The sequence below is a fragment of the Scyliorhinus canicula genome, chromosome 2 (assembly GCF_902713615.1).
Source record: "Scyliorhinus canicula chromosome 2, sScyCan1.1, whole genome shotgun sequence".
NCBI lineage: Eukaryota > Metazoa > Chordata > Chondrichthyes > Carcharhiniformes > Scyliorhinidae > Scyliorhinus > Scyliorhinus canicula.
The window spans coordinates 152,453,186-152,596,241 of NC_052147.1; the positions used below are offsets into that span (position 1 = coordinate 152,453,186).

Genomic DNA, 143,056 nt, shown 5'->3' on the forward strand with positions numbered 1-143,056 from the left:
CCTGATCTGATTCTATACTTCTGGAGAGTCCCCATCTCGTAAAGATGTGGTGGGTCAGGATCTTTGCAGCTGTCTTTGCTGTGTTGGTGCGTGAAGGGAATGCCTCTACCCATTTGGTAAAGGTATCTATGACCACCAGAACATATTTATAGCCATTCCTGCAAGGGGGCAATGGACCTATAAAATCGATCTGGAGGTTTGTCCAGGGGCCATTAACGGGGCGAGTGTGGCTGAGTTGTGCCTTCTTTGAATACCTCTCTTGGTTATTCCGCGCACAAATTAAACAGTTCTCTATGTAGTGGGTAACATCTTGTCTTAAGTTGGGCCACCAACAGAGTTGTCTAAGGTATGTTGTGGTAGGGTCGATCCCTTGGTGTCCATGACCATCATGGAATAAGGCAATCATTTGATTCCTGTCCTTTTCAGGAACCACATACAATTTGTCTTTTATGATCACACCCTCATGTGTGGTCAAAGTGTGTTTGAATTTATCGTACTGGGCAACAAAGTTTCCTTTTAAAACCTCCCGGAGATTTACGTCCTGTTTCTGTGCCTGTACTAAATCTTCGATTTCTGTCTGTGAGACCTGAACTGCACTCACAGGGGCGCTGGCTGGTGCGCTAGCTGGGGGTGTCCAAAAGCCTGGAACCTGCTTTTGCCAATGCATCGGCTTTCACATTTCCAGGGGGGGGGATGACCTATGGTGACTTCTAACTTTAATGATGCCATACGTCCTATCCTTTGCCTGTTTTAGGGTATGGCGGAGTAATGGGGCTGATGGAAGGGGCTTCCCGTCCGCGGAGACAAAACCTCTTGTCCTCCACAGGGGTAGAAAGTCTGTGAGGCTGTTACAGACATATAAACTGTCCGAGTATATATCTGCTGGGCTGGGGAACGAATCTGAGTGGTCCACTATATATGCAATGGCCGCGAGCTCTGCTGCCTGCGCGCCTAAGTGTCCTGGTAACTTTAGTGCTATCTCCTCTAAAGCATGTCCCTGTGCATCCTCAACATAAATCCCGCATCCAGTGATGCGTTCTCCATCTAAAACTGTGGATGAACCGTCCACATATATCTCCAGTGGGGCACACGTGTCTGTGTGCTGGGGGCTCTGGCTTGAATTCCCTATCTTCCTGGGGGGCGTCTTAGCAATGAAGGGTCCTGTGTTGTGGAGGGGGGCTACTATCTCGCATTCATGGGGTTGTCCGGATACTGTAGGTTGTCCGCTAAGAATGTGTGTGTCTTGGTCCGTTTAACTGTTATGTCCCATCCTTGTAACAGAAGTGTCCACCTAGCTGCTCTTATCTGGCTCACTGAACCGTCCTTCAGTCGTCCGTCTAAAAGTAACTGTGTGGGGGTGTGTTCGGTCAAAATGGTGATGGGATTGAGTCCGGTAATGTACGAAAAGTACTGAACTGCCCAAAATACTGCTAGTAGGTGCCACTCGCAGGCTGAAAATCCTTGTTCTACGGGGTCTAAAAGTCTGGAGGCATAAGCCACTGGTCGTAGCTGCTCGTGCCGTTGAGCATGGTCTCGGGACTTGTTGCTACCGTGGGGGCTACTGCTGGGGTTACTTTGTTGAGTTCCCGATAATCTATGGTGAGACGCCATGATCCGTCGGGCTTCCTCACTGGCCAAATAGGGGCATTATTAGTTGAGGGTACTGTCCTAAGAACACCCTGCTCTAATAAGCTCTCTATAATGTTTCCAATTTCTCCCTCTGCTTCTAGGGGAAATCTGTACTGTCTCTGTGGTCTCGGGTCAGGTCCAGTAACTTGAACTTGTCCAGTCATTCTGCCGCAGTCGTGCTGGTGACTGACAAATGCTGTCCTGTGTCTGTTCAAAACTGCCCTAACCTGTTTGTCCGTGCTAAACGTGGTCGGGTCAAAACAATAGTTGCCTACTGTGCTAATCCTGTTCGCATACTCTCCTACTGTGAGAGTTGCGGGTGCTCTGTCTGATTTTTCCATTCTCCAGACACACTGATTGACTGGGTCGAACGACAGGCTGTGGGCATTCATAAAGTCAATGCCCAGTATGTGTTCTGCTGAGCGGGGCAGATTAACTAACACAACGGGGTGTCTGGTGGAGATGTTCCCTAGCTGGATGGATACAGGAACTGTAATGTGTCCCTGCTGTGAGTGGCCTGTAAAGCCGCTGAGTGTTATTGAAGCTGTAGTGGGCCACATGTCTGCCTGTGGTGTCGTGGAGGAATTAATGGTAGTGCGGGACCCTCCTGTGTCCCAAAGTAATTCTATGGGCTTCCCTCTAATTTTTGATGTGACCACAGGTCTTCCAGATTGGTCCCAGAGGGTGTCACAGACCCAAGTGGGGGAGCCCGAACACCGTCAGTCCGTTCCGTCCACATTGGTCTGTCCTGACTGTGTCCCTATACTGTGGATTGGCTTTGCTTTGTTCCTGGTCAGAGTGCTTGTCTGCTGGCCCCTCTGAGATTTCTGCGGGCCGTTGCATTCCCTAGCAAACTGTCCACAGTTGTAACATTCCTGCGACTTCTGTGGGGGCCTGTTCTTTCCTTCGTTTACCCATGCGGGGTTTTGGTGCGCTCTTACTGCCTGTATATCTGCTGCAGCCTGAGCTTCTTCTGGGGTCTTTACTTTTACCTTGCCTTGGACAGATTGTTCCCAAGCGCGGGACAATCTTTTCAAAACCCATTTTTCATTATGGGCCTCTTCTGAGGGGTCATAACTGCTGCAGACATTCTGTCCTGCATCTGTGGCGTGGGAGATTATTGTGCGGGTCCTTTTAACCATATTGTCGCGGGTTAAATGTGCTCGGTCTAAATCGCCAAAAACGGCAGTGAAATTAATCCACAGCCTTCCTGCGAAAGCTGTGGGGTGCTCTGTCCTCTTCTGCCTACACTTATTTAGGCCTTCGACTGGGTCTCCTCTGTTGTACCCTATCGCGTCTAAAATAGATGTATGCATCTCTTCGAGGGTGCCTCCTCCAACGTTCTGTGGGTCGGGGAGGGCTGCTACAACCGATGGGTCTAAACTCAACACTGTGAGCTTCACTTGCTCTTGCTCATCCAGGCCGTACATGGTCGCCTGTTGTTTCACTCTTGCGAAAAATTGGTGGGGGTCTGCAGTGGGGAGGAACGGGGTGATTTTCTCACACGCGTCCCTGAGTTGTGTTACAGTTAAGGGGGTGGTGTAGGTGACCTCGGGTGCGCCTTCTGTGGTTGCCTTTCTTTGGGTGGTGACTGGGTTCATAGGTGCGGGTGCTATCTGATCTGTGGGGGGTTGGGGCGCTTTCCTTTTCTGTTGCGCTGCTGGTGCACATGTTCCCTGAACATAGCGCTGCGCGGTTTCGCTTAATTCCTGCCAATCTGGGGCATTTTCCTCATCTAACTGGGTTCCAAATGTCTCTTGGAACCCATTCTGCACAGAAAGCAGAGATTGCAGCTGCGCAATCTGCTTCCTACATTTTGCATGATCCACTGTGCTTTGCCTTTGCTCAGTGGTGGCAGCATGGAGTGCTCTTAAAGCTGCCTTTAAGTCAGAGCATTGCCTTTGCAGTGCCTCTACCTGCTTCTCTGAATTTTATCTTATCAGAACTGCGCGCTGCACATCCTGGTTTTCTCATACTGGGTTTGGGAACTGCTCAGATGGGCTAGACAAGACTGATGTGCCCTCTTGGCATCATCCACCTCTCTATCCTTCTCTGCCAACTTCCTTCTTAATTCTATGTTTTCCTTTTCGACATCGCAAATGTCGACTTTGCACATTCTATTCTTTTCCTCTAATTCTTTGCGGGGCGTCCGAACAACCTCCTCTGTGCCTCGCAATTGTGCCAAGCAGGGGCAGCACGGTGGCCTAGTGGTTAGCACAACCGCCTCACGGCGCTGAGGTCCCAGGTTCGATCCCGGCTCTGGGTCACTGTCCATGTGGAGTTTGCACATTCTCCCCGTGTCTGCGTGGGTTTCGCCCCCACTACCCAAAAATGTGCAGAGTAGGTGGATTGGCCACGCTAAATTGCCCCTTAATATAGAAAAAATAATTGGGTAATCTAAATTTAAAAAAAAATAAAAAATTGTGCCAAGCAGGACACAATTGCCATCGGCTTGCGTGCTTTACGTAAACTCTTTTTATGAATTTGAGATAGGTTCTCCCACCAAGTATGTCCTATACTCCCGGGACCTGTCTCCTCATTCAAACAAAACTCACTCCAAAGGGGCCATCCTTTCCCTTTGAGGTACTTCCTGAGCTCCAGGTCCCAAACGGGACATTGGCCTACTCTGCTACTGTTGGTCGCTATGACCACGAACTGCTCTGGGTTCATGAGGCGTCCCATTGCCTGCATGGCCATTTTCTCTTATGCTCTCTTTAATTTGGAACAAGGGATGATAAGACAATGCTTTTAAAATATGGGTACGGCTTTCGCTATGTTCCGACGTATAAAACTCCCGATAGTTTGTCGCAACAAAAATCTCTTGGTTTAACCTTACAACCCTGTTAGTTACGCATGCAAAAACACACTGCTGAATTATGATTATTGATTTGAACTCCTTGACCACTTGTGGTTTTTCCTTTTCCCAATTGGATTTCAAATTCAAATTTCTGGGTTCTCTCTGAGTGGGGGGGGCACTTCTAATCGAGCCCGTCTAGGAGTCGCCACTAAATGTTGCTCGTTCTGGGTGAGTGTGCTTAACACTCAATTTGACTCTGTTTCGTTACTTAGCTCTGGAGTCGCCAGGTATCGTTAAGATACCGCCACAAGTTTCAAGGTCAAGTTCAAAGCAATAAAACCATACACCAATTAGTAAGTTCAAACAACTGAGTTTATTATAATACAATTATAATACTACCCATGCACACGCTAAGATGATTAAACTATTCCTACCACTAAATAAACCAATACTTATCTCAAAGGGAACTGCCGGATCAGGGGACAAGGCCTCTTGCTCTGCTCTGCTCTGCAGACTTCAGGTTGGTACGGGTTAGAAAGGGGTCAGGAGTGTCTATCTCTGGTAGCGATCATTGTGAGACACTTACTTGCTGGCGGCTGCTGTCCCAAACCTCTCCTCTCTCTCGGTCAAGGTCTTCTTTGGCAAAAGCTGGTCGAGATGCTGGTCCAGAGAGGAGGGCTGGTTAAGAAGAATGAACTAAGTGTGAGACTTGTCTTTTATAGGTCCTAGGGCTTTGCGCCCTTTTGGGCGGACCCTTTTCCTGCTCGGAATCGATTGGGTCTCTTCCCAATCGATTTGTTTGAATCCCCCCAATACTGAGGCTATCTCTCGGCTACTGGGCGGGCCTTCAGGTGCTTTGTTTTCGAACCCCGCTGGTGCCGGGGTGTCTGGTTTCCCATACACTGTTGCAATCACTTCTCTATTTGTGTCCATTGTCCCTGGGATCGTTCCATTGCTATGTTAACTATCCCGGAGATTGCCTCATTAGTATGTGGAATTATCATTTCGGTGCTGTCTGCTCTCTTAGCAGACAGAATACACATTGGCTTGGTGCAGCCTGCTTGTGCTGCAAACATTGTCCATTTTAACCTGCAATCTTTGCTTTCCTCCATTTTGTATTGAGGGAATGGCCAACTTCGGCGGCTACACCGTCGGGGTACGCCACGTAGGCGTATTGAGGGTTAGCGTGAAGGAGGTGGACCCTCTCGACCAATGGGTCCGACTTGTGCGCCCGCACGTGTTTGCAGAGCAGGATGGGGGTCCAGGAGCTGCCGGCCAGGTTGGGAGCGAGGTCCCGGAGAAGGACGTCCTAGGGAAGACAAGGAGACGTTCGTGAGGTGTTTGGTTGGTCGTGGTACACAGCAGTGACCGGATGGAGTAGAGAGCATCCGGGAGGACCTGGGGGGCAAGCGGTAGACTGGGAGATGCCTTGACCTTAGGGGCAGTAGGACGGTCTTCCAGACCGTTCCGTTCTCCCTCTCCACCTGCCCGTTTCCCCAGGGGTTGTAACTGGTCATCCTGCTCGAGGCAATGCCCTTGCTGAGCAGGAATTGACGCAGCTCATCGCTCATAAAGGAGGACCCCCTATCGCTGTGTATGTAGGCGGGGAAACCGAACAATGTAAAGATACTGTGGAGGGCTTTTATGACAGTGGCTGCGGTCATGTCGGGGCAGGGGATGGCGAATGGGAACCGGGAGTACTCGTCAATCACATTCAGGAAGTACGTGTTGCGGTCGGTGGAGGGGAGGGGCCCTTTGAAGTCCATACTGAGGCGTTCAAAGGGACGGGAAGCCTTTATCAGGTGCGCTTTCTCTGGCCTGTAGAAGTGCGGCTTGCATTCTGTTGCTCGTTCTGGGTGAGTGTGCTTAACACTCAATTTGGCTCTGTTTCTTGTTCTAAGCTCTGGAGTCACCAGGTGCCGTTAAGACACCGCCACAAGCTTCAAGGTGAAGTTCAAAGCAATAAAACTGTACACCAATTAGTAAGTCCAAACAACTAGAGTTTATTATAATACAATTATAATAACTACCCATGCACACGCTAAAGGATTAAACTTACTCCTACTGCTAAACAACTAATACTTATCTCAAAGGAACTGCTGGGTCAGGGAACAAGGCCTCTTGCTCTGCTCTGGTCTGCAGACTTCAGATTTTTATCAATTGAAAAGGGGGTCAGGAGTGCCTATTTCTGGTCGCGGTCGTCGTTAGGCACTTACTTGTTGGTGGCTGCTGCTCGACGGCTGGAGGAGACAGGAGCCAGGAGACAGGAGACTGAACCATGTGTGGGACCTTTCTTTTATAGGTCCCAGGGTGTCCGCACCCCTCTGGGCGGACTCCCTTACCTGCTTGGAATCGATTGGGTCTCTTCTAATCGATATGTTTGAACCCCCCAATCATAGGGCAGTTCCTCGGTCACTGGGGCGGTTCTTGGGACCTATTGTTTTGGGCTTCTCTGGCGCCACAGGGTCTGGCCTTCCATAGAATGTATCAATTTGTGCTTAACTTGTGTCCCTTGTATCTGGGACTCGCCCGGTATTGCCTCATTAGTATGTTAACTGGTTTCTTTTCACAGTCAAAACTGGTTTCTGCAGCAGTCAAAACCGGTTTCTGCAGTCGTCCCAATATACAATCGCTTTGCAAGCTGTTTGCTTTCCAACATGTCCATTTTCCCTGCATTCCTTGCAATCTTCCATTTTGTGTTGGGCAGTGGCCACCCCAGGTGGCTACAATTCCACGCAGATTTGGCAATTCCTGGTGGCGGTCCTGACCTCCTCGATGGAGTAGGGCAGGTTGCGGGTCTTAATGAAATGGAAGAATCGAGTGACCCCCGGGTGGCAGAGGTCCTCGTGGAGGGCCCGGAGGCGGTCCACTTGTGCGTTGGCACATGTCCCGCGAGGTAGGGCATCAAGAGGCTCGTTTAGCTTCCGACGGCCGGCAGGATACGGTCTCCCTACGGGAACTGCCGCCCGCTGGATCCCCACCCTCCCTCCCACCAGCATCTCATAGTTGTAGGTGGAGAGTTCAATCCTCCACTGTAAGATCTTATCGTTCTTTATCTTGCCCCGCTGTGCATTATCGAACATGAAAGCAACCGACCGTTGGTCAATGAGGAGAGTGAATCTCCTGCCGGCCAGGTAATGCCTCCAGTGCCGCACAGCTTCTACTATGGCCCAGGCTTCCTTTTCAACGGAGGAATGGCGAATTTCTGAAGTATGGAGGGTGTGGGAGAAGAAGGCCACAGGTCTGCCCGCTTGGTTGAGGGTGGCCGCCAGAGCTACGTCGGACGCGTCGCTCTCGACTTGGAAGGGGAGGGATTCGCCGATTGTGTGCATCGTGGCCTTTGCAATGTCCGCTTTGATGCGGCTGAAGGCCTGGTGGGCCTCTGCCGACAGGGGAAAGACTGTGCAATTGAATTAATGGGTGGGCCTTGTCCGCGTAGTTGGGGACCCACTGGGCATAATATGAAAAAAATCCCAGGCAGCGTGTCAGGGCCTTGGAGCAGTGGGGGAGGGGAAACTCCATGAGGGGCCGCATGCGTTCGGGATCTGGGCCTATAACTCCATCATGCACTACGTAGCCGAGGATGGCTGGACGGTCGGTGCTGAACACGCATTTGTCCTTGTTATAAATTAGATTAAGAATTTTTGCGGTATGGAGGAATTTTTGGAAGTTGGTGTTGTGGTCCTGCTGGTCGTGGCCGCAGATGGTGACGTTATTGAGGTACGGAAACGTGGCCCGCAAACCGTACCGGTCAACCATTCGGTCCATCTCTCGTTGGAAGACCGAGACTCCATTTGTGACACTGAAGAGAACCCTTAGGAAATGGTAGAGCCACCCATCTGCTTCGAATGCAGTGTATTTGAGGTCGCTAGGGCGGATGGGGAGCTGGTGGCAGGCGGATTTGAGATCCACCGTGGAAAAGACCTTGTATTGTGGAATCTGGTTGACCAAATCAGATATGCGGGGGAGAGGGTTCGCGTCGAGCTGCGTATACCTGTTGATGGTCTGACTATAATCGATGACCATCCTATGCTTCTCTCCGGTCTTTACAACCACTACTTGAGCTCTCCAGGGACTGTTGCTAGCGTCAATAATACCTTCCCTCAGTAATCGCTGGACTTACAACCTAATGAAGGTCCGGTCCTGGGCACTGTACCGTCGGCTCCTGGTGGCGACGGGTTTGCAATCCGGGGTGAGGTTCGCAAACAGGGAAGGCGGATCGACCTTGAGGGTCGTGAGGCTGCAGACAGTGAGGGGGGGCCGCCGAATTTAAAAGTTAAGCTCTGGAGGTTACATTGGAAGTCTAACCCTAGGAGCTTGGCAGCGCAGAGGTGAGGGAGGGTGTAGAGCCGGAAATGTTTAAATTCCCTTCCCTGGACCGTGAGGTTCGCTACGCAGAACCCGTTGATTTCTCCAGAGTGAGACCCGGAGGCCAGTGAGATTTTCTGGCTGACTGAGTGGATGGGAAGAGAACAGCGCCTTACTGTATTGGGATGTATGAAGCTCTCTGTGCTCCCGGAGTCGATCAGGTAGGATGTTTCAAGCCCGTTGATGAGCAAGGTCATCGTCGCAGTCGACAGTGTTCGGGACCGAGACTGGTCCAGGGTCACCGAGGCAGGTCGTGGCAAAAGTTGGATGTTTTCCTCGGGCAGTGTGTGGTCATCCGAATCGGGGTCCTGAGACTCCAGCCAAGATGGCGGCGCCCCCTGGTCGCACATGGCTGGGGGTGCACAAGATGGCGGTGCCCATCCGTCGCAAGTGGTCCCTGGGAAACAAGATGGCGGCGCCCAGAGGTCGCACGTGGCTCTGGAGAAGGAAGATGGGGGCGCCCGCTGGCCGCACGTGGCTTGTGGAGAGAGTTGGGGTGGCGATCCCGGTTCGCCCCCGGGGGGGTTCCACGCTGCCCAAGGGGCTGCCGTGCAGTCGGGGACGTAAGCGCGGGCGTTTCGGGAGGCCACATCCAGAGAGCTGGCAAGGGCCCGTGCCTCCTTGAGGCCGAGTGTCTCTTTCTCCAGCAGCAGCTGGCGGATTTGGGAGGACAGCATACCTGCAACGAATGCCGCCCGGATTAAAAGTTCTGTGTGGTCCCTGCTGAAACCTGCGGGCAGTCACAGTTCCTACCTGACACCAGGAGCGCACGGTAGAAGTCCTCCAGCGATTCCCCGGGGATTTGTTGCCTTGTCGCCAGCAGATGTCGGGCGTAGACCTGGTTTACTGGGTGAATATAGTGTCCTTTCAACAGGACCATCGCGGCCTCGAAATCGTCCGCATCCTCGATGAGGGTGTAGATCTCTGGGCTCACCCTCGAGTGAAGAACTTGAATCCTCTGGTCCTCCGTGGGTGTATTTGTGGCCGTCCTGAGGTACCCGTTGAAGCACGCCAGCCAGTGTTTGAAGGTTGCCGCTGAGTTTGCCACTTGGGGGCTGAGTTGAGAAACTCCGGCTTGATTCAGAACTCCATTCTTTAAAATCTCGTCCAATAAATTGATGCTCGATCAATAACTCCAGAAGCGAGATTGGACGACAATTGAAGGCTTTATTGTACTAGATGTTTCCCCCAGCAGCGCAGGTACAGAATGCAGCTGCTGTGGAGACACAGGCTCTTATACTCCGCCTTACTGGGTGGAACCAGCAGGTAGGCTTCACCAATGATATAGCAGTCTCAGGTACTTCCCACACTGGACAGGTGTATTAGGTGTTCGGGGAGCCCAGCGAACCACGCCCATATGTTTTGGGCATGCCCGACACTGGGGGAATTCTGGCAGGGGGTGGCGAGGACGGTGTCGAGGGTGGTAGGGTCCAGGGTCAAGCCAGGCTGGGGACTCGCGATATTTGGGGTTGGGGTGGAGCCGGGAGTACAGGAGGCGAAAGAGGCCGATGTTTTGGCCTTTGCGTCCCTAGTAGCCCGGCGGAGGATCTTGCTGCAGTGGAAAGATGCGAGACCTCCGAGCGTGGAGACCTGGATCAATGACATGGCGGGATTCATTCAGCTGGAGAGGGTCAAATTCGCCCTGATGGGGTCGGTACAAGGGTTCTTTTGGAGGTGGCAGCCTTTCCTCGACTTTCTGGCTCAACGATAAGGAACTAGGTCAGCAGCAGCAGCAACCCCGGGGGGAGGGGGGGGGGATCTCAGGGGGGTATTGTTTTAGTTAATTTGCTTATTATTATTTATTTTGTTGTTTATTGGGTTTGGGGAGGGGTGGAGGGGTTTGTTACATGCGGTGTTATGGGTGCCGGGGGGTGTTTATTATTCTTATTATTATTATTGTTCTGTTGATATATATTTTTCAAAAATTCCAATAAAAATTATTTTAAACAAAAAAGGTACCTCCCACACCAATGGTCTAACAGCATTGTCCAGGGTACCGTAATACCCCTAATACCGCGTACCACAATGAGTAAAAAGGGAGGGGGTGATCCAGCTGTAACATTAACACAAGGAGGCCATTCAACCCATCACATCCATGGGCAACACTGTAGCACAGTGGTTAGCACAGTTACCTCACAGCTCCAGGGTCTCAGGTTCGATCCCTGGCTTGGGTCACTGTCTGTGCGGAGCCTACACATTCTCCCCGTGTGTGCGTGAATTTCCTGCGGGTGCTCCGGTTTCCTCCCACAGTCCAAAGATGTGACGGTTAAATGGATTGACGATGATAAATTGCCCCTAGTGTCCAAAAAGGTTAGGTAGGGTTACTGGGTACGGGGATAGGAGGGAGGCATGGGCTTAAGTGGGGTGCTCTTTCCAAGGGCCGGTGCAGACTCGATGGGCTGAATGGCCTCCTTCTGCACTGTAAATTCTATGATTCTATGGGTGTAACAGCTGAGAAAGAGCTAACCCTGTCCAATCACACTTCCCACCCCTTGAAACTCTGGAGGTTGCCTCAAGTCCGCACCCCAATGTCCTTTTGAAATGTGATGAGGATTTCTGCCTCTATCAGCCTATCAAGAAGTGAGTTCCAGATTCCTCCCACCCTGTGTGTGAAAGGAAATACTCTTCAACTCTCCTTTAATCATTCCACCACTCACTTCAAATCAATCCCCCCCCCCGCTAATTATTGACCTCCCAGCTCACGGAAATCGGTCTTTCCTATCGAGGCCCCTCATCCGTTCAGAAACTTCAATTAAATCTCCCCTCAGCTTCCTCTGGTTCACAGAAAATGACTCCAATCTATCCGCCCTTCCCTTGTTAAAATGCTCCTCAGGAATCCCGAGATGTGAATAGTTGATAATTGTTGCTCAAGGCAGTGCACATTTCTAACTGGTGAACTCATTCTTGCAGCAATGCAAGGTTTACATTGGGTCGAGTCTCTGCGTGTTCTTTATGCAAATACATTTTCCTGAGATTGTACTAACCAAACTCTGCTGGAGGTTCACTTACTCAGAGTGACAGCAACATGGCCTGGCGTTTATTTGAGGAGAAGGATCTCGCTGCTATGTATCGGAAATACAGGCTCTCTTCATATGATCAAGTTCACAACTTGATCTTCAACTATCTGGAGAAAAAGGTAAGAATGTGGTGAATGTGAAAAATCAGCACCCTGGGTGAGAAGCTGGAGAGCTGAAATTGTGATCCAGACCGACACTCTGATGCAGTATTAAGGGAGTGACACACTGCCAGAGGTGGCGGAGATGCTGAGCACCCCCCCCCCCCCCCCCTCGCTCCCCAGACCCGGTGGCACTATCTAAAAGACGAGGACGGGAGTTCTCCTCAATGTCCTGGCCAATCTTTACACTCTCAATCAACATCCCAGAAAGCAGGTTATTTAGTTTCATAGAACTTACAGTGCGGAAGGAGGCCATTCGGCCCATCGAGTCTGCACCGGCTCTTGGAAAGAGCACCCCACTTACACCCACGGTTCTACCCTATCCCCATAACCCAGTAACCCCAGGTAACCATTTTGGACACTAAGGGGCAATTTAGCTTGGCCAATCCACCTACCCTGCACATCTTTGGACTGTGGGAGGAAACCGGAGCACCCGGAGGAAACCCACAAAGACATGGGGAGAATGTGCAGACTCCGCACAGACAGCCGGGAATCGAACCTGGGACCCTGGAGCTGTGAAGCAACTGTGCTAACCACTGTGCTACCGTGCTGCCCGCCGGTTATTTACCTCATCGCTGTTTGTTGTATCTTGCTCTGTGTATATTGTGGGACATTTACTCTATATTACAACAGGGCCTTGACTGGCATGTAAAGGACTTTCTGAGATTGTGAAAGAAGATAAAGGATTATAACTCTATCCTTTTCTCACAGTGAGTGGTTGGGGTGTGGAATATACAGCCTGAGATTGTGGTGGAGGAAAGTTCAATTGTGGCTTTGAGAAGGGAATTGGATTATTATGGCCGGGATTCTCCGATCCCCCCCGCCCTCCCCGCCGGATCGGAGAATCCCCGGGGGAGGCGTGAATCCCACCGTGTCGATCCGGCGCCAGCTGCTCTATACTCCGGCGCCGTTTTTCGGGTGGTAGCGGGATTCCCGCCACGGCGGTCGGGGTCCGTTGACAGCGGCCCCCCCCCGGCGATTCTCTGGGCCCCGATGGGCCGAGCGGCCGTCCGGTTTTGGCCAGTCCCGCCGGCGTGAATTACTCACCTCACGCACGGCGGGACCTGCCAGGTGAGTATGCGGGGTTGGTCCTCGGGGGGGTGGGGGGGGGTGGCTGTGGGGGGTGGGGGCAGGGGGATCCGACCCCCACGGTGGCCAGGCCCGCAATCGGGGCCGACTGAGCTGCGGCCAGGCTTATTCCATGGAGGGAACTTCTTTCCTCCGCGCCGAGCCCCTGTAGGGTTCCGCCATATTGCCCAGGGGCCCGGCGCGGAAAAGGGAACCCCCCCGCGCATGCGCGGAAATACGCCGGCCGGTCCGTGCATGCGCAAACTCGCGCCAGCCCTTCGGCACCGGCTGGAGTGGTGCCAACCCCTTCGGCATCCACCAAGCCACCGAAAGTTCGGAGAGCTCCTTACTTTCGGAGGCTGTTGACACCGGAGTGGTTGGCGCCGGTTTTCCTGCCGCCGTGGGGACTCAGTCCCCAGAAGGGAGAATCCCGGTCAATGTGTCTGCAGGGCCATGGGGGGAGGGCCAGGCAGTGGGAGGAACTGAGTTGCTCTTGCAATGAGCCAGCACAGGAATGACAGGCTGAATGGTCTCCATCTGTGCTATAACCATTCTATAGTGACCCTAACTTTCCCTCCAAGCAGCCAACCTGTTCCACTCTGATCCGGACGGGATAACTGCACAGATGTGGTATTGTTTTGAAAAGCAGGTTTAGTGGGGAACACCTTCTAAATCAGGGGTGGGCAAACTTTTCCGTGCAAGGGCCACATTCAGAAATTCACAATTTTAAAGGGACGCATAGTATATTAATTAATAGTCCCGGTTGTAACCAATTAGCGTGCGGCATATACCTCAGCGCTTCCCCCGGCGGCATCCTGCCTTTAGCCCTCTTTTTCTCTACTTTTCAAAAATGGCGCTTCACCCGGTTATGATTCTGGGCGCCTCATATAGAACATAGAACAGTACAGCACAGAACAGGCCCTTCGGCCCTCGATGTTGTGCCGAGCAATGATCACCCTACTTAAACCCACGTATCCACCCTATACCCGTAACCCAAACATTTTTTTAAAAATTAAAAAAAACAAATTATTATTTTTTTTTTATGACTTGATCTTGGTGGGCCGCATAAAGACCTTTGGCGGGCCGTAGTTTGCCCACCCCTGTTCTAAATCCTTCCAACTCAAACCAATGGCAGGCGTTAAGAGTGGAGAGATTCTTGATTTTTCACCTCAGAAACATTTGCCACATTTCAAAGATTGTGGAAGCCAACCCCACATGGGGTTTTAGTGTCTGTCGGGTGTGTACCTGGTTGGTCCACAGTTCCCATTGTCTTCAGAATTACTGTTGATTGAAGAGCAGCACTTTGCATTTTTCTAATTCTTCACTTCAAGAATCCCTCTTTGAAATGGACCCCCCCCCCCCCCCCCCCCCCCCCCCCCCCAGGTGTGAAATATCACACAACATGTCAGGGCAGGTCTGCAGCACAATTCACATTAGAACATTTCAGTAAAGTAGTCAACTTACAAAACCAGACATCAGTGACGGGATTCTCCGAGCCGGCACACGGCCGGAGGAACGGCCCGTGATGCCGTTCTGACGCTGTTTTGCGATTCTGCGCTGCCCTGAAACCCGTGCGATCGCAGCGTGTACCCCACGGCCTGGAGAATCACGGGAGGCGGGCCGATGAGCAATTCTCTGGTTCCCTCACGCTGCTGTGGCCCGGATGGGCCGAAGTACCGACGGCGTGGTCGGAGGGCCCGACGGCGTGGTCAGAGGTCCCGACGGTGTGGTCAGAGGTCCCGACGTCCCGGTCAGAAGTCCCGACGGCGTGGTCAGAGGTCATGACGGCGTGGTCAGAGGGCCCGACAGCGTGGTCAGAGGTCCCGACAGCGTGGTCAGAGGTCCCGACGGTGTGGTCAGAGGTCCCGAAGGCGTGGTCAGAGATCCTGACGTCATGGTCAAAGGGCCCGACAGCGTGGGCCCAAGTCCCGACATCGTGGTCAGAGGGCCCGACAGAGTGGTCAGAGGTCCCGACGTCCCGGTCAGAAGTCCCGACGGCGTGGTCAGAGGGCCCGACAGCGTGGTCAGAGGTCCCGACGGCGTGGTCCGAGGGCCCGACGGCGTGGTCAGAGGTCCCAACGGTGTGGTCAGAGGTCCCGACGGCGTGGTCAGAGGTCCCGACGGCGTGGTCAGAGGGCCCGACGGCGTGGTCAGAGGTCCCGACGGCGTGGTCAGAGGGCCCGACGGCGTGGTCAGAGGGCCCGACGGCGTGGTCAGAGGGCCCGACGGCGTGGTCAGAGGGCCCGACGGCGTGGTCAGAGGGCCCGACAGCGTGGTCAGAGGTCCCGACAGCGGGGGAAGGAGGACAAAATTGCAGCCAGCGGAGCACCCGAGGACTGGTGGAAGTGGGCGCAGGAGCAGCAAGCTGCTCTTCTGCGCTGTTTTGCGGAGCTGAAGGCTGAGCTGCTGGACTCCCTGAATGCGACTACCAACAAGCTGCTTGGGACCCAGGCGGCACAGGAGGTGTCTATCCGGGAGTTGCAGCGGCAGGCCGCTGAGAGGGAGGAGGAGGCCGTGGTCCTCGTGGGGAAGGTGGAGATGAACGAGGCACTTCACAAAAAGTGGCAAGACCGCTTGGAGGAGCTGGACGTTCGCATGAGGCGGAAGAATTTGAGGATCCTGGGCCTTGCGGAGGGGCTGGAGGAGTCGGATCTTCCGTCCTATGTGGCCACGATGCTGAACTCGTTGATGGGGGCGGGGTCCTTCCATTTGCCCCTGGAGCTTGAGGGAGCTCACAGAGTGCTGGCCAGGAGGCCCAAGACGGATGGACCTCCGCGGGCGGAGCTGGTGCGGTTCCATTGGTTCAGTGACCGGGAGTGTGTGCTGCGCTGGGCCAAGAAAGAGAGGAGCAGCAAGTGGGAGAATTCGGTAGTGCGAATCTACCAGGACTGGAGTGCGGAGGTGGCTAAGCGGCGGGCCGGGTTTAACCGGACGAAGGCGGTGCTGCATGCCAGGCAGGTCAAATTTGGAATGCTGCAGCCTGCGCATCTGTGGGTAACATATAAGGACCGGCACCACTACTTCGAGTCCCCGGAGGAGGCGTGGGCCTTTGTACAGGCGGAGAAGCTGGACTCAAACTGGGGTCTGGGGGCCGCGGGGTCCTGTGTACTACGGTTGTTGCTGTTTTTGCTGTTGCTGTTTTTGTAATTTGACAAGTGTTTTTTCTGCTGGTTTTCTCCATCCGGGCCCATAGGGAAAGAAGGGAGGGGAGAGACTGGTGGGGGAGCTCCTGGATGTGAATAGGAGGTACGCGTGTGAATTGCGCTTTCACATAGCCGTCCGTCAGTCCAGAAGTAAAACACTCGAACACGTCAGTAACGAATATTCGTTTATTCACGGCCGGGACAAATCTCTAAGTAGTCGGGGAACCACCTTCGAGAAGTGCCAAAGTCCCAAAGTATGGACTGTCTCTTTATACAATCACAGCTTAGAGGTGGTCCCCTTAAATTCCTAGATACACCAATGATTTGGCAAGGATCCAGAACATGTACTTATATGGAATTATTATCCTAAGGTAGGCTGGTGACTATGACATAACTGCTGCTGCTAACGGTTTTTCTTATCCTATCCGTCCATCAGGTCCAACTTCCTTATCTCCTTCCCTCTCATGCTCCTGAGTCAGCTCTTTCACATTCCAATGCCCATTGTCTCAGTTGACAAGGTTTTACACACTCATCTTTGCTGTCTCTGTATTAACAGATACAGAGTTCTGCTCTCATTTCATTCCCTTAACCCTTTAACATCCTTTTACTTGTGGGTCACAGATATATTTCAGAACCTTAATATTACATACAGACAGCAAGGTTATAACAAGACGATAAATGAAATCCACTTCCACATTCCCCCCTCTGATCATTCCATGATCATATAACACTCAAGATCTGTTAGGTGGAAATGTGAGCGAGGCGGAGGAATTCCTTCTCTACTGGGTTCTGGCGGGACGCCATCTCCTCATGTAGGTCGGGGGCAGGTTGAACCAATTTTTCCTTTTCGTCCGGGGCGGATTTCTGAAGCATTTGTGGTAATGCAACAGCACCTAAGCGGTTTCACAGGCATTTCACACCGGTAGCTATGATACAGAGCAACAAACAGAGGGCAACGAAGATAATAAGCCCGTGGAACAGGTAAGTGGCCCAAGAACTGGACCACATCCAGTTCCACCAGTCATCATTACTGGTGGGTCGCAGGCGCTGCACTCCATCTCTGATATGGGTCACCAACTGCGTGATATTCTCTGAACTGTCAGGAATGTAAGTGCAGCATTCGGTCCCTATGACAGCACAGGTGCCCCCTTCCTTGGCCAGTAAGTAATCCAAGGCCATGCGATTCTGTAGGGCTACCGTTCGTATGGCTACTAACTCTGCACTGAGTTCACTAAGTCCCTCCGCGGTGTCGTTTGCAACCTGTTCCAATATGTCGCAGAGGAACTCGTACTTCTTGAGGGACCAGATGGCGCCTATCTGGGGCCAGAAGAGGGAAGTCACCACCTCCCATGGTGGTATTGACCTCTGGGCCCGATGGAGGGGATGATGTCCAAGTTGCGGATAGTGCGTAATGCCCGGAACAACGAAACCCAGGTAGCAAGACCCTGCCCAATTAGTGGGGAGCCAGGGGTAGGCCTTATGGCCACAAATAAAGTAGGTGCCATTATAGGGTGTGAGGCTAGTTACCATCGAGGAGGTCCATATTTGAGTCCAGTCAGGACCCCCTGTATGGTTAGCAATGTTATTAATGAGGGCGAAGCCTTTCCAATTGGAAAAACCAAGAGTGTAGTTACATGAACTAGATCCTAACACTTGGGTTCCGGGGGTTTTTACTTCCCGGAGTAAGCAGACTGATCCGGTCTGGGGGTTCTGAATATGAAAGAACGGGGGTGTGTGATCTGATGAGTAGGGTGGCTGTCGCCAACCAGTAAAAGCACGTAACTGGTAACCGACGCTTCGCCAGTCCTGGGCTGCTTTCCTGTGGTTAACAGAGGAGGACTGGAAGAACCTGGTTGGTAAGGCAAAGTGATTAGATACTGTCCTGTTCTGGTATATAACCCATTCAGCCGTCTGCTCTAATGAAAAAGGAACAGGCACCAAAGGAACGCCTCCATGGGCATGGGTGGGGACATGTGTACATACCCAACAAGAGGAGACATTCACTTTCTTAGCATAAACATAAGACATAAACAAAAATGAATTTGCAGTTATATGGTGCGCTGCCCGCTTCCTCCTGGAAGGCGGGTGGGTGAGAATAGTCCTTCGGTCAGGACCTTGCAGCCTGATTTTCTTGGTGCACCGGTAGTTCCACCGGCAAGTGTGGCGATCGTAGATCAGAGACATTTGCATAGTCAGGAATCGAGGCTGCTGGTCGTCGATGGTCGTACAGGTGCGGCCAGGGGTGGTGATCCATCGGAGATCTGGCGTCGTTCCATATCGTGAGGTCTCTTCTCGGCACAGAGGTAGACGTCGGCCCCCAGGTAGATATCTCCCTCCTCTGGATGCAGTGAAGGAGAGTAGAGTGGCGAGTATTGTGGCGACGAGGAGGAACTTCATCCTGGTGTCCGTATCCCTAAGACTTAAAGGAAAAGTTTAAAACATCATGGATACTTAATTAACTTACAATGGTGCATATGTACCCACTTTTCGCCCCTCCACTTTTACTGCAGTGGGGGTAGTGAGTAGAACCTGTAGGGGACCATCCCATCAAGGTTCCAAACCTTTACGTGTCCAATTTCGGATTAGGACATAATCCCCAGGGTTGATAGAGATGTCATGGGTAATGGACGGGATCTCTTCCTGGGTGGCACGGACCCGGGAATGTAATCCTTTCAAAATTCTAGTTAGTGCTAATATATAATTAGCCATCTCGGTAGTCATGTAATAAAATTGAACATTCCGTGGAACACTGCTGTCCCAGGGCGTTCGAAAGGTTCTTCCATATAGTATTTCCGCTGGGCTTAGGCGAGTTTTTCCTGTGGGAGTGGCACGTAGTTGGAAGAGTGCTAAAGGCAGGAGTTTGAGCCAAGTGGCCCCAGTGTCTGCTTGTAGTTTAGCGAGTTTAGTCTTTAGAGTCTGATTAGCCCTTTCCACCACTCCAGCGGCTTGTGGTCTGTAGGCACAATGAAACTGTTGCTTTATTCCTAGCAGAGCACAGAATTCCTTATTGATTTGACCTATGAAGTGGGGACCATTGTCAGAGCTCAGCCGGGCTGGGATTCCAAATCGCGGAACAATTTCTCGCATCAACACCTTAACTACTGTCGAGGCCTTGTTATCCGTAGTCGAGTAGGCCTCGATCCATTTGCTAAAAGTATCCACAATGACTAACACATATTTATAACATTGACATCTTTCCAACTCAATGTAATCCATTTGTAGGGTCTCAAATGGACCCTCAGGTAAGGGAGTTGTGCCAGGATCACAGGGGACGGCCTTACCGGGGTTGTGCTGTTGACAGATTAGGCACCGACTGCTAATTTGTTGGGCCATCTCTTGCAGTCGTGGGTGCCACCAGCTTTTTAACAATATGTCCCATGTGGCACGAGCGCCACAGTGAGTTGCAAAGTGTACACATTCGGTCACCCAGGCTGCCAATGCATCGGGCATACATGTTTGTCCTACCGGGGTGACAGCTTATTTTCGTTATCATATATACATCCTAAGTTTTTCCACATATTTACAGCAGTTGCAGGAGCGTCCTCCTGCATTTGGATTATGTCAGCAATGGTTGGCATTGGTTTTTCAGAGGGGGACTTTTCCGAGGGGGTTTTAGTCTGCCTCATCATTCTAGGCACCATTATTTTGCCAGATTTAGAAATTTCTTTTGCCTTCTCGTCCGCTTGCCTGTTGCCCGTTTCCACCAGTCCTGTGCCTTTTGTATGGGCTGCGCATTTTATCACCGCTATCTTGTCTGGGAGCATAAGGGCCTGCAATAACTGGGTTACTAACTGCTGGTGTGAGATGGGTGTACCAGCAGAGGTTAGAAATCCTCTGTTTTTCCATAATTGCCCGAAATCATGTACTACCCCGAAGGCGTATCGGGAATCTGTATAAATATTAACCTTCCTTCCCTTCGCCAATATGCATGCCCGTATTAATGCAAACAATTCTGCTTGTTGGGCAGAAAAGGGAACTTCAAATGCTGCTGCTTCCACTACGTCACCGTCTTGATCGATGATTGCATAGCCAGATTGTCTATCCCCCCTTTCGCCGATGGAAGAACTACCATCGGTGAAAAAGGAACAATCTGAACCCGGGATGGGTATGTCGGAGAGGTCGTCTCGGACCGAGGAGACCTCTCGCAACAGTTGTAGGCAGTCATGAGTTGGGTCAAGCATGTCCGCGGGAGGATACGTCAAAAAGTTAGCAGGGTTGATAGTGGTGCAGTGGGCAAACTGGACTTTCGGGTTATTAAGGAGAGCAATCTCATATCTATTCTGACGAGCCAGCGTGAGATGTTGGGTTTGTAGCTGTCCCAAAAGAGCTGTAACAGAATGGGAACTATAGACAGTGATATCTTGTTGGAGGGTAATATTAGCAGCCGATTGCAGGCTGTTGTAGATAGCTGCAAGAATTTGGGTACAGATAGGATAGCCAAGGGCCACCGGATCGAGTTTAGAGGAGTAGTATGCGACCGGGCGACAGCGGTCGCCGTGTCGTTGGGTCAGGACAGCTGTGGCGCAGTCGGCAAGGACTGTGCAATAGAGCTGAAAAGGGCGATAGTATAAGGGTCGACCAAGGGCAGGGGCCTGGAGGAGGGCCGTCTTGAGACGGTTAAAGGCCAGTGCGGCTTCCGGGGAAAGGGAAAAAGTATCGGGTTCATTAGTGTAAGGGGTAAGGAGGCGGGAATCCAAAGTAATATTCGGGATCCACTGACGGCAATAATTGACCATGCCCAGCCACTGACGGAGCTGCTTGGCAGTCGTTGGGGGTGGGAAATCGCAGATAGGGCGGATCCGGTCTGGATCTAAGGAATGAGAGGTGGCAGATATCCTAACACCTAGGAACTTAACAGTAGGTTGAGCAATCATAATTTTCGAGGGAGAGACAATGTAACCAAGGGAGGCCAGAAAATTGAGTAAAAGTTGAGTATCAGCCCGACATCCCTCCTCAGTAGGGTTAGCGATCAAGAGATCGTCGACGTACTGAACAAGAGTGGAGCCTTGGGAGAAGGAATGGGATTGTAGTTGGTGTTGGAGACAGCGGGAGAAAAGAGTGGGAGAGTGAATAAAACCTTGAGGCAAACGTGTCCAAGTATACTGTTGGCCATTATAAGTGAATGCAAAAAGATATTGGCATGATTGATCGAGTGGTAGAGCGAAAAAGGCATGTTGGAGGTCTACAAGGGAGAAGAATAGTGCATCTGCAGGAACCTGGGCTAGGATATGCGCAGGGTTAGGAACAAGGGCGTGGAGAGGCTGAACAATAGAATTGATAGCACGTAAATTCTGGACGAGGCGGTACTGATCCGGTTTCCCAGGTTTGGGCACCGCTAGGATGGGGGTATTGCACGGAGACTGACAAGGAACCAGGATGCCCTGGTCGAGAAGTTTAGCTATGTGTGCATCGATGGAGTGGCGAGCTTGAGCCTTAATGGGATATTGTCGGATCGAGGGGAGTTGAACATCGGGGAGGAGAGGAATAGTGATAGGCTGGGTAGAGACGAGACCAACATCAAACTTATCCGCAGCCCATACGTGGGGAGATACAGTCGCATCGGTCTGGGCGCGATGGTGTAAAAGAATGGACTGGGATGTAGCTGGTTGTGACATGTATGTAATGGTAAGACCGCCAGGGAGGAGTTGGGGTTCCAGAAGAGAGGGGTCAGACTGGTCCAATGCCTGTCGGACCATTGGCCCTTAGCATGGTGGGGGTAATGGACATGGCGGGTGACGTGCGGGGCGGTGTACCCGTCTTGGCGCCATAGCCAGGTAGGCACTTGTGCCGCATCCGCAGTCCCTTGGGGCCCGCTCACAGAAGCAAAAAGGGTGACTGAGAATTCCTGTTCAAGATGAGGGCTGTAAGAGTCGACCAGGCCCTCGTCGGCTCCGGTCGAATCGTAGGCCAGCGTGACGTGGAACAACCGCTCAGGCATCAAATGAAGTGCCCACCATTGCGGGTGCACATGAGTGATTAACTGGCGTGGTATGCTGGGCGAATGGACAGTGATCCCGTTATCCCCACATTCAAGATGTATTCCAAAGGCACAGAGAAGGTCTCGGGCCAGTAGATTACACTCTAGTCCGGTTGTAACAATAAATCGGTGCTGGAGGGTGTAGCCGTGGAAGGAAACGGGCACAGGGAAAGAAATGGGGTAACTAGCTACCTGTCCCTGGAAACCAGATAGTTGTTGGGTTTCTGATGAGAGGGGAAGGTTGAGGTGAGACTGTACGGAAGACATGGTAGCCCCCGTGTCTATGAGAAACGGATAGGAGTGACCATAAATGGTTAAAGAGAGAACAGGCTCAGAGTCAGGGGAGGTTAAACGAGAAGGCAACATCGACAATCAGTATTGTTGGAAGGGGTTATTTTGAGTGAACGGAGTAGTGACTGGAGCAGCCACTGCGGGCGCTCCTCTGCCCCGTCCTCCACCTCCACGACCCCCTCTGCCGCGATTAGGGTTTGAGTAACAGTTACGAGCGTAATGTCCTGGCTGGCCACAACTATAACAGAGCCTTGCATGTTGTGGTGGTTGTGTGGGGGTAGGTGCTGCTTGGGGCGGCATCGGTGGACAATAGGGTGGTGGGGGATGGGAGGGGTGTTGGTAGGGTGTGGCATAAGAATATGGTGGGGGTGGTGCATAGGCCGACGCTGCTCCCGGAGGGGCATACGGAGGGCCATAGAGCGGTGCATGGGGCCCGTTTGGATGGGAGGTGTATCCTTTACCTTGTGGGGTCACCCAACCAGGGGCGCAGAATTGGGGTTCCGTCTGGTGGCTTGTGTTATCAGGCGCCCGAGAGGGTATTGGTACCTCCTGGACGTCTTTTCTAAGGACATACTCAGTCTTAATTTTAGGGGTTGCTTTAGACGGACCCTCAGGTGAGCCGTTTTTCCAGTAGTACCTCACAGCTCGTGCCATTTGGGTGGGACTATTATCGGACCAATCCATATTGTTAGTCTTGATCGCATCCGATAAGGAGGTGGGCAAGCAGCTCAAGAGCATGGCACAATACTGTGGGCTGTTATTACCAGCACGGTAGTTAGTGTCTCCGGCCTGGTTACGGTAGGACTCATTAAAACGCTCTAAAAAGGTGTCGGCTTCCTCATCCTTGCGGGGTTTGGTCTCAAGTATTTTAGTAATATCCACAGGCTTTTGAAGGGTAGTGTTTAATGCAGCAAAAATTGCATCTTGGCGTTGCCGGTCCGCCTGGTGGAGCACGTTAAGGGACGCTAAAGACACAGGGAGGGTAATAGTAGGATTCTGCTGTTGTAAGACATTGCAGAAGCGAACGTGTTCTTCTGGGCGCAAGACCTGCTGGACCAAGGGCCACAAGTCCCGTGCTTCGGCCTCATATACACGAATTGTACATTGGAGTTGGTCAACAAAGGCAGCAGGGGACTCTTTTCGATTTGGTATTCCAGCCAGTATGGACATAATCTCATTGGGTTTCCACGGGACATAAATATTCATGGTACGTTCAGCATTAGGGTTGCCCACGGGAGCATTGGCATCTGTCGTGGTGGGGGTAAGGGATGGTCGAGGGCTGGTGGAAGAGGAGGAGGGAAATCCTCGTCCTCATCCAGATTTTGGAAAAGACTGTCTAATTGTTCTCCCACTTGTTCCTTTAACTGGACCAATTGCATGAATGGTCCCCCTCCTCCCCTTGTTCTCGACCTTGTACTCATGGCCGGGGGTTTATATGCTGGTTGGGGCGGCGGTGGTGCATAAGGTGGTGGATTCTGACTTGGGAGGGGTATAATAAATTGGATCGGTGCATTAGGGAGGGGTGATAGAGGCGGTGGCTGTGGTGGCTGTGGAGGCTTCCGACGTCCCCCGCAATTGGACAGATGTTCCTCATCCCCATCGTCCCCGTCCTCCCAACCTTGCTTCGCATTGCTGACCGGCGCCGGGGTGGGAGTAGCATTCTTTCGTTCTTTACATTCCTTTCTTAAGACCTCTACTGTTTTAACAATTCCCCCTTCGGTGAGGCCAATGCCCAATTTCGAGGCATTAGCCTGCCAGCTAGCCAGTGTAGATGCATCTTTCACTGACTGACAGTATTCCCTCCATAAAGCAATTAATTTCTTTGTGGTGGAACCGCAATTGTTTTTCCAGATCACCTGTTGGGCCTCTAGGACAGGACCCAAGTCTTTAGGTCCCCCCAGAGGCCATTTATCCTTGCCTAGGTTTTTATGGAGGGCCCCCGACAATTGTCGGAGATGCTTTGAGTGTTTCGGGTATTTTTCACAGAGAATCCGGAGCGCACTGCCCGGATCATCACAAGTATCTACGGTATTACCCATGGTGGAATTCTAATTCCACTCTCGTTTCCTAGTAGTCTAGATAACACTGCCCGAGAATTACCTAATAGTCTGGAGCACACAGCCCGGAATCGTCTCCTAGCAGTCCCGAGAACCCCGCCTGTAATTTCTAGAGAACACAGCCCGAGAATTACCTAATAGTCTGGAGCACACAGCCCAGAATCATGGCGGCAGTCCCAGACCGCCCCTAGTGACGATAACTGCAGGGGTCACTTACCCTCCTTAAAACGGGTTCGCTGGACTGACCTGGATCTCGCAGAGGCTTCTCGACAAACCAACGGCAAGGCTGAGCAACGATCAAACTAGTAGTAGGCGAATACCAAGGTGGAAAAAAAATTTTTACTCACGTTGGGGGCCAAATTCGTCCTCTACTTTGAACGAGCTCAGTCGATTACGCCGGTTGGGTAGCGCAGACACCTCTGGAGATCCCACCGCTGCCACCAAATGTGAATTGCGCTTTCACATAGCCGTCCGTCAGTCCAGAAGTAAAACACTCGAACACGTCAGTAACGAATATTCGTTTATTCACGGCCGGGACAAATCTCTAAGTAGTCGGGGAACCACCTTCGAGAAGTGCCAAAGTCCCAAAGTATGGACTGTCTCTTTATACAATCACAGCTTAGAGGTGGTCCCCTTAAATTCCTAGATACACCAATGATTTGGCAAGGATCCAGAACATGTACTTATATGGAATTATTATCCTAAGGTAGGCTGGTGACTGTGACATAACTTGCTGCTGTTAACGGTTTTTTTATCCTATCTGTCCATCAGGTCCAACTTCCTTATCTCCTTCCCTCTCATGCTCCTGAGTCAGCACTTTCGCATTCCAATGTCCCAACTTCCTTATCTCCTTCCCTCTCATGCTCCTGAGTCAGCTCTTTGCTGTCCCTGTATTAACAGATACAGAGTTCTGCTCTCATTTCATTCCCTCAACCCTTTAACATATTTTTACTTGAGGATCACAGATATATTTCAGACCCTTAATATTACATACAGACAGCAAGGTTATAACAAGACGATAAATGAAATCCACTTCCACAAACTCGTTGATGGGGGCGGGGTCCTTCCATTTGCCCCTGGAGCTTGAGGGAGCTCACAGAGTGCTGGCCAGGAGGCCCAAGACGGATGGACCTCCGCGGGCGGAGCTGGTGCGGTTCCATTGGTTCAGTGACCGGGAGTGTGTGCTGCGCTGGGCCAAGAAAGAGAGGAGCAGCAAGTGGGAGAATTCGATAGTGCGAATCTACCAGGACTGGGGTGCGGAGGTGGCTAAGCGGCGGGCCGGGTTTAACCGGACGAAGGCGGTGCTGCATGCCAGGCAGGTCAAATTTGGAATGCTGCAGCCTGCGCATCTGTGGGTGACATATAAGGACCGACACCACTACTTCGAGTCCCCGGAGGAGGCGTGGGCCTTTGTACAGGCGGAGAAGCTGGACTCAAACTAGGGTCTGGGGGCCGCGGGGCCCTGTGTACTACGGTTGTTGCTGTTTTTGCTGTTGCTGTTTTTGTAATTTTGACAAGTGTTTTTTCTGCTGGTTTTCTCCATCCGGGCCCATAGGGAAAGAAGGGAGGGGAGAGACTGGTGGGGAAGCTCCTGGATGTGAATAGGAGGTACGCGGAGGCCCTGGAGGAGGGATTGCTGGGGGAACGGCGTAGCTTGCAGGCCAAGTTCGACTTGCTGACCACCAGAAAGGCGGAGACACAGTGGAGGAGGGCGCAAAGCGCGGTATATGAGTATGGGGAGAAGGCGAGCAGGATGCTGGCGCATCAGCTCCGCAGGCGAGATGCGGCTAGGGAAATTGGTGGAGTGATGGATAAGGGTGGGAAGGGGGCAGAGGTGAACGGGGTCTTTAGGGACTTTTACGAGGAACTGTACCGGTCGGAACCTCCGATGGGGAGAGGGGGATGGAGAGCTTCATGAACAGGCTACGTTTCCCAAAGGTGCAGGAGGAACTGGTGGAGGGGCTTGGGGCGCCGATAGAGTTGGAGGAGCTAGTCAGGGGGATTGGTCAAATGCAGTCAGGTAAGGTGCCGGGGCCGGATGGGTTCCCGGTGCAATTTTATAAAAAGTATGCGGATCTGGTGGGCCCTCTGCTGGTGCAAGCCTTCAATGAGGCATGGGAAGGGGGGGCTTTGTCCCCCCGACGATGTCACGGGCGCTGATTTCTTTGTTCCTGAAGCGGGATAAGGACCCCTTGCAGTGTGGATCATACAGGCCAATCTCGCTCCTCAATGTGGATGCTAAGTTGCTGGCGAAGATCCTGGCCACCAGGATAGAGGACTGTGCCAGGGGTGATACATGAGGATCAGACAGGATTTGTCAAGGGAAGACAGCTTAACACGAATGTGCGGAGATTGTTAAATGTTATTATGATGTCGGCGGTGGAGGGGGAGGCGGAGATAGTGGTGGCGCTGGATGCAGAGAAGGCGTTTGATAGAGTTGAGTGGGGGTACCTGTGGGAGGTGCTGGAGCGGTTCGGATTCGGGGAGGGGTTCATCAAATGGGTGAGGTTGCCCTATGAGGCCCCGATGGCGAGCGTAGTTACTAATGGAAGGAGATCAGAGTACTTCAGGCTCTACCGTGGGACCAGGCAGGGTTGTCCCCGGTCCCCCTTGCTTTTTGCAATGGCAATTGAACCTCTGGCTATGGCGTTGAGGGAGTCGGGGAAGTGGAGGGGTCTGGTGCAGGGTGGGGAGGAACATCAGGGATCGCTGTATGCGAACGACCTGCTGCTGTATGTGGCGGACCCAGAGGGGGGAATGCCGGGGGTGATGGAGCTGTTGGCTGAGTTTGGGAGCTTCTAGGCAAGAGTGAGGTATTTGTAGTACACCCGGGTGATCAGGAGGAGTGAATTGGGAGGCTCCCGTTTGAGAGGGCAGTGAAGAATTTCAGATACCTGGGGGTACTGGTGGCCAGGAGTTGGGGGACTCTCCATAAGCTTAATTTTACCAGACTTGTGGAGCAGATGGAGGAGGAATTCAAAAGGTGGGACATGGTGCCGCTATCGCTGGCGCGTAGAGTGCAGTCCATCAAAATGACGGTACTCCCGAGGTTCTTGTTCCTTTTTCAGTGTTTGCCCATCTTTATCCCTAGGACCTTTTTTAGAAGGGTGACTAGCAGCATCATGAGCTTTGTTTGGGCGCATGGGACCCCGAGGGTGAAGAGGGTCTTCTTGGAGCTGGGTAGAGATGGAGGGGGGCTGGCGCTACCCAATCCCTCGGGGTATTATTGGGCGGCCAACGTGTCGATGGTGCGCAAGTGGGTGGTGGAGGGGGAGGGGGCAGCATGGAAACGGTTGGAGATGGCGTCCTGTGGAGGCACAAGCCTGGGGGCCCTGGTAACGGCGCCGTTGCCGCTCCCTCCTACGAGGTATACCATGAGTCTGGTGGTGGCGGCTACACTCAAGATTTGGGGGCAGTGGAGGCGACATAGGGGGGAAGTGGGGGGCTCGATGGAGGCTCGGCTAAGGGGGAACCATCGGTTCGTCCCGGGGAACATTGATGGGGGGTTCCAGGGTTGGCACAGAGCGGGCATCAGACAGCTGAGGGACCTGTTCATTGATGGGAGGTTTGCGAGCCTGGGGGAGTTGGAGGAGAAATTTGGACTCCCCTCGGGGAACATGTCCAGGTATCTGCAGGTAAAGGCATTTGCTAGGCGGCAGGTGGAGGGATTCCCTTTGCTTCCAGCGAGGGGGGTGAGTGACAGGGTGCTTTTGTGGGTCTGGGTCGAGGATGGGAAGATATCTGATATCTACAAGGTTATGCAGGAGGTGGAGGAGGCGTCAGTAGAGGAGCTAAAGGCTAAGTGGGAAGGGGAACGGGGGGAACAGATCGAAGATGGGACATGGGCTGATGCCCTGGAGAGGGTTAATTCTTCCACCTCGTGTGCGCGGCTTAGCCTCATCCAATTCAAGGTGCTGCACCGGGCCCACATGACTGGGACGAGGATGAGTAGGTTCTTTGGGGGGGAAGATAGGTGTGTCAGGTCCTCGGGGAGTCCAGCGAACCATGCCCATATGTTCTGGGCATGCCCGGCACTGGAAGGGGGTGGCGAGGACGGTGTCGAGGGTGGTAGGATCCAGGGTCAAGCCAGGCTGGGGGACTCGCGATTTTTGGGGTTGCAGTGGAGCCGGGAGAGCAGGAAGCGAGAGAAGCCGGTGTTTTGGCCTTTGCGTCCCTAGTAGCCCGGCGGAGGATCTTGCTACAATGGAAGGATGCGAGGCCCCCAAGTGTGGAGACCTGGATCAATCACACGGCGGGTTTTATTAGACTAGAGAAGGTCAAATTCGCCCTGAGAGGATCGGTACAAGGGTTCTTTAGGTGGTGGCAGCCTTTCCTCGACTTTCTGGCTCAATGATAGGGAACTAGGTCAGCAGCAGCAGCAACCCGGGGGGGGGGGGGGGGGGAGGGGGGCGTTGACTGTTAATTTAATTTTAATTTATTTTTAAGTTCTCTTGTTGTTTACTGGGGTCGGGGGGGTGGGGGGGGGTGGTACATGCGTTGCCACGGTCCTGGGGGTGTTACACTTATTATGTTGTTTTATTGTTGCTTGGTATTGTTTGTTGTTATATTTTCTGTAAAAAATTTCAATAAAAATTATTTTAAAAAAAAGAAAAGGGTCAAATTATTCTAAATGATGAAGCGGGATCTCACCATTATTCTTAGAATTCCCCCCTCCACCAAAAAGGGTCGGTTAGCTCTAAATAGTGAGCAGGGATCTGACCATTATGCTTAGAATTCCCCCCCTAGACCAAAAAGGGTTGATTATTTCTAAATAGTGAGCAGGGATCTCACCATTTCTTTTGGTCTTCCTCAGATGGATTCGCTGTGATGCTCGGTTCATCATTGTGCTTCCCATGTACCGAGGGCAGCTCTGAGAGCTGGCTCGCTGGCTGCTGAATTATTAGGGTGTATATAGCCCTTTGCAGTCTTAGTTTCCAGATTACCTTTATTGAAATGTAACTGCCCCTTGCTGACTGTGGCTAATGCGAGCTCCCAGTCTTTGAATTATCTTATTCTGTTTGACAGGTAATACATTTGTTTGGAAGGTAATAAATTTGTTTGTTGCTTCATCAGCAACTTTTCTGATGTCTGGCTCTAGTGATGTTTTTTCAGTCTCAATACTGGATAAGAACTCGTGTTCATCGAAGCAGTTCGCCTCTGCACTTCTATGGGTCAGCTGGTGTCAGCGGCAGGTCGCCCTGTACTTCCAACCTTATCTGGCTTGGACCTATATCCTCTGACTTGATTACTTGCTAAAAGGTTTTTAACTTCAAAACTGTGTAAAATATAATATAAACGCACCACCTCATGTGTTTCTTTAGCTGGAAAGCAGTTGTCTCATTTAACTGGCGTCAGCAGGTTTTCACCCAATTCAAACCTAAAATCCTGGCAATTCATTTTAACTGCTTAATAAAATAATTCACTTCTGAGAAAATGCGAAATACTGTTTCCCTTCATGTAACTAAAATCACTTGAATGTCATTTAACTTGAAAAGCAGGCATCAGCTTTACAGCATGAATTGTCACCAGCTATTTGCTTAACGCCATGAAGACTATTTGCTTTTCAGAACCACCTTTAGCTGCTGCTGCTGTTAACCCTTCGTGGGACTTATCCCTTACTTTTAAAATCCCAAGTTTTTCCAGACTTCCATGGTTCAAATGACATATTTTCCTATTTTATTTTGCAGACGGAATATGTATCGCTCAAACGTCTCATTCTTTTTAGGAGAACAATGTTTATCAAAGTGGCTCACCACTTCATCATATTTCTTGCGATCCTCATTATCGAACGCACACGAGTTATACAGTTCAATAGCTTGTGGACCTGCCACAGTTAGTAGCAAAGCGATTTGCCTTTCAACAGGCTGGTCCGATAGGCCGAGGGCCGAAACATAGAGTTTGAACCGTTGCTTGAACAGCTGCCAGTTTTCACCTTCATTACCAGACATCTGAAGCTGGGCGGGGGGCCCTCAGTTTCTCCATCTTGAGCTTCAGCATCTTCTGGTGCGTTGAGTCACCTCAGGCTGCAGTCCACCAGATCGGGCTTCCAGCTAAATGGCTACCATTGTCATTGCCATCGCTATCTTTAAATCTTCACCACTCGTGGTACCATGTTGTATTTGGTCTTCTCCCTTGCAAAGGAATGCACCAAACACCTTGACTTGTCTAAACCAGAATCTTCATTGAGTCGTGCATGGTAAGATTGTAATCTGTTTCAGAGCACGTTATCATGGAGTCTCCTTATACTCCTCTGGAACTACACCTAGCACCGACCATTCACCTGTATGTCTAACCACCATCTCCAACAACCATCTTGAGATGGCTGGATGTGCCTGCCCTTATATGGGAGTTACTGGTCACATGACCACGGTCTCGGGACTGTATTGTGTGTCTGCACCACCACCTGCTGGTTGGAGGTCGCACACCATCCATCTATAATATCACCCACAGGTACATCACCACAATTCCCAGCCTCTTTAATCATAAGTAACCCTTCTCTGTCTGTCACTTTTGATCCCACAATGTTATTGCTGAGGAGCAGGTCAATCCCGTCCATGGGAAAACTGGGGACAAATCCCATGGTCACCATTCCTGAGGAAAGGTTACATTCCAGCTTCAGAATCCTTGAAGCCCTCTTAAACTCCCCAGCACTCATCAACTGGGATGTGGTAGCACCGTCAGAACTATAGCCCGATCTGCTATGGTCTCTGACTGACTCCCACTTTCTGCACAGGGTTTACTTGGCCCAAGGAATGGATTTTCCCATAAACTCCAGCATCAGCTACCTTTCGGCACAGGCCTCCCGGTCTGGCCGTTCTCCTCAGGACCATCCTTTCAGGCCCGAGGAGGGCCCACTGCAGTTCCACACGTCCTTTCTCTCCCCGTGGGTGCTCAGTTTCCTATCACTCCTCCACTTTCTATCCCTTTCAGGGGAGCGATGGCACAGTGGTTAGCACTGCTGCCTCACAGCATCAGGGACCGGGGTTCAATTCCAGCCTCGGGAGTCTGTGTGGAGTTTCCTCCCACAGTCCAAAGATGTGCAGGTTAGGTGGATTGGCCAGGCTAAATTGCCCCTTGGTTTCCAAAAGGTTAGGTGGGGTTACTGAGTTACGGGGATAGGGTAAAGGCCTGGGCTTCAGTCGCGTGCTCTTTCCAAGGACCAGTGCAGACTTGATGGGCCGAATGGCCTCCTTCTGCACTGTAAATTCTATGATTCTATGATTCAGGTGGTTGGGGAAGAGGAGGGAAGGGTTTCCTTTGGGATGAATGGATCAGCTCATAATCATCAGCCAGGATTGCTGCCTGCCCCGTTACTCTCTGTGCTTTATTATTGGGAAAGGTTAACGCCTTGAGGAGAATGATTTCATAAGGGGTTTCATGGATTGCCTTTGCTTTAAGTTCCCTTACCCCACGAAGTTCCCTTACCCCACTAAGTTCCCTAAGTTCCCTTACCCCACTAAGTTCCCTGACCCCACTAAGTTTCCTGACCCCACTAAGTTCCCTTACCCCACTAAGTTCCCCGACCCCACTAAGTTCCCTAAGTTCCCTTACCCCACTAAGTTCCCTGACCCCACTAAGTTCCCTGACCCCACTAAGTTCCCTTACCCCACTAAGTTCCCCGACCCCACTAAGTTCCCCGACCCCACTAAGTTCCCCGACCCCACTAAGTTCCCCGACCCCACTAAGTTCCCCGACCCCACTAAGTTCCCTTACCCCACTAAGTTCCCTTACCCCACTGGTTGAAAACGCGCTGCTCAAGCCTTTCAGGACATTTCCTGAGGGGATAGGATTTCTGACGGTCCATCTCTGGCCTACACTGGTCTGCACTTCAAATAGCCGTTTCCTCCTCTCCGTTCCCTCTGGCACCCATGATTCTCAGATTCTGCCAACTCGGCCTGTTCCCCTGGCCGTCGTCTTTGGACCGGATTCTCCGGGACATCGTGCCGAAGTCACAAACGCGATCGGCCGGAGAATCAGCTCGGACACCAAAATTGGGTTTGATGCTGGTTTCGTGCTGAATCCGGAATCCGGATTCTCCGGACCGCTGAACCTGAAGAAATGGTGGCGCCCACCGCGCGGCCTGCAGAATCGCAATATCCACCCCGACGACCAATTCTCTGGGGCCCCAGCGATTCTGCGGCCCGGATGTGCCGATTTCCTGAGGGCGTGGCTCTAACCACCGATACAAAATCGTGATCCCAGCGCGTTGGCTGAGGCGGCCTCGAGAGACGGTGGGAGTTGGCGTGGGTAGGGGCTGTGGGCTCCCGTAACCGACACACCGGCTGTGTTTCTGTGGGGGGGGGGGGGGGGGGGGCTTGCCAGGGTCAGGGGACGGGAAGGGGGGATGACAGGCCGAGCAGTCTGGGAGCCCCCGATATGACAGGGCGGTGCACACGCACCGAGCGCCATTACGACGGCCATTTTGTTGGCCACCCACTCCTGGCGTTGGGTGCACCAAGGGTTAACGGCCGTCTGGGTGGGTGCTGCCCCCCTCCTCGGCCACCTCACTCAACCGGCGGCACCCACCGGGGGACCACCCACAGCCACACTGACGCCAGCCCCCAATAAGGGCAGAGCCATGAAACAGTGGCCCGAGCAGCAGGGATGGCCACCAGGAGCGGGGGCACCTACGGGGCGGGGGTGGGTCACACGGTGCCAACCGGGGTGACCATGTAGCCCATGGTACCTGGTTGTGCACGGGTGTATGCACCATGATAACATGTTCTCCCCTCACCCCCTGCAGAGTATCATGTTTGGTCACCACCCAGCGATATTGGTCGCCATAGCGAGGCCGCTGCCCTGCAGCCCTGTGGCAGCGTCAGCGAAGGTGGTCACCATGGTGAGGCCGCTGCCCTGCAGCCCTGTGGCAGCATCAGCGAAGGCGGTCACCATGGTGAGGCCGCTGCCCTGCAGCAATGTGGCAGCATCAGCGAAGGCGGTCGCCATGGCGAGGCCGCTGCCCTGCAGCCCTGTGGCAGCATCAGCGAAGGCGCGCAGAGAGGAGGCAGAGGCTGCAGTAGAGGAGCCGGCTGCAGAGGGGCAGGTGGCAGCCGCTCAGGCTGGAGGGCCACCCACCCGAAAGGCCGAGGGGGAGGAGGAGGAACGGGACGTTGAAGAGGAGGAGGAGGAGGAACAAGACAGGAAGGAAGAGGAGGAGGTGGTGGTGGTGCCAAGGAGGCGCCGGATGAGGCCCCGCGTGGACCGTGCCACATGTCCCATGAGGAACTCCCTGACCGGGCATTCAGGGGGAGACTGTGGATGAGCCGGGAGACTGTCGGACACGTCTGCCACATAATGGCACAGCTGGCACCGCAGGGGAGTGGGGAAGGACACCCACACCCGGTGGCCGTCAAGGTGACGGTCGGCCTGATATTTTATGCCACGGGGTCTTTCCAGTCGCCGAGTGGGGACCTGTCCGGCATCTCACCGGCATCGGCGCACAGGTACATCCGTGCAGTCACTGACACCCTGTATGCCCTGGCGGACAGGTACATCCAGTTCCCTGTGGACCACACCCACCAGGATGCCCGGGCAGCGGGCATCGCTGCCATCGCCGGAATGCCGCGGGTTCAGATAGTAATCGAAGGGGTGCATGTTGCTCTACGGCCACCAGCGGATAACATACCGGGTTCCGGAGAATGTTCACCAACTGTAAACAGTCCCACTCCATGAACATTCAAGTAGTCTGTGACAACCAGATGAGGATCCTGCACGTCTGCACCCGGTACCCGGGCAGTGTGCATGGCCCGTTTGTGTTGGCACATCCTGTGATCCCCGGCATGTTCGAAGAACGCCCCCCCACCCCCCAGCTGCGCGGCTCGTTGCTGGGCAACAAGGGTTACCCGTTGTGGTTGTGGCTGATGACGCCTATATGGAGGCCATAGAGTGATGTGGAAAATTGCTACAATGATGCCCATTGTGCTACCAGGGCTGTGGTGGAGAGTTGCTTCAGGGTTCTGAAGATGCTCTTCAGGTGCCTGGACCACTCTGGAGGGGCCTCCAGTACGAGGCCAGGAGGGTCGCCCACATCGTGGTGGTCTGCTGCATCCTGCACAATATAGGCCAGCAGAGAGGCGATGTGCTGGAGGAGGATGAGGAGCAAGGGCAGGCCTCCCCAGACGAGGAGCATGAGGGGGAGGGGGACAATGGGTGGGACATGGGGGCCAGCCAGGCTCAGGAAGCTGCACTACGCTATCGCCAGGGCCAGCGAGCATGGGACGCTTTAGTCGATGCACTTTTCACCAACTAGGGGCGGCTGCTGGGCAGGGGCACAGACACCATAATACCACATCCCCTCACCCCCTCACCTCCCACACCACCTGACACCCTCCCCTCCCAAACCACCTGACACCCTCACCTCCCTCACCACCTGACACCCTCCCCTCCCACACCACCTGACCCCCTCCCCTCCCACACCACCTGACACCCTCCCCTCCCTCACCACCTGACAACCCTCCCCTCCCTCACCACCTGGCACCCTCCCCTCCCACACCACCTGACCACCTCACCTCCCACACCACCTGGCACCCTCCCCTCCCTCACCACCTGACCCCCTCCCCTCCCACACCACCTGACACCTCCCCTCCCTCACCACCTGACACCTCCCCTCCCTCACCAGCTGACACCCTCCCCTCCTACACCACCTGACACCCTCCCCTCCCACAACACCTGACACCATCCCCTCCCACACCACCTGGCACCCTCACCTCCCACACCACCTGGCACCCTCACCTCCCACACCACCTGACACCTCCCCTCCCTCACCACCTGACCCCCTCACCTCCCATACCACCTGACCCCCTCACCTCCCACACCACCTGACACCCGCCCCTCCCATACCACCTGACACCCTCACCTCCTACACCGCCTGACCCCCTCCCCTCCCACACCACCTGACACCCTCACCTCCTACACCACCTGACACCCTCACCTCCCTCACCACCTGACACCCTCACCTCCTACACCACCTGACACCCTCCCCTCCCACACCACCTGACACCCTCACCTCACACGGTCCTGTCGAATAGCTGGGGACGGAGTGATGGGGACGGTTGGGGGAGGGGGGCTGAACGTTCCACCCACTGGGCCTCACTCCTCCACCATCCCCCCCTCCCCCCTCACCCCCAGTGACCATTACTGATCGCCCCACCCCCACACCAATCAGACAGAGCACAGAGGCAGGTGTGAACGGTGATAACAGGTGTTTAATGTGAAGAGGTATATACAGTCTGTGCCCTCGCCCCTATAACTAAACTGTGCCCTGCACTGTGCCAACTTAACTTGTGTCTCACTTTTTGGCCTTCTGGGCCCTAACACTATGTCCAGGTGGTTCCCCAGACGGTACAGCAGGAGTGGAGGCGGATTGCTGAGAATCCTGCCCTGTGACTAGGGTCCCCATTGGCGCTTGTCTCCTGGGCCAGCCAGGCCTGGATGGGCCCGGCTGCTCCCGGACGTCCTGGGTGGCGTGGTGCGCCCTGTTCTGCCTGCTGCCCACCAGATTCAACAGGGACAGGGGGGGGAAATGGATGTTCCAGGAACCCGAGACCTGTCTGGGCAGCAGCTGGTTGCTGGGGCTGGGCTGCCCTCTGACCAACCGGGCCCTCGGCTGCTCCTACCTCCACCTGCTGTCCTGGACTGACTGTGTGGTGCCCACCAGTGATTGTCCCAGAAGCCTCCTCGTTAATTTGCCCAACCGAGGTGATAGTCTCTGAGATGGTGGAGGATGTAGGAGATAGCAGTGCCGCAACGTCAATGTCCTCATCTGACCCAAAGTCCGGGGTCTCCCGGGTCATGGTCCCCAGTGTGTCCGTCCCCTGTCTGTCCGTCCCCTGTGTCTCCGTCCCCTGTGTGTCCGTCCCCTGTGTGTCAGTCCCCTGTGTGTCCGTCCCCTGTATGTCCATCCCCTGTGTGTCCGTCCCCTGTATGTCCATCCCCTGTGTCTCCGTCCCCTGTGTGTCCGTCCCCTGTGTGTCAGTCCCCTGTGTGTCCGTCCCCTGTATGTCCATCCCCTGTGTGTCCGTCCCCTGTATGTCCATCCCCTGTGTGTCTGTCCCCCTGTATGTCCATCCCCTGTGTGTCCGTCCCCCTGTGTGTCCGTCCCCTGTATGTCCATCCCCTGTGTGTCTGTCCCCTGTGTGTCCGTCCCCTGTGTGTCTGTCCCCTGTCTGTCCGTCCCCCTGTGTGTCCGTCCCCTGTGTGTCCGTCCCCCTGTGTGTCCGTCCCCCTGTGTGTCCGTCCCCCTGTGTGTCCATCCCCTGTGTGTCTGTCCCCCTGTGTGTCCGTCCCCCTGTGTGTCCATCCCCTGTGTGTCTGTCCCCCTGTGTGTCCATCCCCCTGTGTGTCTGTCCCCTGTGTGTCCGTCCCCTGTATGTCCATCCCCTGTGTGTCCGTCCCCTGTGTGTCCGTCCCCTGTCTGTCCGTCCCCCTGTGTGTCCGTCTCCTGTGTGTCCGTCCCCCTGTGTGTCCGTCCCCTGTGTGTCCGTCCCTCTGTGTGTCCGTCCCCTGTGTGTCCGTCCCCTGTGTCGCTGTGTCCTGGTTCGACTCGGGCAGAGGGCTGGTGTTTCGGCTGCCCTCCCTGTCGGTGCTTGGGGTCCTGTGGGGTACCGGCCCTGACTCTGGCTTGGGGATGGGTGCGGGGGTCCCAGGATGAACCAGGCCCTTCGCCGACTAGTCCTGTAAGACACAAGGCAGCATGTATTGTTAGACAGGGGGACGGGGGTGAGGAATGAGGGCTGTCGGTGTGTTGGGTGAGGGCTGTGGGGTGCGCTGTGAGAGGGTGATGGGTGGAGGGGTCAGGGGGTGTGGGGTGGGAGGTGTGAACGCATGTATCATCAGTAGCTGCAACCAGGCAGGGGGTCTCACTTGGTGGGGCGCCTTCGACATCCATGTCGGCGACCTCCCTCTCCTCCATCCCGCCGACAATATCGAGTGCCCTCTGCTCGGGCACGGTGAGGGGACGCAGGTCTTCCAGTCTCCTTCCGGTCTCCCGCTCTCGGCGGGTATCAGCGGTCTTGTCCTGGGGGGAGCTGGGAGTGGGGGGGGGGGGCTGTCAAACACATGCAGCAGCAGTGTTAGACTGTGCAACACGACAGTGTTGCACGCATGCAGCATCCGTCTTTGATGGCTTTAGTGCACAGGGTACCTGGCCATTATGGTTGGCATGGGTGGGTGCAGCTATGTGGGTGGGGGTGGGACCGTCCCCCTGGGGCGGGGTCACATGAGGGGGATAGAGGGGTTGGTGCCAGGGGCACAGTGCTGGGTACTCACCCTGGCTGCCCTGAGGAGGTCGTGCAGTCCGCGCCACCACCCCGACGGCGCTGACGGTGTCGGCCAGCTCCGCTAGTGATGGGCCTGCTGTCCTGCGTTCCAGCCCGGGGTACAACACCAGCCTCCTCTCCACCATGGCATCCAGGAGGCTCTCTAGTTCCCCGTCCCTAAATCGGGGTGCTGCTCTCCGCTCCGCCATCTTGCCTGCGACGCTGTGTGTGTGTGTGGGGGGGGGGGGGGGGGGGGGGGTGTGGGGGGGAGAATAATTAACTCCAACCGCGGCGTCGTGTCAATGACACAATCAGCGAATCGGCTGCTGGTCCGTCTCCTGTTAGATGATGCACCCATGTTAGCCCCTTGTGGGCTGTTGAATGGCTCCAGCTGGGGGCCTGATGACTCCGTTGTGAAACTCCACGGTTTTCATGACGGCGTCAACACTTAGTCTCATTTTGGGAGAATCCAGCCCTTTGTCTTTCAGCCACTCCTGGGTTCTGACCAGGCTCGCTGCCTCGAACGCTGTGATCCAGTCCTCTTGGTCCGTGGCGGCCTTCTCGAGATCCCTTGTTGTCTTCTGCTGGGCCTTCAGCCTCTGCTCCATATTGCCCATCGCACCCTCTTGGGGGCCATCGCCGCTTCCACTGCCCTTCCGAAAGCTGCCAGAAGGTCTCTTCTCATCTCCTCCCTGTGTCTCTGGATCTCAGAGCTAATGAAGCCCGTGTTGACCATCAGTGCCTGGGTCTGTGCTGGGAGCTCTGTGGGGTCTGCCTCCCCAGTTCCGTGTCTCCACGTGTGCCCGTCAGCTCCAAGGCTGAGGCTTCCCTCCCCTCGTCTCTGCTGGCTTTTCAGCTCAGTGGCTGACTTTTTCCCATATTGCTTGGCAGTGTGTTCGATGGGGGGTTAGGCTGGGGGTTTGGAGGTACTTTTGGTGCCTATTTGCTGGGGTTAAAAGGCCGTAGTCGAAGATCTTACACGAGAGCCACCTTTCCTGCGACCGCTCAGGTCAGGGCCGCCACCGGAAGTCCAAAAGAGCCCTTTTCACTTCCTCATCACTGGTGGGACTTTCCTCAGTCAACAGGGAGTAAACCTTGTGATCTTTCCCTGTCAGCTTACTTTGCACAGTAAGACGTCTTACAACACCAGGTTAAAGTCCAACAGGTTTGTTTCAAACACGAGCTTTCGGAGCGCAGCTCCTTCCTCAGGTGAATGGCGAGGTTTGTTCCAGAAACATTTATATAGAAAAACTTGTTTGAAACAAACCTGTTGGACTTTAACCTGGTGTTGTAAGACTTCTTACTGTGCTCACCCCAGTCCAACGCTGGCATCTCCACATCATAGCTTACTTTGCAACAGCAGGGATCAGTGGAGAGTTGGTCACTCTGACTCTTTGGAAGACAGAAAGAAGGTGTCCACCTCCTGCCTCATCAAACATAGGAATTAAATGGGAAAACGGGAATGTTCCAGCCCTTGCATCTCAGCGAGGGGTGTGTTTAACTGTTGGCAGTTTAACCAACAATTAAAAATCATCCAGTTGGGTAATGAAGAGTTTGTTTGCTTTCTGATTGGACAACAGGCCTGTTGACAGAACCAATGGTGGGAATGTGAGGGCGGAGCAGTTGAAGGAAGGATGTCATGTGACACAACCTCCAGGAAAATGTCCGACCAGAGTTGGTAACCTGAGTGTACGCCCTCCCCCCACAGCTGCTTCGGGGCAAGAATTATTTTGAATGTGAGGTTGTTCAGTTGTAATAATTGGATCTGGAATTACTGAACACAGATATTTCTGTGGGGAGAGGGGAAGAGGGGATGTGAGTTTGACTCAGGGTGTGATTCTATTCTCAGAAGGGGAAGCCGTTCACCCTCGCAGTGGATATTGGATGTGGCTCAGGTCAGAGCACCAGGGGATTGGCTTCTTACTTTGACAAAGTGGTCGGAATTGATGTGAGTGAAGCTCAGATTGAAGAAGCCAAGAAGGTGGATGGGCCTGATAACGTCTCTTACAGGTAACCATAGCGATCTCGAGGTTTTGCAGCAACTACAAAAACTAAAGGGACAGCCTTGTTGAGAATGATCCAATTTAGTTCAGGAAGATTGATCACATTCAGACTGATCCAGACCAATAAAGTTGATGCTCATAGGAATTCTCGATGGGATTTAATAAAACTACCTGAGTGACAACAGGAAATGTGGATCTGGGATGCAGATACAAGGAGGTTTCATTAGGAATGTTTAAAAAGGATTTGGATGTGATTATGGGTCATTGACTGAAGATATCCAGTCAAAGTGATGCCGTTATCAACAATCACGCCCTGTGCTTTATATTGAGGTGATCTGATTATAAATTCAATGTTAATCCTGTAGAATTTATTGGTATGGCCACAATTTGAATGTGAACACTGATGCTCAGGAAAAGAGACGCTCAACGCAAAATTGCTGAGCAAAAACTTATAGCTAAGTTCCGCACGCATGAATGCGGACTCAACCGGGATCTGGGATTCATGTCGCATTACATTCGGCCCCCACCAACAAGCCTGGACTTGCAGAGGCCTACCGACTGAACTGGCTTGGGACAATTCACACCTCTTTAACCTGGAGTTACCTCTCTCTCTGCATCTTTGATGATTTGATTGCCTGCAGGTGCTCGCATTCCGGGGCATCTCTGACTGTGTCTACATAAACATTTCTGGAACAAGCCTTTCCATTCACCTGAAGAAGGAGCCGTGCTCCGAAAGCTCGTGTTTGAAACAAACCTGTTGGACTTTAACCTGGTGTTGTAAGACTTCTTACTGTGCTCACCCCAGTCCAACGCCGGCATCTCCACATCAGGAAAAGAGACACTGGGTCCATCTATCTGTTGTGCACAACAATGATGCCTTGTCCATCGCAATATATACACCCCTTCCAAAACGAGGTGATCCCCTGGGAGAGGTGAGAATCCAGATCAATCCAGGGCAGTCAACATGGAAATTGAGTAATTTCTCTCTGGCCCACGTAGACAATGAAAATAACTTTAGTAGATCACTCTGAACTTGATTAATGTTACCTGGCATCTCCATCCAGACTGATCCAGGACTAGCTCCTGCCTGAAGAATTTCAGTGAATCAATGTACTCCCACTAAGATGACAGTCTGTTCCTGGGGTTCATTGTTCTCTAGGGGATGAACCACCTCCTGATATCAAACTGAGATCTGTCTTTATGAACATTAAATTGTGATTCTCCCGCTGTCCCTGCTCCTCCCCAATCTATTCAATTTGAACACGCTTCCCCCTCACACACAATCTATTCACGTCATCATTTTATAAACCTTCAGTCGATTCACCGCAAGCTCTGAACATCTCTAAAGTATGAAAATGAAAATGAAATGAAAATCGCTTATTGTCACGAGTAGGCTTCAATGAAGTTACTGTGAAAAGCCCCAAGTCACCACATTCCGGTGCCTGTTCGGGGAGGCTGGTACAGGAATTGAACCCGCGTGCTGCTGGCCTCCCTTGGTCTGCTTTCAAAGCCAGCGATTTAGCCCACTGTGCTGAACAAATACTGCGGATGCTGGAAATCTCAAATAAAAACAGAGCTGGTTTAGCTCAGTGGGCTTGACAGCTGGTTTGTAATGCAGAACAAAGCCAGCAGCGCGGGTTCAATTCCCGTACCAGCTGAGAATTCTGAATTCTCCCTCTGTTTACCCGAACAGGCGCTGAGATTTGGCGACTAGGGACATTTCACAGTAACTTCCTTGCAGTGTTAATGTAAGCCTACTTGTGACAGTAAAGGTTATTATTATTATTATCATTATTAAAATGCTGGAAAAACTCAGCAGGGCCGGCAGCATCTGTGGAGAGAGAAACATTGGGTGTGATTTAACAGAAATGACACAGTCCCATGTCATATGTGTTTAGCGGGTGTTATCCGGCTATCGCAGCATCGAGAAAGACTCTGCTATCTCATAGGACTCTGTTTCATTTTGGGGCTCAGTAGGGAGCACCCCATTGAGGCCGTGCTTCGACCCATTTCCTGCACTGAGCTCCGCTTGAGATTCCCCAATGCGACTCCCAGAAACCCCCAATGCCCCAACTCACCAAAAAGGGGGTCATCGAGCCCCCTACACCCCAGCTAATAAGGGCACTCCCAGGCCCAATTCCCGTTGTGGGCAAACTGCCACTTGGGCACTGCCAGCTGTGCACCCTGGCAGTGCCTGGGTTGCATCAGGGTACCACCATGCCCAGAGCCCACCCACCAGGGAGACCCTCCGAAATGCTAGTATGCCTGGTCCAGGTTTGTGGGGAACAGTACCAACCGGCGCTCGCTCAGAGTCTCCACCAGCCCTCACCCAAATGACCTGTCACACGTCAGTCGTTCATTCCAGGGTGATGATTCTTCCCTCTCACTGATCACATGTCCATTCTCCTCAGGATCACAACCCGGCAGTGCCGGCCCATCCGGGGTGGTCACCCCCTTGCCTCCCAAGAGAACACCTCAGAAGAGAGCACCGAGGATGTCGCCATTATCAAGTCACACCTGTATACCCACCGTCCACCAGCGCAAAGACACACACTTGGTGGGCGAAAGTAGTGGACAAGCTTCAGGGGCACAATCTGGTGAGCACCGCACAGCTGCTGATGTACATCAGTTGGAGGCAGGAACCCCCAGGCAAGACAGCAGTCGGAGGGCTGCTGGATCCCAGGGCCCAGCTGTGTCCCAGCCAGATGCTGAGCCTGTGAAACCGGGTTGCCCGGAGCTGATCCAGTCAATGTGCTGTGAGATTCAGGGGGAAATGTTAGCGACACTCCAGCAGGTCCATAGCCGATTGGAGAGTCTCAAAGACCATGGGCACAGAAGATTGTGCTAGCAATGCGTGTCACCAAGGCCAATACTGCTCGGGTGGTGGTCGGGCTGGAGAGCCTGGAGCACGAGGTCAGCACAATGAGTGGTGGTATCCAAGGCATTGCTCAGTCAGTGACAGCCATGGCTGAGCACCTCAGCATCATGTCCGAGCCACTGGAGGACGTGTTCCTGATACAGGTGGACATTAGCGAGGCACTGCGGAGCATGGCCTAGTCAAAGAGGAACATCTCTGAGGGCATCGACAGTGTGGTGCAGACATTGAGGAGACACGAGGGCTGGCAGAGCCAGATGATGCAGGGGCATCTGGAGCTCAATCCAGCTGTACCTCCGTTCCGGGGGGACCCCCAGGGCCCTATTGGCACTGATCTGGAGTAGGGTGCACTTGAGGCCGACCTGGAGCCTCCCTACAGGATAACGACGACAGTTACCAGCTCACCCGAGTCCACCCGATCTGCCCCCAACAATGGTGCGTCTCGGGGTCAGCTTGCGGAACAGGGTGGCACGGCAAGGCATGTGCCATTGCCAAGTCAACAGGGGCCCTCCGGCCCCAGGCCCTCCTGAGGATGCCTGCCAGAGGTGTCAAAGGCCAAGGGACGAGGGAAAGAGCAGGCTGACCTCACCTCACATGTGCCTCCTGGGGAAACACCATGACGTAACGATAGTGCCTGGAGGGTGAAGCAGATAGAGGGTCACTGAGAGGGCCACTGGCGGGTGGGGAAGGGGCAGCACCATCGGTAACTAGGGACAGTTAGGTTCACGATTGATGGGTGTGAACGGCCACTCAGCAGACGGACAGAGTCAGACATAGATTGGGGAGCACCAGAGCTCAGCTCACAGTGGGTTATCATCACCCTCCTGCCTTGTATATTGACCCACTGACTGCGCTGACACAGGGCCATCACACTGGAGTGATGTAACGCAGACACTGGGAGGGTGGAACAGGGCAATTGGGCGAGGGGTGGTGGCGGGGGGTTGAGTAGAGAACAAAGAACAATGAAAATTACAGCACAGGGACAGGCTCTTTGTCCCTCCAAGCCTGCATCGACCATGCTGCCCATCTGAACTAAACCCCCTACCCTTCCAGGGATCAAATCCCTCTATTCCCATCCTCTTCATGTATTTGTCAAGACGTCCCTTAAACGTCACTATCGTATCTGCTTCCACCACCTCCCCCGCAGCGAGTTCAAGGCTCCCTCCACCCTCTGTGTAAAAAAGCTTGCCTCGTACATCTCCTCTAAACCTTGCCCCTCGCACCTTAAACCTCTTCCCCCACAGTAATTGACTCTTCCACCCTGGGAAAAAGCTTCTGGCTACCCACTCTGTCCATGCCCCTCATAGTTTTGTAGACTTCTATCAGGTCGCCGCTCAATCTCTGTCGTTCAAGTGAGAACAAACCAAGTTTATTCAACCTTTCCTCATAGCTAATCATAGGATCATAGAATTTACAGTGCAGAAGGAGGCCATTTGGCCCATCGAGTCTGCACCGGCCCTTGGAAAAAGCACCTTACCTAAGGCCATGCCTCCACCCTATCCCTGTAACCCAGTAACCCCAACTAACCTTTTTTGGACACTAAGGGCAATTTAGCATGTCCAATCCACCAAACCTGTACATCTTTGGACTGTGGGAGGAAACCGGAGCACCCGGAGGAAACCCACACAGACATGGGGGAACATGCAGACTCCACACAGACAGTGAGCCAAGCCGGAAATCAAACCTGGGATCCTGGAGCTGTGAAGCAACTGTGCTAACCACTGTGCTACTGTGATGCCCCCCATACCAGGCAACATCCTGGTAACTCTTTTCTATAGCCTCTCCAAAGTGCGGCAGAACTAAGGTTATATAAAGCTGCAACATGACTTGCCAATTTTTAAACTCAATGCCCTGGCCGATGAAGGCAAGCATGCATATGCCTTCTTGACTACCTTCTCCACCTGTGTGCCCCTTTCAGTGACCAGTGTACCTGTACACCCAGATCCCTCTGCCTACCGATACTCTTAAGGATTCTGCCATTTACGGTATATTTCCCATTTGGTTTTTTTTAATATAATTTTTATTGGTATTTTTTACAGAAAATATAAAACATAACGACAAACAATGAAATGCAACAAAATAACCCATAATAACTGTGACACCCCCAGACCGTATCGGCGCATGTATCACATCCCCCCACCCCCCCAACCCTAATGAACAACAAAAGAACTTTAAAAATATTAAAATTAAATAAACAAACATAGTCATTGTCGGCCCCCCCCCCCTTTTCCCTCCCCTTTTCCCTCCCCTTTTCCCTCCCCTTTTCCCTCCCCGGGTTGCTGCTGCTGCTGTCCCCGTACCCTATCGTTGAGCCAGAAAGTCGAGAAAAGGCTGCCACCGCCTAAAGAACCCTTGTACCGACCCTCTCAGGGCGAATTTGACCTTCTCTAGCTTAATGAAACCCGCCATGTCATTGATCCAGGTCTCCACGCTTGGGGGCCTCGCATCCTTCCATTGTAGCAAGATCCTTCGCCGGGCTACTAGGGACGCAAAGGCCAGCACACCGGCCTCTTTCGCCTCCTGCACTCCCGGCTCCACCCCAACCCCAAAAATCGCGAGTCCCCATCCTGGCTTGACCCTGGATCCCACCACCCTCGACACCGTCCTCGCCACCCCCTTCCAGAACTCCTCCAGTGCCGGGCATGCCCAGAACATATGGGCATGGTTCGCTGGACTCCCCGAGCACCTGACACACCTGTCCTCACCCCCAAAGAACCTACTCATCCTTGTCCCAGTCATGTGGGCCCGGTGCAGCACCTTGAATTGGATGAGGCTAAGCCGCGCACACGAGGAGGAAGAATTAACCCTCTCCAGGGCATCAGCCCATGTCCCGTCTTCGATCTGTTCCCCCAGTTCCCCCTCCCACTTCGTTTTCAGCTCCTCTACTGACGCCTCCTCCGCCTCCTGCATAACCTTGTAGATATCAGATATCTTCCCCTCTCCGACCCAGACCCCCGAAAGCACCCTGTCGCTCACCCCCCTCGCGGGAAGCGAAGGGAATCCCTCCACCTGCCGCCTAGCAAATGCCTTTACCTGCAGATACCTCAACATGCTCCCCGGGGGGAGCCCAAATTTCTCCTCCAACTCCCCCAGGCTCGCAAACCTCCCATCAATAAACAGGTCCCTCAGCTGTCTGATGCCCGCTCTGTGCCAACCCTGAAATCCCCCATCAATGTTCCCCGGGACGAACCTATGGTTCCCCCTTAACGGATCCTCCATCGAGCCCCCCACTTCTCCCCTATGCCGCCTCCACTGCCCCCAAATCTTGAGGGTAGCCGCCACCACCGGACTCGTGGTATACCTTGTAGGAGGGAACGGCCACGGCGCCGTTACCAGGGCCCCCAGGCTTGTATCGCCACAGGACGCCCTCTCCATCCGTTTCCATGCTGCCCCCTCCCCCTCCATTACCCACTTGCGCACCATCGACACATTGGCCGCCCAATAACACCCCGAGAGATTGGGTAACGCCAGCCCCCCACCATCTCTACCCCGCTCCAAGAAGACCCTCTTCACCCTCGGGGTCCCATGCGCCCAAACAAAACTCATGATGCTGCTAGTCACCCTTCTAAAAAAGGCCCTAGGGATAAAGATGGGCAAACACTGAAAAAGGAACAAGAACCTCGGGAGAACCGTCATTTTGACGGACTGCACTCTACCCGCCAACGATAGCGGCACCATGTCCCACCTTTTAAATTCCTCTTCCATCTGCTCCACCAGCCTGGTAAAATTAAGCTTATGGAGAGTCCCCCAACTCCTGGCCACCTGCACCCCCAGGTATCTGAAACTCTTCACTGCCCTCTTAAATGGGAGTCTCCCGATTCCCTCCTCCTGATCACCCGGGTGTACTACAAATACCTCACTCTTGCCTAAATTTAACTTATAGCCCGAGAAGCCCCCAAATTCCGCTAACAGCTCCATCACCCCCGGCATTCCCCCTTCTGGATCCGCCACATACAATAGCAGGTCGTCCGCATACAGCGATACACGATGTTCCTCCCCACCCCGCACCAGACCCCTCCATCTCCCTGACTCGCTCAACGCCATATATATTTCCCATTTGTATTAGACCTTCCAAAATACATTTGGGTGGCTGGGTGGAGGAATTGCTGCGGAGGTGGGTGGGGCTGTGGGAAGGTTTGGTAGTGTGAGGCAGACTGGTTTGGGAAGGGCGGGGGGAACACTGGTGTGGGCGAAGGTGGGTGGGAAGGGGAGAGGGATAGAGATAACAGACAAAACCATGTCCTATGAGAAGTGGGCGAAGATGAGGGTCTCCCTGGTCCTCCGGGCATGACGGACCCTCATTGCCACCACCTGTCCTCCACCTTCCAGCTTGACTCACGGGTCCTCCCTGGCCTCATCCTCCAGCTTTTCCTGGTCTGGTGCCTGCTTGTCCTCCTTCTCTGACATGGCCACATGTTCCTCCTCTGCCACCTCCAGCTTGTCGCCTCGCTGCTGTGCCAGGTTGTGGAGGACACAGCAGACCCAAACAAGGTGGGCAACCCTCCGGGTGGTGTACTGCAGTGCACCACCAGAGTGGTTAAGGCATCGGAATCTTATTTTAAGTAGTCAGATGTCAGATGCACCGCTCAATGACAGCCCGGGTGGCCACTGGGGTCTCGTTCATAGATCATAGAATTTACAGTGCAGAAGGAGGCCATTCAGCCCATCGAGTCTGCACCGGCTCTTGGAAAGAGCACCCTAACCAAGGTCAACACCTCCACCCTATCCCCATATCCCAGTAACCCCACCCAACACTAAGGGCAATTTATCATGGCCAATCCACCTAACCTGCACATCTTTGGACGGTGGGAGGAAACCGGAGCACCCGGAGGAAACCCACGCACACACGGGGAGGATGTGCAGACTCCGCACAGACAGTGACCCAAGCCGGAATCGAACCTGGGACCCTGGAGCTGTGAAGCGATTGTGCTTTCCACAATGCTACCATGCTGCCCGTTTCCTGATCCGGTGCCCTAGAGGTGCGTTAGACCCGTTGTACCGGGTCTTCACTTCGGTCTCCAGCCTCCGTACTGGCATCATTAGCCAGATCCTCATTGATACCCCTTATTTCCCCCAAGAGCCAGCCGTCCATCCTGGGGTGTCCCTAGAAGATGCTCTCGATCTCTGACTGCCCCAGGATGTAGCTGTCGTGCACACTCCCTGGGAAGCACACTGATGGAACCATCAATTCAGTGAACATGTGTAGTTGGATCTGAACAGAGGCTTTAATACACTTACAATAGAGCCAGCCTATTCGTCGTTGAACTTCAGGTGAACTGGCAGGCTGGCTCTAAGGCACTGATCTTTATACATCGGTCCCAGGGGGAGGAGTCCTGGGCAGAGCCAAGGGAGGAGCCCAGTACAAACTCTTGCGTACTACCAGAGCGACTCCCCCTGGTGGTCGGATAGTGCAACTGCACTTACAATAGGTAGATAACGAACATATATACATGGAGTGATATTGGCAACTATATATATTGTGAATCTCATTCACCACACACACATATATGATCTTCAGGTGGTGGTCAAATTGAACGTTCAGAGAATGGAACCCCTTCCTGTTAATGAAGGGCACTCCCGGAATGCCCGGTGAGCGCAAGGTGATAGACGTACCATCTATTATCCCCTGGATTTGGGGCATCCTGGCAATGGCGAAGAATCCTGCTACCCAGGCACCTTGCTGGGCTTGGTCTGGGTCAAAGTTCATACAGTCAGCTGCCTGGACAAACATGGCTGCAGTGACTTCACAGATCCACTTGTGGGCTGTCGGCTGGGAAATGCCACACAAGTCCCCACTCGAATGATCCTGAGGCGTAAAGGTTCAGGGCTGCGGTGACCTTGACGGCCACCGGGTTCCTCCATGTGTTGCCAACTACGCAAGGACATGGCACAGATGCTGCACTGTGCCCTTGTTCAGGTGGAGCCTCCTGTGGCACATGCTGTCTGTCATCTGCTCGAAAGACCAGTGACGCCTGTGCACTTTAGGCCGTCACCGGCCTCCCCCTCTGGGTCCGTCCGCAGCCTGATGGGCAGCTGGATCCTCAGGGTGTGGAACGGGGCCCTACACATAGGATGCCATCTCGCCCCTGTCGCCCCTGCTGCTGCCGCCTTCTCCGAGGACTGGCCACCTGGCCTGCCAACGCCACCACGAGGGCAGTTTCTGCAGGGTCCAAGGTATCATCCATAATGTAATATCTGTCAGGAATTGAAGAGGATGTGAGACTGACGATGGCTTCCACCCCGGTACATTCGATCTGAAGCATCCCCACCCTCCCGTCCCCTGCCATCCCTCAGGATGCCATCCAATATGCCCAGCACATCACCCCACCTGCAGCAGTGTCCAGACCTCACAGCCTGATTGGGATGCTAGGCAGCGGAACATTCCATGATTCGGGACCAGATTGTGTTTGGTGTGACTGAAAATAAGCTGAGGGAATGGTTGCTAAGGGAATCGGAGATGTCTTTGGAACAAACAGTTAGGATTTGTCAGACTCACGATCTAGCAGCACGACATTCTAAAATGTTTCTCAGTAAGGGCGGCACTGTAGCACTGCGGCTTCACAGCGCCAGGGTCCCAGGTTCGATTCCCAGCTTGGGTCACTGTCTGTGTGGAGTCTGCATGTTCTCCCCGCGTCTGCGTAGATTTCGTCCAGGTGCTCCGGTTTCCTCCCAGAAGTCCCGAAAGACGTGCTGTTAGGTAATTTGGACATTCTGAATTCTCCCTCAGTTACCTGAACAGGCGCCGGAATGTGGCGACAAGGGGATTTTCACAGTAACTTCATAGCAGTGTTAATGTAAGCTTACTTGTGACAATAAAGAATATTATTTTATTCCTAGAGCTATGGCGACAGCAAGAAGGCCACTATTGCTGGTTATATTCCAATATCCACTGGCTGCAGGGGGTGAAAGGCAGACATGTTAGTATGGTGCATGCCCCCGTTCGCAAACAGGTCCAACGGGCTATATGGTGGCCACAGTTGGCACTGTTGACCTGCCCCCACATGTCACCCCCCCCCCCCCCTCACCGCACCCCTGGCCCAGTCGGTGCCCGGCACCGTGGGGACCTCTGACCTTGGCGACCGCCGATGCTGACAGGGGTACGGTGGCTGGCACTGCCTTGCCAGCAGTATGCTCCGCGACCCCCATCTGGAACCCCCCTGTGAGGGCTACTGTGGCCGTTGCCCTTGGGTGGGCTGCTTGATGCCCCGCCGGTGGGTGGCAGCCGGTTGAGGGGAGAGAGGGCTGGGTTGCAGGGACAGAGGGGTGGAGAGTCGAGGCTGGGGTTTGGGGTGGTGGGGGGGGGGGGGGGCACCCATACAGCCGCTGGCCCTCTGCAGAACCAGGTGGCCACAGCAGGCCACCCCCAGGAAGAGGCTCCACTCCTTGGAGGGGAGAGAGAGGAACATCACTGCCCCAGTGCCATACACATGACATCCTTGTTCCTATCCCTCGGCCTTATGCCCTGTCCCCGGAAGAAGACACACAAGACAAGAAAACTTGTAGAAGCCTCTGAGCTGTCGCAGCCGCTGAACAGGATGCGTTGGGGCCGAGTGTGGGCGGAATCCCTGAGCCATTCATTTTTAAAACGCTGGGGTCTGAGGCAGCGACCTGACCCCTGGGTCACTGGGCGATGGTGGTGAGGAAGGCCCCCTCTCCATCCCAACCTTCGATACTGGGCACCTCCATTTCCCTCCCAGATCTTTTTCCGGAGAGTTTTGGTGACCTGATGACCTCCCTGAGGAGGTTGTGCACTTTCTTCCTGCACTGCATGCCAGTCCGGGCGACATTGCCCACGGCACTGATGGCCTCTGCCACCTGCGCCCAAGCACGGCGAATGGTGGCGCCTAGCTGCCTTCCTCCCGGGCTGGGGTACAGGGTCATCCTTCTCTCCTTCATGGCATCCAGGAGGGTGTCCAGCTCAGCTTCCCTGCTCTCCTTGCAGCCACCTTGTTGACTGGGATGGTGTGTGTGTGGGGGGGGGGGGGGGGGGGAAAGATCGTTTAAGTGCGGCTGCGGCGTGTGAGCCTCATGAGCGCCAATCACAGACCCGGCGAATCCGGCACCGTTTTGCAAGGAATTGGTTGTGTTCCATGTGACAATGGTGCTCGCTCATTTAAATTAGCTGAATTGATGCAGCTGTTGCGCCGTTTCTCTGTCATAAAACACCACTGTTTCCACGACAGCATCGGCACTTAGTCTCAAAATCGGAGAATCCAGCCCTTAATCTCAGGAGTGGAGAATCCGGCTGCTTTTTTATTGAAGAAATGTTACACTCTTCATTGAAAAACTTCTTTTTTTTGAATGTCAATGGGTTTAATCCCAAATCAATAGCAACGTTTATTTTAATATTCAAGATTCTGAGGTGTCAGTAGAATTTCTCCTACAGCAAAGTATCCTTTCCTTACAGTTTACAAAGCAAACATTGTTGGGGTCTTGTCCCGTTTCGGAACAAAATCAGCGTCTGTCCCGGGTACCGTAACACCAATTACACCTCAGCTAGAATATTGTGTGCAGTTCTGGGCGCCACACTGTAGGAAGAATGTGAACACATTGGAGAGGATGCAGAAGAGGTTTACAAGAATGGTCCCAGGAATGAGAAACTTCTGTCATGAGGACAGATTATTTAAAAATATATATATTTTATTAAAGCATTTGTAATTTTTAACAACAATTTTCAAGAAGAAAAATAACAAAGTAAAGAACACCCACCCAACCAACAACCAGACCCAGCCATCATGGCTTACATACACAGTTCCCCAGTCCCCCTTTCCTACTATTTCCCACCTTAACCAACCCCCCCACCCCCCACCTCCCTCTTTCCCTTGACCACCACCACCCCCCCCCCCCCTTTGTATCTGCTAACAGCTTAATTCTCCGCTAAAAAGTCAGTAAACGGCAGTCCCTCCGGGCGAACCACAGCATCGATCCTCTGAGGGTGAACTTGATGTTCTCAAGCCTGAGAAACCTAGCCCTATCACTAACCCACACCCCCGACTTTGGGGGCTCCGAGTCCCTCCATGCTAACGAGAGCCATCTCCGGGCTACCAGGGAGGAAAAGGCCAACACATCGCCCTGTCTCGCCCCCTGGACTCCCAGGTCTTCCAACACACCAGAAATCGCCACCTCTGGACCCGGAACTGCCTGTACCCTTAATACAGTGGACATGACATCGGCAAATCCTTTCCAGAATCCCCGAAGCTTCGGACATGTCCAAAACATGCGGCCATGATTTGCGGGCCCTCCCGCACACCACCCACACCTATTCTCCACCCCTTCCGAGAAACTGCTCATAGGGGCCACAGTCATATGCGCCCTGTGGACCAACTTGAATTGTATCAGGCTGAGCCTGGCACACGACGAGGACACGTTAACCCTACTCAAGGCATCCACCCACAATCCCGCCTCGAATTCCTTGCCCAACACTTCCTCCCATTTTTGCTTTACTTCCCCTATCGGGGCTCCCTCCCATTCCATGAGCTCTTTGTAAATTTCTGAGACCTCCCCTCCACACTCCCTTTTTGACACTACCTTGTCCTGTATCCCTTGGGGCCTTCCCCTCCACCACTCCCGTTTTCGACACTACCTTGTCCTGTATCTCCTGGGGCGGCAGGTGAGGAAAGGCGAAACCTGCCTCCCTGCAAAGTCCCTCACCTGCAGATACCGGAACCAATTCCCATCGGAAGCTCAAACTCCTCCTCCAATTCCTCCAAGCGCAGAAAGCTGCCGTCAATAAACAGGTTCCCAAACCACTCTATCCCAGCTCGCTGCCACCTCCGAAACTCCCCACCTAGCTCCCCCCCCACCCCGGCACAAACCGGTGATTGCCACAAATTGGTGCCCATAGCGATGCTCCCTCCACTCCAATGTGCTTCCGCCACCGTCCCCCACCCTAAAAGCTGCCAGTACCACTGGGCTTGTGGAGTACCGAGCCGGCGAGAATGGCAGAGGTGCCGTTACCAGTGCCCCTAAACTTGTGCCCCTACATGATGCCGCCTCCATCTGCTCCCACACTGACCCCTCCCCCACTATCCACTTCCTGATCATTGCTATGTTCGCCACCCAATAATAGTTCCTGAAATTCGGTAGGGCCAGCACCCGCCCCCCCCATCAACCCTGCTCCAGCAACACCTTTTTTACCTGCCCATATGAACCCAGAGATCACTGTGTCCACCCTCTTTAACAAAGCCTTCGGAATAAAACTATGCAGGCTCTAAAATACAAACAAAAACCTTCGGCAGAACCGTCATCTTTACTGTTAGCACCCACCCTGCCAGTGACAACGGGAGCATATCCCACCTTCAAAAGTCCCCCTTCATCTGCTCCACTAAACGAGCCAAATTTAGCTTGTGTAGCTGCTCCCAGTCCCGTGACACCTAGATACCCAAATTCACTCCCACCATCTTGAATGGCACCCCCCCCCCCCCCCCCCCAAACTCCTCTCCTGCCCTCTCACCTGAATTGGTGCAGCCTAAAATAATCTGAGCTCACTCGGTTTGCCCGCACGCTCGCCAGTGGTGCCTGGAACAGCAACCGGACCCAGTCCACAAAACCCTGCCCAAAAACAAATCGTCCCAGGATGTCCAACACATACTCCCATTCCACCTGATCAAAGGCCTTCCCTGCATCTATGATGACCACCATCTCCACCTCCCTTCCCTTGGAGGGCATCATAATCACATTTAGCAGCCTTCTGATGTTAGCCGTTAACTGCCTCCCTTTCACAAACCCCCCGTCTAGTCCTCTCTCCTGGCACACAATCCTCTATCCTCGAGGCCGAGATCTTGGCCAGCAGCTTGCCGTCATTTAGAAGGGATATTGGCCTGTACGACCCACATTGTCCTGGGTCCTTATCCCACTTCGGGATAAGAGAGATCAAGGCCTGTGACATTGTTGTGGGGGAGTGACCCTCGATCCCTAGCCTCATTAAACGCCCTCACCAGCAAGGGCCCCAGCACTCCTGAAAACCTTTTATAAAACTCCACCAGGTATCAATCCGGCCCCGGGGCCATGTCCGACTGCATCGTCCCCAACCACTCCACCACTTCAAACAGCTCAATTGGGACTCCTGGGTCCTCCACCAGCTCTTCTTCCACCCTCGGAAAGTCCAGTCCCTCCAAAAATGGCCTCATCCCCTCCACCCCGGCTGGGGGTTCCGACTCGTACAGCCTGCTATAAAAGTCCCTAAACACCTCATTCACCCCCACCGGGTCCAAGATTGTATTCCTACCTCTATCCTTTACTTTCCCTATCTCACTTGCCGCCTCCGGTTCCTTAGCTGGTGTGCTAGCATCCTACTAGCCTTCTCCCCATATTCATACAGCACACTTCTCGCTTTTCTCAATTGCCCCACCGCCTTCCCTGTAGATAATAACCCAAACTCCATCTGCAGCTTTTGCCGCTCCTTCAACAACCCTGCCTCTGGTGCCTCTGAGTGCCTCCTGTCTATCTGGAGGATCTCCCTCACTAATCTATCCATCTCCGCCCACTCCATCTTCTCCCTGTGTGCCCATATCGAGATAAACTCCCCTCTCACCACTGCCTTCAGCGCCTCCCATATCGTAGCTATTGAGACCTCCCCCATATCATTTATCTCCACATACCTCTGAATGGCCTCCCTCACCCGCTCACACACCTCCTCCTCCGCTAATAGTCCTACATCTAATCTCCAGTGCGGGTGCTGGCCCCCCCTCCTGTCTCACCCATAAATCCACCCAGTTCGGGGCATGATCCGACACTACTATCGCTGAGTACTCAACATCCACCACCCCCGCTAACAACGTCCGAACCAAGACAAAAAGTCAATTCGGGAGTACACTTTGTGTACATGGGAAAAAAGTGAGTACTCTTTTGCTCTCGGCCGCTCAAACCTCCACAGATCCACCCATCCCATGTGTTCCATAAACCTCTTTAGTTCCTTCGCAGCTGCTGACACCCTTCCAGTTTTTGAATTCAACCAATCCAGCCTTGGCTCCAAAACCATATTAAAGTCCCCACCCATAATCAGCTGATGCTGGTCCAGATCCGGGATATTCCCCAATACTCGCCGGCTGGTTTAGCTCACCAGGCTAAATCGCTGGCTTTTAAAGCAGACCAAGCAGGCCAGCAGCACGGTTCGATTCCCGTACCAGCCTCCCCGGACAGGCACCGGAATGTGGCGACTAGGGGCTTTTCACAGTAACTTCATTGAAGCCTACTCGTGACAATAAGGGATTTTCATTCATTTCATTTCATTCATTCGTAAACTCTACATCGTTCCAGTTCGGTGTATAAATATTCACCCACCACCGGCACCCATCCAACTTCCCGCTCACCATAACGTATCTGCTCCCCCCCCCCCCTCCCCCCCCCCAACCACCACTGCTAATCAACCATAGTCCTTCCTAGGCCAGTCTCCAGCCAGCGTCCCGCACCTCCTCAGGCCCGGCCTCAGGTGCCCCTCACCATCGACCCACACCCTGTCATCATTCACCAATCCCTCCCCTGTCAGCAGACTTCTAACCCCCTCCCTCTCCTTCCCCTCCCCACCCCCACCCCACAACAAAATAAGAATCCTAACCCCCATCAACACACTTACCACCTGCCCACCCCCCACTGCGCTTCCATGAGATAGCCCACCCAGCTAGCCTGGTAGCCCCTGCCCATGGCGCCAAGCATCCTACGCCCCAATTGATTCCCCTGCCCCCTGCTCAACCATCCTCCCAGTGTAAACGTTACAATCTACACCAACACAAAGAAAGAAAGAAAAGCATCCACCATCCCCTATCAAAAACAACCAGACCCAAAGCCCAAAACAAAACTACATCCCCAAGTACAGTGCAAAAGTGATTCATACAAACCTGAAGAAAACCAAGATAAAAGATAGGAACAACCACTCCAGAGTTCAATGTCCTCCTTCTCCTGCCAATCCATTGTCTGTAATAAATTCCATCGTCTCCTCTGGTGACCCAAAGTAGAGTTCCCAGCATTCGTACGTGACCCACAGATGCGCTGGGTACAGCATGCCGATCTTTGCCCCCTTCTTAAAGAGGGCCAACTTCACCTTGTTGAGGCTCGCCCTCATTTTGGCCAGCTCCGCACCCAGGTCCTGATAGACACGCAGCTCGTTGCCTACCCATGTACAGCGTCTCCTCTGCCTGGCCCACCTCAAAATCCATTCCTTATCCAGGAACCTGTGCAATCGCACCACCATCGCCCTTGACGGCTCGTTTCTCTGCGGCGTCCTCATAAGCGCCTGTGCGCCCGGTCCACATCCAAGGGCCGAGCAAACGCTCCTTCACTCAGCAGCTTCTCGAACATCCGCGTAACATATACACCGGTGTTCGCTCCCTCACTTCCCTCTGGCAGACCCACATTCCTCAAGTTCTGCCTGCATGATCTATTCTCCAAGGCCCCGACCTTGTCCTGCAGCCTCTTCTGTTGATCTCTCATCAGCCCCATCTCCACAGCCATCGAAGCAAGCTGCTCCTTGTGATCCCCCACTGCCTCCTCCACCTTCCGGATCGCCTGACCCTAGCGCTGTGAAGCAACAGTGCTAACCACTGCACTCCCATGCCGCACAAATGATGAAGAGGAAAAGTAGACAAATTGTTCCCGTTTGTAAAAGGATCAAGAAAGAGAGGACACAGAGTTAAAGTGATTTGTGAAATAAGCAAATGTGATTTGAGAAAAAGCTTTTCCACACAGCAAGTGGTTGGGGTCTGGAATGCGCTGCCTGGAAGTGTGGTGGAGGCAGGTTCAATCGAGGCATTCAAGAGGCCATTAGATGATTATTTGAACAGAAACAATGTGCAGGGGTTCGGGGAGAAGACTGGGGAATGGCACTAAGTCATGATGCTCATTTGGAGAGTCAGTGCAGTCAGCATGGTCCAAATGGCCTCCTTCTACACGGAACAATTCTGTGATGTCCCGGTATTTCCATTGATAATCTGTATTTTTGTTTTTTTGATTCATTTGTCAGGCTGGGCCTTGCAGAGGAGCTGGAGTTTGAGGATGGTTCCGTTGACCTGGTAACATCAGGAACAGCAGCTCATTGGTTTGACATGGAGAAGTTTATGAAGGAGGCTGAGAGAGTTCTAAAACCTAAAGGCTGTGTGGCTCTGTATTGCTATGCCAATCCCACTTTGTTGGGTTACGACAATTGTCCTGAGGACCCAGCCCAGATTGTCGAAGAGGTAAGTAAGCAGGAAGAAAGACTTGCATTTATATAGCAACTTCCACAACCTCAGTACATTCCAATATGCTTTAGAGCCAGTGACGTGTCGCCACAAAAATGTGGAAACCACATTGTGCACAGGAAGATCCCACATACCACGAGGCGGTTAATGAGCAGATCTCCACTTTGATGGTGACTTTTCTCAAAAGATCACAATTGAAGAGGAGATCCAGCTCAGGATCAGCTGTACCAGTCCAGCTTTCCAAACATTATACAACCTGATCTTTGTCTAACTGAGATCTCCACAAAAGGACTCAGGCTTTAGTCTGTAACACTGTTGCTGCCACTACCTTCTATAAGGCAGTGAGACTGGGGTCACCTACCAAAGGCACTAGTGGCAATGGGAGAATTTCCAATGCTGGTGTCTCTACAGGATATTCAAAGTGGAGGAGAGGTGAACATTCTCCAGCTTCCTCACTGAAGCCAATTCCTCCAATATCCCATCCATGATCATGTGACATGAACTCGATTGGACACTGCATCCATATGGTGAGTAATCCCCTCCCAAAACACACCCTTTCTTCACAACATAAAGATGGCTCCTCAAGGAGGATGGAGTAAATGTTTTAAAGACACTCTGAAGGCCTCATTGAAAAGGGGCCTAATTGACATGGGAGCATGGGAGGGACTTGCCATTAGTCGATGAAAGTGCTTCATCCAACAAGCCACAATGCCATCAAAGCAGGAACTGACCATATAAACCCGGCTGGGAGGCAGCAGGACCCTTGCTCAAGAACCCCCTTTTCTCGGGTCAACTTGTGACCTCTCTGCCCAAAGGACTGTGGCTCCAGGATTGGCCTCTCAGTCACCCGAGGACACACAAACCCTGAAGCCCGACAGTGTCCTTCCTCATTTTGAGGAATTGGTGATGATGAATGAACAGATAATCTATGTTAGTGATTGATGCTTGACTGATAAATATTGGGTCAGACATCATCACTGGCCTTTCTTCAAAGTAGCACCGTGGGAAATGTCCCATTCAAAAAGGTGGGCCTCCGTTTAACATCTCTTCTGAAAGACTCTGCCTCCAATGGTGCAGCACTCCCTCAATTCTGAACTGAAATGTCAATGCTGGACCTTTGCATCCAAGTGGCTGGAGCCGGGCCTGAATCCACAACCATCTGACTCACAGACAAGATGGCTGCCGACTGGGCCTTGAGCTGACATAGGAGGCTCAGGGTACAAACTAATTTCCAATCAAACAGAAATTGTTCTCAGTACCTCAGTGATGTAAAATTGGAAGAGCATATTGTATAAATTATTGAGAAATTAAGAACTGTGTTTAAGAACTCTCACCTGGAGTGTTTGATACAGTAGGTGTCACAATATGTGGCTATTGTGAGGAACATAAAGGGTTAATGTAATGTTACTACTCTAATCACTAGATGGTGCTATAGAGCAACCATTTAAATATCACATGCCTCCTTGACTTCCGGGAGAGAGTGGAACGGAGCCAGTCTGAGTAAATGTGAGATAGTTTAGCTGATAGCATAGTTTAGTATTGTTGAAGTGCAGTGTATTCTTTACTTACTTAATTCGTTTGCAAATTTTCAAAATCTAATTAAGTGTAGTGTAATAAATTAGCTTTGTTTTTGAACACTGCTTGCTGTTCTTTGTCAACACTACAACCTTCACCACCCTGAAGAACAATACAAAGAACACAACAGTAGGGAGGTGGCAATTTACCTGGTGTCTAAGCCAAGGCTAGGTATAATAATAATAATCTTTATTAGTGTCACAAATGGCTGACGTTAACACTGCAATGAAGTTACTGTGAAAATCCCCTAGTCGCCACATTCCGGCGCCTGTTCGGGTACACAGAGGGAGAACTCAGTATGTCTAACTCACCTAACAAGCTCATCTTTTGTGACTTGTTTGAGGAAACCGGAGCACCCGGAGGAAACCCATGCAGACACGGGGGGAACCTGCAGACGTCACACAGACAGTGACCCAAGCCGGAAATCGAACCTGGGTCCTGGCGCTGTGAAGCAACAGTGCTGACCACTGTGCTACCATGCTGCCCTTTGACCAGTTGGGCACAGGATAAGTGCCCACCTACACTGCAATAATTATTCCTCAATCGATTTCCCAGGGATGCAGAATTTGAGGGTCACTTTAATACATAGGGCGCGATCTTCCGGCCTCGTTACACTCGTGCTCAAGCGTAACAAAGCCGGTGAATAGAGGGAGAGGCCAAAAACGGAAACTGCACCAGGCACCAAAGTTTGCGGTGCAACCGGCTTGCTCCAGCAGGCGAATTTGGAATCTCGCCATAGCGTGGCGAGAAACCAATTATCACCACTTAAGCCTCATTTCCATACAATTAACGAGAGCTATTTGTCATCCAATGGCCTCCCCAGTAAGTGCTCACCCTGGCGCCGATTAGTACTCCTTTTTAAAAAGGGAACCACAGTAACTTCATTGCAATGCGAGCCTACGTGTGACAATAAATATTATTATCATTATGAACCTGACAGAAGAACTATGGGGAGCCGAGGAGGGTGTAGCAATCTTTGTTCAGAGGCAAAGAGGCTGGAGCGCTGGCCTTGCCACCCCAATGCACAACAGGGGAGGGTGGGGCGGGCAGACGCTGGGAGGGGGGGGGGCAATCACTCACTTGCAACCCCTGTCCCTGCCCGTCTACCCCACCGATCACCCGTAACCCCCACTGACTGCTGAAGCCTCTGGCTGTGTGGCTGAAAGCTATCGCTAATAGGGAATTGAACATCATGGTTAAGTGAGCACTTGGCATATGCCAAGTGGGTTCCCATGGGTAGGCGGGCCCTGTAGCATGTGGGAGTCATTGCCTCGCATCCCAATCAAACCTTGATGCCTGGAGACTGTGTGGGAGTCAACATCACACATGCAGCAACCAACATCCAAACCCCCAGGAATCTCCAGGAATTGAAGAACAATCTCCAGGACACTGCTGTGTTCAACCCTGGAAAAAAATCATGACATTAAAAAAAGATTGCTTTTGTTTGTAATTTTCTCTTTACCCAATATAAAACTGTTGAAAAGGAGGGGAGAAAGAAAGGCTGTTTAGCTGATAGTCAAGCATTATCCAATTGGGTAACAAGTTGCTTTGCTTTCCAGTCGATGCAGGAAGGCCATATTTCACCGGGGTGGATGTATTGGCCAATAAATGGCTGGAGCGTGGGGGCAAGTCATGTGATGAAACCTACAGGAAATCATTTCCTCACTGTTGGCAACCAGAGCAAAAGTTTTTTTAAAATTTAGAGCACCCAATTCATTTTTTCCAATTAAGGGCAATTTTGCGTATTCAATCCATCTACCTTGCACATCTTTGGGTTGTGGGGGCAAAATCCATGCAAACACGGGGAGAATGTGCAAACTCCACATGGGACAGTGACCCAGAGCCGGGATCGAACCTGGGACCTCAGCGCCTTGAGACTGCAGTGCTAACCACTGCGTCACCGTGCTGCCCTCCCGAGGAAAAGTGAGAAGAACTTTTAAAGTAACAACACTCATGCTTAACAATTGCAGGGGCCCTTTGAAGAGCTGCTGCTCCATTTGGCTTTCTGCTGTTCAGCAAAACTGGCCAGGTTTCTCGTGTATTTAAAATCACTTATTATTGTTGGGAGGAGAGGTAACATCTGGAATCCAGCAAAGCTGTGAACCACCTCTTGACCACCGAGAGGCTGCCCAGGCCATGGAGAGGTGGCCCTGCTGTTGCAGTGTTGACAGGGCAGTGGTCCAGTGGGAGTTGCTTTCACAGGAGCTGTATCCTGGGTTTCCAATGAAGGAATTATTTTTGATAAGAGTTTACTTTGAACGTGTTTGAACACACAGTTAATGTAATATCCATTAGGCCTGTGATCCAATGTGATCATTCTTTCTCTTGTATTTTTCATTTCCAGATGTTCGCATTGTTAGAGCCCTATGAAACTAAAGGATATAAAACGGTTTGGACTGACTACCAGGAACAATTTGATGCAATCACTTTCCCTGACAAAGAGAGGTAAATGTATAATGTACACAGCAATGTTCACCAACACACATCCTGGCACCAACATATACGGATCGTGGGCCTCCCAGAGAGGATCGAGGACAGGGAGCCAATGGACTACGTGGCCCAGATGCTGGGCAACCTGGTTGTGAGTGACAGCTTCCCCAAACTGCCAGAAATTGCAGGGCCCACAGATCCCTCTGACCGAAGCCCAAAGCAGGGAAGCAGCCAAGGGCAATAATTGCCAAACTAAATCGGTTTCAGGACCAGGAGAGGATCCTGCTGTGGGCAAGGCAGACGAAGGCGAGCAACTGGGAAAGACATAGAATCTACCAGGACATTGGGGCAGACCTGGCAAATCGCAGGGCCGAGTTTGATCAGGTGAAATCGGCCCTGTACAAGGAGCTGTTTACCTCGTTGGTGGCCAAGATCGGAAGCGGCTAAAGGAGAAGGTGGAGGATCTGGAGAACTGCTCCCGGAGGCAAAACCGAAGAATCGTGGGGATGCCTGAGAGCATCAAGGCAGAGGAAGCTGGCTCGTATGTAGCCAAGATACTGGAGAAGCTGATGGAGGAGGTGGGCTTTGGTTGGCCTCTGGAGGCCGACCAGGCTTATAGGGCGCTGATGAGAACGCCCCAGTGGAACGAGCTGCCGAGGGCGATGGTGGTGCGTCTCCACCAATTCCTTGACAAGGAGAAAATATTGCGGTGGGTTAGGCAGACAAGGAGGTGCATCTGGGAAGATAATGAACTCTGGGTGTACCACGACCTGGGGAGGAGAGCTGGATTGAACCGAGTGACGGTTACCCTCTTCAAGAAGGGGGTGAAGTTTGGGAGTCTGTACCTGGCCTGCCTCTGGGTGACTCACAACGGCCGAGAACATTATTTTGTGTCATCAGAGGAGCGATGGAGTTTTTAAGAGACAATGGACTGGCAGGAAAAGGTGGACATTGAACTGTGGAGGAGGTGTGAGGAGATGTTTTTTTTCTACCTTTTTCGTTTTTGTTGCCTTTTGTTTGTTGTTTATGGGAAAACCTCTCTTTTTGAGGGGTCTTGTTGGGTTCTGCGGCAGGGTATTTGGGAAACATGGAGGGTGAGTGCACCTTTTTCTTATTTCATTGTTGTTTCTGATATGGAGGTGTGCAAGCGGGGGGAGGGGAATCAATGGGGGTTAGCAGGTGCCCCACAATCAGATTGGGTTACATGGAATGTGAGAGGGCTAATGGGCCAGCCAAACGGTCGCGTGTATTTGCACACTTGAGGAGCTTGAAGACGGACGTGGCCTTTTTGCAATAAACGCATTTGAAGGTTGGCAACCAGACTAGGCTAAGGAAAGGGTGGGTAGGGCAGGTTTTCATTCGTGATTAGATATGAAGACACCGGGGGGGGGGGGTGGCAATGCTGATAAACAAATAGGTGCCGTTTGTGGTGGGCAATATTGTGGCAGATTCGGAAGGGAGGCTCGTGATGGTGAGAGGGGAGCTGGAGGGGATACCAGTGATCTTGGTGAATGTCTATACCCCAAACAGGGACAATGTGGGTGCTGAGGAAGATCTCGGACCAGGACTCGCACCTGTTGATCATAGGAGGGGATTTTAACATGGTCATTGAACCAGGGCTGGACCATTCGGGCCCAAGGTTGGAGAGGGTGTCTGCGGCGGTTAAGGAGCTGAAGGAGGTCTGGAGCAGATAGGAGGGGGGAGGGGTTGGATCTGTGGAGGTTTGGGAGGCCGAGGGTGAAGGAGTTCCCGTACTTCTTCCATGTGCATAGGGTGTACTCGTGGATTGATTATTATGCGGCGGGCAAGGCACTGCTGGCGGGAGTTGTTGCAAGTGGATCCGGGGGGGGGGGGGGGGGGGGGGGCAGCACCCGCAGTGGAGTCTGGGTGTAGGCTTGTTAGCAGATGAGGGGTGTGCGAGCCGGTGAGGGCTGCCATTCGGGGGTACGTGGAACTGAACGATACGGGTGAGGTGTTGGCCGCCAGGCTATGGGAAATGCTTAAGGCAGTGGTCAGGGGGGAGTTTATATCGATTTGGGCGTACTGTCTGTATGGGTTTCCTTCGGGTGCTCCGGTTTCCTCCCACAAGTCCTGAAAGACGTACTTTTAGGTGAATTGGAGATCCTGAATTCTCCCTCCGTGTACCCGAACAGGTGCCGGAACGTGGCGACTAAGGGTTTTCACAGTAACTCCATTGCAGTGTTAATATAAGCCTAAACTGTTATATTAACATTGCGGGTTAATATAAGCTTACTTGTGATACTAATAAAGATTATAGAAAAGGTGGAGTGGGCAGAGATGGCATGGCTGGTAGATGAGATCCTGAAGGTAGATAGGAGGTGTTCAGAGACCCCAGAGTCGGGATTGTTTAAGGAGGGGCAGAAGCTCCAGATGGACTTTGGGTTGGTATCCACGGGGAAGGCAGCAGGGCAGTTGCGGAGGGCCAGAGGGGAAGTGTACGGGGAGAAGGTGAGCGGGATGCAGGCCCACCAGCTGAGGAAGCAGCTGGCAACGAGGGAGATTGGAAGGGTGAAGGATGGGAGGTGCTGGACAGGGGGCAGTTAATGGGGTTTTTGAGGAGTTTTATAGGAGGCGCTACAAATCGGAGCCCCCGGTGGGGGAAGGAATGTGGCGGTTCCTGGACTGTTTGAAGCTCTCCCGGGTGGAGGAGGAACTCATGGAGAGGCTAGGGGCCCCCATTGGACTGGTTGAGGTGCTGGAGGGCATGGGGGTGATGAGGCAGGGAAGGCCCCGGGTCCGGACGGGTTCCCTGTAGATTTTTACAAGACGTTTGCTGAGGATCTGGGGACCCTGCTGGTGATATAATGAGGTGAGGGATAAGGGGGAGTTAACCACTACATTATCGCCGGCATCCATATCCCTAATATCAAAGAAGGATAAATGTCTTGCTGTTGAAAACTCACCACTATTCTTAGAATTCCCCTATACCAAAAAGGGCCGAGATTCTAAATGGTGAACAGGGATTCTCACTCCCTGACTCCGACGCAGGCTTCGGTGGGTGCTATTCAGGTCAAACTATATTTTCAAGTTATCCCCCAGTATAACCCATACCTTCACCGAAGATTTCATCTATTTACCACTTAGTAGCATCGATCCTGTGTCCCGCATTGCTAAGTAAATAAAGGAGACTTAGGAATAACCACTGTTTCAGGTTAAATTAAGTTATTTTATTATTATATTTTTTCTTTTAAAAGCTACAATCACTTTCTTTACAGAAAGGCAAAAAGATCTTGCTTCTGGATCCTTCTGGTTGGTTGAAGGGACCTTCAGGCCCACCTTGACAATCAATCTTCTTTAAAGTCAGGTCTTCTTTAGATGTATTCGCTGGTTAGCTCGGTTGCTGTGCCTTGTCGATCCCATGTACTGAGCTATGAGAGCTGGCTATCTCTGAGCTGACTCTGAGCTGGATCTGCCTCCTCTTTAAATTCTGGTCTTCCTTAGATGTATTAGCTGTTTTAGCTCGGCTGCTATGTCTTATCTTTCCCATGACTGAGCTGGCTGTAAGCTGACTCTGCTTGCTTCTCTTGTTCCTTCGCTCCTTCTCTCTGAGTTATGGTTCTGGTAGTTCCTGCTCTGATCTCTGGGTTTATATTCTCCGGATATAAGCTAAACATGGGGAAGAGTGAGGTTTTTCCAATCGTGGCCGGGGGCAGGAGAGGAGGTTGGATGAGCTGCTGTTCAGCGTGGTGAGGGTGAGCTTCAGATATTTGGGTATCCAGGTGGCGCGGGGATGGGAACAGCTGCACAAATTGAGTCTGGCGCGGTTGGTGGAACAGATGAGGGGGGATTTTAAGAGGTGGGATGTGCTGCCGCTATCACCGGCGGGTGCAGACAATGAAAATGACAGTGCTGCCGAGGCAATCGCGCCCAAAGCACGTGATGCCAAAGTTCGAGGGACGTGATCTGCTCTCTGCTTCCCTTCAGCCAGGAAGATTACATAGAACTTTTAAAAAATCTTTTGCGTCTCCGATTGCGCAAATTCGCGGGCAACTGCTGCAGCAGCCGGCTTTTTTTTCACAAGTTCAGGGAGGGGTTAATTTGATAAAGGAGAACAGGAAAAAAATGCAGAAACTGAAAATGTTTTCATCCTTTAGAAATTGGAGGTTCACCACATTTCACCTAAACATTACAATTAAAAATGTAAAAAAATAAAAGACACTTTAATTGATAAAGCTTCCAAATAGACCTGCAGGCACTTGGGGCGGGATTCTCCCAGCCCTGGGCCGGGTCGGAGAATCCCCATGACTGGGCCATGCCGCAGAGCGGAGAATCGGCGCCATTGGTGCTGGCGTGGTTGGCACGGCGCCGGTCACGGGGATTTGATCCTGGGGGGCGCCTCCGATGTGGCCTGGCCCGCGATCGGGGCCCACTGATCGGTGGGCCAGCCTCTCTGGCTGGGTGCCTCCTTTCCTACGCGCCAGCCCCTGTAGCCATGTTGCATCGGGGCTGGCGCATTGAAGGAGGTCACCATTCTTGGAGTAAGAGACTTCCATTTCATCAGCATCAAAGTTTAGAAAGCAACCAATCACATCATTCTCCCCAAAACTTTTGCAGCCTGCTTTTAACAATGCCGGCTACGAACGGCCTTCAAAAAGGCTGCAAACAGATTTTTAAAAATGCGGCAGCACTGCGCATGTGTGCCCACTAATCGGGGCGCATGCATAAAACTCTGTGTCCTTTTGAAGGCCGCTCGCAGCCGGCATTATTAAAACCCGGCTGTTGCGCGTGGATTTGCGCGATCGGGAACGCAGCGACGGACGGCTCCGCAACCCTCCCGACACCCACCCGCAGGTCCCACCCCCGACTTTGACAATGCCTGCCTTAACTCATACTTTATCTTCTCTAATCACAGGAAGTCGTACAGGTCACCCAACCATGCTGCTACCCCCAGTGGTGATGCCGACCGCCACTCCAGCAAAATTCTCCGCTGTGCAATCAGAGAGGCAAAGGCACAACATCGGCCGTCCTCCTCTCCATGAGCTCCGGCTTCTCTGAAACCCCAAATATCGCCACCAAAGGGTCCAGGTCCATCTCCTCCTCCACTATCTTGGTTAAGTCTGCGAACACTCCCGCCCAGAATTTTATTAAGATTTTCACAAAATATAAACAACGAAACAATATTAACAAAACAACCATGGTAAAAACCCAAGAACAACAACCACCCAACTACAAATGCAACGACAAAAACAAAAAAAGCAAACAACAAAAAGGAAAGAGATAACACCTGCCACATCCAACAAGCCCATGTACACAATTCTCCCCCCCACCGAACCAAACCCCCCCCCACCCCCCGGGTTGCTGCTGCTGCCAGCCTATTTCCCTACCGTTCTGCCAGGAAGTCCAGGAAAAGCTGCCACCGCCGAAAGAACCCCTGTACTGATCCCCTCAGGGCAAATTTCACCATCTCCAATTTGAGAAACCCCGCCATATCATGAAATGAAATGAAAAATGAAAATCGCTTATTGTCACGAGTAGGCTTCAATTAAATTACTGTGAAAAGCCCCTAGTCACCACATTCCGGTGCCTGTCCGGGGAGGCTGGTACGGGAATCGAACCGTGCTGCTGGCCTGCTTGGTCTGCTTTAAAAGCCAGCGACTTAGCCTGGTGAGCTAAACCAGCCCCTTTGATCCAGGCCTCCACGCTTGGGGGCCTCGCATCCTTCCACTGAAGAAGAATCCTCCGCCGGGCTACTAGGGACGCAAAGGCCAGAACACCGGCCTCTTTCGCCTCCTGTACTCCCGGCTCCACTGCAACCCCAGAAATTACGAGTCCCCAGCCTGGCTTGACCCTGGATCCTACCACCCTCGACACCGTCCTTGCTACCCCCTTCCAAAACTCCCCCAGCACTGGGCATGCCCAAAACATATGGGCGTGGTTCGCTGGGATCCCCGAGCACCTAGCACACCTGTCTTCGCCCCCGAAAAACCTACTCATCCTCGTCCCAGTCATGTGGGCCCTGTGCAGCACCTTGAACTGTATGAGGCTAAGCCTCGCACAGGAAGAGGAGGAATTCACACTTTCCAGGGCATCCGCCCACGTCCCCTCCCCACCCAGCTCCTCTTCCCATTTACCCTTCAGCTCCTCCACCGAGGCCTCGTCTACTTCCTGCATTACGCGGTATACGTCCGAAATCCTCCCTCCTCCAACCCACACCCCCAAGAGCACCCTGTCCCGTACCCCATGTGGGGGCAACAGAGGGAACCCCTCCACCTGCCGCCTGGCAAACGCCCTAACCTGCATGTACCTAAACATGCTCCCTAGGGGGAGCCCAAACTTCCCCTCTAACTCACCCAGGCTCGCGAACCTCCCATCCACAAACAGGTCCCTCAACCTCCTAATACCTACCCTGTGCCAGCCCAGAAATCCGCCATCGATTCTCCCTGGAACAAACCAGTGGTTCCCCCGTATCGGGGACTCCATCGAGCTCCCCCCTATGCCGTCTCAATTGCCCCCAGATTTTGAGGGTAGCCGCCACCACCAGGCTCGTGGTATACCTCGCTGGAGGGAGCGGCAACGGCGCCGTTACCAGCGCCTCCAGGCTTGTGTCCACACAAGACGCCATCTCCATCCTCTTCCATGCTGCCCCTTCCCCGTCCATTACCCACTTACGCACCATCGCTGCATTGGCAGCCCAATAGTACCCACAGAGGTTGGGCAGCGCCAGCCCTCCCCTATCCCTGCCTTGCTCCAAAAACACCCTTCTCACCCTCGGAGTCCCATGCGCCCATACAAATCCCGTAATACTCCTGTTAACTCTCCTAAAAAAGGCCTTCAGGATAAGGAAGGGAAGGCACTGGAACAGGAACAAAAACCTCGGGAGCACCGTCATCTTGACGAACTGCACCCTACCCGCCAGCGACAGCGGTAACATATCCCACCTTTTAAACTCCTCCTCCATTTGCTCCACCAACCTTGTGAGGTTAAGCTTGTGCAGGGCCCCCCAGCTCCTAGCCACCTGGACTCCCAGGTACCTAAAGCTCCCCCCTGCCTGCTTCAGTGGGAGCCTACCAATCCCCTCCTCCTGATCTCCCGGGTGCCCCACGAACAGCTCGCTCTTACCCAGGTTGAGCTTATACCCAGAAAAGCCCCCAAATTCGCTGAGAATCCTCATCACCTCCGGCATTCCCCCCACCGGGTCCGCCACATACAGCAACAGGTCGTCCGCGTACAGCGACACTCGATGCTCCTCCTCACCCTGCACCAGGCCCCTCCAGTTCCCTGACTCCCTCAACGCCATGGCCAGGGGCTCAATTGCCAACGCAATGAGCAAGGGGGACAGGGGGCACCCCTGTCTCGTCCCCCGGTACAGCCGAAAGTACTCCGACCTCCTCCTATTCGTGGCTACACTCGCCATCGGGGCCTCATTAAGCAGCCTCACCCAACGGACAAACCCCTCCCCAAACCCAAACCTTTCCAACACCTCCCACAGATACCCCCACTCAACCCTATCAAAGGCCTTCTCCGCGTCTAATGCCACCACTATCTCCGCCTCCCCTTCCACAGCCGGCATCATAATGACATTCAGAAGCCTTCGTATGTTGGTATTCAACTGCCTTCCCTTTACAAACTCCGTCTGGTCCTCGTGAATGACCCCGGGCACACAATCCTCTATCCTTGTAGCGAAGATCTTTGCCAACAGCTTGGGGTCTACATTTAGCAGCGAGATCGGCCTATCTGACCCACACTGCAGAGGGTCCTTGTCCCGCTTAAGGATCAAGGAAATCAGCGCCCGTGACATAGTTGGGGGCAAAGCCCCTCCCTACCTTGCCTCGTTACCCGACTGCATGCTCCCTATCCCTTTAACCAGCTCCTCCAGCTCAATCGGCGCCCCCAGTCCCTCCACCTGCCCTGCCTCCACCTTCGTAAATCGCAGCTTGTCCAAGAAGCGCCCCATTCCCCACCCCCTCCACCGGGGGTTCAGACCGGTACAATTCCCCATAAAAGTCCCTAAAGACCCCATTAATGTCTACCCCCCTCCGCACCACCTTCCCATCTCTATCCTTCACTCCCCCAATCTCCCTGGCCGCGTCTCGCTTTCGGAGCTGGTGTGCCAGCATCCTACTCGCCTTCTCCCAATATTCATACACCGCTCCCTGTGCTTTCCTCCACTGAGCTTCCGCCTTTCTGGTGGTCAGTAGATCGAAGCTGGCCTGAAGGCTACGCCGCTCCCCCAGCAAACCCTCCTCTGGAGCCTCCGCATATCTCCTGTCCACCCTCACCATCTCCCCCACCAATCTCTCCCTCTGCTCTCCCCTCTCCCTATGGGTTCGGATGGAAATAAACTCCCCTCTAATCACCGCCTTCAATGCCTCCCAGACCGTCCCCACTCGGACCTCCCCGTTATCATTGGCCTCAAGGTACCTCTTGATACACCCCCGAACCCTCCCGGCCACCTCCTCGTCCGCCAGCAGCCCCACCTCCAAGCGCCAGAGCGGACGCTGGTCCCTCTCCTACCCCAGCCCGAGGTCCATCCAGTGCGGGGCATGATCCGAAATGGCTATGGCAGAGTATTCAGCATCCTCCACCCTCCAAACCAGCCCCCTGCTCAGGACAAAAAAATCAATCCTGGAATTGGCCTTATGCACGTGGGAGAAAAACGAGTACTCCCTGGCCCTTGGCCTCGCAAACCTCCAGAGATCCACCCCCCCATCTGATCCATAAACCCCCTCAACACCTTAGCCGTCGCCGGCCTCGTACCCGTCCGGGACCTGGATCGATCCAATGGGGGATCCAGCACTGTGTTGAAGTCCCCCCCCCCATGATCAGGCCCCCCACCTCCAGGTCTGGAATGAGGCCCAACATACGCCGCATAAACCCCGCATCGTCCCAGTTTGGGGCGTAAACATTCACGAACACCACCCGCTCCCCCTGCAGCTTACCACTCACCATCACATATCTCCCGCCACTGTCAGCCACCACATTTAACGCCTCAAACGACACCCTCTTTCCCACCAGGATCGCCACCCCCTACTCTTCTCATCCAGCCCTGAATGAAATACTTGGCCCACCCATCCCTTCCTCAGTCGAACCTGGTCCGCCACCTTCAGGTGCGTCTCCTGGAGCATGGCCACATCCGCCTTCAGCCCCTTCAAGTGCGTAAACACCCGGGCCCGCTTGACTGGCCCGTTTAGCCCCCTCACATTCCAGGTTATCAGCCGGATCAGAGGGCTCCCTGCCCCCCCTCCCCTGCCGACTAGCCATAACCCATCCCCTGCCCGCCACTGGCCAGCGCCCCCCGCTCGGCCTGTTCCCCACGGCGGCAACTCCCCCCCCCCCTCCCCCCCCAAGCACCCCCTGCATACTCCAGCTCCTTCCTGGCCATTTCAGCAGCAACCCAGTACCCCCCCCCCCCCCCCCCCGCCCCCCCACCACCCCAGGCTAGGACCCCTCCTAGCCGCGCCCCCCCTCCATAGCACTCCCGTGAGCCAGCTCATTTCTGCTGACGCCGGCGACTCCGCCACACCTCCGACCCCTCCCCACGTGGGGCTACTCCTCCTCCGTGCCCATCAGCAGGCCCTCCTCCACCCCCCCCCCCCCGCCCCCCCCCCCCCCCCCCCCCCCCCCGCTCTTGCGCAGGACAATAACAACCTGCAAAGGCCCGCGCTTCTCAGCCCTGACCCCGCCCCCCATCATCCCGCAGCGTGGGAAACCAGAGGAAAGCCCGCGCTTTCGCCCTGCCCAACCCCGCCTCCTCTATGGCAACTCCCATTGCCGGTCCCCACCACCAGCTCCCCGCACTCCCAGTTTACCTCCCTGCCCGAACCCGTCCACCAGACCCATACAAAAAGACATAAAGGCATCGCCCCACCCACCTTAAACCAACACACATCCTGCATGAAACAGAGAACCCCCCTCCAAAAAAAATTTAGACACGGTTACATTTACATACAAAACCCCCATCCCTGACCCTCAGTTTGAGTCCAATTTCTCGGCCTGCACAAAGGCCCACGCCTCCTCCAGGGACTTAAAATAATGGTGACGGTCCTTGTAGGTGACCCACAGACGCAACATGCCAAACTTCACACACTGTCTGTGGAGAACCGCCTTCCCACGTCGGGAATCGTCGAGAAAGCTCCGCTGGGGGTCCTGAAAAGAGCCCCAAAGTCAGTTTCTAGCGGGAGCTGCCGAACGTGCGGCTTATCTCCGTATAGCCGCAACCGGAAGTCAATTTTCCCAATTTTACGCAACCCCAAAACATGTGCACGTGATTCGCGACTAGGGACTTTTCACTGTAACTTCATTGCAGTGTTAATCTAAGCGTACTTGTGGCAATAATAAACATTATTATTATTGTCAAATCCTGCAAGATGTGCTGTTAGGTAATTTGGACATTCTGAATTCTCCCTCTGTATACCCGAATAGGCCTTGGAGTGTGGCGACTCAGGGAGTTTCACAGTAACTTCATTGCAGTGTTAATGTAAGCCTACTTGTGACACTAATAAAGATTATAGAAAAGGTGGAACGGGCAGCGATCATGGCTGGTGGACAAGATTCTGCTGGTAGACAGGAGGTAGTAAGAGGCCGTGGAGGCAGGTCTGTTGAAGGAGAGGCAGAAGCTTCAAATAGAATTTGGATTGGTGTCCACGGAGAAGGCAGTAGGGCAGTTGCAGAGGGTCAGAGGGGCAGTGTATGAGTACGGGGAGAAGGCGAGTAGGATGCTGGCCCACCAATTTAGGAAGCAGGCGGCTGCGAGGCAGATGGTGGTGATTAGGGGAGAGTTTATAGCCTACGAGGCACATAGAGACAGGGAAGAGAGAGCAGCTAGGCAGCAACTGATAGACTCCATCCTGGAGGTCGACAGAAAATACTCCGAGGCCCTGACTCCGAGGCTTCGGGCGGAAAGGAAAAAGCTGCAAAAATTCTATAACATTGGTATCTACCCGGCAATGTTATAGAATTGCCCAAGTGTATCCTATGAACAAGAAACAGGACAAGTCCAATCCAGCCAATTACCACCCTATCAGTCTACTCTCCATCATCAGCAAAGTGATGGAAGGAGTCATCGGCAGTGCTATCAAGGGACACTTACTCTCAATAACCTGCTCACGGACGCCCAGTTTGGGTTCTGCCAGAGTCACTGAGCTTCTGACCTCATTATAACCTTGGTTCAAACATGGACAAAAGAGCTGAATGCCAGAGGTGAGGTGAATGTGACTCCCTTGACATCAATGTAGCATTTGACCGAGAATGGAATCAAGGAGTCTTAGCTAAACTGGAATGAGAATCGAGGGAAATCTCTCTGCTGGTTGGAGTCACACCTGGAACAAAGGAAGATGGTTGTGTGGTTGGAGGTCAATCACTCAGCTCCAGGACATCACTGCAGGAGTTCCTCAGGGTAGTGTCTTAGGCCCAACCATCTTCAGCTGCTTCATCATGACCTGCCTTTCATCATAAAGCCAGAAGTGGGGATGTTCGCAGATGACTGCACAATGTTCAGCACCATTTGCGACTCCTTAGATAATGAAGCAGTCCGTGTCCATGTCCAAATGCAGCACGATCCGGACAATATCCAGGCTTGGGCTGACAAGTGGCAAGTTACCTTCGCGCCACACAAATGCCAGGCAATGACCATCTCCTACAAGTGAGGATCTACTATCGCTGAATCCCCCACAATTAACATCCTGGGGGTTACCATTGATCAGAAACTGAACTGGACGAGCCACATTAATACTTTGACTATCAGGCAGGTCAAAGACGAGGAATCCGAGCGAGTAACTCACCTCCTGACTCCCCCAAAGCCTGTGCACCATCTACAAGGCACAAGTCAGGAGTGTAATGGAATACTCTCCACTTGCCACTCCACTTCTGAGGAAGGATGTTCTTGCTCTTGAGGGAGTGCAGCAAAGGTTTACCTGACTGTTTCCAGGGATAGCGGGACTGTCATATGAGGAGAGATTGTTAGGATTGTTCAGAAGATTGTGGGGGGATCTCATAGAGACTTATAAAATTCTAACAGGACTAGACTGGGGCAGCACTGTGGCACAGTGGTTAGCACAGTTGCTTCACAGCTCCAGGATCCCAGGTTCAATTCCCGGCTTGGGTCACTGTCTGTGCGGAGTCTGCACATTCTCCCCGTGTCTGCGTGGGTTTCCTCTGGGTGCTCCGGTTTCCAAAGATGTGCAGGTTAGGTGGATTGACCATGATAAATTGTCCTTAGTGTCCAAAAAGGTTAGGTGGGGTTACTGGGTTACAGGGTTACGGGGATGGGGTGGAGGTGTCAGCTTAAGTGTGGTGATCTTTCCAAGAGCCAGTGCAGACAGACAGTGGGCCAAATGGCCTCCTTCTGCACTGTAAATTCTATGATTCTAGACAGGGTAGATGCTGGGAAGATGTTCCCAATGGTGGGTATGTCCAGAACCAAGGGTCACAGTCTGAGGAGTCAGGGTAAACCTATCCTCCAACCCCTCAAAATACCTGCTAATTTTGTCCACCATCGTATGCTCCCTGTGAGCTACTTTAAATTGGATGAGACTAAGCCTAGCGCACGAGTAGGATGCATTCACCCTTCTCAGAGCCTCCTACCACAATCCAGGCTTCAGCACCCTCCCCAGCTCTTCCTCCCACTTCCGCTTAACTTCTCCTAACGGGGGGCCCTCCCAGTTCCTTCATTCTGAGTAAATCTCTGGCACCCTGCCCTCATCAACCCCTGTTTTTGACACCACTTTGTCCTGCAACCCCGGGGGCAGCAGGTCGGGAAAGGACGATAGTCCCAAACCTGTAAGTACAGAACCCATTCCTGCTGGGCAGCTCATACTCCTCTTCCAATCCCGCCAAGCTCAAAAAGCTGTCACCCACAAACAGGTCCCCAAACCGTTCAATCCCCACTTCCGCCTCCCTGGAACAAACCGTGATTTCCACAAATCGGAGCCCAAACTGAGGCCCCCTCCAGCCTCAGGTGCTCTCGCCTCTGTCCCCACACCCTCAGGGCCGCCATCACTACCGGACTTGTAGAGTTACAGACCTGCGAGAACAGCAGAGGCGCGACAACAGTGCTTCCAACCTAGCGCCCTTACACGAGGCTGCCTCCATCTGCTCTCACACTGACCCCCCCCCCCCCCCCTCCCCACCCCACTACACACTTCCTTACCATGGCTACATTTGCTGCCCAGTAATAGTTCGTTAAGTTTGGCAAGGCCACCCCCCACCCCCATGTCCCCGCTCCAGCAGCACCTTCTTCACCCGAGGGGCTTTCCCTGCCCACACAAAACCGAAGATCAATGTTAAAGTCCCCACCCATAATCAGCTGGAGCGAGTCTAGGTCCGGGATCTTCCCCAGCACCCGCCTCACAAACACCACATCATCCCAATTCGGGCTTAAACATTTACCAGGATCACAGGCATCCCCTCCCCCCAATTCCCACTCACTATCACCACCCTTCTCCCCCGCCTTGGCTAGGTTCCCCTGGGCCTCCCTCCTCTGTCGGCTGAACCTTTCACTTAAAAAGTCCACCAGTTGCTCCCATCGACCACTGGACAGGCAGAGCAGACCCTTTACCTTTTGCCATCTTGACCTGTGGCGCACAAAGGTTCTGTTGCTCCAACTGCTCCCTTCTTCTCATCCCACTTCTGGTCTGTGGATCCATCCACCAGCCCCACCAGTGGATTTAAACTTTTCTCCAGCCGGTCCTACACCTCTTTTCCACAAAACATCCACTCTACAAATGGGGAAAAGGTCCAAAAAACAGCCTCGAGCAAGCGCTGCCAAATGCACGACGGCTCACACCATGGTCACCACCGGAGGTCGGCAGCACGGTAGCACAAGTGGATAGCATTGTGGCTTCACAGCTCCAGGGTCCCAGGTTCGATTCCCGGCTTGGGTCACTGTCTGTGCGGAGTCTGCACATTCTCCCCGTGTCTGTGTGAGTTTCCTCCGTGTGCTCCGTTTTCCTCCCACAGCCCAAAGATGTGCCGGTTAGGTGGATTGGCCATGATAAATTGCCCTTAGTGACCAAAAAAGGTCAGAAGGGGTTATTGGGTTACGGGGATAGGATGAAAGTGAGGGCTTAAGTGGGTCGGTGCAGACTCGCTGGGCCGAATGGCCTCTTTCTGCACTGTATGTTCTATGTTCTATGTTCAAACTCTGACATTTACAAATCAAAACCTTTCTACGCAAGGAGACGATGAGGTACCCTAGGGCCCCGAGAGACACAATGCTGGAGGAGTTGCTGGATGTGGACAGTATGGAGGAGGGGAACTGTGGGGACATATACGGACAACTTATAGTGAAGGCAAGAACACCACTGGACGGAGTAAGACAGAAATGGGAGGACGAACTTGGGGTGGAAGTAGGGTGGGGAGTCTGGAGCGAAGCACTAAGTAGGGCCAGCTCCACATCCTCCTGTGCAAGACTAAGCCTTATGCAGTTTAAAGTGGTGCACAGAGCGCACCAAACCAGAACCCGAATGAACAGATTCTTCCCAAAGGTGGAGGACAAGTGTGAGCGGAGCCAGGGAGGCCCGGCCAACCACGGCCACATGTTGTGGGCCTGCCCCAGACTTGTTGGGTTCTGGACAGCCTTCTTCGAGGCAATGTCCAAGGTTATGGGGATGATGGTGGAGCCGTGCCCTAGAATTTCAGTCTTCGGGGTGTCGGACCAGCCAGAACTACATATGGGGAAGAGGGCCGATGCCCTGGCTTTTTCTTCCTTAATCGCCGCTGGAGAATCCTGCTTGGCTGGCGATCAGCAGCATCACCCACAGCTGCAGACCTGGCGGAATTTATCCATCTGGAGAAGATCAAATACACCAGGAGGAGTCGGCTATCTAGCCCCTCGAGCCTGCTCCGCCATTCAATAAGATTATGGCTGATCTTTTTGTGGACTCAGCTTCACTTACCCACCCACTCACTGTAACCTTTTATTCTTTTACTGTTTGCCTTAAAAACATTTAACGAGGTAGCCTCAGCTGTTTCACTGGGCAGGGAATCCCACAGATTCATGACCCTTTGGGTGAAGAAGTTCCTCCTCAACGCAGTCTTAAATCTTCTCCTTCTTATTTTGAGGCTTTGCTCATTTGTTCTCGTTTCAAAATTGTGTATCGGAACCGCACCTTGAGGAGTCGGATGCACCGCTCAATGACAGGCGGCTGGAGGTGGCTGCACGGGCCTCCTTGTACCAGGTCTCTGCTTTGGTCTCCAGCCTCCGTACTGGCTTCATTAGCCAGGTCCTCAGCGGGTATCTCTTATCCCCCAAGAGCCAGCCACCCATCCTGGGATGCTCCTCGAAGAGGGCAGGAGTGACCGACTGCCCCAGGATGTAGCTGTCATAGACCCGTCCCCCCGGGAAGTGTGCGCACACATGCATTATCTTCATCTGATGATTGCACACGAGCTGTACATTGGAGTGGAACCCCTTTCTGTTAATGTGGGGCACCCCCAGATGGCCCGGTGAGCACAGGGCCACATGTGTGGCATCTATTACCCCCTGGAGCTGGGGCATCCCTGCAAGGGTGGAGAATCCGCCGCCCGGGCATCTTGCTGAGCCTGGTTCATGTCAAAGATGATGTCGTTTTATATTATCCACTCCTGTATATAATGGAGTGCAGACAGGCAGTGATTGACACACAGGATGACCAGTAAGCACACGGAACACAGCAGCCAATCACCAGACAGGACACTACCACTATAAAGCCAGAGGGCACTAGGGGCGCGATTCTCCGCTCCCCACGCCGGGTGGGAGAATCGCAGGAGGGCCGGGCGACTCACGACACGCCCGCCCCTGCGATTCTCCCACCCCCCGCTCACATGAATCGCCACTCGCCGTTTTTCACGGCGACCGGCGATTCTCCGGCCTGGATGGGCCGTGCGACATTGAGGTGAATGAGAGCTTTGAACGGTACGTTTTCCAGAGAGGCTTCAGGGTAAGGATGAACCTTTTCAGTCCTTCTTGACCCATCTCCGCATCCTCGCGCAGTCATGTAACTATGACTCGATAGCTGATTCCATGATCCGGGATCAGGTCGTTTTCGGGCTCCACTCCAGCTCCCTTCACCAGCAGCTCCTGAAAGTCAAGCAGTTGAAAATGAAAAAATGAAAATCGCTTATTGTCACGAGTAGGCTTCAATGAAGTTACTGTGAAAAGCCCCTAGTCACCACATTCCGGCGCCTGTTCGGGGAGGCTGGTACAGGAATTGAACCATGCTGCTGGCCTGCCTTGGTCTGCTTTAAAAGCCAGCGATTTAGCCCAGTGTGCCCTCACTATCGCTATCGAGACATGCGTTGTCCACGAACATGCTAACAATCGGTACTCCCACATTAGGGCGACAGAGACTGCAAAGCTGGCCTCCCACAAGGCGGAACAGGTGCAGGCCAGAGCACAGATGCAGGGCCTGAGCATCGACGAGAGTGCCGTTTCGCGCACTTTTCCCGGGTCCCTGTGCATGCGTGCCACGACCAAGGGGACATCGAGACCGACGACCCGACTGCGCAGGTGCGTATGTCGATTGACCGCACTGCGCATGCACGATGGGGCACGGAACGCGCCGACGTTGGCGTCATGACGTGTCCAAATTGTGGCTCCGCCCATTTAAAGCAGCAATGTCCGGCAAAAGGACACCAGTGTCTCCAGTGTGGCAAGCTTGGCCACTACGCAGCCCTTTGCAGATCTGCTCCACTGCCCAGCAGCCAGCGCTCACAGCTACGGCGCAGAAGTGTCCGCTCAATACAACAAGGCTTACCAGATTCCGATCCCGACAGCCCAACAGCCCCTGATGCTGAGTGCCTCAAGTCCCCATACCGGGTGGGCATCATAACGAAGCATGCGCTGCCCTCCCCCACGACGGCGAAGCACCTCTCGATCCTCAGTGTGGATCCCGACGACGAGTGGTGTGCGGTCCTCACAGTTAACAAGGCTCGCATCCGGTTCAAACTGGATACCGGCACATCGGCGAACCTCATCTCGAAATCCTATCTCGACACCATCCGCGTCAGACCAAGTATTCTTCCACCGGCCTGCCAGCTCCTTGACTACAATGGCAATACCATAGCTGCCAGTGGCTCGTGTCAACTAGGGGTATCCAATAAGGCGATCAAGGCGACGCTGCGATTTGAAATCGTCGGGCCTGACAGATCATCCCTGCTCGGTGCTCGAGCCTGAAAGCTCTTGAACCTGGTTCAGCAAGTCCACACCATGTCATCATCACCGGCGCTGGCCTCGCCTGATGGAAACTTGCCAGCCGACATAGATGACATTATCACGCAGTACCACAGCGTATTCGATGGGATGGGAACGCTCCCATACCGATATAAAATCCTGCTCAAGCCGAACGCCACCCCTGTAATTCATGCACCACGCCGGGTGCCGGCACCCCTCAAGGATCGTCTGAAGAAGCAATTACAGGACCTCCAAGACCAGGGCATCATATCGAAGGTCACAGAGCCCACGGACTGGGTCAACTCCATGATCTGCGTCAAGAAGCCATGAGGGGAGCTCCGCATTTGCATTGACCCTAAGGATCTAAACCGCAACATCATGCGGGAGCATTACCCGATACTAAAACGTGAAGAGTTGACCAGTGAGATGGCTCATGCCAAATGCTTTACAAAGCTGAATGCCTCCAAGGATTTTTGGCAAATACAGCTGGATGCGTCCAGTCGCAAGCTGTGCACGTTCAACACCCCGTTCGGTCACTATTGCTACAACCGGATGCCTTTTGGCATCATCTCTGCCTCAGAAGTATTCCACCGCATCATGGAACAGATGATGCAGGGCGTCGAGGGGGTGCAAGTGTACGTTGACAATGTCAATATCTGGTCCACAACACCCCAGAAACACATTGCTCGCCTCAAGAAGGTTTTCCAGAGAATCCATCAACATGGTCTCCAGCTCAACAGGGCCAAGTGTTCATTTGGTCAATCAGATATCAATTTCCTAGGTGACCACATTTCGCAGCAGGGCGTGCGGCCAGATGCCGACAAGGTCTCGGCGATCAACGCCATGAAGACCCCGGAGGACAAGAAGGCGGTCCTCTGCTTTCTCGGGATGGTCAACTTCCTCGGGAAATTCATTCCCAACATGGCACCCCACACCACGGCCCTCCGCCATCTCGTCAAGCAGCCTACGGAATTCCAGTGGCTGCCCACGCATGAAGCAGAATGGTGTGAGCTGAAAGCGAAGCTCACCCCAGCCCCGGTTCTGGCGTTCTTCGACCCAACCAAGGAAACCAAGATATCAACTGATGCAAGCCAGGACGGCATTGCGGCGATGCTCCTTCAGCGAGATGACTCCTCGTCCTGGGCTCCAGTGGCGTATGCCTCCAGGGCCATGACGCCCACTGAGCAACGGTACGCTCAGATTGAGAAGGAATGTCTGGGCCTCCTGACAGGGATAGTCAAGTTTCACGACTATGTGGGAGCTGGCTGTTCCCCTTGTGAATGGCAATGACCACATCTGCAGCAAGTGTTGGTTGCTGGAAGAACTCCGGCTCAGAGTTGATGATCTGGAATCTGAGCTTCAAACACTGCGGCATATCCGGGAGGGGGAGAGTTACCTGGACACTTTGTTTCAGGAGGCAGTCACACCTGGGAGATTAAGTAATTCACATTCAGTAAGTGATCAGGGACTTCAGAGTGTGACTGTTAGTGAGGCAGGCAGGGGGAACCTGAGTTCAGGAGTGCAGGAGCCTCAGCCCTTGACCTTGTCCAACAGGTATGAGACTCTTGCTCCCTGTATGGATGAGGAAAAGGGCTCTGGACAGGATGAGCCAGCTGACCACGGTACCATGGTGCAGAAGGCCATTCAAGAGGGGGGAGTAAAAAGACAAGTAGTTGTTATAGGGGATTCTATAATTAGGGGGACAGATAGTATCCTATGCAAGCCGGATCGGGAGTCTCGCATGGTGTGTTGCCTGCCCGGTGCCAGGGTGCGGGACATCTCTGACCGGCTTGAAAGGATATTGGAGCGGGAGGGGGAGGATCCAGTTGTTGTGGTCCACGTTGGGACTAACAACATAGGTAAAGCTAGGGTGGAGGACCTGTTCGGGGACTATCAAGCACTAGGAAGAAAATTGAAATACAGGTCCTCAAGGGTCATAATCTCCGGATTACTGCCCGAGCCACGTGCCAATTGGCATAGGGACAAGAAAATTAGGGAAGTAAACACGTGGCTAAGGGATTGGTGTGGGAAAGAGGGATTCCACTTCATGGGACATTGGCATCAGTTTTGGAACCGGGGGCATCTGTACCATTGGGACGGTCTCCACCTGAACCGATCTGGAACCAGTGTTCTAGCGAAAAGGATAAATAGAGTGGTCAGTAGGACTTTAAACTTCTGAGTTGGGGGGAAGGGAAAGTGAAAGCGACAGGGAGCATGGAGTTAAATGGCAAGATACGCAGGAGGATAACATGTAGGCAGGTGGATTTAAGCTTGAGGCAGACTAGGAATTCAACAAAAAGGAAGGATAACTTTGGACATCTTAGGACTTCCAATATCTGTAATGATAAGAAAGTTAGCATTAAGGCACTTTACCTGAATGCTCGTAGCATTTGTAACAAAGTAGACAAACTAATGGCACAGATCATCGTGAATGATTATGATGTGGTAGGCATCACAGAGACATGGCTGCAGGGGGTTCAGGACTGGCAGTTAAACATCCAAGGATATACAACCTATCGAAAAGACAGGGAGGTGGGCCGAGGGGGTGGGGTTGCCTTGTTAGTTAAGAAAAAAATTAAATCTATGGCACTAAACGACATAGGGTTGGATGATGTGGAGTCTGTGTGGGTAGAATTGAGGAACCACAAAGGCAAAAAAACCATAATGGGAGTTATGTACAGACCTCCTAACAGTGGTCAGGACCAGGGGCGCAACATGTACCGGGAAATAGAAAAGGCATGTCAGAAAGGCAAGGTCACGGTGATCATGGGGGACTTCAATATGCAGGTGGATTGGGTAAATAACGTAGCCAGTGGATCCAAAGAAAAGGAATTCATGGAATGCTTACAAGATGGCTTTTTGGAACAGCTTGTCATGGAGCCCACAAGGGAGCAGGCTATTCTGGACCTAGTGCTATGTAATGAACCAGACTTTATAAAAGATCTTAAAGTAAGGGAACACTTAGGAAGCAGCGATCATAATATGGTTGAGTTCAGTCTGCAGTTTGAAAGAGAGAAGGCAAAATCGGATGTAATGGTGTTACAGTTAAATAAAGGTAATTACGAGGGCATGAGAGAGGAACTGGCGAAAATCGACTGGAAGCAGACCCTAGTGGGGAAGACAGTAGAGCAAAAATGGCAGGAGTTTGTATGCATAATTGAGGACACTGTACAGAGGTTCATCCCCAAGAAAAGAAAGATTATCCGGGGAGGGATTAGACAGCCATGGCTGACAAAGGAGGTCAGGAAATGTATCAAAGAAAAAGAGAGATCCTATAAAGTGGCCAAAAGCACTGGGAAATCAGAAGATTGGGAAGGCTACAAAAACAAACAGAGGTTAACAAAGAGACAAATAAGGAAGGAGAGGATCAAATATGAAGGCAGGCTGGCCAGTAATATAAGAAATGATAGTAAAAGTTTCTTTCAATACATAAGAAACAAACGACAGGCCAAAGTAGACATTGGGCCAATTCAAACTGATTCCAGAAGGCTAGTGATGGGAGACGAGGAAATGGCTGGAGAACTTAATAAGTACTTTGCGTCTGTCTTCACAGTGGAAGACATGAGTAATATCCCAAAAATTATAGAGGGTCAGGGGGCTGAGTTGAGTATGGTTGCCATTACAAAAGAGATGGTGCTAAAAAAGCTAAAAGGTCTTAAAATTGACAAATCTCCTGGCCCCGATGGGCTACACCCTAGAGTTCTGAGAGAGGTGGCTGAAGAAATAGCGGAAGCGTTGGTTGAAATCTTTCAAAAATCACTGGAGTCAGGGAAAGTCCCGGACGATTGGAAGATCGCTGTTGTAACCCCCTTGTTCAAGAAAGGATCAAGACAAAAGATGGAAAATTATAGGCCAATTAGCCTAACCTCGGTTGTTGGTAAAATTCTAGAATCGATCGTTAAGGATGAGGGGCGAAATTCTCCGCCCCCCACGACGGGTGGGAGAATAGCGGGAGGGCCTTCCCGACATTTTTGCCGCCCTCCCGCTATTCTCCCCCCCCCCCCCCCCCCCCCCCCCCCCCGCCGAAGTCCCGACACGAATCGCTGCCGCCGTTTTTTTACGGCCGGCAGCGATTCACAGCTGTTAGATGGGCCGAAGTCCCAGCCCTTTCCGCCGTTTTTACGAACGGCAAACACACCTGGTCTTGCCGTTCGTAAAAACGGCGTCACAAACTCGCTATTAATAACCATGGCACCGATTGGCACGGCCGTACCACGGCTGTGCCAAGGGTGCCATGGGCCCGCGATCGGTGGGCACCGATCGCGGGCAGCGGGCCCGATGCCCGCGCACTACTTGTCCTTCCGCCGCCCCGCAGTATCCATTCGCGGGGCGGCTGAGGGGCAACCCGGCCCGCGCATGCGCGGGTTTCGCGCAACAACGCGATGACGTCACCCGCGCATGCGCGGGTTGGAGTCTTCCAAACTGCGCATGCGCGGCTGACGTCATATGACGCGTCAGCCGGCGCTAACTCCGGCAAGCGGGCTTAACGATTTTCGTTAAGCCCGTCTTGCCGGAGCCTACGGCGTCGGGCTGCTAGCCCCGACCGGGGACCAGAATCGGTCCCCGGTCGGGAAGGGGCGCGCTGCCGTAAAACCCGCCCGGGTTTTACGGCAGCTTTACGATTTCTCCCGTTTTGGGAGAATCGCGCCCGAGATTTCTAAATTCTTGGAAGAGCAGGGTCGGATTAGAACAAGTCAACATGGATTTAGTAAGGGGAGGTCGTGCCTGACGAACCTGTTAGGATTCTTTGAGGAGGTGACAAGTAGGTTAGACCAGGGAAACCCAGTGGATGTGGTCTATCTGGATTTCCAAAAGGCCTTTGATAAGGTGCCACACAGGAGGCTGCTGAGTAAGGTGAGGGCCCATGGTGTTCGAGGTGAGCTACTGGCATGGGTTGAGGATTGGCTGTCTGACAGAAGGCAGAGAGTTGGGATAAAAGGTTCTTTTTCGGAATGGCAGCTGGTGACCAGCGGTGTCCCACAGGGTTCAGTGTTGGGGCCGCAGCTGTTCATATATATTAATGATCTGGATGAAGGGACTGGGGGCATTCTAGCAAAGTTTGCCGATGATACGAAGTTAGGTGGTCAGGCAGGTAGTGCTGAGGAAGTGGGGAGGCTGCAGAAGGATCTAGACAGTTTGGGAGAGTGGTGCAGGAAATGGCTGATGCAATTCAACGTGAGAAAATGTGAGGTCTTGCACTTTGGAAAAAAGAATCCAAGCATAGACTACTTTCTAAACGGTGAGAAAATTCATAATGCCAAAGTACAAAGGGATCTGGGAGTGCTAGTCGAGGATTCCCTAAAGGTAAACATGCAGGTTGAATCTGTGATTAAGAAAGCAAATGCAATGTTGTCATTTATCTCAAGAGGGTTGGAATATAAAAGCAGCGATGTGCTACTGAGCCTTTATAAGGCTCTGGTTAGGCCGCATTTGGAGTACTGTGTCCAGTTTTGGGTCCCACATCTCAGGAAGGACATACTGGCACTGGAGCGTGTCCAGCGGAGATTCACACAGATGATCCCTGGAATGGCGGGTCTAACATATGATGAACGGCTGAGGATCCTGGGATTGTATTCATTGGAGTTTAGAAGGTTAAGGGGAGATCTAATAGAAACTTACAAGATAATACATGGCTTAGAAAGGGTGGACGCAAAGAAACTGTTTCCGTTAGGCGAGGAGACGAGGACCCGTGGGCACAGCCTTAGAATTAGAGGGGGTAAATTCAGAACAGAAATGCGGAGACATTTCTTCAGCCAGAGAGTGGTGGGCCTGTGGAATTCATTGCCGCGGAGTGCAGTGGAGGCCGGGACGCTAAATGGCTTCAAGGCAGAGATAGATAAATTCTTGATGTCGCGAGGAATTAAGGGCTACGGGGAGAATGCTGGTAGGTGGAGTTGAAATGCCCATCAGCCATGATTGAATGTCGGAGTGGACTCGATGGGCCGAATGGCCTTACTTCCACTCCTATGTCTTATGGTCTTATGGTCTTATGTTTATGGCCTGCCAAAATTCATGGTAGAAATGGACCACAGGCCTCTAGTCCACATTATCCAGAAGGATTTAAATGACATGACGCCTCGGTTACAGCAAATTCTTCTCAAGCTACGCCGCTACGACTTTGAACTTGTCTACACGCCAGGCAAAGAGCTCATCCTTGCAGATGCCCTTTCCAGGTCTATTACCACACCATGTGAACAAACTGACTTCATCTGCCACAGAGAAGCGCAAGTGCAATTGTGTGCCACCAACCTTCTGGCCTCTGACGAGGGGGTGGTCCAAATTTGTGAGGAAACGGCCAAGGATCCTCTGCTGCAGCGTGTGATTCAGCACCTTACCAATGGCTGGCAGAAGGGACAATGTCCCCAGTTCTACAATGTAAAGGACGACCTGACGGTGGTGGAAGGCATCCTTCTGAAACTCGACAGGGTCGTGATTCCTCAGAGCTTGCGAGCTATGGTGCTCGGCCAATTCCATGAGGGTCATCTTGGGGTCGAGAAATGCCGACGCAGAGCTCGGGAGGCAGTCTATTGGCTGGGCATCAGCCAGGACATTGCCAACACAGTCCTCAACTGCCTTACCTGTCAGATGTTTCAGCCAGCTCAACCCAAAGAAACTTTGCAGCAACATGAGATTGTGACCTCTCCGTGGTCCAAAGTCGGTGTTGACCTTTTCCACGCCAAGGAGCGTGACTATGTCCCCCTGGTCGACTACTTCTCCAGTTACCCAGAAGTGGTGAAACTGTCCGACCTCATGTCAAAGACAGTGATCAAAGCCTTCAAAGAAACGTTCGCCAGGCATGGGATACCGCTCACGGTAATGAGTGACAACGGTCCTTGCTTTTACAGCCAGGAATGGTCTGATTTTGCACAGTCCTACAACTTCCGTCACATTACCTCCAGTCCCCACTACCCGCAGTCAATTGGGAAGGCCGTGAAAGGGGTCCATATTGTAAAGCGGTTGCTGTGCAAAGCTGCAGACTCAGGCTCCGACTTCAACCTGACAATGCTGGTGTACAGGGCAACCCCACTGTCCACTGGGTTGTCTCCAGCACAGATGCTCATAAATCGCACTCTGAGACCGCAGTTCCAGCCATCCATGTTCCAGACCTTGACCACCTCTCGGTCGTACAGAAAATGGGCCCAACAGAAAGCCACATATGATGCTCATGCCATGGATCTACCCGAGCTGGCCCCAACTGATCATGTTCGTGTCCAGTCGCCTGAGGGCAGCTGGTCAGCCACAGCTGTTGTGATCAAACAAGTGGCCCAAGATCGTTCCTTGTCCGCATGGCTGATGGCTCCCTGCTACGGCGCAACAGACGGGCACTGCGAAGAGTTCCACGCCCGCTACCTGACCGAAGTGCCCCGCTGCCTACAATGCTTCCTCCGGACGTACCCTACCACGAGGCCACCGATCTACCAGCAATCCTGCCGGCCCCCGCGACCACCGCGATGGCAGCAATCCCACCTATCCAAGTACAGGCGGCTCCTGATCCACCTCTCCGGCGGTCAACAAGAATTTGTCTCCCACCACGAAGACTAAATCTATAGACTAAACTTTTGTACATTTTGTGACCTCATCGATTTGACCTCTGTAAAATATTGTTTCGTTTGCCATATATCTGCACTATCGACACCTTCCTATGTATATACGTTCATTTTGACACATTTTTGTGTGTAGTCAGGCACATATACATATATATCCGCACGCTCACCTTAATATTTGTTTATCTAAATAAAAACAGGGGGAGATGTCATATTATCCACTACTGGATATAATGAGGTGCAGACAGGCAGTAATTGACACATAGGATGACCAGTAAGCACACAGCACAGTGCAGCCAATCACCAGACAGGACACTACCACTATAAAGCCAGAGGGCACTAGGTTTCCCGCTCTCTCGGGACCCAGCCACTGAGACAGTCAGGGTCCACGAGCTAGCCAGTGCAAATACCATGTGGTAGCTAGTAAGTCTGGTCAGGCTAATACAAGGTCTCCAGTCAGATCAGTATAGTGTCGACTTCCGGTTGCGGCTATGACCAGCTAAGTCGCACGTTTGGCTGCTCCTGCTACAAAGGTGTTTTCGGGCCGATTGGAGGGCCCCAACGGCGCTGTAAGGACAAATCCCGGTGGGGGAAGGCTCCCTGAAGAGAACCAGACCAACTTTATGGTCGGTACCCGGAGTGGGGTGGTAAAGAAAACAACAGCAGCTCCCAAAAAAAAGCGGGGGAAGAAGACCAAAATGGCGGCCGGTGGCGCACCCGAGGAATGGAGGAAATGGGCGGAGGAGCAGCAGGCCGCTCTCCTGCGCTTCTTTACGGAGCTGAAAATGGAGCTCTTGGAGTCAATGAATGCGACGACCACCAGGCTGATGGGAGCCCAGGCGACCCAAGAGGCGTCGATTCGGGAGCTGCAGCAGGAGATGACTGCGAGGGAGGAGGAGGCCACGGTCCTCGTGGGAAAGGTAGAGGTGCACGAGGCACTCCACCTGAAATGGCAGAGCCGCTTTGAGGAGCTGGATACCCGAATGAGGCGGAAGAACCTGAGGATCTTGGGCCTGGCAGAAGGCCTGGAGGGGTCAGACCTCCCGGGGTACGTAGCAGAAATGCTGAGCTCCCTGATGGGGGCAGGGGCCGTCCCTTCGCCCCTGGAGCTGGAAGAGGCCTACAGGGTCATGGCTAGGAGGCCAAGAGCAAATGAGCCCCCGAGGGCGGTGCTGGTGCGGTTCCAGCGACTCAGCGACCGTGAGAGAGTGCTGGAGTGGGCCAAGAGGGAAAGGAGCAGCAAGTGGGAGAATTCGACGGTGAGGGTCTACCAGGACTGGAGTGCGGAGGTGGCAAAGCGGCGGGCCCGGTACAACCGGACGAAGGCGGTGCTACATGCAAAACGGATCAGGTTCGGAATGCTGCAGCCAGCGCGCTTGTGGGTCACCTACAGGAACCAACACCACTATTTTGAGTCCCCAGAGGAGGCGTGGGCCTTTGTACAGGAAGAGAAACTGGACTCGAATTAGACCCAGGGGATACTTGGCGGCCGTAGCCGCTCGGGTACTCTCAGCTGAATTCTTTGTTTGGATTTTGAACTCTTGCTGTGGGTTTTTCTTCTGATGTTTTTCCCCCCTTTGCCAACTTCCCTTAGTTATTGTTATTGTGGTTATTCATGGTTATTTATGGTTATTTATGCTGTTTGGTAGAGGGCGACTGTTAAGTACATTGTTATTTGTTATCTATCTGTTATTTATAATGTTAAGTTGGGGAGGCGGGATGGGGGGGAGAGCAGATCGGGGGTATGGGCTCCTAGGGGGGGTTCTTTACAGGCATGGACGGGGACGGGGGTGGAACTGAAGATGGCGGGGTGGGGTGTGGCAGGGCGAAAGCGCGGGCTTTCCTCTGTTTTCCCGCGCGCGGGGCAGAGGAGGGGGAGGGGAGGAGTGCGGGGCGTGGCTAGCAATGGCGACCTTTCCCGCGCTGGAGCGGGGCCAGGGAGGAGTGGCAAGGGGGGGGGAGGCCCCCCCCCGAGCCGGGGGGAGTCGGAGTGTGGCAGGAGCAGCCGGGTCAGCGTGAACCAGCTGACTTACGGGAGTACGATGGAGGGTACATCGCGGCTAGGAGGGGTCCTAGCCTGGGGGGGGGGGGGGGGGGGGGGGGTTAGGGGGGGACACCGGGTTGCTGCTGGAAAGACCAGAAACGGGAAGTGGAGGACTGGAGAGGTGGGGGGAGGGGGACATCGCCATGGGGAGCGGGTCAGAAGGGGAGGGTCGACCCGGGGCGAGCAGGGAACAGGGCATGGCTAATCGGCAGGGGAAGGGGGCGGGTCGTCCCGCGACCCGGCTGATCACTTGGAACGTGAGGGGGCTGAATGGGCCGGTCAAGAGATCAAGGGTATTCTCACACCTGAAGGGACTGAAGGCTGATGTAGCAATGTTACAGGAGACCCATTTGAAGGTAGTGGACCAGGTTCGCCTGAGAAGGGGGTGGGTGGGACAGGTGTTCCACTCTGGATTGGACGCAAAGAACCGGGGGGTGGCGATTCTGGTGGGAAAGAGGGTGTCGTTCGTGGCGGAGGAGGTGGTGGCGGATAAGAAGGGTAGGTATGTGATGGTGAAGGGTAAGCTGCAGGGGGAGAAAGTGGTGATGGTCAACGTATATGCCCCGAACTGGGATGACGCGGGTTTTATGAGGCGCCTATTGGGCCTCATTCCGGGACTGGAGGCAGGGGGCTTGATCATGGGGGGGGACTTTAACACAGTGCTGGACCCCGGGCTAGACAGATCGAGCTCAAGGACCAATAGGAGGCCGGCAGCGGCAGAAGTGCTGAGGGGGTACATGGAGCAGATGGGAGGAGTAGACCCATGGAGGTTTGGTAGGCCGAGGGCGAGGGAGTATTCCTTTTTCTCCCACGTCCATAGAGTGTACTCCAGAATCGATTTCTTCGTGTTGAGCAGGGGGCTGATCCCGAGGGTACGGGAAGCTGAGTACTCGGCCATTGCGATCTCTGATCATGCACCACATTGGGTGGATGTGGAAATGGGGGAGGCGCGGGACCAGCGCTCGCTGTGGCGGCTGGATGTGGGGCTGTTAGCGGACGACGAGGTGTGTAAAAGGGTCCGGAAGAGCATTGAGAGCTATCTGGACTTGAATGACACGGGTGAGGTGCAGGTGGGGATGGTCTGGGAGGCCCTGAAGGCAGTGATCAGGGGAGAGCTGATCTCCATAAGGGCGCACAGAGAAAGAAAGGAGAGGCAGGAGAGGGAGAGGCTGGTGGGGGAGCTATTGGAAGTGGATAGGAGATATGCGGAGGCACCAGAGGAGGGGCTGCTGGGAGAACGGCGCAGCCTGCAGGTCAAGTTCGACCTGCTGACCACCAGGAAGGCAGTGACGCAGTGGAGAAGGGCACAGGGCGCGGTCTATGAGTATGGGGAAAAGGCGAGCAGGATGCTGGCACACCAGCTTCGCAAACGAGATGCGGCTAGAGAGATTGGGGGAGTGAAGGAGAGGGGCGGGAAGGTAGTGCAGAAGGGGCAAGAAGTGAATGGGGTCTTCAGGGATTTTTACAAGGAGTTGTATCGGTCTGAGCCGCCGACGAGGAGAGGGGGAATGGAGGACTTCCTAAACAATTTGAGGTTCCCAAGGGTCCAGGAGGGGCTGGTAGAAGGGCTGGGGGCGCCAATAGGGCTAGAGGAGCTAGTCAAGGGAATAGGTCAGATGCAAGCGGGGAAGGCGCCGGGGCCAGATGGGTTCCCGGTGGAATTCTACAAGAAAAATGTGGACTTGGTGGGACCGGTACTGGTACGAGCCTTTAATGAGGCGCGAGAGGGGGGGGTTCTGCCCCCGACAATGTCGCAGGCTCTGATCTCCCTGATATTGAAGCGGGATAAAGACCCCGTGCAGTGTGGGTCCTACAGGCCTATCTCGCTTCTGAACGTGGATGCCAAGTTGCTGGCAAAGATCCTGGCAGCTAGAATAGAGGATTGTGTGCCAGGGGTAATCCATGAGGACCAGACAGGGTTCGTGAAGGGGCGGCAGCTCAACACGAACGTGCGGAGATTGCTGAATGTAATTATGATGCCGGCAGTGGAGGGGGAGGCTGAGATAGTGGTAGCGCTGGACGCGGAGAAGGCATTCGATAGGGTGGAGTGGGAGTACCTGTGGGAGACGTTGGAACGGTTTGGGTTTGGGGAAGGGTTTATTAAGTGGGTGAAGTTGCTCTACTCGGCCCCGACGGCGAGTGTAGTGACAAACGGGAGGAGGTCGGAGTATTTCGGGCTCCACCGAGGGACCAGGCAGGGATGTCCCCTATCCCCCCTACTTTTCGCACTGGCGATTGAACCGTTGGCGATGGCACTGAGGGGTTCAGGGGGGTGGAGAGGACTGACTAGGGGAGGGGAGGAACATCGAGTATCGCTGTATGCGGATGATCTACTGCTGTACGTGGCAGACCCAGAAGGGGGAATGCCGGAGATAATGGAACTATTAGCAGAGTTTGGGGACTTTTCGGGGTACAAACTAAATTTGGGCAAAAGCGAGGTTTTTGTGATACACCCGGGGGATCAGGGAGAGGGTATTGGGAGACTCCCCTTCAAGCGAGCAGGAAAGAGCTTTAGGTACTTAGGGGTGCAGGTGGCAAGGAACTGGGGGACCCTCCACAAGTTGAACTTTTCCAGGCTGGTGGAACAGATGGAGGAGGAATTTAAGAGGTGGGACATGGTACCGTTGTCGCTGGCGGGGAGGGTGCAGTCAATCAAAATGACGGTCCTCCCAAGGTTCTTGTTTTTATTTCAGTGCTTGCCCATCTTCCTCCCTAGGGCCTTCTTCAAAAAGGTGACGAGTAGCATCATGAGCTACGTGTGGGCGCATGGCACCCCAAGGGTGAGAAGGGTCTTTTTGGAGCGGAGTAGGGACAGTGGAGGGCTGGCACTACCCAATCTCTCGGGGTATTACTGGGCGGCAAATGTGTCAATGGTGCGCAAGTGGATGATGGAAGGGGAGGGGGCAGCTTGGAAACGAATGGAGAGGGCGTCCTGTGGCAACACAAGCCTGGGGGCCCTAGTAACGGCACCATGGCCGCTCCCCCCCACGAGGTACACCACGAGCCCGGTGGTGGCGGCCACCCTCAAGATATGGGGGCAGTAGAGGCGACACAGGGGGGAAATGGGAGGTCTGTTGGCGGCGCCAATAAGAGGGAACCATAGATTCATCCCGGGGAACATCGACGGGGGATTTCAGAGCTGGTACAGGGTGGGCATACGGCAGCTGAAGGACCTGTTTATAGAGGGGAGGTTCGCGAGCCTGGGAGGGCTGGAGGAGAAGTTTGAGCTTCCCCCGGGAAACATGTTCAGATATTTACAAGTGAAGGCATTTGCTAGGCGGCAGGTGGAGGGGTTCCCCCTGCTCCCCAGTAAGGGGGCGAGTGATAGGGTGCTCTCGGGGGTCTGGGTCGGAGGGGGGAAGATATCAGACATCTACAAGATAATGCAGGAGGCGGAAGAAGCATCAGGGGAGGAGCTGAAAGCCAAGTGGGAAGTGGAGCTGGGAGAGCAGATAGAAGACGGGACGTGGGCGGATGCACTGGAGAAGGTCAATTCTTCCTCCTCGTGTGCGAGGCTGAGCCTCATTCAATTTAAGGTGCTGCATAGAGCTCACATGACGGGGACAAGGATGAGCCGGTTCTTTGGGGGTGAGGACAGGTGTGTCAGATGTCTGGGAGGCCCAGCGAACCATGTGCATATGTTCTGGGCATGTCCGGTGCTGGAAGGGTTCTGGAAGGGGGTGGAAAGGACGGTGTCGAAGGTGGTGGGGTCCAGGGTCAAACCAGGATGGGGGCTTGCGATCTTTGGGGTCGGGGTAGAACCGGGGGTACAGGAGGCTAGGGAGGCCGGAATACTGGCCTTTGCGTCCCTAGTGGCTCGACGAAGGATATTAATTCAATGGAAGGACGCGAGGCCTCCAAGCGTTGAAACTTGGATTAACGATATGGCTAGCTATATTCAGCTAGAAAGGATCAAATTTGCCCTGAGAGGGTCGGTACAGGGATTCTCCAGGCGGTGGCAACCTTTCCTTGACTTTTTAGATCAGAGATAGGCGTACGGGGTCGTGGCAGCAGCAACCCGGGGGGGGGGGGGGGGGGAGGGGAAGGGGGGGCAGCAATGGTCGTGGGGGGACATGCACGACTGTAACGCGGGCAAGTCTGCTCGCTGCTCATGTCTGAAACTGTAGGCTGCCTTGTTTGTTAAGTTGTTGCTTGGGGGGGGGGGGGGGGGGGGGGGGGGGGGGGGGGAGGACCGGTGCGCGCGAGAGGGCGGGCGAGGGAGGGATATTTGCCTAGAGGGATTGTGTTGTAAATAATTTAAAAATTAGTAGGGGTAAATGTCTGTATGGAAAAACTCTTTCAATAAAAATTATTTTAAAAAAAAGATCAGTATAGTGTCAACCCACAGCTGAACATGTATATTAGTTATGCCATTGACTCAAATCGTGTTGGATCTTCTCCAGTGTTAGAGGTCTGTCTCTCGCCACACTGCATCAAGTGCAGTCCACGTCGAACCAGCCTGCCTGACACATCAGCCGGATGCACCTGTGGGCTGTGGCCTATGAGGTCTATCTGCCACACAGGTCACCGCTCGAGCCCTGGAATGATGCTGTGGTATAATGGTTCAGGGCTGCGGTGACCTTGACAGCCACCGGGAGTGTGTGTTCTCCTCCTCGTGGTGCCAGGTCAGCAAGGATATGGCACAGGTGTCGCACCACCTCCTTGTTGAGGCAGAGCCTGCTGTAGCACGCGCTGACCGTCATTTGTTCGCATGACCAGTGACGCCTGTATACCCTAGGTCGTTGCAGGACTCCCCTTCTGGGGCAACAAAGGTGGAGAAGGTAGTCAAGAAGGCATACGGCATGCTTGTCTTTATTGGCCGGGGCATTGAGTATAAAAATTGGCAAGTCATGTGTCATGTTGCAGCTGTATAGAACCTTAGTTAGGCCACACTTGAAAGTATAGTGTTCAATTCTGGTTGCCACACGGCCACTACTACTGGAGGCTTTAGAGAGGGTGCAGAAGAAATTTACCAGGATGTTGCCTGGTATGGAGGGCATTAGCTATGAGGAACATAGAAAAATACAGCACAGAACAGGCCCTTCGGCCCACAATGTTGTGCCAAACTTTTGTCCTAGATTAAGAACAAATTAATCTACACCCCATCATTCTCCCGTAATCCATGTACCTATCCAATAGCCGCTTGAATGTCCCTAATTTTCCAACTCAACTACTTCCACAGGCGATGCATTCCATGCCCCCACTACTCTCTGGGTAAAGAACCTACCTCTGACATCCCCCCCCCCCCCCCCCACTCTATATCTTCCACCATTCACCTTCAATTTATGTCCCCTTGTAATGGTTTGTTCCACCCGGGGAAAAAGTCTCTGACTGTCTACTCGATCTATTCCCCTGATCATCTTATAAACCTCTATCAAGTCGCCCCTCATCCTTCTCCGTTCTAATGAGAAAAGGCCGAGCACCCTCAACCTTTCCTGAGAGGTTAAATAAACTCGGTTTGTTCTCACTGGAACGAAGATCACTGATAAAGGTCGACAAAATTATGAGGCGCATAAACCGGGTGGATAGTCAAAGACTTTTTCCCAGGGTAGAGGGGTCAATTACTTGGGGGCATAGGTTTAAGGTGTGAGGGGCAAGGTTTAGAGGAAATGTACGAGGCAAGCTTTTTACATAGAGGGTCGTGCCTGGAACTCGCTGCTGGAGGAGGTGGTGGAACCAGGGACGATAGTGACATTTAAGGGGCATCTTGACAAATACATGAATAGGATGGGAATAGAGGGATACGGACCCCGGAAGTGTGGAAGATTTTAGTTTAGACGGGCAGCATGGTCGGCACAGGCTTGGAGGGCCGAAGGGCCTGTTCCTGTGCTGTACTTTTTGTTCTTCGTTCTTAATATTCGATAAACTAAATAGATGTTTACAGCTATACTTGAAATCCTGTGACAGCAGTTCTCAGGCAGATCTTCTTCTCTGCTTATGCAGTCCCTTGTGCTGAAGGTTTGGTGGGTACTGAGATGGCTGATAAATCCAACGATCTCCAGGCTCTGCTATAGGTGGGGCAGGTGGGACTCGGAGGACTGGGTAGATGTTTTGTTTGGAAGTTTTGTTTGGAAGTGCACTCTCTCCGACACCTGCACTTTTCTTCTTCATGTTCCCTCCCAAACCTCTCGATGTGTTCAGTGCCTTCCTGAATGGACCTCTTTCATTTTGATTGGTCGCAAGCCAGGGTTTGACCTCTTCTCCTATGCTTTAGGGTCATCCCTAAACAAATCCTTTTTTTAAAATATTTTATATAGACACATTTGAAAGTGTCTGACCAGATTAGGCTAAGGAAGAGCTGGATCAATAAGCGGGTTCAATTTGAGGTGGAAGGCATAATCGCAGACGGTGGGGGCAGATTCCTTATGGTAAGGGGCAAGCGGGTGGGGAGGAGAGTGGTGCTGGTGATCATATATGCTCCAAACTGGGACGACGCTGACTTTATTAAAAGAGTGCTGGGGAAGATCCCGGACCTAGACTCACGCAAGTTGATTATGTGGGGGGACATCAATACGGTCCTCGACCCGGGGCTGGACCGGTCGTGTCCCAGAACGAGTAGGCTCCCAGCAATGGCAAGGCAGCTGAAAGGGTTCATGGAGCAAATGGGGGCAGTGGACCCCTGGAGAGCCAGACAGCCGACGGGAAGGGGCTACTCGTTTTACTCGCACGTCCATAAAGTATATTCTAGGATTGATTTCTTTATCATGAGCAGGGACTGTGTAAGGGAGGTAAAGAATACGGAATATTCGGCAATCACTATTTCGAACTATGTCCCACATTGGGTGGACCTGCAGGTCTGCAGGGAGAATTACCAACGCCCGCAGTGGAGGTTAGACGTAGGATTGTTGTCGGAGGAGGGGATATGTGAGAGGCTTCGGAGGTGTATGCAAAGCTATTTGCAGGTGAACGATACGGGGGAGGTTTCAGCAACAACCCTGTGGGAGGCGCTGAAGGCAGTAGTGAGGGGGGAGCTGATCTCACTTCGGGCTCACAGGGGCAGGGCGGACAGAGCAGAAATGAATAGATTGGTTAACGAGATCCACCGGATAGACGAGGAGCATGCGGGGTCCCCGGGGGAGGACCTACTCAGGGAGAGACGGAGACTGCAGGCGGAACTGGGGGTGCTATCCACGAGTAGGGCCGTGGAACAATTTAGGAAGGCGAGGGGAGTGGTGTATGAGCACGGGGAGAAGGCCAGCAGATTGCCAGCGCAGCAACTCGGGAGGAGGGAGGCAGCCAGGGAAATAATTGACGGGGAGGGGAGCAGAGTGGAGGACCCGGCAGGACTGAATAAGGTATTCCGGGACTTCTATAGTAAGCTGTACACTCCAGAACCCCCGGAGGAACCGGAGGAGATGCAACGGTTCCTGGACGGACTAACCTTCCCAAAAGTATGCGGGGGACTAGTGGACGGGCTGGGGGCCCCGATTAGAGTGGAGGAGGTACTGGGGGGCCGAAAGGCCATGCAGTCGGGGAAAGCCCCGGGGCCGGATGGATACAGATGGTAGAGTTTTACAAAAAGTTCTCAGAGTTAGTGGGTCCGGTCTTGGCGAGGGTTTTAAATGAGGCAAGGGACAGGGGGACCCTGGCGCCGCCAATGTCGCAAACCACCATCTCGCTGATATTGAAGCGGGACAAGGACTCGGAATCCTGCGGGTCATACAGGCCAATCTTCCTGATCAATGTGAATGCCAAGCTCCTGGCAAAGGTCCTGGCGATTAGAATTGAGGACTGCGTACCGGAGGTGATTGGGGATGACCAAACAGGGTTTGTTAAAGGCAGACAGTTGACAGCCAACTTGAGAAGATTGCTTAATGTGATCATGATGCCCCCGACGGGCAAGGAGGTGGAGGTAGTGGTGGCGATGGACGCTGAGAAGGCCTTTGACCGGGTGGAGTGGGACTATTTGTGGGGTACTCGGACGGTTTGGGTTCGGGGAGGGACTGGTTAATTGGGTCAGACTATTGTACCAGGCCCCAAATGCAAGCGTAAGGATGAACAGGATAACGTCAGACTATTTCAGACTACGTCACAGGACCAGACAGGGATGCCCAGTCTCCCCGTTGCTGTTCGCGCTGGCCATAGAATCGTTGGCGATTGCGCTGAGAGCTGCAAAGGGGTGGAAGGGAATGACTAGGGGGTGTGTGGAGCATAGGGTCTCTCTCTATGCGGATGACCTGCTCCTGTACATGTCGGACCCACTGGCCGGGATGGAAAATATACTGGAAACATTGAGAAAGTTTGGCCAGTTCTCAGGGTACAAATTAAATATGGCCAAGAGTGAAATGTTTGTGGTGCAGGCAAAGGACCAGGAGAATAGACTGAAGGAGCTGCCATTTAGGCTGGTTGATGAAAGTTTCCGGTTCTTGGGGATACAGGTGGCACGAGACTGGGGCAGGTTACATAAGTTAAATTTGACCAGAGTGGTGGAACAAATGAAGAGGGAGTTTCGGAGATGGGATGCACTCCCGCTGTCACTAGCAGGGAGGGTGCAGACTGTAAAGATGACAATCCTCCCTAGATTCCTGTTCATCTTCCAGTGCCTCCCGATCTTTATCCCACGGTCCTTCTTCAAAAGGACCAGCAAAATCATTATGAGCTTTGTCTGGGCGGGAAAATCCCAGCGGGTGAAGAAGGCGATGTTTGAAAGGAACCGCAGCGAGGGAGGGCTGGCATTGCCGAGTCTGATTAACTACTACTGGGCGGCTAACATAGCCATGATAAGGAAGTGGATGGTGGATACTGGGTCTATCTGGGAGTGGGTGGAGGCGGCTTCGTGCAGGGGCACCAGTTTGGCAGCCCTGGTCACGGCTCCCCTACCGCTGTCGCCGGCCAGGTACTCCACCAGCCCGGTAGTGGGGGCGGCCCTGCGGATATGGGGCCAGTGGAGGAGGCATGTAAGGGAGGTGGGTGCATCTGTCTGGGCTCCAATATGTGATAACCATCGATTTGCCCCCGGGAACATAGATGGAGGGTTTTGAACATGGCGGCGGGCGGGGGTGAGGGGGTCTAGGACAACTCATCGCGGCCGACTCATCGCCGCTGACTCATCGTCAGCCCAACTCATCGCCAGCCAACTCATCGCCAGCCAACTCATCGTCAGCCCAACTCATCGCCAGCCAACTCATCGCCAGCCAACTCATCGTCAGCCCAACTCATCGCCAGCCAACTCATCGCCAGGCCAACTCATCGCCAGCCCAACTCATCGCCAGCCCAACTAAAAATTGAAATTCATGGTAATTCACGGTAAAAGCTGTCGGCGGCGGGTAACTTTTGAACGGCCCGCACCAAGCATTTGATAGATAGACCGGCCGGCGAACCAAGTTATATCACAGTTAAATAAGTCTTTTGACCTCCATTAATTTTTATTGAATTTGAAATACCACCGGTCTGAACTGTGATATAACTTGGTTCGCCGGCCGGTCTATCTATCAAATGCTTGGTGCGGGCCGTTCAAAAGTTACCCGCCGCCGACAGCTTTTACCATGAATTACCATGAATTACAATTTTTAGTTGGGCTGGCGATGAGTTGGCTGGCGATGAGTTGGCTGGCGATGAGTTGGCTGGCGATGAGTCAGCGGCGATGAGTTGGCTGGCGATGAGTTGGGCTGGCGATGAGTCAGCGGCGATGAGTTGGCGGCGATGAGTTGTCCCATTCCCGGGTGAGGAGGGTGGGCGATATGTTCCTGGAGGGGAGCTTTGTGAGTTTGAGGGGCTTGGAGGAGAAATTTGGGCTGGTAAGGGGAAATGACTTTAGGTACTTGCAGATGCGGGACTTTGTCCGCAGACAGGTCCCATCTTTCCCACGCCTCCCGCCAATAGGGATCCAGGACAGAATAGTCTCTAGAGGAGAAGGAGGAGAGGGTAGAGTCTCAGATATTTATAAGGTGCTCATGAAGGCGAAAGAGTCCCAGACGGAGGAACTGAAACTCAAATGGGAGGAGAAGCTTGGCAGGGAGATGGAGGATGGGCTGTGGACAGAAGCTCTGAGTAGGGTAAACTCAACCACAACATGTGCCAGGCTCGGCCTGATTCAATTTAAGGTCGTTCACCAGGCCCACGTGACGGTAGCTCGGATGAGCAAATTCTTTGGGGTAGAGGACAAATGCGCTAGGTGCGCGGGAGGACCAGCGAACCACGTTCACATGTTTTGGGCATGTCCTAAGCTTAGGGGGTACTTGGAGGGATTTACGGGGATCATGTCCCGGGTGCTAAAAACAAGGGTGGTGATGAGTCCGGGGTGGCAATTTCCGGGGTTTCGGAAGACCCGGGAGTCCAGGGTGAGAAAGAGGCCGATGTTTTGGCCTTTGCTTCCCTGATAGCCCGGCGGCGAATACTGATGGCATGGAGGGACTCAAAACCCCTGAAGACCGAGCTATGCTTTGGACATGTCGGGTTTTCTGGGTATGGAAAAAATTAAGTTCGCCTTGAGGGGATCTGTATTGGGGTTCGCCCGAAGGTGGCAGCCATTCACTGACTTCTTCGCGGGAGAGTGAACGTCAGCAGGGTGGTGTGGGGGGGGGGGGGGGGGGGGGGAGGAATTACAGTAGAGTAGGAGCAATAAATAGGCGGGTAGTGTCTGTGGGAGAGGAGCGGGTATGTGCACTATGGTTTGGTTGAAGTGTTGGTTTTCCGTTGATGTTTGCACATTTCTGTAATATGTAACTATTTACAATGCCAAAAAATACCTCAATAAAATTGTTTGTTAAAAAAAAATACACAGTCCAAACTGCCCCCCCCTCCCTAATGTTCATAGAATCATAGAATTTACAGTGCAGAAGGAGGCCATTCGGCCCATCAAGTCTGCACTGGCCCTTACAAAGAGCACCCTACTGAAGCCCACATTTCTACCCTATCCCCGTAGCCCCCACTTAACATGTTTTGGACCTAAGGGCAATTTATCATGGCCAATCCACCTAACCTGCACATCTTTGGACTGTGGGAGGAAACCGGAGCACCCGGAGGAAACCCACACAGACACGGGGAGGATGTGCAGACTCCGCACAGACAGTGACCCAGCCGGGAATCGAACCTGGGACCCTGGAGCTGTGAAGCAACTGTGCTAACCACTGTGCTACCGTGCTGCCCTTCTTGAAAGTGCATAATGAACAAATATTTAGGTGTATGTAAGTCCATGAATTGTGGAATCCTTCCATCCTTCCCCTCAACTCAAACTTCACCTTCTCGAGTGTCAAAAACTCCAGCAGGTCCCCCCGCCACGCCAGGGCACAGGGTGGAGATATCTCCACCCCAACAGGATCCGCCTTCAGGCGATCAACGAGGTAATGGCTAAAACATCTGCCTCCACACCCGCTTCCAAACCCGGCCAATCCCATACCCCGGCTCAAGTCTCGCATGTATGACCTTCGAAATTACCCTGAAGACCTCCCTCCAATACCCTTACTGGACCAAAATATATGAACGTAGTTTGCGGGGCCCCCACCACAACGCTCACAAACAGCCTCTCCCCCCTCAAAGAGTCAGGTCATCCTCGCATTGTGAGGTGCACTCTACACACCACCTTCAGCTGTATCAGCCCCAACCTCGCGCACAAAGTTGAGGCATTTACCCTCCACAGTACCTTACACCACAACCTCTCCTCCATGCTCTCTCCCAACTCTTCCTCCCACTTTGTCTTAATCCCCTCCAGCGGTGCCTTCTCTTCTCCCAGAATCACTCCATAAATCGCCGACACCACTCCATTCCCCCTGTCTACACTGTGGAGGCCGGCGCCACTGGAAAGCTCTCTCTCTCCTTCTTAGCGAAATCTCGGACCTGCATATACCTAAACAGTTCCCCCTGCCCCAACCCATATTTCGCCCCCAGCTCCTTCAATCCCGCAAACCGGCCCCCCAGAAACAAATTCTTTAATGCCCTGACTCCCTTCTCCTCCCATCCTACTTCACTGGTTCAAATCTATGATTCCCCAGAATCGGCATTTCCCTTGACCCCGCCCTCAGCCTAAAGTGCTGGCTCAAATGCCTCCAGATTTCCGGACTCCATGGGCGGGATTCTCCGAGCCCGGGCCGGAGATTCGCCGGGGGGGGGCGCGAATCTCTCCATGCTGCTCCGACGCTGGGCTGCCGATTCTCCGGTGACGGAGAATCGGCGCCAATCACACCAGGCACAGTTGCCGCGGCGCCGGTTGGGGGCCGAGTGCCCGCCGAGTTCCGCTGCCGTTTTCCACGTATGATCCTACCCGGAATGACCTCGGCGTTCTGGCTGCGGGGGCCGTCCTGGTTGGGAGGGCAGGGGGCAGCCAATCGGCACGCTCATTCCAGGGGGTTGGCCTATGTTCCTCCGCGCAGGGCCCCTGTCAGGTTCCGCCATGTTGTCCGAAAGCCAGCGCAGAGACGGCCATGGCGTGCATGCGCTGACCCGCGCCAGCCGTGTGGGGCCAGCTTTCGGCACCGGAGCAGCGCACAGCACTCCAGCGCCATCCTATCCCCCGAGGTAGGGGAGAATGATTGGGCCTGGAGGCCCATTGACGCCGGTGTCGCTCGCGCCAGTTTTGAAGCTGGCGTCAACACCTGGCTGGGAACTTGGAGAATCCCAGCCCCTGAGTATTTCCCCGGGGCCATCGGGCACGGTGCTGTTGCCAATGCCCTCAGCCCCGACCCCCTGCACAGACTCTCCTCCATTCTAACCCACTGAGAGTCTCCCCCTCTAACTCAGCTCCTCACCTTCTCAACATTCGCCGCCCAGTAATAAAATAGTAAATTCAGAAGACCCAACCCCACTGACTGCCGTCCTCTCTGCAACAGCACCTTCCTAATCCTAGCCATCTTCCACCCCCCACCCCCCTTTCTCCCCCCCCCCCCCCCCCCCCACCCCCACCCCCACAACCATGTAAACAAGGTAAACCTTCTTGAAAGATGCCTTTGGCAGGAAGAGCAGCAGGCACAGAAAATTAAACAAGAATCGCGGCAACACGTTCATTTTAATTCCCCTACCCGACCTGCCAGCAAGAGAGGGAGACCATCCCATCTTGGCAGATCTGTTCCACCCCCCCCCCCCCCCCCCCCCCCCCCCCCCCCCCACACCAGACTAGCAATGTTATTCCTACGGAGCTCCCCCCAATCCCGTGCCACCTGCACCCCTAGATATTTAAATGAGTCCCCGCCCTCCCCCACCCCCTGCCCCCGGCCAGGACACCACAAAATATTCACTTTTCTCTCAATTAAGTTTATATCCTGAAAAAGACCGAAGCAACTCCAATATGTCCTCCATCAACCTACTCGGTTCCAGTACATAAACAGCAAGTTGTCAGCCATACAGAGAAACCTTATGTTCTGCCACACACCTCACTATCCCTTTCCACATCTCTGAACTCCTCAACACGATGGCCAACGGCTCAATCGCAAGCACGAACAACAGGGGAGGACATATCACATCCCTGCCTGGTCCCATGGTGCAGAGCAAAACATTCCAAATTCATGTTATTCGTGCGGACCCTATACAGCAGCCTTACCCAATCTACAAATCGTGGCCCAATCCCAAGCTGCTCCAGAACTGCCATCAAATACCCCGACTCTACTCAGTCAAACGCCTTCTTGGCATCCAATGCCACAACCAGCTCTGTCTCCCTCCCCTCCGCCGGCACCATAACCACCATACCCTCCTAATGTTCGAAAAGAGCTGCCTCCCCTTCACAAACCCTGTCTGATCTTCCCCTATCACCTCTGGGAGGAACTCCTCCAACCGACCCGCCAATACCTTCACCAACACATTTGCATCCACATTCAAAAGTGATATGGGGCCTACACGACCCACATTCTGTTGGATCCTTATCCTTCTTGAGCAACTGGGAGATCGATGCCTGTCCCAAAGTCTGTGGCAACACCCCCCTCCCTATCGCCTCCTCAAACTTCCCCACCATCAGCGGCGCCAACGTATCTTTAAATTTCTTGTAATACTCCACTGGAAACCCATCTGGCCCTGCTACCTTCCCCGACTGCATCCTCCCAATCGCATCATTTATCTCCTGCTCCACTATCGCCCCATTCAATATGTCCCTATCCCCCTCCCCCAACCTCAGGTATTCCAAACCATCCAGGAATTCCTGCATCTCCCGGTCCCCCCATGTGGCTCCGACCTATACAATCGCTCGTAAAACTCCTGAAACACCCGATTAATCTGATCTGGAGCCATCACCAGCTTCCCTGCCCTATCCTGCACCTGAACAATTTCCCTCCGAAGCTGGCCTGCCAACATGCACCCTACCTTCTCTCCTTATTCGTAAACCGCTCCCCTTGCCCACCTCAATTGGCGCACCGCCTTCCTTGTGGACAGCCGATCAAAACTTGCCTGCAACTCCTTCCTCTTTTCCAACTTTGCTGGATCCCCGACTTCTGCATAACTCCTGTTTACCTCCAGCATCTCATCTATTACCCTTTGCCGCTCCACCCTCTCCTTCTTATCCACCTTTGCCTTAAACGAGATCACCTCCCTCCTCACTACCGCCTTTACAGCTTCCCAAACTACCACCTGCGAAACCTTCCCCGCACAATGAACCCCATATATTCCTCAATTACCTTCCCAATCTTATCACAGAACCCTCGGTCCCCCAACAGCCCCACATCTAATCTCCACCCCGGCCTCTGCACTGTCCCCCTCTCCAACACCATATCCACCCAATGTGGCGCATGATCTGATATCGCATTTCCGACCCCTTAACCCCAGACAACAGCGCCATCCCCCCCACCAAGAAGTCAATTTGCGATTAATAATAATAACCTATCTATTGTCACAAGTATGAAGTTACTGTGAAAAGCTCCCAGTCGCCACATTCCGGCGTCTTTTCGGGTACACAGAGGGAGAATTCAGAATTCTCAGCTGGTACGGGAATTGAACCCGCGCTGCTGTCCTTCTTCTGCATTACAAACCAGCTGTCTAGCCCACTGAGCTAAACCAGCCTTGTGGACCGAGGGGAAAAAAAAGATTACTCCCAATTCCCCTGGTGCAGAAACCTCCCAAGGGTCCACCCCTCCCATTTCCTCCATTAGTCCAGCCAACACCTTCGCCCCCCCCGCCCTGACAGGACAAGTGAGCGTGGCCCTGACCTGCCCAGTCTTGGCTCCTGCACCAGGTTCGAGTCCCCACCCACTATCAATTTGTGTGAATCCAAGTCAGGGATGGCCCCACACACCTTCACAAATCCTACATCAACCCAGTTGGGACCATACACACTTACCAACACCACCAACCTTCCTTCCAATGCCTCTGTCACAATCACATCTCTACCTCCCTGTTCTGCAACCACTTTCTCCATCTGGAACTGTACTCTTTTGCTAACCAGGATCACTACCCCTTGAGCCCTTCAGTCAAATCCCGAATGAAACACCTGGCTAACCCAGCTCCTGCAACATCGCCACATCAGCCTTCAAACCTTTCAGATACGCCAGCACCCTTGATCTCTTGACTGGGCCACCCAACCCCCTCATGTTCCACGTAACTATCCCAACCGGGGGTCTCTCACCCCCCCCCCACCACTCCCTTCTTATCCACCATCATCGTAACACCAGGCCCTGCCACATGAGCCTGACGCACCCCTATCCACTGTTAACATCGAACCTCCTCCCGGAATCCCTCCCTGTACTTCCTCTCAAAAAACCCTTACCCAGTACCAATCCTCTCCCCTCCCGCTCCATCCCAAGAAGCAACAACCAAACCCAAACATCTCAATAATGTAACATAAACCATCGCAACAAAGAATGACAATCAAAAAACTTAAACTCTATAACAGTGTGAAGTAAATAAAGAACAATGTAGATTAAAAAATAAAACATTTACACACTCTGCCGACTCCCCATTCGCAGTCCACAACCCGTCTTCAGTTTCAGTCTTCACTTCTATCCCAGGCCTTCTACCTTCATGAACGCCTCCGCCGCCTCCACCATCTCAAAGTAGAAATCTCGAGCATTGTAGGTTACCCTCAGCTTCGCTGGATACACCATCCTAAATCGCACCCCACGATTGTATAATGCCATCTTAACTCGGCCGAAAGCCACTCGCCTCTTTGCCAGCTCCACCGTCAATTCCTGGTATATGCGAACTCCAGCACCATCCCACTGCACCTCCTGCTTCTGCTTCGCCCAGTTCAACACCTTCTCTTTCATGTGCTCCTTGTGGAAGCAGATGATCACTGTCTTTGGTGGTTCATTTAACTTTGCCTGCAGCCTCAGCGACCGATGAGCTTGGTCCAGTTTATACCGGGAGGGCTCCTCACCCTCCCCCATCAATTCTGCCAACATCTATGGGCAGCACGGTAGCATGGTGGTTAGCATAAATGCTTCACACCTCCAGGGTCCCAGGTTCGATTTCCGGCTGGGTCACTGTCTGTGCGGAGTCTGCACGTCCTCCCCGTGTGTGCGTGGGTTTCCTCCGGGTGCTCCGGTTTCCTCCCACAGTCCAAAGATGTGCGGGTTAGGTGGATTGGCCGTGCTAAATTGCCCGTAGTGTCCTAAAAAGTAAGGTTAAGGGGGGGTTGTTGGGTTACGGGTATAGGGTGGATACGTGGGTTTGAGTAGGGTGATCATTGCTCGGCACAACATAGAGGGCCGAAGGGCCTGTTCTGTGCTGTACTGTTCTATGTTCTATCTTGGCAAAGTACTCCATTGGCCTCGACCCCTCTATCCCTTCAGGCAAGCCCATAATCCTCAAATTTTGCCACCTTGAGCGGTTCTCCAAGTCCTTTGCTCGAAGCCCCTTATTGGCCTCGACCACCCTCTGAAGCCAATCCCTCATCGAGGTGAGCTATTTGCTGTGCAGCGACATGCCTCCTCCACTCCCTTCCTCCTCTCGGTCTGGTCCCTCACCTCAGCCACAGCTACTCTCACCGGGGCAACTCCCTCCTCCACCAACATCTTGAAAGCCAGCGCCATCTCCTTCCTCAACACCTCCATGTGCTTCACAAACTGCTTCTCCAGCTCCAAAGACATCACCTCAGTCACCTTCTCTGCTGTGAACCCCACCAGGCAGCCCAGCCTCCGCCATCTTACTAGCTCCCAGGGATGGTGTTCTGTCTGACATGGTCAGTGATTGGCTCCTGCGTGATGCTTCCTGAGGGAACTGGACAGAAGCATTTAGACCTTAGAAGCAAAAGGAACAACCTCTCTCGCTCTCTCTCTCTCTCTGGCTTGCTGAAGGTCATTCCAGTGCATCAAAGATCCTTATCTTTTTATTTTTGTTATTACTTTCTTTCCCTTTCCACCACCCTTTCCCCTCTGGGTTGTTTCTTTGTATGTGGGGGAAGTTAGGAAGGGGAGGGGATTGGCTAAGGGACAGCAGATAGCCATTTACATGTTCTGTCCGTTTAATTATAATACTGTACATAACAGAAAATTACTTGTGTTAAAGTTGCAAACCTGGTGGCTGCAGTTTATTGGACTCAACCAAGGACTTAGGGTATTTTTAATGAAAAAGCGTGATTTAACAGAAATGAAAATGAGTTCCGTGTCGGGTGCATTTAGCCGGTGTTGCCCGGCGCTGGTAGCGCCAAGAACGACCCCGCTTTTAAATGGGACTCGGCGAGTAACGCCCCGCTGAAGCAGCACTTAGTCCCAATTCCTGAACTAACGATCTCCGCTCTGTGAGGAAGAGATCGGGGGGGGGGGGGGGTTGGCCACCATGGACCCCGGACCACACCAAAGCCTCAGGTCACCAATTAGGGGATCATCAAGTCCCTCAAACCTCACCTCATACGGGTAGGACACCACAGGCCCAATTCCCTGCATGGAGAAATACCACCTGGGCACCTTGGTACTGGCACCTTGGCAGTGCCCCTGACAGCCTGGCAGTGCCACCTGGGCACTTTGGAATTTCCAGGGTGGCACCCAGGTGACATAGCCAGAGTGCCCATTTGCCACTGCCAGGGTGCCAGATCAGCAGTACCAGGGTGGAATCGGAGGTGCCAGGGTACCACCCTACCCAGAGCGCGATTATCCAGAGGCCGGAAGGCCTCCCCAAGTGTTGGTATCCTGCATAGACACATACAAGTGACACTAACTGCTCACTTGAATATGCAAAACTGGATCACGTCCAGTGATGATGAGATCTAGATTGTGAGATCTCGTTAGATCTTGCAAGGCGTGATAAGTCAAGTAAATCTCACATGAGAGGCCTTGCGTGAGATTTACCAGCCTTGCCGGGTCCGGCGTGAAGGGGCTGGTAGATCGCACCTGTGCTGCGACTCCAGGTCCAGTGGGGCCTGAACTGACCACACACAAGCCAAGAGTGTCATGACAGTACAACATGAGTGTTTTGTTCCTACATTAACAACATCTTCTTTAACACAGAGCTGAAGACATCTACATCAAGTTCAAAAAACCTGTCTCATGGATCAAGGGATATCTGAAATCCTTCGGTATATATCAAATCTATCTGAAGAAAGATCCGGAAAATGCTGACGCCTCACTGGACCAAATTGAACAAAGGTATAAAACTCTATGAAAACCACACCCTTCCTGCCGATCTGTCTCCTAATGTTTAATTGTACCATAGTATGAGGTTAGCTAAGGGCTACCAGTGACTCCCAGAGCCTGACCCAGAGGGTCAATGTTTGGAGACCCCCCCTCAGGCCCCTAATTCATGTGAATGACTCAGATTCGGAAAGGCTGAAGGAACTGGTCAGATGGGCAGACAGTTAAATTCTGGGGACTGACAGATGAGTTTGATCAAATAGGTAATCTGGCAAATTATGTACAGATAACTGATAATGAAGATACAAGATAGTGAATTTCAGAGGCATTTATTGAATTTTAGGGACATTAGACATAAAATGAGAACGATAATAATTACTTACAGCCCAACCCATGTTAGATTCTGAAGTATTTGTTGAACACCTGCTTTTTAAAGTTTCCTTTCCTGTTACCAAGTATGTTCCACAGCAAAACCTCCTTTGATCAGCTGTAATGTCTTCAGTTTTAACAGATTTCATTCCCCAAACTTTCACCTTGACCGAACCATCAATTGTCAAACCCATGTCCATCTAGAAGGACAAGGGCAGCAGATACCTGGGAACACCACCACCTGGAGGTTCCCCTCCAAGTCACTCACCATCCTGACCTGGAAATATATCGGCTGTTCCTTCACTGCCGCTGAGTCAGAATCCTGGAACACCCTCCCTAACAGCACTGTGGATGTACCTACACCATAGAGACTGCAGCGGTTCAAGACGGCGGCTCACCACCACCTTCTAAAGGGCAATTAGGAATGGGCAATAAACTCTGGCCTTGCGAGTGCTGTCCACACCCTGCGATGAATATAAAAAATGTCCAGCTAATCTACTCTCAAATGTCACCTTGGATGCTGTAACCAGATAGAATTTCCTTCACTAAATCACAAATGTATTAAGAGTTTATAGTGAGAGTTGTACAATTTACAATGTAACTGAACAGGCTTTTTTAAAGATTATTCATTCACAGGATGTGTGTTTCACTGGTCAGACCAACATTTACTGCCCCTCCCTAATTGCCCTTGAGAAAGTGGTGGTGAGCTGCCTTTTTGAACTACTGACCCTTCCGCCACTAGAAACATTTTCCTTCCTATTTATTCATTCAAATGCCTTCGAGGTTTGGAAAACTTTTATTAAATCTCCCCTTCACCTTCTCCGCTTTAAGGTGAACAACCCAAGTTTCTCCAGTCCCTCCAGGTAACTGAAGCCACTCACTCCGACTTCCATTGCACTAAATCTTTGCAATGCTGTCCGGGAGGAAATTCCAGGATTTTAAACCAGGGTCAATGATATTTCTAAATTAGGATGATGAGTGGCTTGGAGGGGAACTTCCAGTGGTGGTGTTCCCATGTACCTGTTGCCCTTGTCCTTCGAGATGGTAATGGTCATGGGTGCTGTCAAAGGAGACTTGATGACTTGATGGGTTCCTGCAGTGCATCTTGTAGATGGTATGCACGGCTGCCAATGTGCTTTGTTCCATGGAGTGTGTGCATGTTTATGGATGGGGTGCCAAATGAGCAGGCTGCTTTGTCCTTGATGGTGTTGAGTTTCTTGAATGTCATTGGAGCTGCACTCATCCAGGCAAGTGGAGAGTATTCCATCACACTCCTGACTCCTGATCTTGTCTTGTGGATGGTCGGCAGGCTTGGGGAGTTGGGAGGTGAGTTACTCTCTGCAAGAATCCTAGCCTCTGACCTGTTTTTATAGCCATAGTGTTTATATGCCGAATAGTGTTGAGTTTCTGGCCAATGGTTACCCCCAGGGTGTTGTTGAGTTCCTTTACATCATACTGTGGGCAATACTGTACGCAGGCCCATGTTAAACTTTTCTCTGCCAGAACCTTATACTGCAATAGTTATTTCAGAAAAGAATTGATAAATCCTTGAAGGGGAAGTAGCTTGAGGCTGTGATGAAAGAGCAGGGTTGTGGGATGTATTGTATCGCTTCCAAAGATGTGATGGGTTGAATGGTCTTCATGCTGTATGATGCTGTGATTCCCTCAATTTATTGTCTATTCGATGGGCTGCACTTCAGTTTTCTATACGTTGAATAGAGTTTGATTCTGTCGATTAAACTTTGATAAATTTTCTCTCCCTCTCCCTCTAGGCTTATAAACGCACTTGGAGGGTCGAGTGAGACCATTGTGGAATTCAGTCTCAAATATTATTGTCTCTTGGCCAGTAAGCCTGAGTGATGTTCGCAAGCCGTCTCCCAGCGTCTTTCACAGCCGCTTGTGGGATTTATTAATTATTTGGGGTCTTTTAAGAAATTAACAAAATTACATCCTGGGAAATAAAATTATTTTTAGAAATACTTTGTCTGCAAAAAGTATAACTAATGTTCTGGAAAATGAGTGAACTGTTGAACTCTGAAGGTCATGTCTGAAGATGCTAACGTTGTTTCAAAGAATCATCCATGTAAGCTCTACCTGAAGAAACAATAATATGGATGTGCCATTGTATTGAAGACACATTTCGCAAATTGCAACAATCACGTAACAATAGCAAGGCTAGTGGCAAATCATGACGTAAATACTCTAACCGTGCGAAAGCGCCGGAGAAACTGGATTGTGTCAGGGAAATAATAATTAGTCTTGAGTAAGTTATTAATGTTTAATTAACTAATCACCTGTTGAGTGATTGATGCCTTTTTGAATGAATCAGGGCATCTCAGCATTTCAGGATTTCCTTAAGAATAATACTGTATGATTAGGGCAGCACGGTAGCACAAGTGGATAGCACTGTGGCTTCACAGTGCCAGGGTCCCAGGTTCGATTCCCCGCTGGGTCACTGTCTGTGCGAAGTTTGCACATTCTCCCCGGGTGCTCTGGTTTCCTCCCACAGTCCAAAGACGTGCAGATTAGGTGGATTGGCCATGATAAATTGCCCTTAGTGACCAAAAAGGTTAGGATGGATTATTGGGTTACGGGGATAGGGTGGAAGTGAGGGCTTAAGTGGGTTGGTGCAGACTTGATGGGCCGAATGGCCTCCTTCTGCACTGTATGTTCTGCGTGCAGAATTCTAGCTTTCCTGAATTCTTGAGGCATCTGCTAAATTACCTTAGTTTTCAAAGTAATTTCTTTACACTTTTCTTGGGTTTATGTTTCAATGCTTTCTCGCTATGTCGTGACAAGTTTATGTATTATTTTAATCTAAGTTTTGATTCAGTTCTTATACAAGTGTATTAAGTGAATATTTAGCAATAAAATCGTGTTTTGGACACCTTGAACTGGGCTGTTTACCTTATTTTGTCGAAAAATAAGAGATCTTATGCTGCCCTACACAAACTAAGCTCCATTGAAAAACCCTCTGAATCTCCCAGCACAGGACTTCCGTCAGAAATGGGGTCCAATTTTTAAACACAATAAAAATAGATGGATTGCTTAATAATCAATTCAGTGTGGTTGCTCATAATCAGTTTGCATTGAATAAAGGTGAATGACAGCGGACAGATAAACAACGTACTAGAGGAGGAGGCTCCACAAATATCCCCATCCTCAATGATGAAGGAGCCCAGCACTTATGTGCAAAAGATAAGGCTGAGGAATTCGCAACAATCTTCAGCCAGAAATACTCAGTGGATGATCCATCTTGGCCTCCTCCGGAAGTCCCCAGTATCACAGATGTCAATCTTCAGCCAATGCGATTCACTCCACGTGATATCAAGAAATGACTGAAGGCTCTGGAGACTGTAAAGGCTGTGGGCCCTGACAATATTCCGACACAGTACTGAATACTTATGTTCCAGAACCTGCCAAGCCCCCCTTAGCCAAACTTCCAGTACAGCTGCAACATGGTAGCACAGTGGGTAGCACTGTTGCTTCACAACTCCAGGGTCCCAGGTTCGATTCCCAGCTTGAGTCAAGTCTGTGCAAAGTCTGCACGTTCTCCCTGTGTCTGCGTGGGTTTCCTCCAGGTGCTCCGGTTTCCTCCCACAAATCCCGAAAGGTGTGCTGTTAGGTAATTTGGACATTCTGAATTCTCCCTCTGTGTACCTGAACAGGTGTTGGAATGTGGCGACTGGGGGCTTTTCACAGTAACTTCATTGCAGTGTTAATGTAAGCCTACTTGTGACAATGAAGATTTTTTTTTTTAATTAAAAAACACTGGCATCCACCCGGCAATGTTGAAAATTGCCCATGTGTGTCCCGTCCACTAAATTCTGAACAAATCCAATTCGACCAATTGCTGCCCTGTAATCTACTCTCAATCATCAGTAAAGTTATGGAAGGTGTCATCAACAGTGCAATCCAGCTGTACTCACTCAGTAATAACCTGCTTCCTGACGCCCAGTTTGGGTTCCGCCAGGGTCACTCAGCTCCTGGCCTCCTTAGGATTTAAACATGGACCAAAGAGCTGAATGCCAGAGGTGAGGTGAGAGTGACTGCCCTCGACATTTGATCGTGTACGGCACCACGGAGCAGCACCAAAACTGGAGTCAATGGGAATCAGGAAGAAAATTCCCTGCTGATTATTAAGTAATGGGTTAAGAGACATTCCAATTAGTTGTCTCATTTATGTTCAGTATCCAATAATTGACACTGATATGTAAAGGGGCTTCAGATGGCCTTTATGTCAGGTGATGTGATGTTAGAGTTTTGTGCAAAGTCTGTTGAAGTAAATTAAAGGTGTTTGTGGAAAAGGAGCAGAACCTTTGACTCTTTATACAACAGCAGCTAAACGTATAACAAATGGTAGCAGAGGATGGTTGCTGTGCAAATGTAAAGGGTTAAAAGATACAACTTTTCCAGACCAAACCAAGGAGTGAGTGAGAAGAAAACAAAAAAGAAGTCCAAAGATGTGCGGGTTAGGTGGATTGGCCATGCTAAATTGCCCGTAGTGTCCTAAAAAGTAAGGTTAAGGTGGGGGGTTGTTGGGGGTATAGGGTGGATATGTGGGTTTGAGTAGGGTGATCATGGCTCGGCACAACATGAAATGAAAATGAAAATTGCTTATTGTCACGAGTAGGCTTCAATGAAGTTACTGTGAAAGGGCCTGTTCTGTGCTGTACTATTCTATGTTCTATATATGTTCTATATATGTTCTATATATGGCTGAACCTAGGATAAAGATGACTACCCCCCCCCCTTATTTTCTGAAAGGGGATCGTACGGCCAATGGAGAAGTGCAGTAGTTATGTGGACTAAGGTAACTGCCTTGGGAAAGAGAAAACGAGGTATGGCATTGGCTCTTTCTCTACCTTATGACAGTAAAATCCGGAGCAAAGTGTTTTCTGAGCTGAAATTGGAAGAGTTAGACTCAGAAGAAGGTCTGCACACTCTATTACGTTATATGGATAAGATTTATCAGAAGGATGACTTGTTAAGTGCGTATGAAGCATGGTCGGATTTTGATAGGTTCCGGAAAATAGAGGATTTCTCCATTAAAGACTATATAATGGAATTTGGCAGACTATATAAATGGCTGCAGAAACACAACCTGGAATTTCCACAGTTTGTGTTGGCCTTTAAATTACTTGACTGTGCTAGAGTGAGCAACATGGATAGACTCCTGGTTTTTACAGGAGTTCAGTTTGCGGATAAGGATACCTTATTCCATCAGATGACAACAGCTTTAAAACAATTTCTGGGGGAACATTCAATTCCGATGGCTCTGATGACCCAAATAGGTCCGCCTGCAATAAGGCAGAATATGCAAGGTACACTACTAACAGGATGGCAAAATCGTACGGCTACAAACAGATTCCAAGACAAAAGAAGGGGATCGGGGCCCGAAAATTATGAAGACAGAAACCCAGTTAGAACGTACAATAGGAAGATGGACCCCAGAAATGCACAGGCATGATAAATCAATGTTTTCGATGTGACTCTCAATACCATTATGCTTTCAACTGTCCAACTCGTTATGATAGTGTTTGAAGCGACACATGTCATGGAAGAGTCAGAAGAGGAAAAAGATAGTGACCAGAAAGAAGGCATTGTCCTATTAACAAGCAGTTTTACACCGGTAATGAGGGTGTTGGATGCAGAATCTTTCAACTGTGCTGTATTGGACAGTGGCTGCACATCTACTGTGTGTGGGATTGACTGGTTAAAATGTTACCTGGACTCCTTGATGCTGAAAATCGTAACAAGGTTAAGGAATTTGAAAGTTCCACAAGTTTCAGGTTTGGGGATGATAATACTCTGAAGTCGCTGAAAAGCGTGGTGATCCCTTGCAATATTACTGGAGTGAATCATTTCATTAGCACGGATGTTGTATCAAGTGAGATATCTTTGCTTCTGAGCAGACCGTCGATGAAGAAAGCACACATGAAGCTGGATATGGAACAGGATAAGGCAACAGTTTTTGGAAAGACGGTGGACTTACAGTTTACAGTCGGGACACTATTGTATTCCATTACTGACAAATAATAGTTCAAGGAGAGTTGTTAAGGGTGTGTTAATGGCAGTTGCAAATGGGACTTTAGCTGATAAAAAGCTTGTTGTATTAAAACGGCATCGGCAATTTGCGCATCCGTCTCCTCAGAGGCTGAAAAATGTATTAAAGGATGCAGGGGTAAGGGATGACGACTATACTAAACTGATAGAACAGGTTAGTGATCGCTGTGAAGTTTGTAGGAAGTACAGAAGGACACCAGCACGACGAATAGTGACCCTCCCTTTGGCCAGGGATTTTCACGCCATTGTGGCCATGGACCTTAAGATCTGGGATAAAGCCAATAATATATTTATTTTGCATTTTGTAGATTTAGCAACCAGATTTAGTCAATCAATGATTGTACGAAGTAAAGGAAAGAGAGTAATTCTGGATCAAATCGTGGAAAGATGGATAGCGACAGGAATGGGCCCACCGGCAAAATTCCTGACGGACAATGGGGGAGAATTTGCTAATAATGAGTTCAGGGATATGTGTGAAAACGTGAATATCACAGTTCTGAACAGGGCTGCAGAAAGCCCATTTAGTAATGGTGTGTGTGAAAGAAACCATGCGGTAATAGATGACATGCTCCGGAAAATTTTGGCAGATAGGCCAAACTGCAAGCAGACAGACATGACGAGGAACCAGGGTCATCTGGTATGCACGTGATACAGGACTATGAGGACCAGTTAACTGATGTAGACAGGGTTTCTGTAGAGGAACGCAACACTTCTGATGATTTAGAACATGCCATTTTTCTGAAAGGACAACTGCCAAAGGTTATTACAAAAGTGATATACTTGCCTGAAGGCTAGTCAATGGCAGGATGCAACCAGGCCTGTGCCGCGCGGCTGCCCGCCCAACCCGAGGGGGGGCCGTCTTGCTGTTTCTGTGGTCAGAGCCAGCACCCCAGGCAGCGTTGCCCAGCTCGGAACGCGACCTGCAGCGACTGTGGCAAGAAAGGACATTTTTCCAAAGTTTGCTTGGCCCGACCCAAAGTTCCAAAATCGCAGGCCAGACTCACAGGCCCGCAGTCTCCACAGAGTGGCTGCATGCCTGCCAGTACCGCCCCCTTCTAACGCGTCATCCGCCTCATGCTATCTGTGGGGGCCGCCATCTTTACCTCCGCCCGACCACTGCAACTCATGGGGGCCGCTATCTTGGCCACCATCTTCAACACTACCCGACACGTGCGACCGATGGGGGCCTCCATCTTGCCCGCCATCTTGGGACCACCTCGCTACCATTGACCACGCCAGCTACCCGCAGCTCGGTGCTGTCACTCTCGACCAGTCATGGCCCAAGCACCTCAAGAACTCCATGATGACCATCCGGTCAATGGGCATGAAACGCCCTGTCTGTTTGACTCCGGGAGCATGGAGAGCTTCATCCATCCGGACACGGTAAGGCGGTGTTCCCTCCAGATTTCCCCCGCGCCCCAAACAATCTCCCTTGCTTCCGGATCACATTCAGTGCAGATCCGGAGGTACTGTGTCGCGAACCTCGCCATACAGGGCGCCGAGTACACCAATTTTAAACTCTCCATCTCTGCGCTCCTCTCTTGTTAGGACTGGATTTCCAGTGCAACCTCAGAAGCCTGACCCTGAAGTTCGGCTGACCCCTACTCCCTCTCACGGTATGTAGCCTTGCGACCCTTAAGGTTGCTCTCCCTCGTTCTTTGCAAACCTCACCTCCGACTGTAAACCCGTCGCCATCAGGAGCACACGGTACAGTGCCCAGGACAGGACTTTTATCAAGTCAGAGGTCCAGCGGCTCTTGCGGGAGGGGATCATCAAGGCCAGTAATAGTCCCTGGAGAGCCCAAGTGGTGGTCGTCAGGACCGGGGAAAAGAACCGGATGGTTGTAGCCTACAGCCAGACCATAAATTGGTGCACGTAACTCGATGCGTACCCCTTCCCCGCATAGCGGATACAGTTAATCAGATTGCACACTACCAGGTTTTCACCACGGTAGATCTGAAGTCCGCATACCACTAGCTTCCGATCCGCCCGGAAGACCGCCACTACACTGCCTTTGAGGCTGACAGGAGCCTCTTCCACTTCCTCAGGGTCCCCTTCGGCGCACCAATGGGGTCTTGGTCTTCCAAAGAACGATGGACCGAATGGTTGACCAGTACGGGCTGCGGGCTACATACCCGTACTTGGATAATGTCACCATCTGTGGCCATGATCAGCAGGACCACATTGCTAACCTTCAGAAGTTCCTCCAAACCGCCCAAGCCCTCAATATCACCTACAACAAGGAGAAATGCGCTTTCAGCACAACCCAACTAGCCATCCTCGGCTATGTCGTGGAAAACAGAGTCCTAGGGCCCGACCCCAGTCGCATGCGCCCCCTCCTGAAACTCCCCCTTCCCCACTGCCCCAAGGCTCTGAAAAGATGCCTGGGGTTCTTCTCATATTATGCCCAGTGGGTCCCCAACTATGCGGACAAAGCCCGCCCACTTATCAAAGCCACCATCTTTCCCTGCGCCTGGCCTTCAGCCACATCAAGGCAGACATTACCAAGGCCGCGATGCACGTACCCTCAACGCCTTTGAGATTCGACACTCCTCTGTCAAAAAGGAAGCTCAAGCAATTATGGAAGTTGTGCGGCATTGGAGGCACTACCTGGCCGGTAGGAGGTTCAGCCTCGTCACTGACCAACGGTCGGCAGCCTTTACGTTCAACAACACACAGCGGGACAAGATCAAGAATTATAAGATCTTGAGGTGGAGAATCAAATTCTCCACCTATAATTACAATACCGTGTATCATTCTGGGAAGCTTAATGAGCCCCCAGGTGCCCTGCCCCGCAGCACATGTGCCAGCGCGCAAGATGATCGGCTTTGGGCCATCCACAATGACCTCTGTCACCCGGGGTCACCCGGCTTCTCCACTTCATCAAGGCCCGCAACCTGCCCTACTCCACCGAGGAGGTCAGGGCCATGACCAGGGACTGCCAAGTCTGCGCGGAGTGTTAGCCGCACTTCTATCGGCCAGACAAGGCCCACCTGGTAAAGGCACCTCGCCCCTTTGAGCGCCTCAGCGTCGATTTCAAAGGGCCCCTCCCCTCCACTGACCGCAACGTGTACTTCCTCAACGTTGTTGATGAGTACTCCCGGTTCCCCTTTGCCAGCCCATGTCCCGACATGACTGCGGCCACTGTCATTAAGGCCCTGGGGCTGGTTTAGCTCACTGGGCTAAATCGCTGGCTTTTACAGCAGACCAAGCAGGCCAGCAGCACAATTCGAATCCCGTACCAGCCTCCCCGGACAGGCGCCGGAATGTGGCGACTAGGGGCTTTTCACAGTAACTTCATTGAAGCCTACTCGTGACAATAAGCGATTTTCATTTCATTTCACAGCATCTTCATCCTGTTCGGTTTCCCCACTTACGCCCACAGTGACCAGGGCTCCTCGTTTATGAGCAATGACCTGCGTCAGTACCTGCTCGGTAAGGGCATTGCCTCGAGCAGGACAACCAACTACAACCCACAGGGAAACGGAAAGGTGGAGAGGGAGAACGCGATGGTATGGAAGGCTGTCCTTCTGGCCCTACGGTCTATAAGTCTCCAGGTTTCCCGCTGGCAGGTTGTCCTCCCCGACGTCCTCAACTCCGTACGATCGCTCCTCTGCACAGCCACAAACAAGACCCCTCACGACTGTCTATTTGTCTTCCCCAGGAAGTCCATCTCTGGGGTCTTGCTTCCGTCCTGGCTGACAACACCAGGGCCTGTCCTCCTCCGGAAGCATGTGAGGAGCCATAAGTCCGAACCCCTGGTCGAGAGGGTCCAGCTCCTACATGCCAACCCTCAGTATGCCTACATGGTGCACTGCGACAGATGGCAGGATACAGTCTCCCTCCGGGATCTGGCACCCGCCGGTTCCCCAGCGACCATCACCAACGCCCCCGCCCCCCCACTGCATATCACCACCAACCGAATCCCTCACGGCGGGCTACCAGCTGCCCCCCTGGGGATGCTGAACACCACCCCCGCCCCTACACGGCCTACACCCCGCTTCCCCCATCGCTGACACACCGTGATGAAGCTCCAGACGACACACTTCCGAAGTCAACGAGTACAACACCCATGCCTGCAGCGAAGCCGGAGCTGAGGCGATCACAGAGAACAATTAAGGCTCCGGACAGACTCGATATGTGAGCCCACTTCACCCCTGATGTGGTGAACGCATTGCTACTGCAATTCACCACTGTATTGTATTATGTTGATGCCCCTGTGGGCTCCACCTGTGGCTCCGCCCCTCGGGGGTGGTATATAAACCGGCAACCTGTAGCCGGCACTCAGTACAGAGCAGTCGCAGGCAGGCACAGATCTAGCTTTTTTTTTAAATATAATTTTTATTGGAATTTTTTACAGAAAATATAAAACATAACGACAAACAATGAAATGCAACAAAATAACCCATAATAACTTTAACACCCCCAGACCGTATCGACGCATGTATCCCATCCCCCACCCCCCCAACCCCAATGAACAACAAAAGAACTTAAAAATAAATTAAAATTAAATAAACAAACATAGTCATTGTCCGCCCCCCCCCCCCTTTTCCCTCCCCCTTCCCCCCCTCCCCCCAGGTTGCTGCTGCTACTGTCCCTGTACCCTATCGTTGAGCCAGAAAGTCGAGAAAAGGTTGCCACCGCCTAAAGAACCCTTGTACCGACCCTCTCAGGGTGAATTTGACCTTCTCTAGCTTAATAAAACCCGCCATGTCATTGATCCAGGTCTCCACGCTTGGGGGCCTCGCATCCTTCCATTGTAGCAAAATCCTTCGCCGGGCTACTAGGGACGCAAAGGCCAGCACACCGGCCTCTTTCGCCTCCTGCACTCCCGGCTCCACCTCAACCCCAAAAATCACGAGTCCCCATCCTGGCTTGACCCTGGATCCCACCACCCTCGACACCGTCCTCGCCACCCCCTTCCAGAACTCCTCCAGTGCCGGGCATGCCCAGAACATATGGGCATGGTTCGCTGGACTCCCCGAGCACCTGACACACCTATCTTCACCCCCAAAGAACCTACTCATCCTCGTCCCAGTCATGTGGGCCCGGTGCAGCACCTTGAATTGGATGAGGCTAAGCCGCGCACATGAGGAGGAAGAATTAACCCTCTCCAGAGCATCAGCCCATGTCCCGTCTTCGATCTGTTCCCCCAGTTCCCCCTCTCACTTAGCTTTCAGCTCCTCTACTGATGCCTCCTCCGCCTCCTGCATAACCTTGTAGATATCAGATATCTTCCCCTCTCCGACCCAGACCCCCGAAAGCACCCTGTCGCTCACCCCCCTCGCGGGAAGCGAAGGGAATCCCTCCACCTGCCGCCTAGCAAATGCCTTTACCTGCAGATACCTGAACATGTTCCCCGGGGGGAGCCCAAATTTCTCCTCCAACTCCCCCAGGCTCGCAAACCTCCCATCAATAAACAGGTCCCTCAGCTGTCTGATGCCCGCTCTGTGCCAACCCTGAAATCCCCCATCAATGTTCCCCGGGACGAACCTATGGTTCCCCCTTAACGGAGCCTCCATCGAGCCCCCCACTTCTCCCCTATGTCGCCTCCACTGCCCCCAAATCTTGAGGGTAGCCGCCACCACCGGACTCGTGGTATACCTCGTAGGAGGGAGCGGCCACGGCGCCGTTACCAGGGCCCCCAACAGATCTAGCTTATTAAAACCACTGTTCACTTCTACTAATCGTCTCGTGTGAATTGATGGTCGCACCATACATGCATCAGTTATTTCTTGGTTTATTGCCCGCCTCACCATAATGTTACTATTTGGTGGCCTATAGACTACTCCTATCAATTACTTTTTCGTCTTACTATTCCTGATTTCCACCCAAATGGATTCAACCGTATCCTCCATAGCACCGATGTCATCCCTTACTATTGCCCGGATGTCATCATTAAATGACAAAAGTTCCACCACTGCTCTTACCATCCACTCTGTCCTTCCGAATAGTTTGATACCCTTGGATATTTAACTCCCAGTCGTGACCATCCTTTAACCATGTTTCAGTAATGGCCACTAAATCATAGTCCTTCACAATGATTTGCGCCATTAACATTTTACCTTATTCCGAATACTACGAGCATTCAGGTAAAGTACCCTTATGTTGGCTTTTATACCTCTGTTTGAATCTTAGCACCTCTATCAGTAACCTCTCCTAAATTATTTTTCCTTTTAACCTTTCTTCTAATTTTCCTTATCGTTGAACCCATATCTTCACGTAACAACCTGCTGCATGGCTTTCCATTTATGTTTTTACTTCCCGGACATCGCAGCAGATGTTAAAAGATTCTCAAGAAAGTGATTCATGCAAAAGAAAGTCGAAAAGAAGTTCAGAGGAAATTAGTGGTAGGATTGAGTGTCACCATCTTCCTCTAACTAGTGTTTTCTTTCAAAATGAAAAAGATCACAAAAGCCAGTATTTCTTGATTAATGAGCGTGGTCCTGTCTGGAAACGTTGGCCAACGTGGCCCAGTCCCAGAGGGAGATGGCCCAGTCCCAGAGGGAGGTGGCCCAGGCCCAGAGGGAGGTGGCCCAGGCCCAGAGGGAGGTGGCCCAGTCCCAGAGGGAGGTGGCCCAGTCCCAGAGGGAGGTGGCCCAGTCCCAGAGGTAGGTGGCCCAGTCCCAGAGGGAGGTGGCCCAGTCCCAGAGGGAGCTGGCCCAGTCCCAGAGGGAGATGGCCCAGCAGGAGGTGGCCTAGTCCAAGAGGGAGGTGGCCCAGTCCCAGAGGGAGGTGGCCCAGTCCCAGAGGGAGCTGGCCCAGTCCCAGAGGGAGGTGGCCCAGTCCCAGAGGGAGGTGGCCCAGTCCCAGAGGGAGGTGGCCCAGTCCCAGATCGAGGTGGCCCAGTCCCAGAGGGAGCTGGCCCAGTCCCAGAGGGAGATAGCCCAGCAGGAGGTGGCCCAGTCCCAGAGGGAGGTGGCCCAGTCCCAGAGGGAGGTGGCCCAGTCCCAGAGGGAGCTGGCCAAGTCCCAGAGGGAGATGGCCCAGCAGGTGGTGGCCCAGTCCCAGAGGGAGCTGGCCCAGTCCCGGAGGAAGATGGCCCAGCAGGAGGTGGCCCAGTCCCAGAGGGAGATGGCCCAGCAGGAGGTGGCCCAGTCCCAGAGGGAGGTGGCCCAGTCCCAGAGGGAGGTGGCCCAGGCCCAGAGGGAGGTGGCCCAGGCCCAGAGGGAGGTGGCCCAGGCCCAGAGGGAGGTGGCCCTGTCCCAGAGGGAGGTGGCCCAGGCCCAGAGGGAGGTGACCCAGTCCCAGAGGGAGCTGGCCCACGCCCAGAGGGAGCTGGCCCACATCCAGAGGGAGGTGGCCCAGGCCCAGAGGGAGGTTGGCCCAGGCCCAGAGGGAGGTGGCCCAGGCCCAGAGGGAGCTGGCCCAGGCCCAGAGGGAGGTGGCCCAGTCCCAGAGGGAGGTGGCCCAGTCCCAGAGGGAGGTGGCCCAGTCCCAGAGGGAGGTGGCCCAGTCCCAGAGGGAGCTGGCCCAGTCCCAGAGGGAGGTGGCCCAGTCCCAGAGGGAGGTGGCCCAGTCCCAGAGGGAAGTGGCCCAGTCCCAGAGGGAGCTGGCCCAGTCCCAGAGGGAGATGGCTCAGCAGGAGGTGGCCCAGTCCCAGAGGGAGATGGCCCAGCAGGAGGTGGCCCAGTCCCAGAGGGAGGTGGCCCAGGCCCAGAGGGAGGTGGCCCAGTCCCAGAGGGAGGTGGCAAAGGCCCAGAGGGAGGTGGCCCAGGCCCAGAGGGAGGTGACCCAGTCCCAGAGGGAGGTGGCCCAGTCCCAGAGGGAGGTGGCCCAGTCCCAGAGGGAGGTGGCCCAGTCCCAGAGGGAGGTGGCCCAGTCCCAGAGGGAGGTGGCAAAGGCCCAGAGGGAGGTGGCCCAGGCCCAGAGGGAGGTGACCCAGTCCCAGAGGGAGGTGGCCCAGTCCCAGAGGGAGGTGGCCCAGTCCCAGAGGGAGGTGGCCCAGTCCCAGAGGGAGGTGGCCCAGTCCCAGAGGGAGCTGGCCCAGTCCCAGAGGGAGATGGCCCAGCAGGAGGTGGCCCAGTCCCAGAGGGAGGTGGCCCAGTCCCAGAGGGAGGTGGCCCAGACCCAGAGGGAGCTGGCCCAGTCCCAGAGGGAGGTGGCCCAGTCCCAGAGGGAGGTGGTCCAGTCCCAAAGGGAGGTGGCCCAGTCCCAGAGGGAGGTGGCCCAGTCCCAGAGGGAGCTGGCCCAGTCCCAGAGGGAGATAGCCCAGCAGGAGGTGGCCCAGTCCCAGAGGGAGGTGGCCCAGTCCCAGAGGGAGGTGGCCCAGTCCCAGAGGGAGCTGGCCAAGTCCCAGAGGGAGATGGCCCTGCAGGTGGTGGCCCAGTCCCAGAGGGAGCTGGTCCAGTCCCGGAGGAAGATGGCCCAGCAGGAGGTGGCCCAGTCCCAGAGGGAGATGGCCCAGCAGGAGGTGGCCCAGTCCCAGAGGGAGGTGGCCCAGTCCCAGAGGGAGGTGGCCCAGGCCCAGAGGAAGGTGGCCCAGTCCCAGAGGGAGGTGGCCCAGGCCCAGAGGGAGGTGGCCCAGGCCCAGAGGGAGGTGGCCCAGGCCCAGAGGGAGGTGGCCCTGTCCCAGAGGGAGGTGGCCCAGGCCCAGAGGGAGGTGCCCCAGTCCCAGAGGGAGCTGGCCCACGCCCAGAGGGAGCTGGCCCACGCCCAGAGGGAGGTGGCCCAGGCCCAGAGGGAGGTTGGCCCAGGCCCAGAGGGAGGTGGCCCAGGCCCAGAGGGAGCTGGCCCAGGCCCAGAGGGAAGTGGCCCAGTCCCAGAGGGAGGTGGCCCAGTCCCAGAGGGAGGTGGCCCAGTCCCAGAGGGAGGTGGCCCAGTCCCAGAGGGAGCTGGCCCAGTCCCAGAGGGAGGTGGCCCAGTCCCAGAGGGAGGTGGCCCAGTCCCAGAGGGAAGTGGCCCAGTCCCAGAGGGAGCTGGCCCAGTCCCAGAGGGAGATGGCTCAGCAGGAGGTGGCCCAGTCCCAGAGGGAGATGGCCCAGCAGGAGGTAGCCCAGTCCCAGAGGGAGGTGGCCCAGGCCCAGAGGGAGGTGGCCCAGTCCCAGAGGGAGGTGGCAAAGGCCCAGAGGGAGGTGGCCCAGGTCCAGAGGGAGGTGACCCAGTCCCAGAGGGAGGTGGCCCAGTCCCAGAGGGAGGTGGTCCAGTCCCAGAGGGAGGTGGCCCAGTCCCAGAGGGAGGTGGCCCAGTCCCAGAGGGAGCTGGCCCAGTCCCAGAGGGAGATGGCCCAGCAGGAGGTGGCCCAGTCCCAGAGGGAGGTGGCCCAGTCCCAGAGGGAGGTGGCCCAGTCCCAGAGGGAACTGGCGCAGTCCCAGAGGGAGATGGCCCAGGAGGTGGCCCAGTCCCAGAGGGAGATGGCCCAGCAGCAGGTGGCCCAGTCCCAGAGGTAGGTGGCCCAGTCCCAGAGGGAGGTGGCCCAGTCCCAGAGGGAGCTGGCCCAGTCCCAGAGGGAGATGGCCCAGCAGGAGGTGGCCTAGTCCAAGAGGGAGGTGGCCCAGTCCCAGAGGGAGGTGGCCCAGTCCCAGAGGGAGCTGGCCCAGTCCCAGAGGGAGGTGGCCCAGTCCCAGAGGGAGGTGGCCCAGTCCCAGAGGGAGCTGGCCCAGTCCCAGAGGGAGGTGGCCCAGTCCCAGAGGGAGCTGGCCCAGTCCCAGAGGGAGATAGCCCAGCAGGAGGTGGCCCAGTCCCAGAGGGAGGTGGCCCAGTCCCAGAGGGAGGTGGCCCAGTCCCAGAGGGAGCTGGCCAAGTCCCAGAGGGAGATGGCCCAGCAGGTGGTGGCCCAGTCCCAGAGGGAGCTGGCCCAGTCCCGGAGGAAGATGGCCCAGCAGGAGGTGGCCCAGTCCCAGAGGGAGATGGCCCAGCAGGAGGTGGCCCAGTCCCAGAGGGAGGTGGCCCAGTCCCAGAGGGAGGTGGCCCAGGCCCAGAGGGAGGTGGCCCAGTCCCAGAGGGAGGTGGCCCAGGCCCAGAGGGAGGTGGCCCAGGCCCAGAGGGAGGTGGCCCAGGCCCAGAGGGAGGTGGCCCTGTCCCAGAGGGAGGTGGCCCAGGCCCAGAGGGAGGTGACCCAGTCCCAGAGGGAGCTGGCCCACGCCCAGAGGGAGCTGGCCCACATCCAGAGGGAGGTGGCCCAGGCCCAGAGGGAGGTTGGCCCAGGCCCAGAGGGAGGTGGCCCAGGCCCAGAGGGAGCTGGCCCAGGCCCAGAGGGAGGTGGCCCAGTCCCAGAGGGAGGTGGCCCAGTCCCAGAGGGAGGTGGCCCAGTCCCAGAGGGAGGTGGCCCAGTCCCAGAGGGAGCTGGCCCAGTCCCGGAGGGAGCTGGCCCAGTCCCAGAGGGAGGTGGCCCAGTCCCAGAGGGAAGTGGCTCAGTCCCAGAGGGAGCTGGCCCAGTCCCAGAGGGAGATGGCTCAGCAGGAGGTGGCCCAGTCCCAGAGGGAGATGGCCCAGCAGGAGGTGGCCCAGTCCCAGAGGGAGGTGGCCCAGGCCCAGAGGGAGGTGGCCCAGTCCCAGAATGAGGTGGCAAAGGCCCAGAGGGAGGTGGCCCAGGCCCAGAGGGAGGTGACCCAGTCCCAGAGGGAGGTGGCCCAGTCCCAGAGGGGGGTGGCCCAGTCCCAGAGGGAGGTGGCCCAGTCCCAGAGGGAGGTGGCCCAGTCCCAGAGGGAGGTGGCAAAGGCCCAGAGGGAGGTGGCCCAGGCCCAGAGGGAGGTGACCCAGTCCCAGAGGGAGGTGGCCCAGTCCCAGAGGGAGGTGGCCCAGTCCCAGAGGGAGGTGGCCCAGTCCCAGAGGGAGGTGGCCCAGTCCCAGAGGGAGCTGGACCAGTCCCAGAGGGAGATGGCCCAGCAGGAGGTGGCCCAGTCCAAGAGGGAGGTGGCCCAGTCCCAGAGGGAGGTGGCCCAGTCCCAGAGGGAGCTGGCCCAGTCCCAGAGGGAGGTGGCCCAGTCCCAGAGGGAGGTGGTCCAGTCCCAGAGGGAGGTGGCCCAGTCCCAGAGGGAGGTGGCCCAGTCCCAGAGGGAGCTGGCCCAGTCCCAGAGGGAGATAGCCCAGCAGGAGGTGGCCCAGTCCCAGAGGGAGGTGGCCCAGTCCCAGAGGGAGGTGGCCCAGTCCCAGAGGGAGCTGGCCAAGTCCCAGAGGGAGATGGCCCAGCAGGTGGTGGCCCAGTCCCAGAGGGAGCTGGCCCAGTCCCGGAGGAAGATGGCCCAGCAGGAGGTGGCCCAGTCCCAGAGGGAGATGGCCCAGCAGGAGGTGGCCCAGTCCCAGAGGGAGGTGGCCCAGTCCCAGAGGGAGGTGGCCCAGGCCCAGAGGAAGGTGGCCCAGTCCCAGAGGGAGGTGGCCCAGGCCCAGAGGGAGGTGGCCCAGGCCCAGAGGGAGGTGGCCCAGGCCCAGAGGGAGGTGGCCCTGTCCCAGAGGGAGGTGGCCCAGGCCCAGAGGGAGGTGACCCAGTCCCAGAGGGAGCTGGCCCACGCCCAGAGGGAGCTGGCCCACGCCCAGAGGGAGGTGGCCCAGGCCCAGAGGGAGGTTGGCCCAGGCCCAGAGGGAGGTGGCCCAGGCCCAGAGGGAGCTGGCCCAGGCCCAGAGGGAGGTGGCCCAGTCCCAGAGGGAGGTGGCCCAGTCCCAGAGGGAGGTGGCCCAGTCCCAGAGGGAGGTGGCCCAGTCCCAGAGGGAGCTGGCCCAGTCCCAGAGGGAGGTGGCCCAGTCCCAGAGGGAGGTGGCCCAGTCCCAGAGGGAAGTGGCCCAGTCCCAGGGGGAGCTGGCCCAGTCCCAGAGGGAGATGGCTCAGCAGGAGGTGGCCCAGTCCCAGAGGGAGATGGCCCAACAGGAGGTGGCCCAGTCCCAGAGGGAGGTGGCCCAGGCCCAAAGGGAGGTGGCCCAGTCCCAGAGGGAGGTGGCAAAGGCCCAGAGGGAGGTGGCCCAGGTCCAGAGGGAGGTGACCCAGTCCCAGAGGGAGGTGGCCCAGTCCCAGAGGGAGGTGGTCCAGTCCCAGAGGGAGGTGGCCCAGTCCCAGAGGGAGGTGGCCCAGTCCCAGAGGGAGCTGGCCCAGTCCCAGAGGGAGATGGCCCAGCAGGAGGTGGCCCAGTCCCAGAGGGAGGTGGCCCAGTCCCAGAGGGAGGTGGCCCAGTCCCAGAGGGAGCTGGCCCAGTCCCAGAGGGAGATGGCCCAGCAGGTGGTGGCCCAGTCCCAGAGGGAGCTGGCGCAGTCCCAGAGGGAGATGGCCCAGGAGGTGGCCCAGTCCCAGAGGGAGATGGCCCAGCAGCAGGTGGCCCAGTCCCAGAGGGAAGTGGCCCAGTCCCAGAGAGAGGTGGCCCAGGCCCAGAGGGAGGTGGCCCAGTCCCAGAGGGAGGTGGCCCAGTCCCAGAGGGAGATGGCCCAGGCCCAGAGGGAGGTGACCCAGTCCCAGAGGGAGCTGGCCCAGGCCCAGAGGGAGGTGGCCCAGGCCCAGAGGGAGGTGGCCCAGGCCCAGAGGGAGGTGGTCCAGTCCCAGAGGGAGGTGGCCCAATCCCAGTGGGAGGTGGCCCAGTCCCAGCGGGAGCTGGCCCAGTCCCAGAGGGAGCTGGCCCAGTCCCAGAGGGAGGTGGCCCAGTCCCAGAGGGAGGTGGCCCAGTCCCAGAGGGAGGTGGCCCAGTCCCAGAGGGAGATGGCCCAGTCCCAGAGGGAGATGGCCCAGGCCCAGAGGGAGATGGCCCAGCAGGTGGTGGCCCAGTCCCAGAGGGAGATGGCCCAGCAGGAGGTGGCCCAGTCCCAGAGGGAGGTGGCCCAGGCCCAGAGGGAGGTGGCCAAGTCCCAGAGGGAGGTGGCCCAGGCCCAGAGGGAGGTGACCCAGTCCCAGAGGGAGGTGGCCCAGTCCCAGAGGGAGGTGGCCCAGTCCCAGAGGGAGGTGGCCCAGTCCCAGAGGGAGCTCCAGAGGGAGGTGGCCCAGGCCCAGAGGGAGGTGGCCCAGTCCCAGAGGGAGGTGGCCCAGTCCCAGAGGGAGGTGGCCCAGTCCCAGAGGGAGCTGGCCCAGTCCCAGAGGGAGATGGCCCAGCAGGAGGTGGCCCAGTCCCAGAGGGAGCTGGCCCAGTCCCAGAGGGAGGTGGCCCAGGCCCAGAGGGAGGTGGCCCAGTCCCAGAGGGAGGTGGCCCAGGCCCAGAGGGAGGTGGCCCAGGCCCAGAGGGAGGTGACCCAGTCCCAGAGGGAGGTGGCCCAGTCCCAGAGGGAGGTGGCCCAGTCCCAGAGGGAGGTGGCCCAGTCCCAGAGGGAGGTGGCCCAGTCCCAGAGGGAGCTGGCCCAGTCCCAGAGGGAGATAGCCCAGCAGGAGGTGGCCCAGTCCCAGAGGGAGGTGGCCCAGTCCCAGAGGGAGGTGGCCCAGTCCCAGAGAGAGCTGGCCCAGTCCCAGAGGGAGATGGCCCAGCAGGTGGTGGCCCAGTCCCAGAGGGAGCTGGCCCAGTCCCAGAGGGAGATGGCCCAGGAGGTGGCCCAGTCCCAGAGGGAGATGGCCCAGCAGCAGGTGGCCCAGTCCCAGAGGGAAGTGGCCCAGTCCCAGAGAGAGGTGGCCCAGGCCCAGAGGGAGGTGGCCCAGTCCCAGAGGGAGGTGGCCCAGTCCCAGAGGGAGGTGGCCCAGGCCCAGAGGGAGGTGACCCAGTCCCAGAGGGAGCTGGCCCAGGCCCAGAGGGAGGTGGCCCAGGCCCAGAGGGAGGTGGCCCAGGCCCAGAGGGAGGTGGCCCAGTCCCAGAGGGAGGTGGCCCAATCCCAGTGGGAGGTGGCCCAGTCCCAGCGGGAGCTGGCCCAGTCCCAGAGGGAGCTGGCCCAGTCCCAGAGGGAGGTGGCCCAGTCCCAGAGGGAGGTGGCCCAGTCCCAGAGGGAGGTGGCCCAGTCCCAGAGGGAGATGGCCCAGTCCCAGAAGGAGATGGCCCAGGCCCAGAGGGAGATGGCCCAGCAGGTGGTGGCCCAGTCCCAGAGGGAGATGGCCCAGCAGGAGGTGGCCCAGTCCCAGAGGGAGGTGGCCCAGGCCCAGAGGGAGGTGGCCAAGTCCCAGAGGGAGGTGGCCCAGGCCCAGAGGGAGGTGACCCAGTCCCAGAGGGAGGTGGCCCAGTCCCAGAGGGAGGTGGCCCAGTCCCAGAGGGAGCTGGCCCAGTCCCAGAGGGAGCTCCAGAGGGAGGTGGCCCAGGCCCAGAGGGAGGTGGCCCAGTCCCAGAGGGAGGTGGCCCAGTCCCAGAGGGAGGTGGCCCAGTCCCAGAGGGAGGTGGCCCAGTCCCAGAGGGAGATGGCCCAGCAGGAGGTGGCCCAGTCCCAGAGGGAGCTGGCCCAGTCCCAGAGGGAGGTGGCCCAGGCCCAGAGGGAGGTGGCCCAGTCCCAGAGGGAGGTGGCCCAGGCCCAGAGGGAGGTGGCCCAGGCCCAGAGGGAGGTGACCCAGTCCCAGAGGGAGGTGGCCCAGTCCCAGAGGGAGGTGACCCAGTCCCAGAGGGAGGTGGCCCAGTCCCAGAGGGAGGTGGCCCAGTCCCAGAGGGAGCTGGCCCAGTCCCAGAGGGAGATGGCCCAGCAGGAGGTGGCCCAGTCCCAGAGGGAGGTGGCCCAGTCCCAGAGGGAGGTGGCCCAGTCCCAGAGGGAGCTGGCCCAGTCCCAGAGGGAGATGGCCCAGCAGGTGGTGGCCCAGTCCCAGAGGGAGCTGGCCCAGTCCCAGAGGGAGATGGCCCAGGAGGTGGCCCAGTCCCAGAGGGAGATGGCCCAGCAGGATGTGGCCCAGTCCCAGAGGGAGGTGGCCCAGTCCCAGAGAGAGGTGGCCCAGTCCCAGAGGGAGGTGGCCCAGTCCCAGAGGGAGGTGGCCCAGTCCCAGAGTGAGGTGACCCAGGCCCAGAGGGAGGTGACCCAGTCCCAGAGGGAGGTGACCCAGTCCCAGAGGGAGGTGGCCCAGGCCCAGAGGGAGGTGACCCAGTCCCAGAGGGAGCTGGCCCAGGCCCAGAGGGAGGTGGCCCAGGCCCAGAGGGAGGTGGCCCAGTCCCAGAGGGAGGTGGCCCAATCCCAGAGGGAGGTGGCCCAGTCCCAGAGGGAGCTGGCCCAGTCCCAGAGGGAGGTGGCCCAGTCCCAGAGGGAGGTGGCCCAGTCCCAGAGGGAGGTGGCCCAGTCCCAGAGGGAGCTGGCCCAGTCCCAGAGGGAGATGGCCCAGTCCCAGGGGGAGATGGCCCAGGCCCAGAAGGAGATGGCCCAGCAGGTGGTGGCCCAGTCCCAGAGGGAGCTGGCCCAGTCCCAGAGGGAGATGGCCCAGCAGGAGGTGGCCCAGTCCCAGAGGGAGATGGCCCAGCAGGAGGTGGCCCAGTCCCAGAGGGAGGTGGCCCAGTCCCAGAGGTAGGTGTCCCAGGCCCAGAGGGAGGTGGCCCAGTCCCAGAGGGAGGTGGCCCAGTCCCAGAGGGAGGTGGCCCAGTCCCAGAGGGAGCTGGCCCAGGCCCAGAGGGAGGTGGCCCAGGCCCAGAGGGAGGTGGCCCAGGCCCAGAGGGAGGTGGCCCAGTCCCAGAGGGAGGTGGCCCAGTCCCAGAGGGAGGTGGCCCAGTCCCAGAGGGAGGTGGCCCAGTCCCAGAGGGAGATGGCCCAGTCCCAGAGGGAGGTGGCCCAGTCCCAGAGGGAGTTGGCCCAGTCCCAGAGGGAGTTGGCCCAGTCCCAGAGGGAGGTGGCCCAGTCCCAGAGGGAGATGGCCCAGTCCCAGAGGGAGATGGCGCACTTATTGGCTGATTTGACATCAACTCAGAACGTGGGGGCACAGTCAATGGGTGATGTGGCGCAGTCCCAAACGGAGATGGTCCACTCCCTGTGCTCCATGGTTGTGAGCATGTGGATACTGGCTGAGACCAGAGCGGCCTCCAGTACTGGCAGCGTCAGGTGGTGGGAGAGGCTCAGGGGATAGCTCCGCTCCCACAGGGGAGGCGCCGGAACACCGTAGCACCTTGGACTCCACCCCTCCCGTCCCTGGTGCATCTGGTGGGCAGCAGAACAGGCTGGCACCATGCCACCTGGGATGCCCGAGCAGCAGCCGGGCCCATCCAGGCTCAGTCGCCCCAGTAGATGCCCACCAACGGGGACTCAGGTCGTAGGGCAGGAACAGGCCTCCCCCACTCCTGATGTACCATTTGGGGTACCACCTAGATGTAGCATTAGGACCCCTAAGGGCAGGAAGTTAGGGGCCCTGAGGCCAGGAAGTTAGACACCAGTTAAGTTGACAGGGGTGCAGGGCATGGTTTAGTGAGGGGGCTAGGGCACATATCTGTAAATATTTGTTCACATTAAACACCTGTTACCACAGTCACAACCTGTCACAGTGCTCTGTGGGATGAATATGAGGGGTGGCTGGTCTCAGTGTGCCAAACATGGGGGGGAATGGATGGCCATTGTGGGTGGCCTGGGCTACCCACACAACCCCCCCCCCCCCCCACGCTTCACCATCCTGTTGCTCGTTTTGCTAAGTGTGCTTTACACTTAATTGCTCTGTTTTATTACTTAGCTCTAGAGTCGCCAGGTATCCTTATGATACCACCACGAGGTTCAAGTTCAAGTGCTGATCAATAACTCAATACACCAGTTAGTAAGGTTCAAATCAAAACACATTTATTATATACACAGTCAATCGCTACTCATGCATAATATACTACAGAACTAGACTATTTCTAACACTAAAGGCCAATACGTAGCTTTGGAAAAGGAACCCACTAGGTCAGGGAACAATGGCCTCTCGTTCGATCCTGAGTCTGCAGGCTTCCAGCTGGTATGGACTAAGGGTTAGGAGCGCCTATCTCATAGCGTGTGTTGACTGGACACTTACTTGTTGGTGCAGCTGCTAGGCAGGTCTCTGTCAATGGTTGTTTCGGGCTGCTGGGAGACCCTGCCAAGAAGACCGAATTGAACTTGGGGACTCTACTTTATAGGCCCCAGGGGCTTCGTGCCCTTTTGGGCGGACCCCATACCTGGTTCCAAGTGATCGGACTGAGTTCTGATCACTTGGATCGATTTATCCAATACTGGGGCTGTTCCCTGATCGCTGGGCGGTTCCTAAGTGTCCGTTGGCTTCTTTTGTGTTGGCTCCTGCTGGCGCCGAGGAGTCTGGCTTTGCCTCGATTACCTTAACTGTTGCTATTGTTCCCGGGGATCGCTCATCAATATGCAGATGGTCGTCAGTTTCAGTGCCGTCTGCTTTCTGCGAGTCTTAATACAGTATACAGGAAGCTTGGCATTCTGCTTGCTTCCCTGTACCTGTCCATTTTTCCCTGCATTCTTAGCGAATCTCCATTTTAAAGTCGGGAAGTGGCCAACCCAGGTGGCTACAATCCCCACCACTGTCACCTCAGGGAATCAATGGGACCATGTGATGGAGTAGCCAGCTCGCATGCAGGGATCACCCAGGTGGATGGTAGTAAGTGGGTACCCTGGGCACGTGTCAAACATTGTCAGACGATGTGAAGCACCAGAGCTCATCTCAGGGCGAGATGTCATCATTCTCCATCCCATGGACCAGACCCGCTGTTACAGCCACCGCAGGGCCTCACCCCGTAGTGTGGCAGGTATGTATCACGGGTGGGGTTGCATGCGGGACGGGGGAGGGGGCCAGGGTGGGGGGTGGGGGGTGGAGGAGGAGTGAGAGGGTTTTGGGGCGGGATGAGGTGTCTGTTCTCCTGGCCAGTCCCCCCACCCACACCAGTTGGTGAACCTGGAGGCGATCAGACGTCCCATGCATATTGGCCCTGGCGCATACATCATGTATGCCTGGGCTCCATGACGGTGTGGATACACCTGTGCATCGAGGTCTGTGAGATCCCGGACAGGTCCCCACTCGGCACCTGGAAGGACCCCGTCGCGTATAAATTCAGGACGACCGTCGCCTTGACCGGTGTGAGTGTGCTGGTGTTAACGTGCATGTTCTGGGATTGGTGTGTGTGTGCTGGGATTGGTGTATGTTGGGATTGGTGTGTGTGTACTGGGATTGCTGTTTGAGTGTGTGTGCTGGGATTGGTGTGTGTGTGCTGGGATTGGTGTGTGTGTGCTGGGATTGGTGTGTGTTGGGATTGGTGTGTGTGCTGGGACTGGTGTGTGTGCTGGGATTGGTGTATGTTGGGATTGGTGTGTGTGTGCTGGGATTGGTGTGTGTGCTGGGATTGGTGTATGTTGGGATTGGTGTGTGTGTGCTGGGATTGGTGTGTGTTGGGATTGGTGTGTGTGTGCTGGGATTGCTGTTTGAGTGTGTGTGCTGGGATTTGTGTGTGCGTGTGTGCTGGGATTGCTGTTTGTGTGTGTGCTGAGTGTGGTGAATCACAATCCTAGTAATTCACACTGTGTTATATTGTATGTGTTGTGTCTATGTAAGCTCGGTATACGAGCAGTTGCGCGGCTCTGCCCATAGGGGGAGATGAGGAGTTTATACTGGGCTCCAACCATGGCTCCTCCCATGGTTCTGCCCATGGCGCCTCCCACTAACCGGAAGTATAAAAATCTGCAGTCGTGAGCCTGCTGCCAGTTCATCTCGTCGCAGGCAGGCTCAGTTGTAAGACTATTAAAACCACTGTTCACTTCCAACTGCGTGTCTTGTGAATTGATGGTCACAGCAATTTAATAGTCTTAGGAAACTTGAAGAAAATGACTATGGAATCAGCCGTCAAACCTGATCGACTAGAACTCGACCTGCAGGCTGCAGAGGCGAAAGAAATCTTTCTACACTGGCTCAGATGTTTCAAGGCCTATCTGGCTGCATCAAGCACATCAGAAACTACAGAGGAGCAGAAACTCAGCCTCCTGCACGCAAGGGTGAGCCACCGTATCTCTACTCAACTTAACAGTATTATCTCGTATACGGCGGCCCTAGCCATTCTAGATTGAATGTACGTGAGGCCCATCAACGAGATCTACACGCCACATTTTTACGACCCGCCGCCAGCGCCCCGCGGAGTCGTTGGATGAATTCCTGCGCGATTTAAAAGCCTTAGCTCGGGACTGTAATTATCAAGCTGTATCAGCCGCCAAGCATATGGAACTCGCTGTCCGAGATGTGTACGTGGCAGGGCTCAGGTCGAACTATGTGCGCCAGCGGCTACTCGAAAAAGGGGCCCAGAACTTAGAGGACACGGTAGAATTGGCTACCACCGTGGAGGTCTCGTTCCTCAGCCTCACCTCGTTCCCCGCGGACCAAGCAACCCCATACTGGGCCCCCGACCAGCGACTGCCCCAGGCCAGCGCCGCACGGCCACCCACCCACTACGCAGCCCCAGTGTGCCATTTTTGTGGGCAGCCCCAGCACCCGTGGCAGCACTGCCCGGCCCGCAACGCGACCTGCAGCAGCTGCGGTCGCAAAGGACACTATGCCCGGGTCTGCCTGGCGAAGAAATCCACCTCTCCAAACTCTCCCGCAGCCCAGAGCACTCGCTTCCAAAACTCACAGGCCCTCAGGCCCCGAAATGCTGGGGCCTGTACTCCGACTCTGCCCCCACACGACACGTGCGACTCATGGGGGCCGCCATCTTGGGCGCCATCGTCCTCGCCGCCCGCCGCGTGCGATCCACGGGGGCGGCCATCTTGGGATCCATCCTCTTCAAACTCTGAAACTCACCTCGAAGACTACGAACTCAGAGAGCAGTCATCACGGGGCCACTCCAGTACAGCTGAGCGAGCCGCCGACTACTTGCAACTCAGCGCGGTCACGTTAGAACATAGGACACTACAGCGCAGTACGGGCCCTTTCGGCCCTCGATGTTGCGCCAACCTGTGAAACCATCTGAAGCCTATCTGACCTACACTATTCCATTTTCATCCATATGTCTATCCAGTGACCACTTAAATGCCCTTAAAGTTGGCGAGTCTACTACTGTTGCAGGCAGGGCGTTCCACACCCCTACTACTCTCTGAGTAAAGAAACTGCCTCTGATATCTGTCCTATATCTATCACCCCTCAATTTAAAGCTATGTCCCCTCGTGTTGGTCATCACCATCCGAGGAAAAAGACTCACTGTCCACCCTATCTAACCCTCTGACTATCTTATATGTCTCTATTAAGTCACCTCTCAGCCTTCTCCTCTCTAACGAAAACAACCTCAATTCCCTGAGCCTTTCCTCGTAAGACCTTCCCTCCATACCAGGCAACATCCTAGTAAATCTCCTCTGAACCCTTTCCAAAGCTTCCACATCCTTCCTATAATGTGGTGACCAGAACTGCACGCAGTACTCCAGGTGCGGCCGCACCAGAGTTATGTACAGCTGCAGCATGACCTTGTGGTTCCGAAACTCAATCCCCCTGCTTATAAAGGCCAGCACACCATATGCCTTCTTAACAGCCCTATTAACCTGAGTGGCAACTTTCAGGGATTTATGTACCTGGATGCCGAGATCTCTCTGTTCATCTACACTACCAAGAATCTTGCCATTAGCCCAGTACTCTGCATTCCTGTTACTCCTTCCAAAGTGAACCACCTCACACTTTTCTGCATTAAACTCCATCTGCCACCTCTCAGCCCAGCTCTGCAGCTTATTTATGTCCCTCTGTATCCTATAACATCCTTCAGCACTATCCACAACTCCACCGACCTTTGTGTCATCTGCAAATTTACTAACCCATCCTTCTACACCCTCTTCCAGGTCATTTATAAAAATGACAAACATCAGTGGCCCCAGAACAGATCCTTGCGGTACACCACTAGTAACTGAACTCCAGGATGAACATTTGCCATCAACCACCACCCTCTGTCTTCTTTCAGCTAGCCAATTACTGATCCAAACCGCTAAATCACCTTCAATTCCATACTTCCTTATTTTCTGCAATAGCCTACCGTGGGGAACCTTATCAAACGCCTTACTGAAATCCATATACACCACATCAACAGCTTTACCCTGATCCACCTGTTTGGTCACCTTCTCAAAAAACTCAATAAGGTTTGTGAGGCATGACCTACCCTTCACAAAACCGTGTTGACTATCGCTAATCAACTTGTTCTTTTCAAGATGATTATAAACCCTATCTCTTATAACCTTTTCCAACATTTTACCCACAACCGAAGTAAGGCTCACAGGTCTATAATTACCAGGGTTGTCTCTATTCCCCTTCTTGAACAAGGGGACAACATTTGCTATCCTCCAGTCTTCCGGCACTATTCCTGTCGACAAAGTCGACATAAAGATCAAGGACAAAGGCTCTGCAATCTCCTCCCTGGCTTCCCAGAGAATCCTAGGATAAATCCCATCTGGCCCAAGGGACTTATCTATTTTGACATTTTCCAAAATTGCTAACACCTCCTCCTTTTGAACCTCAATTCCATCTAGCCTGGTCGACTGAACCTGAGTGTTCTCCTCGACAACATTGTCTTTCTCCAGTGTAAACACTGACGAAAAATATCCATTTAACGCTTCCCCTATCTCCTCTGATTCCACACACAACTTTCCACTACTATCCTTGATTGGCCCTAATCTTACTCTAGTCATTCTTTTGTTCCTGATATACCTATAGAAAGCCTTAGGGTTTTCCTTGATCCTATCCGCCAACGACTTTTCGTGTCCTCTCCTCGCTCTTCTTAACTCTCCCTTTAGGTCCTTCCTGGCTAACTTGTAACTCTCAAGTGCCCTAACTGAGCCTTCATGTCTCATCCTAACATAAGCCTTCTTCTTCCTCTTGACAAGTGCTTCAACTTCCTTAGTAAACCACAGTTCCCTTGCTCGACAACTTCCTCCCTGCCTGACAGGTACATACTTATCAAGGACACGTAGTAGCTGTTCCTTGAAAAAGCTCCACATTTCGATTGTACCCATCCCCTGCAGTTTCCTTCCCCATCCTATACATCCTAAATCTTGCCGAATAGCATCATAATTGCCTTTCCCCCAGCTATAATTCTTGCCTTGCGGTATATACCTATCCCTGCCCATTGCTAAAGTAAACATAACCGAGTTGTGATCACTATCACCAAAGTGCTCACCTACATCTAAATCTAACACCTGGCCGGGTTCATTACCCAGTACCAAATCCAATGTGGCCTCGCCCCTTGTTGGCCTGTCTACATACTGTGTCAGAAAACCCTCCTGCACACACTGCACAAAAACTGACCCATCTATAGTACTCGAACTATAGTATTTCCAGCCAATATTTGGAAAGTTAAAGTCCCCCATAACAACTACCCTGTTACTCTCGCTCCTGTCAAGAATCATCTTTGCAATCCTTTCCTCTACATCTCTGGAACTATTCGGAGGTCTATAGACAACTCCCAACAGGGTGACCTCTCCTCTACTGTTCCTAACCTCGGCCCATACTACCTCAGTAGACGAGTCCTCAAGCGTCCTTTCTACCGCCGTAATACTTTCCTTGATTAACAATGCCACACCCCCCCTCTTTTACCATCTTCTCTGTTCTTACAGAAACATCTAAATCCTGGAACCTGCAACAACCATTCCTGTCCCTGCTCTACCCATGTCTCCGAAATCGCCACAACATCAAGATCCCAGGTACCAACCCATGCTGCAAGCTCACCCACCTTATTCCGGATGCTCCTGGCGTTGAAGTAGACACACTTCAAACCAGAGTCCTGCTTGCCGGTGCTCTCTTTCGAACTTTTAACCCTATCCCTGACCTCACTACTCTCAACATCCTGTACACTGGGACTACAATTTAGGTTCCCATCCCGCTGCTGAATTAGTTTAAACCCCCCCGAAGAGCACTAGCAAATCTCCCCCCCAGGATATTGGTACCCCTCTGGTTCAGGTGAAGACCATTCTGTTTGTAGAGGTCCCACCTACCCCAGAATGAGCCCCAATTATCCAGGAAACCAAAACCCTCCCTCCTGCACCATCCCTGTAGCCACGTGTTTAACTCCTCTCTCTCCTTATTTCTCACTTCACTAGCACGTAGCACGGGTAACAACCCAGAGATAACAACTCTGTTTGTTCTAGCTCTCAGCTTCCACCCTAGCTCCCTGAATTTCTCTCTCAAATCCCCATCTCTCTTCCTACCTATGTCGTTGGTACCTATGTGGACCACGACTTGGGGCTGCTCCCCCTCCCCCTTAAGGATCCCAAAAACACGATCAGAGACATCACGAACCCTGGCACCTGGGAGGCAACACACCAACCGTGAGTCTCTTTCGTTCCCACAGAACTTCCTGTCTGTTCCTCTAACTATGGAGTCCCCAATGACAAGTGCTCTGTTCCTCTTCTCCCTTCCCTTCTGAGCAACAGGGACAGACTCTGTGCCAGAGACCTGTGGCAGTTGGACCAGTCACGTCCGAAACACCTCCGCAACTCAATGATGACCGTTAAAATCAACGGGTACAGTACACCGTGCCTCTTCGACTCCGGGAGCACCGAGAGCTTCGTACACCCAGATCTGGTAAGACGCTGTTCGCTCCCTATCTTCCCTGCACGGCAAACGATCTCCCTCGCCTCGGGCTCACACTCTGTTCACCTCCAAGGGCGTACCGTCGCGACCCTAATGATTCAGGGCACTAGCTACTCGAACTTCCAACTATACGTACTCCCCGAACTCTGCGCCCCACTCATACTGGGACTCGACTTCCAGTGCAATCTCAAGAGCCTCACACTCAGCTTCGGCGGGCTCCTGCCCCCACTCACTATCTGCAGTCTAGCGACGCTAAAAATCGACCCCCCCTCCACTCTTTGCCAATCTCACGCCGGACTGCAAACCCGTAGCCACTCGCAGCAGGCGGTACAGCTTGCAGGACAGGGTGTTTATCAGAACCGAGGTCTATAGGCTTCTACGTGAGGGGATCATAGAGGCCAGTAATAGCCCCTGGAGAGCTCAGGTGGTGGTCGTCAAGACCAGGGAAAAATTCCGAATGGTAGTGGACTATAGCCAGACCATTAATCGGTTCACGCTCCTCGACGCGTACCCCCTCCCCAGGATTGCAGACATGGTGAATCAGATAGCCCATTATCACATTTTCTCCACGGTGGATCTGAAGTCTGCATACCACCAGCTCCCAATCCGCCCGGAGGACCGCCACTACACGGCGTTCGAGGCCGACGGCCGCCTCTTCCACTTCCTCCGGGTTCCCTTTGGCCTCATGAATGGGGTCTCGGTGTTCCAACGAGCAATGGACCGAATGGTGGGCCAGTACGGGCTGCGGGTCACATTTCCGTACTTGGATAACGTCATCATCTGCAGCCATGATCAGTAGGACCACAACGTTAACCTCCATCGATGCCCAGAAACTCAACCTCACGTATATCACGGAGAAATGCGTTTTCCGCACGACCAGGCTAGCCATCCTCGGCTATGTCGTGGAAAACGGAGTCCTGGGCCCCGACCCGGACCGTATGCGACTCTTACAACTCCCTCTCCCTCATTGTCCCAAGGCCCTCAAAAGGTGCCTGGGATTATTCTCATATTAAGCCCAGTGGGTCCCTCAGTATGCGGACAAAGCCCGTCCACTATTTAAGGCCACTCTCTTTCCTCTGTCAGATGAGGCTCGCCAGGCCTTCACCTGCATCAAGGAGGACATCGCCATAGCGGCCATGCGGGCGGTGGATGAATCTGTCCCTTTCCAGGTGGAGAGCGATGCCTCAGAGGTAGCTCTTGCAGCCACACTAAATCAGGCAGGGAGACCAGTCGCCTTTTTCTCCCGAACCCTCTCCGCTTCGGAACTTCGACACTCCTCGGTCGAAAAGGAAGCACAAGCCATTGTGGAGGCTATTCGTCACTGGAGGCACTACCTCGCAGGTGGAATGGTTCACCATGCCTTCATGTTCGACAACTCGCAAAGGGGCAAAATTAAAAACGATAAGATCCTGCGGTGGAGGATCGAACTCTCCACCTACAAGTACGATATCATGTACCGACCGGGGAAGCTCACCAAGCCCCCAAATGCCCTGTCCCGCGGCACATGCGCCAGCGCGCAAGACGACCGCCTGAAGGCTATCCACAACAACCTCTGCCACCTGGGGGTCACCCGGCTCGCCCACTATGTCAAAGCCCGAAATCTGCCTTTCTCCACCGAGGAGGTAAAAGCCATCACCAAGGATTGCCCGATCTGTGCGGAGTGCAAACCGCACTTCTATAGACCAGACAGGGCCCACCTGGTAAAGGCTTCCTGGCCCTTTGAACGCCTGAGCATCGATTTCAAAGGGCCACTCCCATCGACCAATCCGAATGTGTGCTTCCTAAATGTCATAGATGAATTCTCCCGCTTCCCCTTAGCTATCCCGTGCCCCAATATGACCTCCCACACAGTCATTAGGGCCCTGCACAGTGTCATCACCCTGTTCGGTTTCCCCAGCTACGTACACAGTGACAGGGGTTCGTCCTTTATTAGCGACGAGCTCCGTCAGTACCTGCTCGACAAGGGCATCGCCTCGAGCAGGACTACCAGCTACAACCCCAGGGGGAACGGGCAGGTGGAGAGGGAGAACGCGACGGTCTGGAAGACCGTCCTACTGACCCTCTGGTCCAGGAAGCTCCCGACCTCCCATTGGCAGGAGGTCCTCCCCGACGCGCTCCATGCTATTAGGTCCCTCCTATGTACAGCCACCAATCAGACCCCTCACGAGCGGCTATTTGTTTTTTCCAGGGGCACTACCACGGGGGTTTCGCTCCTAGCATGGTTGAAGACACCGGGCCCGGTTCTCCTCCGGAAGCACGTCTGGACCCACAAAACTGACCCGCTCGTTGGGAGAGTGCCCCTACTCCACTCGAACCCCCAATATGCGTTCATCGAATACCCTGACAGCCATCAGGACACTGTTTCCCTCCGGGACCTGGCACCTGCAGGATCCAACTCCAACACTACTATCGCCGAGGTACCCCTCACACTACACCCCACCCAACCCCCCGCGCCCGGCGCCCCCATGCCTGCAGGTTCACTGCCCGTGCTCCGCGCCCCCGCGCCTATGGGTTTCTGGCGCTCCCAGTCACCAGTCGAACCAGCCGGGTACGAAGCTCGGACCAAATCACCCCCGGAGTCCGCCATCATACCCTCGCCGACCGCCACCTCCCAGCCACCAGAAGAGGCTGCAACCCCGGCGCATCGCCAATCTCAGAGGATGACTCGACCGCCGGGCCGACTCAATTTTTAGACCCATCACCCCTGCCGGATTTGATTTTTTTACAGGGGGTGAATGTGGTGAATCACAATCCTAGTAATTCACACTGTGTTATATTTTATGTATTGTGTCTATGTAAGCTGGGTATATGAGCAGTTGCGTGGCTCTGCCCATAGGGGGAGATGAGGAGTTTGTACTGGGCTCCACCCTTGGCTCCGCCCATGGCTCCTCCCACTAACCAGAAGTATAAAGATCTGCAGTTGTGAGCCTGCTGCCAGTTCATCTCGTCACAGGCAGGCTCAGTTGTAAGGCTATTAAAACTTCCAACTGCATGTCTTGTGAATTGATGGTCACATCACTGGGATTGCTGTTTGTGTGTGTGCTGGGATTGGTGTGTGTGTGCTGGGATTGCTGTGTGTGTGTGCTGGGATTGCTGTGTGTGTGCTGGGATTGCTGTGTGTGTGTGTGCTGGGATTGCTGTGTGTGTGTGTGCTGGGATTGCTCTGTGTGTGCTGGGATTGCTGTTTGTGTGTATGTGTGCTGGGATTGCTGTTTGTGTGTGTGTGTGTGTGTGCTGGGATTGGTGTGTTTGCTGGGATTGCTGTTTGTGTGTGTGTGTGTTTGCTGGGATTGGTGTGTGTGTGTGTGTGCTGGGATTGGTGTGTGTGTGCTGGGATTGGTGTGTGTGTGCTGGGATTACTGTGTGTGTGTGCTGGGATTGATGTGTGTGTGTGTGCTGGGATTGGTGTGTGTGTGTGCTGGGATTGGTGTGTGTGTGTGCTGGGATTGGTGTGTGTGTGTGCTGGGATTGGTGTGTGTGTGTGCTGGGATTGGTGTGTGTGTGTGTGCTGGGATTGGTGTGTGTGTGTGTGTGCTGGGATGTTCTGTGTGTGTGTGCTGGGATGTTCTGTGTGTGTGTGCTGGGATGTTCTGTGTGTGTGTGCTGGGATTGATGATGTGTGTGTGCTGGGATTGATGTGTGTGTGCTGGGATTGATGTGTGTGTGCTGGGATTGATGTGTGTGTGCTGGGATTGGTGTGTGTGTGTGCTGGGATTGGTGTGTGTGTGTGCTGGGATTGGTGGGTGTGTGTGCTGGGATTGGTGTGTGTGCTGGGATTGCTGTGTGTGTGCTGGGATTACTGTGTGTGTGTGTGCTGGGATTGATGTGTGTGTGTGTGCTGGGACTGATGTGTGTGTGTGTGTGCTGGGACTGATGTGTGTGTGTGTGTGCTGGGATTGCTGTGTGTGTGTGTGCTGGGATTGCTGTGTGTGTGTGTGCTGGGATTGCTGTGTGTGTGTGTGCTGGGATTGGTGTGTGTGTGTGCTGGGATTGGTGTGTGTGTGCTGGGATTGGTGTGTGTGTGTGCTGGGATTGGTGTGTGTGTGTGCTGGGATTGCTGTGTGTGCTGGGGTCAGGACACTCTGCCTTGCTGTGTTTAATGCTCTGCTGTGGTTGTGTGCAGCTGTCGTGTGTCCTGGGAAGTTATTGCAATCAGACAGAGGGGTAGGGCCGGTGGCCCAGTCTTCCCCCTGACACAGGAACCGGCCTCAAGCTGCTGGGGAGCTGGGATGCTCCGCTGGTTTGGAGCAAGTGACGCTTCCAAGCAGGCAGGGACTCCGGAATGAAGACTCTGAGACAGGCTGCCGCAGACACACTGAGCCGCTTAGGTGAGCAATGCATCGACAGACTGCACTGAATCTGAGCCCGTCCCTGGCTGCACTTCCCCGGCCTTTGTATTTAAAGCCCAGCTTCGCTTCTTGCCACCTCCAACACGGACTGTCCCAGCTCTCAGACATCAAATTGGCAGCACCGGATAACAAACTGATTGCTGTTAACCCTTCCAGGTCAAGGGCAGATTGATCTATCCCTCCGTGTGCGTTGGGAGGAGGTGGGGGGAAGGGTTGGGGAATTAATGCAGCAAGGACTAAATTTGCATTTTCAACCTGGAGAGCCAGCCCAGGCTGAGATCTCTGTGAGTTGAGCCCTTGGTGGACTGTAACACATTCCTGCTCCTGATATGCATTCCCAATCTCCCAAACACAGGAATTGTATGTCATCGTATCTGAATCTGTCTGTGTGTGTTTGCGTGTTTTTGTTTCTGTGTATGTGATTGTGTCTGTATCTGTGGCCACGTTTTTGTGTGTACCTGTAGTAGTGTGCGCATCTGTGTGCCGCGTGCATGTGGGTCTCTGTGCGTGTGCATGTCTGTGTGCCTGTGTATGTATGTTTGTGTATGTGTGCCTCTGTGTATGTGCTTGTGTGTGTTTGTGCCTGAATGTATGTGTATGTGCCTGTGTGCACATGCATGTGCCTGTTTGTGTGTATATGCGCCTGTGTCTGTGTGTCTGCCTGTGTGTGTGCTTTTGTGTGCATGTCTATGTGTGTGCACATTTATATGCATGTGTGCGCATGTCTATGTATGTGCATGTGTGCTTGCCTGTGTGTGTGTGTGCAGCTGTGTCTGTGTGGATGTTGGTGTCTGTGTGCGTGTGTTTCTGTCTGTGGGTGTGTGCGTGTGTTTATGTCTGTGTGTCTGTGCCTGTGTCCAGGGTGGATGGGGACTGGGGTAGCAGTGAAGAATATATCAACAGAAGTATGGATCTCTGAAGGTGGGAGGGCAGGTTAATAGGGTGGTGAATAAGGCAAATGGGGCACTTACCTTTATCAATCGAGGCACAGATTACAAAAGCAGGGAGGTCATGTTGGAATTGTATGGCACTTTGGTTAGGCCACAGCTGGAGTAGTGTGTGCAGTTGTGGTCGCCACATTATAGGAAGGATGTGATTGCACTGGAGTGGGTGCAGAGGGAATTCACCAGGATGTTGCCTGAGATGGAACATGTAAGTTATGAAGAGAGGTTGGATAGGCTTGGGTTGTTTTTGCTGGATCAGAAAAAACTGAGGGGGTGACCTGATCGAGGTGTACAAGATTATGAGAGGCATGACAGGGTGGATAGGCAGCAGCTGCTCACACTAGTTAAAGGATCAGTTGCGAGAGGACACAAGTTCAAGGTGAGGGGCAGGAGGTTTAGGGGGGATTTGAGGGAAAACTATTTTACCCAGAGGATGGTGACGGTCTGGAATGCACTGCCTGGGAGGGTAGTAGAGGCAGGTTGCCTCGCATCCTTTAAAACGCACCTGGATGATCACTTGGCAGGTCTTAACATTCAAGGCTATGGGCCAAGTGCTGGCAAATGTGATTAGGGAGGCAGGTCAGGTGTTTGACATGCATTGGTGCAGACACAAAGAGCCGAAGGGCCACTTCTGTGCAGTATTATTCTGTGTATCTGTGTGATTCTGTGATGGCATTAAAACCCATCTTGATGTCCTTTAGGGAAATAAATCTGCCGTCCTTACCTGGTCTGGCCTACTTGTGACTCCAGATCCACAGCAATGTGTTTGAGTCTTAACTGCCCCTCTGAAAAGGCTGAGCCACTCAGTCATGTCCAAACCATTGATATTGGTTCTGGGTGGGGACCGTTCACTTTCTCGGAGCAGCTGGTGAGGGGCATGTAATTAAATGCCTCCCTCATCTGTGGCTCTCAAATCCCGAGAGTGAATAAAATAATTCAAAACTGTGGGAGAGTAGGTTGGGGGGGGGGGGGGGGGGGGGGGTGTGGAGTTTTCATATGGTTACTCCGAGCTTGCTGGAGTCAGTTCATTTTGCTATTTGGGTTTATAATCTGTGTTTAACTGCTTTTCCCCAACTCGGGGTGCTCAGCAGGTTGTGGCCCAGGGAACCAGCAGCTGAGCATATTATAGTCAGCAGGTAAACTGGTCAACGCTGGGATGCAACATAGGAACAGAAGACCATTCAGCCCCTCAAGCCTGATCCAATTAGGTCATGTTTGATATTTTAACTCCATGTTTCTGACTCCCCTAATACCATGACCTAAAAACTCTGAAATTTTCAATGGAACCCAAGCCTAAGTAGCTTTTTAGGGGAGAGAGTTGCAGACTTTCACACCCCTTTGTGCATTCTGGACATCACCCCTGAATGGCCTGGCTTGAATTTTAAGATTCTACCCTCTTGTTCCGAACTTACCCCCCCCCCCCCCCCCAACCCGAAACCAGAGGGGATAGTCTCTCCCTCTCCGCCCCATCAAATCCATTAATCAGCTTAAACACCTCAATTAGATCACCCCTCGATGTTCTATATTGTGGCAAATACAAGCCTGGTTTATGCAATCTGTTCTTGTAAATTAGTCCTGGGGTCATTATGGCAAATATTACCCCGACAGAAGCCAACATATTCTTCCTGAGGTACAGAGCTCAGAACTAATAGCCTTGACCAGGCCCAGCCATCCTCCAGTGCTTTCCCCATGCAAGTCCCAAGCTCCAACAAGGGTTGGCTTGGCTCAGTCCTCAAGAGAAGATGGGTGACTGTAAGTCCCCTTAAGGGGGCTTTGGGCAACTTGAGGTCATGGGTACATAAACATAGGGGCAAGATCAGGCCAGTCAGCCACCTGATAAGATCACGACAATTCAATAAGATCATGGCCAATCTGACTGTGGCCTTAACACCTCCCCTGTCTGCACCCCCCCCCTCCCAAATCCTTTACCCACTTGTCAATCAGAAATCTGTCCAACTCAACCTCCAGTGACCCTGCCCCCCACTGAATTCCAAGCATTTATGCTCCTCTGAGAGAAGGAATATGTATTAAATGGAAGGCCCTTTATTTTGAGATGGTGCCCCTCTCGATTCCCCCATGAGGGGTACATGC

The 143,056-nt window shown here is 53.7% G+C and overlaps 2 protein-coding genes across 2 annotated transcripts in view; both read left to right on the forward strand.

Moving 5' to 3' along the window:
- Positions 1–11,727: 11,727 nt before the first annotated feature.
- LOC119959786 (putative methyltransferase DDB_G0268948) lies at positions 11,728–109,198 on the forward strand. Its single transcript, XM_038787880.1, has 6 exons — positions 11,728–11,930; positions 39,611–39,771; positions 56,597–56,810; positions 60,733–60,833; positions 105,813–105,950; positions 108,077–109,198. Exons 1-6 carry the CDS (start codon positions 11,820–11,822, stop codon positions 108,162–108,164), a joined length of 813 nt encoding a protein of 270 aa, XP_038643808.1. The 5' UTR covers positions 11,728–11,819; the 3' UTR covers positions 108,165–109,198.
- Positions 109,199–139,791: 30,593 nt separating this feature from the next.
- Positions 139,792–143,056, forward strand: part of LOC119962415 (cyclin-dependent kinase 15-like) — a 25,910-nt gene continuing 22,645 nt past the window's right edge. The window contains exon 1 of the mRNA XM_038790373.1: positions 139,792–140,000. Coding sequence (XP_038646301.1) covers positions 139,955–140,000 — 46 coding nt within the window. The 5' untranslated portion in view covers positions 139,792–139,954. The remainder of the gene's footprint in view (positions 140,001–143,056) is intronic.

Bases quoted from the DNA above. Each gene is read 5' to 3' on its own strand.
- LOC119959786 (XM_038787880.1), top strand. From the start codon at position 11,820: ATGGCCTGGCGTTTATTTGAGGAGAAGGATCTCGCTGCTATGTATCGG. The intron at 56,811-60,732 runs GTAAGTAAGCAG...TTTCATTTCCAG, and splicing joins CAGCCCAGATTGTCGAAGAG to ATGTTCGCATTGTTAGAGCC. The intron at 105,951-108,076 runs GTATAAAACTCT...CTCTCCCTCTAG, and splicing joins CTGGACCAAATTGAACAAAG to GCTTATAAACGCACTTGGAG.